The sequence below is a fragment of the Ochlerotatus camptorhynchus genome, unplaced genomic scaffold, assembly GCF_037179485.1.
Source record: "Ochlerotatus camptorhynchus isolate MF236.1 unplaced genomic scaffold, CSIRO-AGI_Acam_v1.1 ptg000069l, whole genome shotgun sequence".
NCBI classification, from domain to species: Eukaryota; Metazoa; Arthropoda; class Insecta; order Diptera; family Culicidae; genus Ochlerotatus; species Ochlerotatus camptorhynchus.
In genome coordinates this window covers 329798-454223 of record NW_027040559.1, presented here as the reverse complement: position 1 = coordinate 454223, position 124426 = coordinate 329798, and the positions used below count along the sequence as shown (strand labels likewise).

The following is a 124426-nucleotide window of genomic DNA, read 5'->3' as shown; positions in this document are numbered from 1 at the left end:
TCGCAATTTGTTAGAAATATACAGAACTTTTGGGAAGTTTTTGAAGCTTCTATGAAGTCCTCGAAATTTATGGGTAGTCCCCGAAACTTCTGAGTAGTTACCGGAACTTCTGGAAAATTCTCTAATATTTTTGGAATGTTGGAGAAGTTCTCGGATTTTCTGGGAAGGATTTCGTTCTCGGAAATTGTGGAAGCTCTCGGAATTTCCGGGACGTTCCGAGATCTAGATCTATTAGTACTCGAAATTTGTGAGAAGTACACAGAACAGGAAATTTTGGGATCTTCTGTGATGTTCTCGAAATTTATGGGACGTCTACGGAACTTCTGTGCAGTTTTCAAAACTTCTGAGTAGTTACCGGAACTTCTGGAAAGTACTCTAATATTGATGAACATTTTGAGAAGTTCTCGGATTTTCCCGGAAATTGTGGAAGCTCTCGGTAATTCAGGGATGCTTTCAAAAATTCTGATACGTTCTTTGAATAATTGTAAAGTTCTTTGATCTTCGGAGAAATTCTTGGAATTTTTAGAAAAAATTAGGTTCTCGAAATTTTTGGAAAGCGTAATTCCTGGGAAATTTATTCTTCTTCTGGGAAATTCAAGGATCTTCTGAACAGTGCTTGGAAGAAACATCTGTGATGCTCTCTCGGATGTTCTTGTAAGAATCGGTTGGAAATTCAGGGCAATTCTCGGAATTTTTGGGAGTCCTCATAAGTTCTAGTAATTTTTAGAATCTTCTGGGAAATTTGCAAATCGTCTAACAGGTTCTCGGAATTTCTGGCAAGCTTTCGGAAACTCTCGAAACTGTTCAGAAGCTTTCGCATCTTCTGGGGAAGTTTTGGAATTCCTACGAAGTTCTTGAATCGTCTGGAAACCTTATGGAATTGCTGGAAAGCTTTCCGAATTTTTTAGATACTTTCGGAACTTGTTGTAACTGCACGGATTTTTTTGGTAAGCTCTCAGATTTTCAGAGAAATTCTCGGAACTTATGGTAAGCTCTCGAAAATTCTAGAAAGCTCTCAGAATATCCGGGAAGTACTCGGATCTTCTATGAAGTTTTTGGGATTTCTGAGAAGTTCTGAAATCTTCTGGGAAATTCCCGGATTGTTTGGAAAGTTCTACGAATTTTCTAGGGAATTCGAGGATCTTCTGGAAAACTGTCGGAATTTCTGGGACGTTCCGAGACACAGAAGATCTAGATCTTGTAGTACTCGCAATTTGTTAGAAATACACAGCACTTTTGGGAAGTTTTTGGATCTTCTATGAAGTTCTCGAAATTTATGGGTAGTCCCCGAAACTTCTGAGTAGTTACCGGAACTTCTGGAAAATTCTCTGATATTTTTAGAATGTTGGAGAAGTTCTCAGATTTTCTGGGAAGTTACAGGATTTCGTTCTCGGACATTGTAGAAGCTCTCGGAATTTCTGGGACGTTCCAAGATCTAGAAGATCTAGATCTAATAGTACTCGGAATTTGTGAGAAGTACACTGAACAGGAAATGTTTGGATCTTCTGTGATGTTCTGGGAAATTCTCGGGATTTTTTGGAAAGTTCTAGGAATTTCTGAGAAGTTCTCGGATTTGCTAAGGACTTCGAGGATCTTCTGGGAAACTGTCGGAAATTCTGGGACGTTCCGAGACACAGAAGATCTAGATCTAGTAGTACTCGCAATTTGTTAGAAATACACAGCACTTTTGGGAAGTTTTTGGATCTTCTATGAAGTTCTCGAAATTTATGGGTAGTCTCCGAAACTTCTGAGTAGTTACCGGAACTTCTGGAAAATTCTTTAATATTTTTGGAATGTTGGAGAAGTTCTCGGATTTTCTGGGAAGTTACAGGATTTCGTTCTAGGAAATTGTAGAAGCTCTCAGAGTTTCTGGGACGTTCCGAGATCTAGAAGATCTAGATCTAATAGTACTCGGAATTTGTGAGAAGTACACAGAACGGGAAATGTTTGGATCTTCTGTGATGTTCTGGGAAATTCTCGGATTTTTTGGAAAGTTCTAGGAATTTATCGGATTTGCTAGGGACCTCGAGAATCTTCTGGGAAACTGTCGAAATTTCTGGGACGTTCCGAGACATAGAAGATCTAGATCTAGTAGTACTCGGAATTTGTTAGAAATACACAGAACTTTTGGGAAGTTTTCTAATCTTCTGAGTAGTTACCGGAACTTCTGGAAAATTCTCTAATATTTTTGGAATGTAGGAGAAGTTCTCGGATTTTCTGGGAAGTTACAGGATTTCGTTCTTGGAAATTATAGAAGCTCCTGGAGTTTCTAAGACGTTCCTGAAAGCTAGAAGATCTAGATCTAGATCTTCTAGAATTTGTTAGAAGTACACAGAACAGGCAATTTTGGGATCTTCTGTGATGTTCTCGAAATTTATGGGAAGTCTACGGAACTTCTGAGCAGTTTCCAAAACTTCTGTGCAGTTTCCGGAACTTCTGGAAAGTAGTACAATTTTGTTGAAATTTCTGAGAAGTTCTCGGATTTTCCCGGAAATTGTAGAAACTCTCGGTAATTCAGGGATGTTTTCAAAAATTCTGGGAATTTATAGGAATTTTTTTGGAGTTTGTATGATCTTCTAGGAAGTTTTCGGAATTTGTGGAAAGTTCTTAAATTTTCTGGGAAGTTACAGAATTTCGTTCTCGGAATTTCTGAGACGTTCCGAAAGCTAGAAGATCTAGATCTAGTAGTACTCGGAAATTGTGAGAAGTACACATAACAGGACATCTTCTGTGATGTTCTCGAAATTTATGGGAAGTCTACGGAACTTCTGTACAATTTCCAAAACTTCTGAGTAGTTTTCGGAACTTCTGGAAAGTACTATAATATTGTTGAAATTTCTGAGAAGTTCTCGGATTTGCCCGGAAATTGTGGAAACTCTCGGTAATTCAGGGATGCTTTCAAAAATTCTGGGAATTTATAGGAATTTTCTTGGAGTTTGCATAATCTTCTAGGAAGTTTTCGAAATTTGTGGAAAGTTCTCAGATCTTATGGAAAGTTCTCGGATTTTCTGGAAAGTTACAGGATTTCGTTCTCGGAATTTCTGGAACGTTCCGAGATCTAGAAGATCTAGATCTTTTAGTACTCGGAATTTGTGAGAAGTACACAGAACAGGAAATTTTGGGATCTTCTGTGATGTTTTCGAAATTTATGGGAGGTCTACGGAACTTCTGAGCAGTTTCCAAAACTTCTGAGTAGTTACAGGAACTTCTGGAAAGTACTCTAATATGGTCCGAGAATTCTTTAACAAAACCTAGCTTTTCAACGGAAGTTTCGAGAACTCCTTGGCTATTCTTAGATCTTTATCGAAAATTCCAAAAAAATATAAAGGTTCCGTATATTTGAGAAATGTTATGGAAACTTGAGGTAAGTTGCGGAGACGGAGACTTCTGTGGAAATTTCCGAGAACTTCAGAGACGTTTAAGGAAGTCTTAAAGTGTTCAAACACGACAAAGATTTTCAAAGAACTTAAAAGGTTTCGAACACGGAAACTTAGGAAAGAATCGCTTCTACTTGATCGATTAGGAATCACATGGATGACAAATAAGTAACTAAATGTTTATCCTCGGTGGAAGAACCCGAGTCTTGTGAAAAGTCTGTTGTGATTACAAAAAAAGTAGAAGGGTCTGTGCCTAGGGTCACGAACGGAAGCTTGTCGTATGACCGCTAGTGGACGAAACAAATGTGAAGAGCATTTAGTTCTTTTAATTGATCAATCATCAATTATCTTAACTCTTTCCGTTGTTTATTTGTAGGCGTATCCAATTTATAGTATTTTTTTTCAAAGATAAAGTTGATGAAGAGAATCAATGAACATCACGTGCACCCCTGCTTCCAAGTTTGATTATAACTCTGGAGAGCATTTTGTGTGGTCGTTGGGGGCCTGTAGTTCTGAATATGGACAAACATCGACAACTCTTATAAGCTTGTTGGCCCTGAAAATGGGCCGTTTTATTGGCCATGGCCGCTTACGCTTGGCGTGTTCAGAGTAGGTGACAGCATCACGGATCACATTTTCCAGGAACACCTTCAGCACACCTTGTGTTTTCTCGTAGATCAGACCGGAAATACGCTTGACATCACCAGGGCGATCCAGACGACGGATGGTGGTCTCGAAGAACTTTGCGATGACGCTTGGTGCCTCTTTAACCAAGATCTTTTCCTCCTTTGCCACGACCAGTCAATTGTTGCTTGTTGGGTGTGAAAGAGTGGACTAGCCACCACCTTCCTACTGCTGCTTTTACTAACCACCACGCCGTCCGAAGCGAAAATGAACTGATGCCATACAGCAGTGCTGTTTTATATCTTTTCAGGTTAAAGCAGAATGATGTGCAACCAAGTGGTACTCGATTATGACGACTGGGTTTGGGAAGAATGTTTAACAGTGATAAAATTATCACTTTTTATTTGTACATTGGACAATGCTTGTCTTTTTCAATAGCTTCTCGTTAGATGCGTAGAAATATTTCTGATCAACTGGTGATAAAATTATTGAAATTGGTCCAGGAGCAGCTGAGTTATGAATGTTCAAAATCTTTCATTATTTTGTTATATGTTCCATTTTCGGTTTCGGTTGTATATAGAAATCACAAACGTAGTCCTACGTCAAAAAATCCTGTTTTCCTAGTTTAAAGTAGCTAGGACCAGGCTTTGGTGGTCGATCTTATACCAGTAACGCACCACGAAAAGGCGATCTACCACCGTTACTGGGCGTTACGGGTCCTTGCTAATAGCGAATTCGTTTTTTATCGGAGTTGGAACCCAGTGCGAAACCGAAATTTTTGTCAGAGCAAACCACAACCTGAGCTAGGTTTTAAAAACAAACGAACAAACTGACGTTCGTCAAAAACAGGCAGTTCCAATCTTGATCCAGGTTGGAACGAAAAGAAAAAACAAATTCGCTATAAGGCACCATTGAGTTAGTTTCTGTGTTCAAATCGAAGACTTGTCTAAGTTTTAACTATCTTGAACTCGTTACCGGATTTCTTTGGGACGTCCTCAAGAGCTGCCTTTAATGTCCTTTCACTCATAGGCGAACCAACCTTTAGGCTGAAAAGCTCTTAAATAATGATACCAACAAAAATTCCCTTCAGAACCCTTTTCATAATGCCTCTAAAATAAATTCGAGATTCTCTCTGCACTGAGGCAAATGAACGTATGAATTCCATAAGAACCACTTATTAATTTTCGAACAAAAGAATTTCTTATGGAAATCATAAGTTTGGCTTATGAAACAGAATTTATTGGTTAGTTTATGAAAGTTTAAAAAGTTATATAAAATGTAGTAGATCGGAATCGGAATTGACTCCGTGATTTGCTCTCTGTCAACGCTTGGGAAATCGGACAGGTTAAAAGTGTATAAGAACCACTGGTAGTATCTCATGTAGTACGATAATCATTCGTAAGTCGTGCTTATGGAAGGCATAACTCATGCCTCTGGAATTCATAATTGTCTTATTGACTCAAAATAGTCCAGGTTCATGAGTCTTGTCTTATGAAATTCTTAAGATTTGTTTGACTCAGTGTGGGAGTCCTTTGATTTTTTTAAACAGTCCAGAAATTCTCTGCAGAAAACTTCAAGAATTCACTGAAGCTTCCTTCCATAATTCTTAAGGGGTGCAAGTGACTTTGATCGATTCTCTTCATCGACTTTCTCTCTTGATGAGCGCGGCTTTTCTAAACAGATTTCGCACTATTTATGCATCATAGTTTGATGAAAGAGGTTCTCAGATAGCATCAAGGTTGCAGCTGAGTTATTAACGAAACAGGTCTTCGTTCTGACCCCCTAGTTTAAGATTCGCAATTTCCAATGCAATTAAGAACCTTAGAATTGTCTCAAAATTTTGATCAAAATTCATTTGGAATTCTCCTAGAACTCTCTAGAAATTCGCCTCCAGATGCCTTTGGATGTATCTACGGAATTCCATTCAAACTCAACTTAGAATCCCTTTTGAATTTCACACCCTCAACATTTGACTCTTTTGGTGTTTTTCGCAGCCTTCCATTTAAAATTCACTTTATAGTTTCCTCAGAATTCAATATCCTCGGACATCGCCCTTAAAATTCGTATCAGAACTGATTTAGAATACTAATTAGAAAAGGACCTGAAGTCCTCTTTACAATCGTCGTGGAATTTTCCGCAGAACTTCCTAAACGTGCTACTCTGAATTGATTTGATGGTAAGCTCCAATTTGGATTAACTTTAAATACCGACCCCCTGTATGAATGATCTGCAAAATGTTTGCTTAGAGTCGGGATTTAATCCGAAGATAATACCGATTGCAGCTTAACACCATTAGAGTTCTTCCCAAAACTCCAATGGAATTTTTCTCTGAAGTACCTTTGGTGTTATCTCTAGAATTGATTCTAAAATCTCCTCAAAATATCTTTGGAATTTTCTTCTAAATGCTCCGTTACCAAGTAGACAGTTCAGAAGGGGCGGGGGAGTTGTTGGCGAGATTTAATTTGAGACTTAAAAATGGACTTTAGGAAATTTTTCGACAATTTGAATTAGATGCATATTCACTATTGCAGACGTCCCTGATCAGAATCTATATAGATAATATTGTAGAGACGATTTTTACTTCTTTTAAACATGAGCAGATCTTTGGAGAACTTTGAAATATTTCTGAGCTTCTTGTACCTATTTGAATGTTTGATGGGAAATCAGAATCTGATATCAGAATATCAGACATTTCACAATCATTCGGGCAAATGTTATAGAATCATGTGTCTTGGGAATAAGTTCAGGGGAAACATATCAGAAGGGTATAACTCGAAACGTAAACAATGACTTTGATCGTCGATTTCTCTTGTATGACCGCACACCCACGGAATCTCTGACTACACCAGCTCGTAGAACAAACATTTCTCTGTCAGATGATTTAGTTAGTTTGAGTGAGTGTGTTGTCATTCGTAAGAAACCGACGATCCAAGTCATTGTTTACGTTTCGAATAAGACCCTTCTGACATGTTTCCCCTGAGTTGAAAGCAGCCAACCGCTTCTACGCCATCCAGTTCTAGAAGACCTCAACCGTATCGTTTTCCTTCGTCCTGTAGATACGCTCGAATGGTTTTAGTTAGTCGAATTTTCAACCGAATATCAAACTTTGTAGACTCAAATTTCGCCAAAACACTGGTTACTTATTATATGGGAAATGGTTGAATATCAACATCCATTTTCATTTAAACGCCGAATAACCGAATATAGTTGTTGTTGCGTTTGTTTTACGCAAATGTAAGGAACAGTCCAGGTATGACCATTCCGGGGCTTCCACGGTACAAAACGAACACATTTGTTCATAAACACCCACACACAACTTGTCCTCAAGTGATACAATCTAGCCGGGGGTTTGAACTTATTAACTAAAAAACTGAACTTGAACTCGCAATGGAAACAAAATTTCTATTCGACGTTATTCCTGCTGAATGCAAAAATGCAGCATCGCTTTTCAGGCTGTTCCCAACGCTGTCCTATTTTGTATGTGTTGTTTCAAAATAACAATGTTGCGAACGGCCTGAAAACATTTCGCCGAAGTTTCCAAAAACAAAAAAAAATAACAACGAAATATGTTGAAAATAACGACAATAATAACGTAAGTTGCTTAATTGCGCTCACCGTGTCAAAAGGAGAGATGGATCCAGCTTTCGTTCCAGCGGCGAGTGGCAGTGTGTAGATATTCCGTTCCTATTCTCCGATAAAAGAAATCATCGTCGTTGAATGCACGGGCCTTTCTAACCTCATTCCAATCTGTCAAACTTCAGAGACAAACGAAACCCAAATGAGGTTAGGTTGTGATAACCCATGCCCATTACGATTCGATGGGAACGAAAGCCGGATCCGTCGCCTTTCTGTCTGTCCGTGGATTTGATTGATAAGATCTGCGTCGATTTCGATTCGTTTCCTAAATTAAATTACACAAAAATAGAAAGAGAGACTGTTTGGACGAATCGAATCCGTGATCATCCGGATCTTACACGATGAAAAAAAAAACGCGTAGAAAAACTCTACCACAATCAAGTTGTTATCACATTTTGAAAGATAAATTAATACAAAAACGTTTTCCTCTCCGCCGGGAGAACACAACATTTTCGTTCCATTTTTTCCAACGCACACACACACACACACGTACACACTATTATTGAGATCCTAAAATTGCTGGTTCTTGTTCATCTGTCAAACTGATTTTGTTTGTTTTGCGGTTTTACTGGTTTAAATTGTTCGCTCTCGTTACCGTGTGTTTGTTGTATTTTGTGTGAAACACTAGCTTCGTTCAATAATTGTTCTAAATTATCACAACTAAAATTGTTGTAAAGTATACTTTTTTTTTGTGTATGTAGGGGAGGGGGAAAATACTGGGGGGAACCAAGGGGGAGCGAGGGAAAGGGATAAATGTTAACACTCAAAAATAGAACCATTCTGTTTTGCTTATTGCTAGGTGCGAGAAAGTTTACCACGCTTTCGTCCTATTTTAAGCTATTCGCGTGACCAGTGGGGTCTTCCGTCGGTTGTGATGTTGCTGCTGTTGGTGATGGTGGATCTGCTGGAACTGCTGCTGGCTGCCGTTGGTCGTCGTCGTGGTAAACTGGAACTGTTGCCCATTGGCCAACTGGATTTGGTTGACGGTGGTTCCGTTGCTATTGACAACGGTATTCACAGCAGTGGCAGCGGAGGTGCTGATGCCGTTTACCGTCCCAGTTCCAGCAGTGCCAACGGCAGGTGAGATGGAGTAATTGACGTCGAGCCTCGCTCGCTTTGCCAGCGGTTGTAACTGCTGGAAGGATAGCTGCTGCTGCTGCTGCTGATGTTGTTGCTGTTGTTGATGCTGTTGGTGGTGGGTGTTGTTCGGCTGGGGTGAAATGTACACCGATTCATCTTCGTCATCCAACGAGAGCAGGTCTTTCTGGACAAACTCAAGCGTAAAGCCTTCCTTGGAATCCACGTTGATGTCGTCGTAAAAGTCCGGAACCTGCAATAAAAGAAGATTATTAATCACTGATGAATAACAGCCCCCACCCTCAACCAATCGACTCACCTCCATATCAAAATCCACGTCCACATCGTCCCCCTCCGGATCCTCCATCGACTCCGGCGTGTTGATGATGAAACTGTCCGCCTCCTGTTCGATCTCGATCTCCTCCTCGGCATCGACCTCCTCCTCCTCACCCTCCACCGCTTCAATGTCCGAATGGTCCTCCGTATCGGCGTCGTCATTTTCGCCCTCGTCGCTCTCCCCGGTGGGTCCATGTTTCACTTCTCCCTTTTCCAACGCTCCCAACATATCCGGACGAACCATCGCCTTCCGGATGGCCATCGGATCCTTGCGGGACCACTTCTGTACCTCCTCGTCCATTTTGGTGATCTTGGCCGGATTCATCGCCCACAGACAGCCCTTCCGCTGGCCACCGTTCGTCACCGGTTTCTCGATCTTCTCGAAGCACTTGTTCAGCGACAGGTTGTGCCGGACGGAGTTCTTCCACCCGTTCGGAGCCGTCTTGAAGTACGGGAAATGCATACACATGAAGCTGTAGATCTCCGACACCGGCAGCGATCCGGTGTAGGAATTCTTCAGTGCCATCGCAATCAGGCAGGAATAGGAATAAGCTGGCTTCGGGAAGCCGCTGTCTCCTTGCTGCTTGGCGGGTTTCGTCTTGGGCGTGGCGGTCGTCACGGCAGCTGTGCTACTATTCGTCATTTGCATCATGTTGGACGGTTTACCTCCGTTGTGAGGTATGAAGGTGCGGTTAAAAATCTTCGGGGATGCCCCGTTGATGCCAATCAGTTGTGTCTGACCGGCGTGAACCGTAGTGGTTGCACTGAGGTTCCGCGCAGGGCTCGAGGCTCGTTTGAGCCCATTCAGCCCATGGGCTCCATTGAGCGCGGTGATTTTTTGGACGTTCTTCAGATTTTTGAACTGAACTCCATTGGCAAAGGTCAGCCCACCGATTCCGGCTGCAAGCTTGATGGTATTCCCCTTACCCAGCCCCATACCCAGTCCGGAACTCGGACTGGATGCGCCGTTCGGAGGCTGATGATTCCTTATCACGATCTTGTTGTTGCCCTCGTCTTTCAACATCTGACTTGAGAGGTCCTTTTTGACCTGGTCGATCCCGTTTATCCGCTGGATCTGTGTCAATCCGGTGGTGATGACGGCGACGGGTTTCTTCACTTCCTGCTGGACCACCATCGGCACTTTGATGGTGTTGGGCGAGAAGGTGAGGTGACTTTTCCGCTCCTTTGGGCTCGGTAGCGTCGGGTCATTCAGCGCACTGACCGTGGCGTTGAGGTTCACGTTCTGCTTGGGACTTTTAAGCAGCGACGTCTGCACGGACGTGATGACGGGCATAACGGAGTTTGGATTGACGCAGGCACCGACGTCGGCGTAGATGTCACTCGAGGGCCACTTGGCGGGCGCTCCGGCACCCCATCCGCTGATCGCATCGTTCGAGTTGCTGTCCAGCTCCAACGAGGGTAGGTCGAAGTTCATCAGGGAGCTGAACTCGTTCACACCGCCGACGACGGTGGCCACCTCGGATTTGATGTCGATGTCCAGCATGTCCTGCATCGAGTCCGACACGTACAGGTCCATGATGGGGGTGGTGTCCTGGAAAAGGGTAGGAGAACGAGAAATTTGAATTAGATGTTGCGTCTAGGCTGTCCGGGAAATTGGAAAGACGATCTACGGGATGTGGCGAAATACAGCAGCATTTGCCCGAATTTCATGTCACTTGAGGAAACAGTTGATAGCTTGGAACTACAATCATTCAGAAGAAGTTCAGGAAAACAAAATCAGGCAACTTCAGAGGAAGCTCCGGGAGCTTCAGCAGAAGTTTTGTAAGACATTCAACGACGGTCAAGTAACTTCACATAACTCCAGGAACAGTTCAGGAAACTTCAGGAGCAGTTCAGGCAACTTTTGAAGTTTAGGGAAGTTCAGAAGAATTCAGGAGAAGTTCAGGCAATTTCGGGATAATTTCAGAGAAAGTTGAGAAGAAGTTTAGGCATATTTAGGAGATGTTCATGAGAAATTCAGGGAAATGCAGGCAACTTCAGGGCAGCTCAGGAGAAGTTCAGGGAAGCTCGGGAAGTTCAGGCAGCTTCAGGAAAAGATCAGGGAACTTCAGGAGGAGTTCAGGGAAATTCAGGAGAAGTTCATGAAACTTCAGGAGATGTTCAGAAGAAATTCAGGATAACTTCAGGCAACTTCAGGAGAAATTGAGGAAAATTTCATGAAAATTCAGGAGAAGTTCAGAATAAATTCAGGAGAAGGTAATGAAACTTCAGGAGAAGTTCATGAAACTTCAGGAGAAGTTCATGAAACTTCAGGAGAAGTTCATGAACCTTCAGGAAAATTTTATGAAACTTCAGAAGAAGTTCCTGAAACTTCAGGAGAAGTTCATGAAACTTCAGGAGAAGTTCAGAATAAATTCAGGAGAAGTTCATGAAACTTCAGAAGAAGTTCCTGAAACTTCAGGAAAAGTTCATGAAACTTCAGAAGAAGTTCCTGAACCTTCAGGAAAAGTTCATGAAACTTCAGAAGAAGTTCCTGAAACTTCAGGAGAAGTTCATGAAACTTCAAGAGAAATTCATGAAACTTCAGGAGAAGTTCATGAAACTTCAGGAGAAGTTCATGAAACTTCAGGAGAAGTTCATGAACCTTCAGGAAAAGTTCATGAAACTTCAGAAGAAATTCCTGAAACTTCAGGAGAAGTTCATGAAACTTCAGGAGAAGTTCATGAAACTTCAGGAGAAGTTCATGAAACTTCAGGAGAAGTTCATGAAACTTCAAGAAAAGTTCATGAAACTTCAGAAGAAGTTCCTGAACCTTCAGGAAAAGTTCATGAAACTTCAGAAGAAGTTCCTGAAACTTCAGGAGAAGTTCATGAAACTTCAAGAGAAATTCATGAAACTTCAGGAGAAGTTCATGAAACTTCAGGAGAAGTTCATGAAACTTCAGGAGAAGTTCATGAACCTTCAGGAAAAGTTCATGAAACTTCAGAAGAAATTCCTGAAACTTCAGGAGAAGTTCATGAAACTTCAGGAGAAGTTCATGAAACTTCAGGAGAAGTTCATGAAACTTCAGGAGAAGTTCATGAAACTTCAAGAAAAGTTCATGAAACTTCAGAAGAAGTTCCTGAAACTTCAGGAGAAGTTCATGAAATTTCAGGAGAAGTTCATGAAACTTCAGGAGAAGTTCATGAAACTTCAGGAGAAGTTCCTGAAACTCAAAGAAAAGTTCATGAAACTTCAATAGAATTTCATGAAACTTCAGGAGAAGTTCATGGAGCTTCAGGAGATGTTCATGGAGCTTCAGGAGAAGTTCAGGTTCAAATTGAGGAAAATTTCATGAAACTTCAGGAGAAGTTTAGAATAAATTCAGGAGAAGTTCATGAAACTTCAAGAAAAGTTTATGAAACTTCAGAAGAAGTTCCTGAAACTTCAGGAGAACTTCATGAAAGTTCAGGAGAAGTTCTTGAACCTTCAGGAAAAGTTCTTGAACCTTCAGGAAAAGTTCATGAAACTTCAGAAGAAGTTCCTGAAACTTCAGGAGAAGTTCATGAAACTTCAGGAGAAGTTCATGAAACTTCAGGAGAAGTTCATGAAACTTCAGGAGAAGTTCATGAAACTTCAGGAGAAGTTCATGAAACTTCAGGAGAAGTTCATGAAACTTCAGGAGAAGTTCATGAAACTTCAGGAGAAGTTCATGAAACTTCAGGAGAAGTTCATGAAACTTCAGGAGAAGTTCATGATACTTCAGGGAAGCTCAAGGAAGTTCATGGAACTTCAGGAGAAGCTCAGGGAACTTCAGAGGAAGTTCTGAAGAAATTCAAGCAGTTTCACTTAACTTTAGGAGTAGTTCAGAAAACTTCAGGAGAAGTTCAGGGAAATTCAAGCAAATTCAGGAGAAGTTTAGACCACTTCAGGAGAAATTCAGGGAAGTTCAGAATAATTCAGGAGAAGTGCAGGAAACTTCAGGATAAACTTCAGCAAGCTTCAGGGGAAGCTCAGGGAACTTCAGGGAGCTACCCTGGGAACTTCAACAAGAGCAATTCGGGGTACTTCAGAAATGGGAAAGTTTAGAAGATCTTCCTTAAATGATCAAACTTCAGAAGAAGATCACAGAGCACCAGAGCTCAAGGATTTTGCATGCAAAGAGCTTCTCCCTGAAAAGTTCAAATAACTCCCAGAGAAGTTTACTGTAAGGAGGAGTTGAGACAAGTTAAAAAAAACGTTAAGAAAATTCCTCAGAAGTTCAGGATACTTCCCGAATAATCAGAGAACTTCCAGAGAAGCTCAGTCGAACTTCGAGACACAATCACATCAGCTTTCAGTGAAGTTTAGGTAATTTTAGGAAAAAGTTTAAACTTCTCGTTCGGGGAAAGTTCAAAGGATCTTCCTGAAAATATCCGATGGTTTTCGAGAAAATGTCAAACTTCAGGAGAACTTTTAAGCTCAAGCTGTAGCGAAAATTAGAGAAACTTCCAGAAGCAATTTATTGGAAAATTTCAAAGAAGGAAGTTAAAAAGAACTCCTTGAGAGCAGTCCTAAGGAACTTCACAGAACTTTGACGGAATTTCAACAGAGCGCTTTCAGAGAAGTTTGAAAGACAATTTTACAGAGCATGTTAAATAAACTTCCAACAGAGAAATTAATGAGAGCCGTTTGAAGTATCAGAGCAGTTCAAAAGAACTTCGTCGTAGAAAGTCGAAGGAAATTCATCAGAGAAGTTCGAAGAAACTTCATCACAGAAGATCGAAGGAACTTCATCAGAGAAGTTAAAAAGAATTCCATGAGAGTAGCCCGAAGGAAATTCGTCAGACAACTTTAAAGGAACTTCAAGGGAGCTTCCAGAGCAGCTCGAAAAAACTTCATATGGCAGGCTGCAATAAAATTCATCAGAGCAGAATAGACTAGAGCAATAGAACTGATTAGAGAAGTTAAAAAAAACTCCATGAGAAAGACCTTCAAAGTAGCTTCCATAGAAGTTCAAATCAGAGCAGTTCAAATGAACTTCATTGGACAAGCTCCGAGGAACTTATCGGAGAACTTTAAATTCACTTCCTTTAGAGAAACTAAAAGGAACTCAATGAGAGAAGTTTGAAGGAACTTCATCAGAGCAGTTCAATAGAACTGATCAGAGAAGTTAAAAGAAACTCCATTTGAGCAGTCCGAATGAACCTCAACATACAACTTCAAAGAATCTTCCATAGAAGTTCGTAGCAATTTCATCAGAGCAGTTCAAAAGAACTTCATCAGAGAATTTTTAATAAACTTACATCAGAGAAATTAAAAGGAACTTAATGAGAGCAGTTTGAAGGAACTTTATCAGAGTAGTTTAATAGAAATTATCAGATAAATTCGAAAGAAATTAAACGCAATGAGAGTAGTCCGAAGGAACTTCATCAGATACCTTCAAAGAAGTTTCCTGAGAAGTTGGAAGCAATTTCATCACCGCAGTTCGAAGGAACTTCATTAGACAAGCTTCAAGGAGCTTCAGAACTTCACAAAAACTTCCATCGGAGAAATTAAAAGGAACTCAATGAAAGCAGTTTGAAGGAACTTTATCAGACAACTTCAAAGAAGCTTGCAGAGAAGTTCGAAGCAATTTCATCAGAGCAGTTCGAAGGACCTTCATCAGAGAAGCTCAAATGAACTTCATCACAGAAGTTTAACATAAACATCCATCGAAGAAATTAAAAGAAACTCAATGAGAGCAGTTTGAAGGATCTTTATCTAAGAAGCTTCTAGAGAAGTTCAAAGCAATGTTATCAGATAAGCTTCATGGAACTTCATTAGAGAACTTTAAATAAACTTCCATCAGATAAATTGATGAGAGCAGTTTGAAGGAACTTTATCCGAGCAGTTCAGTAGAACTCAGTGGCGTCGCATAACCTCACTGTTTCCCTGCTCAACAACTTTGAAAACGTAATTTAGGGTCATGTTTACATTGACATCAATTTTCAAAGGCTCAAGGTCTTCTAGTTTTACAGATTAATTAATTTATCTTTATTAGGGAGGCTTTCAGCCTTGGGCTGGTTCGCCTCCAATGGTTTTACAGATTTGTATTCATGGCAACCAATATTGCTTTATTTGTTTACGTTTTGAGAGTTGTTCATCATAGAAATTCGAAGGAAATTCAACTCCATGAGAGTCGTCCAAAGGAACTTCATCAGAGAGCTTTGAAGAAACTTCAAAGGAGCTTCCAGAGAAATTCGAAGGAACTTCCACCAGAAAAGTTAAAAGGAACCTAATGAGAGCAACTTCATAGACATTCCAAGAAACATCATCGGAATAGTTTGAAGGAAATTCACCAAAGCAATTAGAAAGAATTTCAAATAACTTTTCAGAAAAGTGTAAAGGAATTTTACAAGAGCAGTTCAAAAGATCTTTATCAAAGAAGTTTTATGGTAAAATGTAGTGAATCAATTAGTTTTACTGATTCTCTGCATTTGGAAACCGATTCGAGTATAAATATGGTCATAAATTATGTTTTCAAAGTTGATGCAAAGGTAAAAAGTGAGGTTACGGAACGCCACTTAATTCTAAGGAACTTTATCAGAGCAGTTTGAATTAATTTCCGAGGAAATTCAAAGATTTTCGAAGGACATTCAACTTTGAGGGAACATCTCTGAAAGTTAATGCAGACATTCAGACAAATTCGAAGTTTAAGTTCTAAGACACACACTGCCACTGATGTTTTGTGCTCTTATTCATGACAAATTAGAGCGAGCAGAACTTGTTATTGTTTTTCAGTTAATGGACTTTACATTCACTGAAAAACAGCAGTGGGTTCTGTTTGCTCTGGTTCATTATGCATAAGAGATACTGATTTGATTATTCACAAGATTTGTAGCTAATATCAAAACAAGCTTCATACATAATTTTACAGAATTCTATTGATGAAAAAATATAGGTAAATTAATGGAAATCAATACACGAAATGAATGTAAATGATTTACCATGCCTGATAAGAAACACAGTGGGCTCTAGTTGCGAAAATCGGGATCCTACTGTAATGAAAATGTTGTCCCAAGCATTCACTCTACTACACTGAACCAAAACATCCGCAATACTTCGAATGATTATTGCATTGCTCGAGCCCTTTAACAATATGCATTCGAATTTCGGATGATTTTCTTAGGCCGACAACATAGTAGAAGCGATTCGATTCGTTGGCAATAAGCGGAGCGCTTGCGTGAAAGCACCCTCTATGAGCGTTCTATGGGAATCGCCCAAACCAGCCATAGTGAAAGCGATGCGAAGAGGTGTAAAGCGTTCAGCAAAGCGACAGAGCTGTTCGTGTTGTGTTTTGACGCCTTCGAACGCAAGTGGACTGATTCTAGTGAGGAATAACAAATTTGAACAAATATTTTGCACTGCGCGCGCGACTGTAATGTTTTCAAAAACGCTTTCACTATGTCATAGGTTGCTTCGCTTGCCGCTGCATTTCGCTTTGCCAATTGCTATAGCATCGAATCGCTTCGAATCGCTTCTACTATGTTGTCGGCCTTATGGTTGAATTCGTCGTCAGATGATGAACATCCATATGACTGTCATCCACATACAGGATTATTTTCGTTTGAAAATCAGCTAAAAACATACGGTACTCAGAGGACAAACATTTAAGAATAGGGTGACATGCAAGTGCTTTTAATTAGATTTATAATTTGATAATCTACAATTCCATACTGAATAGCCATTATAAGCCATTCCATTATGCATACAAAAAAATTTCGTGGTGGAGAAAACCTCCTCCACCACGAATTAGTCAAACATTGGTTTTCATCCTTTACCTATGTTCGTAACAGCTCTGATAGCGATGCATATGCTTCCACCTCGTTTGTCAGCTCAGATCAGCAAATGACGTTCGATAGAATTATTTACATCATCGTTTTGAATGATTTGCGTTATGGGGCTGAACCAATACCATATGCATTTCCATTTAGTATGACAGTCATTCTGCAGAGAGCATTACGCATTTCAACTGAAGGCCCTATCCCTTCTCATAACAAGTTTCATCATGTATTCGAGAGGAAAATCATCTGATTTCAAAACAACCGTCATCCGGTTGTAGCTATCATTCGAAAAAGCGATTTCGGTGTTTTGTTTTGAATGGTCTGAGGTTTCATTCGATCAGAGGATGATGTTTGTGTACAGTGTACTCCCCTCATTCAAATAGCCCTTAGCAAGTTCTACATTGCCACAAAAGTGACAGCTGCATTTGGATTCTGGAACGCTTAACAGTTAAGAGTGAACATAAACAAAATAAAAATTTCCCCAGTCAGTGATAAGATCGACATCACCGGACCCAAATGAACGATCTCAATCGCTCGCCACTGAATGCCGTCATCATTCAGCCACTCACCGGCAAGAGAAGTTTATTGATTTTCTCGCATCCCTTGTTTTCTTTTTCCGATGCACCCTGTAACTCACACCGGCACGTGTGAGTACCACTGCCGCCGCTGTATGCGTGCCGGCCTTTTCCAAAACAAAGCAACTCTCACCCACTGGAGGATGCGGAGTGGAGCGAGCGAGATAGCTCCACACACTCGCACACACACACTGACAAGCGACATACTGGCTCGACTACTACTACCACCATCAAAACATAGAAAAGCATGCTGCGAGGGGTGGCGTGTGACCACGGTGGAGGAAAAGTACAGTCCCGTCGTCGTCGTTGTCTTCGTCGCCCCTTTCGCAGCATAAAATCCATGGGAACCGACGGGATTCGCCAGAAGGGAGCCAGAGCAGGATGGGCGAATCGAAAAAAAAAATAAAATACAACCGTTCTCTTTCTCTCGCATTCATCTGAGCACTGTCTGTTGGTACTCGGCATGCTGCTGCTGCTGCTGGAGGGATGGATGGATAGAAGGAAAGAACGAACGAACGTCAAGACCCCCGATATGTTAGGTTAGGTAAACATAAAAATAAGCGCGCGAGCGGAGGGAACAACGAAAAAGTACAGTCCCGCCAAAAGTTGGAATGCATGCGCTGAACACCGGTGGACTCTTTTTAGCGTCTTCTTCGCGTCGCCGGGACTCACTGCTGCTGCTGCTGCTGCTGGGGAAAAAGAGAGTTTTGAATGATGATGAACCAAACCCGATAAATGGGAAAGGCGAAGGGGTTCTTCCAGAGGAAATTTCATTACAGTGGTAAAAAAGGCGCGAAATAGGCTGACTTTCGTATCGACAGGGGAGGAGAAGGTTACGGTAGCAGAAATGTTTATGAAATTTAAATTTATGCGAAAAAGTTGAGCGATGATTTGTGTATTGGAAATTGTTTTGCAGATTTGGAATCGACCGAACAAAACAAAAATGCAAGAATGTTGATGACTTTTGTGAGCTTAGAACCGGAACGTTTTTATGGGTTCTTCAGTCTTGAAGTAAACAACCGGGAAAAACCGGACCTAGGTGATGGCGGAAACTGAGTTCAACCTAGAAATTGGTGTTAGATTTTTTTGAAACTTAAAAAATAATGGAAAACGAATAGCCACAAGAGCGACCGAGACGGCGAATAAACATAAACATAACCAATTCATAAGCATGCGGGGAAAAAATGCACAATCGAATCATCGTCTTTTTCTGGCTTTGCGTCCGTCTCTTCTCATCACAAGTGCATGCACATGTTAGTTTATTATTTATATGTTTGCTGTGATACATATTTCTTCCCGGTTGGTCGATGCGGCGGCGACGACGTAAACAAGTCACGCGGGTCGTCTGCTCCACGATAACATAAGCATGTATTTATCATCGTTGAATAGCGAGTGGATGGGAATTTTGGCGCGAAAATTAAACTTTGGAAAGTCAGTTGATTGTTTTTTGGTCTTTAAAAATAAACAACGCTATACCGTAATGGCCGGATTTTGTCAGTTACAAAACCCATGTGCTTTCTTAGTGGTCTTATTACTCCAAAGTGAAACCTTTAACATGCTTCGTGAAGATGAATGAGAAAGATTTGGAATTACGGTTATGCGAAATTATTGAAAGATAAAAGTCTGATGCGCGGAGAGACGGACAACATCGGTTCATTACTCACGCCCTCTTGAATTAGTTTAAAACTTATCGAAACTTCTCGTAAACACCGCTCAAAGCATTAACCAAGTAAACACATAATCTATCTAGGAGAATTTGCTCTAATGTTGGCCTTTGGATCGATTGGGCCCATCGCTAAAAATCTGCTATTTATCCATTTTAACTAGATGAACGCGTCATTGGGACGGTACTAATAGATACTTTTGGTCGGTTGCTGAATTTATGGATGGGCCCAAATTAGGAGCACTTCGGCCGACATTACCCATTTCCCCTATATATATAAAAATGAATTTCTGTCTGTCTGACCCTTATAGACTCAGAAACAACTGAAAGGTTCTTATGATGGTTCGAGACCCCTCCCTCCTCTGTAAAGGGGGTCTCCCATACAAATGAAACAGAAATTTCTGCATAACTCGAGAATTAATCAAGAAAATGGAACCAAATTTGGCATATGGAGGTCATAGGTTCTGTGAATAAGTTATTAACGAAAGAGAAAGTCGACTAAGAGAATCGATCGATGTTACTTAGGACCTAATGCAAAGTTCAGCTTGATTTGTCCAGTATAATTTCCAATACCGTTCAAGGGGTAGACAAATAACCGAAATAAATTAAATCAATACGAAAGGATTGGAGTTTGAGGTCCCACAGACAAACAGACGTAACTCTTAAAATCTATTTTCCTTAAACATAACGTCACGGAACTCACTAATGACATCCCACGAGCTTGCTTGACAAGTTCCAAACGATGCCAGTGCTGTGGTGAGGAATTCGGAAAACTAATCATAATTCAATCGAACGTTAGATGCTTTTGTGCTGTAAATGTTGAAGAATTTAATAAAGTTCTGTAAATGCCGAAGAAGTTGTGACGTAGCCCGGTTTGAGGTTCTGGGAACTCCATCGAAGTTTTCAGATGTTTTTTTTTTTTTATCTAGTTCGTTTATTTGGGAGGCTCAATCGCGTTAGCTTTACGGAGCCGATAATTCATTGTTCACTGTGTGTAACAAAATTCACTTAATTCTATGTCTAGTAGGAGTTGGGCCGATTACTCGCGGCTTACTCGAGGTTAGAAGGGTACATTTTCGAAGGATAGGATCAGGGGAGGAGCTTGGGGTAGGGTTTCGTTGTCTCATCAGAGCGTTGTCGCCAGTATGAACGGTAGTGCTGTTCTAGCTTCGTCCGGAGTTCGACCGGCTATGGTGGGTGACCAGTGGGCGACGATGAGACTCATCGAGACGGGGGGACAAGACAAACAAAAACTAATAAAGAGAGACAAAAGACAAAAGGAATTAAATTCTTATACTAGACATTTGAAGAAAAACATAAACGGACTGCATATAGCAGAGATCACGGGTTGCCAACACGTCTCTGATAGGAACATAGGGTTGTCTTCCTTGGGCCTCGAGGGTATTCAAAAGTCGCTCTCTGGCGGCGTCATTATCCGTACATTGCCAAACTGCGTGTTCGATGTCATCGTAACCGTTTCCACACCGACAGATGTTGCTGTCCACGAGGTTTATTCTATTGAGATGAGCATCTAGCGAGTAGTGGTTGGACATAAGTCTACTCATCACGCGAATGAAGTCACGACTTAAGTCCAAGCCTTTAAACCACGCTCTCGAAGAAACATTAGGAATAATTGAATGTAACCACCGTCCAAGATTTCCAGTGTCCCAATCGGTTTGCCAACTCGAAAATGTACTCTGACGCACTAAATGGTAAAATTCATCGTGTGAAATTTGCCTGTCATACAATTCGCCTTCCTGCGCGCCCACCTTTGCGAGAGAGTCCGCCTTCTCATTGCCTGGGATTGAGCAATGTGAGGGGACCCATACAAAGGTAATCATATATGATCTTTCGACCAGCACACACATCTGCTCCCTTACCTTTGAAAGGAAATAAGATGAGTGCCTACCTTGTTTCATCGACCGAATAGCCTCAATCGAACTGAGACTATCCGTGAAGATGAAGTAATGGTCTGCGGGCATGTTGGAAATCATCCCCAATGCGAAGTTGATTGCTGCCAGCTCAGCAACAAAAACGGAACAAGGTTCCTGAAGTTTGCGGAAGGCGCTAGAGTTTTCATTGAAGACACCGAAGCCAGTGGATCCATTGAGACGGGACCCGTCTGTAAAATATCTTTTCATGCAATTGACTTGTTGGTACTTTTCAGTAAAAATACGTGGGATAATAATAGGTCGAAGTTGATCGGGAATCCCATGAGTTGCTTGTTTCATGGTCAGATCATATTCAATTGAGGAACTGCGATTGGTGAAGTGAACACGGTCTGGAGTATAACAAGGAAGACACATATCTGATGATATGTAGTGGTGGTAGATTCTCATAAATCGAGATTGTGTGTTCAACCCAAGAATTTCTTCAAAATTAGCAATTATAAGTGTGTTCGTCACTCCGCATTTGATTAGTATTCTGAGAGAGAGCTCCCAGAAACGGTTCTGGAGGGGTGTTACTCCTGCCAGAACCTCGAGACTCATGTTATGCGTTGAGTGCATACAGCCTAGAGCAATACGCAGACAACGATATTGAATTCGTTCCAATTTTATTAGGTGACTTTTTCTTGCCGAGAGAAAGCAGAAAGAGCCGTACTCTAGAACAGAGAGAATAGTTGTTTTATAAAGCGTTATGAGGTCTCCCGGATGAGCACCCCACCATGTGCCGCAAATTGAACGGAGAAAGTTGATCCTCTGCTGACATTTTTGCTTCAAATACGTAATATGGGCATTCCAAGTGCACTTTGAATCAAACCAGACCCCAAGGTACTTGAAAGACAATGATTGAGTAATGTTTCTGCCCAAAAGATTAAGATGCATTTGGGCTGGGTACCGCTTTCGAGTAAACACTACCAGTTCAGTTTTCTGCGGCGAGAATTCGATCCCTAGATTCATAGCCCAAGAAGACAAGTTATCTAAGGAATTTTGCAATGGTCCTTGCAAGTCCACGGCATGTGGACCTCTTACGGAAACCACACCGTCATCTGCAAGTTGTCTTAGCGTGCATTGTTCTGCCAAACAGTTGTCGATATCTTTGACATAAAAGTTATAAAGAAGAGGGCTGAGACATGAGCCTTGGGGCAGGCCCATGTAACTAATTCTGGAAGTTGTCAGTTTTCCAAGAGAAAAGTTCATTTGCTTTTCTGACAACAAATTGTACAAGAAATTATTTAAAATTCCAGAAAGTCCACATCTGTGCAGATTGTCTGACAGAATTTCAATGGAAACTGAATCAAAAGCCCCCTTAATGTCCAAGAATACTGAAGCCAATTGCTCCTTGTGTGCAAAGGCCAGTTGAATATCTGTGGAAAGCAGCGCTAGACAATCGTTTGTTCCTTTGCTCTTGCGGAACCCAAATTGTGTATTTGATAGCAAGTTATTTGATTCGACCCAGTGATCGAGTCTCCGAAGGATCATTTTCTCCAACAATTTCCTAATGCACGAAAGCATAGCAATCGGACGGTATGAGTTATGGTCAGACGCTGATTTGCCAGGTTTTTTAATGGCTATTACTTTGACCTGTCTCCATTCAGGCGGTACAATGTTGTTTTCTAGCAAGGAATTGAATAAATCTAGCAAGCGTCTTTTAGCGATATCTGGGAGATTTTTCAGAAGATTGAATTTAATCATATCGCTTCCCGGTGAGGAGTTGTTCGATGAAAGAAGAGCCATAGAGAAATCCAGCATTGAGAATGGTCTATCCAGAGAGCCGCCGCTAGGAGACGCTTCTCGAAGAATATTTTGTGCTGGAACTGAGTCCGGACAGACCTTTTTAGCGAAATCGAATATCCATCGGTTGGAGTATTCTTCACTCTCATTGAAAGATGAGCGGTTACGCATGTTGCGAGCCACCCTCCACAAGGTGTTCATTGAGGTTTCTCGTGAGAGTCCCTCGACGAAATTGCGCCAATAACCGCGTTTTTTTGCTTTGATTAATTGTTTCAGCTTTGTCTCAAGCTTTGAATATTCCTCGAAGTAAGTGGAGGTTTTGTGTCTACGAAAAGCTTTGAAAGCATCAGATTTTTCTACATACAATTTTGTGCATTCTTCGTCCCAACCAGGTGTGGCTGGTCTCCTTTTAAAGGGTGCACTTGGAACTTTTCTTTTTTGTGCTTCCAGTGAGCTTTTGTAAATCAAATCGGCTAGGAATCGATATTCTTCCAATGGTGGAAGCGCATCTATTGATTCGACACCGATTGTCACCGCCGTTGCATATTTCTGCCAGTCGATGTTCCTTGTAAGATCAAATGGAACCCGAGATGGTTCTGCAGAGTGAGGGCCACACTTTATTGAAATGATGATTGGCAAATGATCGCTACCATGGGGATCATTGATAACCTTCCACTGACAATCCAATGATAGCGATCTTGAACACAAAGATAGGTCGAGTCGGCTTTCTCGAGCCGGAGGTTTTGCTATACGTGTCGCTTCACCAGTGTTCAAAATAGTCAAATTGAAATCATCACATAAATCGTAAAAAATAGCCGCTCTATTGTCGTCATATAGATCGCCCCACCCAGTACCATGGGAGTTCATATCACCCAGAATTAATACTGGGGATGGAAGAATCGAAACTAGATTCCAGAGTTGACTACGGCTAATGGAGGTTCTTGGTGGAACGTATACTGAAGCTATGCAAAGATCTTTGTTCTTCACATTTATTTGGCAAGCAACGATTTCGACGCCGGATAGAGCAGGAAGGGAAATTTTGTAGAAAGGGTAGCACTTTTTGATCCCTAAAAGTACTCCTCCATAAGAATCGTCTCTATCCAGGCGTATAATGTTAAAATCGTGGAAGTTGAGTTCTTTATCGGAAGAAAGCCATGTTTCACAGAGAGCAAATATATCACAGTCAGAATTGTGAAGTAAAAATTTGAACGAGTCTAGTTTAGGCACTAGACTACGGCAGTTCCACTGTAGCACAGTGATCATATCTTCGACCTCGTTCGACGAATTATCCATCGAAAGATATGATTGATGCAAGGAGGGGCCATGAAACAGTCAATTGCTTAAGATATGATTCTAATGTTGGAAGCAAGGCAGAAACTAAGCTTCTTAGAGGGTCTTGTATGTTGAACATGTTTAATATGAATTCCACAATGTCCGAAAAAGCTAGCAAACCTCGTTCGAACTTGGATTTCTTTTGAGAAGTTTGAGGAGCAGCTTTTTTATTTTTTTTATCTTTGTTGGGCAATGGCGGAAAATTCTTGCTGCATCCAGGGATTGGATCAACAGGAGCCTTCGGTTTTGTTTTTTCATCCCCATTACCCTGGGAATTTGGCAATCGTCTGGAGGTGACTTTAGTTTTCTTACGGCGCACTTTCGGGGAGGGGCATTTTCTTTTTGAGGAACCGTCTATTTTTGAAGGTGCGTGTACCACCGTAGAATCACCTTCATCGGATGAGTCAGAGTCCGATTCTTCAACTGACAAAACCGAAAATTGGTTTGCATCTTGGACGGCTGATGCAGCCTTCAACATTTGAGCATATGTCTGCTTGGAGCGTCCAGAGATTGAACGCTGCACTTTATCGGAGTGCTGTTTGTACATCGGGCACTCCTGCAAGGGGTGAGGATTCTCGCCACAATAAGCGCATTTTACTGATTCTTTGTGGCAAGAATCCTCTTTGTGGTTTTCACCACATTTGCCACAACGAGTTTTGTTGCCGCAATGGCTGGCCGAGTGTCCCAGCCTTTTGCAGTTGGTACAATTGTATACCCTCTGTACAAACAGCCGCACCGGAAAAAAAGCACCATCAATTTTAACAAAGTTTGGGAGAACCGAACCTGCGAAAGTCACGCGAAACGAGTCTGAATGCCGATAAACTTTTTTACCGTCTAGCAAAGATGCTGAATGCAGTTGCCTTACATCCATTATCTTCACTAGCGCGGTAGCGAATGTCGAGTTTTTAAAAGTTCCCGAGGCATGTTTCAAGTCCTCGACAGTCAGACTCGCGTCGGAGACCACGCCTTCTATCTCCACATCTCGAGAAGGGATGTAGATGTTGTACTCAACACTAAACAACTCGTGATCAGCAATTTTATTTGCCACATCATAAGTCGGTGCTTCTACACGCAGTTTGTTGAATCTTTCTTTGTGTACCAAGATTCCCGGATACTTACGCAGCAAATCTCTCGTTATGTCGAGAGTTTTCAAAGGTTTATTTTTGGGCCGAAAAAAGACAACCCATGGTCCTTTCGAAGACGGTTCATAGTATCTGGTTCGCGTAACGTAGGCATCGGAAGATGCCATAAGTGTTGCGCAAAAGCGGTGCGCAACCACTTAAGAAGGAAAAAAAAAAATAAAACCTTCACTAATTAATTAATTTTAATTACTAGTAATTAAATTTTTTGCCCGACGTACGAACAAATCAAAAAGAAAAAAAAAATCGAAACAAAAAAAACTTATATCTACTTGCAAAAAGTTGTCTCACTATGACCCATACTCCCCTACCAGGGGTGAGAGACAGAGTCACGCGCCACGAGGCAAAATTAAACTACAATAGGGAGGCAATGGACTTGCAAAATGTATTGTCTAATACTTATGCCGGTTGTAAACAACCTATCAGCCGTTGCAGCTAGATGGTCCGTTTGCTGCTGCTGGTGGTGATGATTGGTGTTGGTGGGTCGGCACGATGATGAAAAAATGGCTTGACGACCGGATGGATTACCGGGGTGGATTAAAGCTGGATGGCAACTCCAAGGGGTTCGGCCCATGGAATTCCACTTCCTCTGTTGCACACTGGTCACTTGGGGCACCCAATGGGGGGTGAAAAAACCGCTCGGGCGGAAAAAACACCGAAAAAAAATTAGATGCCGCGCGACTGAGACCGGGACGTTGTTAACCGACTGAGTGTTCAACTAGGAATGAAGTTTTCAGATGTTGTGGGAGCTCTGTTGAAATTCTGCAAACACTTTTTAAGTCCCTGTTGCTTGGTAAATTTCTCTAAAATTACGAGGATATCGTTTAGAATTTGTCCAAAAATATTGGAACTATCCTAATGTTCTGGGAAGAACTTTTTGGATGTCATGGAAGAACTTACCAGAAATCCAAAAAAAGTTCATTCGGGAAGTATTGGGAAGAAGTTTCCTGGAGTTCTGGGAAGCACATCCTTAAAATTTTTGGAAGAATTTTTCTGAAGTTTTGTGAGGAACTTTTCTGAAGTTCTGCGAAGAAGTTTCCCTAGCAACACACTTGGTGCAAAACGGCAACTTCTAAGTGATTTATTTTAGTCACAAGCAAGTTGCTACATGATCCTGCCACAGCTTTGTGCTGCTTGGGTTTCTTATGTTCTGAGAAGAATTTTCCTCAAGTTTTGAGAAGAAATTCTCTCAAATTATGGGATGAACTTTCCTCAAGTTCTGGGATAAGCTTCCCTTAAGTTCTGGGAAGAACTTCCCTAAAGTTCTGGGAAGAACATCTCTGAGTCTAGTTCTTAAGGTTCTAAGAAGTACGTCTTAAAGGTTCTCTGAAGAATTCTGGGAATAAATTCCAGTAATTCCCTGAACTTGTAGGAAGGACTTTTCTGAGGTTCTGAGAAGATATTCCTTTAAGTTCTGGGAAGAACTATTCTCAAATTCTGGGAAGAAATTCCCTGGAATTGTGGAAAGTAGCTCCCTGAACTTGTAAGAAGGACTTTTGTGAGGTTCTGGGAAGAACTTCCCTGAAGTACTGGGAAGATCATCCCTTAAGTTCAAGGAATAAATTCCCTAAAGTTCCAAGGAAGAAGTTCCATGAAGTTTTGAGAAAAACTTCCCTCGTGTTATGTTCTGGGAAGATTTAACTGGAGTTCTGAGAAAAACTTTTCTGACGTTCTAGAAAGAACTTCCCTAAATTTTAGTGACAATAAAGTTGATGCAAGATCCTACCACAGCTTTGTGCTGCTCGCGTTTCTTGAAGTTCTGAGAAGAAGTTCCCTAAAGTTTTGAGAAGAAATTCCCTCAAATTATCGGATGAACTTTCCTTAAGTTCTGGGAAGAACTTCCCTAAACTTCTGGGAAGAACATCTCTGAAGTCGTGGGAAAATACTCCTAATTTTCTAGGAAGTTCTTCCTTAAAGTTCTCTGAACAATGTCTTTAAAATTCTGGGAAGAAATTCCCTGGAGTCGTGGGAACTAGTTCCCTGAACTTGTAGGAAGGACTTTTCTGAGGTTCTGGGAAGAACTTCCCTAAAGTACTGTGAAGAACATCCCTTACGTTCAGCGAATAAATTCCCTAAAGTTCCCACGAAGAAGTTCCATGAAGTTTTGAGAAAAACTTCCCTCATGTTCTGAGAAGATTTAACTGGAGATCTGAGAAAAAAATTTCTGACGTTCTAGAAAGAACTTCCCTATAGGTCTTGATAGAACTTCCCTAAAGTTCTGGGAAAAACTTCCCTGAAGATATGGAAAGAATTTTTCTTAAGTTCTGAAAAAAAAAATTCCTAAAACTCTTGGAAGAACTTTCCTATAGTTTTGGAAAGAACGTCGCTAAAGCTCATGGAAAAACTTCCCTGGAGCTCTGGGAGGAGCATTTCTGATTTTCTGGATAGAATCACCCTCAAGCCACCTTTACTGAAGTGGGCAGAATATTTTTAAAATTCGCAGACTTTCTTGAATTAAGTAAAATTTTCCTAAAGTTCCAAGACTTACTTGAAGTTCGAAGATTTTTCCTGAGATTTGCTGAATTTTAATCACAATAAAGTTGCTGCAAGATCCAGCCACAGCTTTGTGCTTCGTGGGTCTCTGAAGTACTGAGAAGAACTTCCCTCAAGTTTTGAGAAGAAATTCCCTCACATTATGGGATGAACTTTCCTCAAGTTCTGGGAAGAACTTCCCTAAAGTTCTGGGAAGAACTTGCCTAAAGTTCTGGGAAGAACTTCCCTAAAGTTCTGAGAAGAACTTCCCTAAAGTTCTGGGAAGAACTTCCCTAAAGTTCTGGGAAGATCATCTCTGAATTCTAGTTCTTAAAGTTCTAGAAAGTACTTCTTAAAAGTTCTCTGAAAAATTTAAAGAAAGAACTTTAAGGGAAGAACTTCTTTTCAAGTTCTGGTAAGAAATTCCCTGGAATTGTGGGAAGTAGTTCCATGAACTTGTATGAAGGACTTTTCTGAGGTTCTGGCAAGAAATTCGCTAAAGTTCTGGAAAGAAACTCCTTCAAGTTCTGGGATGAACTTCCCTCAAGTTCTGGGAATTTTTGGGAGATTTTTCTGAAGTTGGAAGTGAGGAACTTTTTTGAAGTTCTGCGAAGAAGTTTCCCTAGCAGCAAACTTGGTGCAAAACGGATGAGGTAACTTGTGAGTGATTTATTTTAGTCACAATCAAGTTGCTGCAAGATCCTGCCACAGTTTTGTGCTGCTTGGGTTTCTGAAGTTCTGAGAAGAACTTTCCTCAAGTTTTGAGAAGAAATTCCCTCAAATTATCGGATGAACTTTCCTCAAGTTCTGGGATGAGCTTCTCTAAAGTTCTCTGTAGAACTTCCCTAAAGTTCTGGGAAGAACATCTCTGAAGTCTAGTTCATAAAGTTCTAGAAAGTACTTCTTAAAAGTTCTATGAAGAATTTCTTTAAAGTTCTGGGATGAAATTCCCTGGAATTGTGGGAAGTAGTTTCCTGAACTTGTAAGAATAACTTTTCTGAGGTTCTGGGAAGAACTTCCCTAAGGTTCTGGGAAGAAATTCCTTCAAGTTCTGGGATGAACTTCTCTCAAGTTCTGGGAATTTTAGGAAGAATTTTTCTGAAGTTTTGCGAGGAACTTTGCTGAAGTTCTGCGAACAAGTTTCCCTAGCAGCACACTTGGTGCAAAACGGATGAGGCAACTTGTGAATGATTTATTTTAGTCACAATCAAGTTACAACATAATCCTGCCACAGTTTTGTGCTGCTTGGGTTTCGAAAGTTCTGAGAAGAACTTCCCTCAAGTTTTGAGAAGAACTTACCTTAAGTTTTGAGAAGAAATTCCCTCAAATTATCGGATGAACTTTCTTCAAGTTGTGGGATGATCTTCCATTAAGTTCTTGGAAGAACTTCCCTAAACTTCTGGAAAGAAGATTTCTGAAGTCGTGGGAAAATACTCCTAAATTTCTAGGAAGTATTTCCTTAAAGTTCTATGAACAATGTCTTTAAAGTTCTGGGAAGAAATTCCCTGGAGTTGTGGGAAGTAGTTCCCTGAACTTGTAAGGAAGGACTTTTATGAGGTTCTGGGAAGAACTTCGCTAAAGTTATGGGATGAAATTCCTTCAAGTTCTGGGATGAACTTCCCTCGAGTTCTGGGAATTTTGAGGAGATTTTTTCTGAAGTTTTGAGAGGAACTTTTTTGAAGTTTCCCTAGCAGCACACTTCGTGCAAAACGGATGAGGCAACTAGTGAATGATTTATTTTAGTCACAATAAACTTGCTGCAAGATCATGCCACAGCTTTGTACTGCTTGGGTTTCTGAAGTTCAGAGAAGAAGTTCCCTAAAGTTTTGAGAAAAACTTACCTTAAGTTTTGAGAAGAAATTTCCTCAAATTATAGGATGAACTTTCCTCAAGTTGTGGGATGATCTTCCCTTAAGTTCTGGGAAGAACTTCCCTAAACTTCTGGAAAGAATATCTCTGAAGTCGTGGGAATATACAGGTATACCTCGATATAACGTAACTGTCACTTTTGACTTCCATCGTCAATATCTCCCTAATAACAAATGAATCATACAAATTAATATTACCAATAGATGGAGGATTATCTAATCTGTCAGATGGTGTTATTACTTTGCTTGTTAAAATGTTCGTTTGCGAGAAATCGGTGATGGAAATCAAAAGTGAATGTTACGTTATATCGAGATATACCTGTAGTGTAGAAGTTGTAGGAAGAACGTCCTTAAAGTTCTCTGAACAATGTCTTTAAAGTTCTGGGAAGAAATTCCCAGGAATTGTGGGAAGTAGCTCCCTAAACTTGTAAGAAGGAAGAACTTCCCCAAAGTTCTGGGAATGGGAAGAACATCCCTAAGTTTAGGGAATAAATTCCCTCAAGTTCTAGGAAGATTTCACTGGAGTTCTGAAACAACTTTTCTGAAGTTCTAGTTTTCCCTATAGGTCTGGGTAGAACTTCCCTAAAGTTCTGGGAAAAACTTCCCTGAAGATATGGGAAGAATTTTTCTTAGGTTCTGGAAAAAACTTCCCTTCGGCCTTGATAGAACTTTCCTATAGTTTTGGAAAGAACTTCGCTGAAGTTCTAGATAGAACTACCCTGAAGCCACCGTTTCTGAAGTTGGCAGAATGTTTTTAAAATTCGCAGACTTTCTTGAACCAAGTAAAATTTTCCTGAAGTTCGTAGACTTACTGGAAGTTCACAGATTTTTCTTGAAGTTTGCAGAACTTGCCGGAAATTCGCAGATTTTTCGAGATCCTTCTGAACTTTTCAAAACTTTCCAGAAGTTCGTTGAACATTCCGGAAATTCGCAGAATTTTCCTGAAGCTCACCGACTTCACTGAACTTTACAGAATACTTTTGAAGTTCGTAGAATTTACCAGAAATTGGCAGATTTCACAAAGGTTCGCCAATTTCCGTGAAGCTCACAGCTTGCTATAATTTAGTACAATTTTCTGAAGTTTTAAAGTCTGGTCCACTTAGAATTCGGACACATTTTAAATTCTATAGCAGGCCCTCTAGTGGTCGGATTTGAAATGTTTTGACAGCGATTTGTTTTGAAGGTACACGTCTTTCAGTGGAGAGAGTTTCGTCTCGATACGTGCAGTATTAAAACAAGTTGTACTGGATGGAAGACGAGAAAAGAAAATTGATCCTGCACATCGTTTTGTTGCTGATGAAAAGCCTACAAATTCCTTGCCAGATCATCAGTTGTTTCCGGGCCAATTTATCGACGAAATAAAACATCCATCTTGACATAGGTTTCGTCGTCCATGAGAAGGTATCCGCTGTACTTCGCCAGAACCCGGTCGTACAACTTCCGGGCACGAGTTCTGGCCACTAGATTCTGCTTCATCGTCCTGTTCGGTTGCTTGGAGGCACGGAATGAAGGGCTACGGCTGGCACCGTATTTTTGATCGACCTCAACACCTTCCAGATCAGCTGCCGATCCAAAGTTCCAGCACGACGTTTGCTTTGAACCTTCCGGGCCACACTCTTGCGATCACGGAACCGCTTGAGAACATCTCCCACGGTAGAAACGACAACTTTTTCGCGATATTTAGAATTGACCACGTCGGGTTTTCAACGTGGGTGTGCAGGATCAATTTTCTTTTCTCGTGTTCGTTTAGAACAACAACTGCACATGTACTTTCATAAAAAATCTCTGTCAAAACATTCCAAATCCGAATACTAGAGACGCTATTATAGAGTACATAAAATGTTCGGATTATAAGTGGACCAGACTTTATAAAGTTCCCAGACTTCCTTGTTTTTTCCTGAAATGTGCAGAAATTTCCAAAAATACGCGGTCCTTTCCTGAAGGTTGCAGAATTTTTGTTCAAGTTAATAAAAGTTTTCTGCATTTTTCAAAACTTTCCAGCCGTTTATTAAAATTTTCAGAAGTTTATTAAGGTTCGCTGAACTTTCCTGAAGTTGCCAGAGATTTTCTGAGATTCGTAGAATTTTCTTGAAGTTCACTGAACTTTCATGTAGATTACTGAATTTTTCTTAAATTCACAAAATTTTCCTGAAGGCTTAGAATTTTGTTGGAGTTTGCAGTTTTTTCTAAAAGTGAGCTGACCTTTTTTGAAGTTTTCAATGTGTTATTATAGCTTAAAGGACTGGCTTGTAGTTGTGCACTTAGCTATAGGAAACTCTCAGATTTTTTTTAAAGGAATTGTTGGCGGAGTTTGCCGTTTTCCTTGAATTTTGAAGAATTTGTCAGAAATCTACAGACTTTCCTGAATCTCGTAGAATTTTTCTGAAGTTCATAGATTTCCCTAGAGATAAATCTAGATAGAGCTGGAATTAGGGCGTAACAGCTTTTGTAAACAATTACTTCTATCGATGATTTCTAGGAACTCAAGGCACGCCCACGTGGACCAACATAACCATCGGATAGGGGAAGTCTTTCCCTACCCGATGAGGATGTTGGTTTGCGTGGGCGAACCTTGAATTTCTAGAAATCATCGATAGAAGTCATTGCTTACAAAAGCTGTTAGGCCCTAATTCCAGCTCTATCTGGAAATGTTTCGCACGTTTGTAGAACGTTTCGGAAGTTCACAGTCTTTTTTCGGTACACAGACTTCTTCTTCTTCTTCGCATTTCAAGCTTATTGCATATCGCATATTAGCTTATTGCGTGCTCTCAACGTAGTGTTCTAGATGCAATTCCACAGTTATTAGTTGAGCGCTTCCGATGCCCATTTTTGCATTAGTATAATTGTGTCAATCATACTCTCTATGACCAGGGAAGTCGAGAAATTTTCCAACCCGAAAAATTCCTAGACCGGACCGGAAATCGAACCCAGCCACATCCAGCATGGTCTTGCTTTGTAGCTGCGCCTTTACCGACTGAGCTAAGGGAGGCCCAGGTACACAGACTGATAGACCCTGATATTTTCAGAGATTTTCTGAAGTTCATAGAATTTTCCTGGAATAAGCAGAATTTTCCGAAGTTATCAGTATTTTTCCTAAAGTACGCTACGCTACGCTACGCTACGCTACGCTACTACGCTTCACTGTAGTTGACAGTTTTCTTTGAATTCAGTAGAATTTGTACGAAGTTCATGGACTTCCCTAAAGTTCACAGACTTCTATGAAATTCTCAGATTTTTCCGGAAATTTTAGTACATTCCAAAATCTTGCTAAATTTTCCACAGGTTTGTATTATTTTCAATGGCATGTTGCTCCCGCGGTTGATTACTTTCGCTTAACAAAAATTTTGACATAGCGGCAACGATCAATTATTACTCTATGACCCGTATACACCAACTATTGCGTGTTTTCCAGTCAAAAGTGCAGGAAAAACTGTCAACCAGTATTTTGGGTGTACTTCAATATATCCTGTTCTAATTTCTCCAGCAGAGAATTAAACATTTCCAAAATAGCAGATCAGATTTTGCCAGTACATAAATGATAGAGATAAGTACCGTAGTTTTTGAGAAATCGAGCAAAAATGTAAAATTTCAATGCATTCTACCGGCAGAAGCGTCTTGCAGGAGAAATAAAATTCTCTGAGGATTCCAGGTTTGTACAGGTAACAGACACCCTGTTAAATAAGTGATTGTTCCGAACACAGCTCCAGCATAAATGCTGGCTACGATCGGACTTTGAGGAACAGCTTAAAATTGCATATTTCATCATTTAGAGTGGTAGAATGCTTTACTTGGTAGAGCAAACTAGTACTATTTAAAACTGATTAATGAAATCCACTGGTAATTATAGCCGGTCGAACTCCAGACGAATCTAGAACCGCACTACCGTTCATACGGGCGACAACGCTCTGATGAGACAATGACACCCCACCTTCAAGCTCCTCTAACCTCGGGAAAGCCGCGATCATTCGGCCCATCTCCTAATAGACATAGAATTAAGTGAATTTTGTTACAAGCAATGAACAATTAATTGTCGGCTCCGTAAAGCTAACGCGCTTGAGCCTTCCAAATAAACGAACAGGATAATTAATGAAATACTGAACAATATCGTAAAAAACAATAGCTAAGAAACGAAAATTTAACAGTGTAGTCATCAACTTCACCCTTATGATAAACGTCACTCCGTTTTTTTTAAATATGTGAAAAATTGGAAGGGAGTTCTGACCAACATTCTTGGAATGTTTGAGATGAATTCCAATGGATTTTTGTGGAGAAAAAAAGAAAGTTCTGAGTTGAATGCAACCCAAATCTTTTGATCAAGGCAACAAATTATAAATCCTTTTATGCCCCTGTTGTTTGAGAACAACAAGTTTGTCAGTTTGGAATTCGATGCTGCCAGCAACTGGCACCCTCAGCTTGACCGATACTCAACACTATTTTGACAAAAACGAAAATAATTCGATTTTCCTAACGATGTTACTACACATCTCATGAAATATTTATAAAACTCATTATCACCAAATCCCTGGTTGTCGAAACCAATTGAGTTCATCAAATTTGTGTTGGCAGACGAAAATATCCCACACAACGACGACGACGACGACGATGGGCAACCGGACAACGCAAAACACAAACACCAACCACGATAATAACAATATTGTATAGATGCATGCCACTTCGGCGTGTTCGCAGTGGTGGTAGGACCGTGCAACGGATGACGGAGAAAGCAAAAAATAAAAATTTGCGCGATTGATTTCGCGCCAAAAAAGAAAGAAAGAGTCGATAGAGCAGTGTAGCGTGACCGCTGTTGTTTTTGTGCCGCATGAAGATGGGAAGCAAGCAAGGAAGAAAGTGGATGATTCCGATTACTCTGCTCTTGTGGACATGAAGCCGGAAAGCATCATCGGATGTGACAGGTCGGGCTTGATAAGGATTGAAAGGATGCGAACGGTTTTGACTTGCACTTCGAAGGTTGCGTCAGTCTCCGTCAGTCAGTAGAGTGTGTGGAGTTGAGCGAGACCTCCAGACCAAGGGGGGGAGGTGGCTGTCAAATACGAACAATCGTCGCCTACCTCGCATAACTGGTTCCAAACGTAAACAAGCCATAAGAAACCTACAGCGTTTGTTTACGTTTGGAACCAGTTTCATACAAGATGATCAGTAGGCGGATTTGACAGCACGTCCCCCCCCAGCTCCAGACTAATCGATCGTTTCCTTTCAAGGCACTCAATTAGAGGTGTAGGTTCGTGTTCTCTGGTTTCTGTAGATTGTCTTTTCGAAGGCATCGTTAATCGTCGTCGTTCATAGTTACTTTGTAGAGTGACATCTGCTGGCATTTCGAAGAAGCCATACACTTTTAAAAGGGGCTGGGGTGGGGGTGATGGTTTAAAAAATGTGTATTGACAATTATTTAGGCGGGGAAGGAAGGGGTCTTTAATTGTTTAAAACGTAGTTAATGAACAGCCTCAAAATATATGTTGGACCCAATTTAAAACACCGATGGGATAAAAACGCTATTTTCATCTTGAAATCATAAAAAAAAACACTATGATAGTAATAGCGACTAGCGAAGCAAACTTTATGGCGTATGCAGCTAAAGTAAGTACCACTCATCGATTGAGTCTTGTTCCATGCCGACTTTAATTTTGTCAAAAGTAACCGTAACCTTGACATAAACCATAGTAGATACAAGGATGAAATCAACAAAATTATCAATTGAGAGAGAGACAGACAAAATCTCGCCATCTAAACGCTAAAATAAGTTTACCCAGGTTGGGTGTAAAGCGGGCAAACCAAAATATTGGTAAATTTTTAGCCTAAAATATGAGTCAAATTATCGTAAAACAAACTCATATATGGATCATATTTAATATGATCCATGTATGAGCTTGTTTTACGATAATTTGACTTAAATGTACTTACTTTACCCCCAATCTGGGTAAACTTAATCTATGCATAGCCAAGAAGCCAACCTCAAAAAAGAGCCTCTAGCGTATTTACTTCTATTCATATTGAGTGGTTCTACGTTTACTCAAGCACAGTGCTACTGTATTTGTTGAACAGGGTTGCCAGTCTTCTTGGCATGCAACAACCTCACAGTACCCCTTGTTGCAATTTAATTCCTTCAGTTTGAGAAAATCTGATCCCCGACTTTCTCACATTCGAAATGAGTTTTTATCCCTTTCTTACAAACTGTAACAGTTCTACATGATCGCTCTGCTGCACTTGGCACTTGCACGTAGTATACACTGCTTTTCCCTCTTTCCCTGTCCCTTTTTGGCTAATTGTTCTCTACTTACGATCGTATACGATCGCGACGAGTGATTCCTGATGGGTTTCAACGATGTTGCCGGCAGCAAGAACAAAAGCGGAATGGGGAAGAACCTGAAAGGTGTTACTACTCGTTCGTCCCATCACATAACACATGTATGTATGTTAATAAAGCTGATTCATTCTCTTATAACAAAAAAATACGAAGAACTTACGCAGTTCCGTCAAACGGTGCGACAGAAAGTGCAACCCAATCGGGCAACCAACCGTGGAGAAAGTGATTTAAAGGGTCTCGGTTCGTCCATTCTCATTCCATAATAGGATAAAATCTATGACGTTCGTCAATTTTTCACGCACAGCATATTGGTGACCAATTTAAGACTTTTGGCCCCACATGGCCAGTCACAACTGCTCAAATGCTACGTCCTTTATGAATGTTCCCACAATCAGTGTTCGGAAAATCATTCTCAAATCTCATTCATTGCGAAAATAAACTCGCGTGTGAATGCGGCAAACAAAATTCACGTTTGAGATTCTCATGCATATTCACACACTCACACTCACAATGCCGAAAAATCATTCCAGCTTTAAAAACAAATTACTCACATACAGGGCTGTCACAAAGTTTGCTTGTCTTTCACCCTGCGCACGTGTAAAGGGTGTCCACGATGAAATTGCCACACTATGAAATTGCTCTAACTATTTAACCGTTGGGTAGAATTTAATGAAAATTTGGGTGGATTTAGTTCATAGTGCATTATTTACATCCTGCAAGTTTTAAAGTCCTGTGATCAAAACTCGCGGAAATGGAGTCGAAAGAACAGCTCGTGCGTGATAAAATCTTGCGCATTCATCACGAGAACAAGGATCTCTCGCATCGTTCCATCGCTAAAACGTTGGGAATCGCGAATTCCACGGTGTCGCGAGTGATTAAGCGGTTCGAGGAACGGTTGACCACCGATCGGAAGCCCAGAAGTGAAGGAAAAAGTATTCCGTACAACACCAAAAATCACAACCGCGTAGTTGGGGCCTTCAACCGAAATCCGAACGCCTCCGTTAGGGATGTGGCTAAGAAGCTGCACCTAAGCCGAAGTTTTGTCCAGAAGGCCAAAACTAAGGCTGGGCTTCGAACGTTCAAGGTACAAAAGGCCCCTAATCGCGACGAGAAGCAGAACAAGTCCGCCAAAACCCGTGCCAGGAAGTTGTACCTCAACATGCTGACGAAAGTTGAATGCTGCATCATGGACAACGAAACATATGTGAAGGCCGACTTCAAACAGATCCCCGGCAACCTGTTTTTCACGGCCAAGGATAAGTTCAGCGTTCCGGAGCATGTCCGCACTCAGAAGATGTCCAAATTTGCGAAGAAATTCCTGGTTTGGCAAGCCATCTGCACGTGCGGGAAGCGGAGTGCACCTTTCGTGACCCAGGACACGATGAACGGACTGCTTCCTCTCCTGAAGGCCCACAACGTCCCAACAATCTTCTGGCCGGATTTGGCCTCATGCCACTACTCCAAGGACGTGCTGAAGTGGAGAAGTACTGGGCGATTATGAAGCAGCACCTTCTTAAACGACCTAAGGTAGTGAAGACAGTCGAGGAACTGAAGAAAGTATAGGTTTACATGCAAAAAACGGTTGATTCACAGGTTGTGCAGAATCTTATGGCCGGGGTTAAGGCCAAGGTGCGGGCATTTGCGTATGGACTGTAAATAAAATACGAGTAAAATGGTAAAATGAAGTTTAATAGTTATTTCTCAATCCCTGAAAATTTTATGGCAATCGGATGAAAACTCGAATTTTGCGAATCAATTTTGTGTGTGGCAATTTCATCGTGGACACCCTTTAAAGCAACGGAGAAGAGAAGATAGACACACACACACACAGAAATAGCGAAAGCTCAACTAGGATTCTATGAAGGTTTTTGTCCACTGAAAGTCTTCACCCTGGTATCTTCTGATCTGATTTGACGGTCTGTTTAAGATCTTCAGAATCAGTGTTGGCTCTCATACGCTCTCAATGTCATGCGTGATACTGGAACAAAATATCATGCATATTTAATTTTCAGGTCTTTGAAATGATTTTGGGATCAGACTGACAATTTAGGAAAATATCTGAGAGCAGGGCTGGTAGTGCTGATGCGATATAATAGTAGTGACTTTAGTGACTAAAATTACGGAAATAGTGACCAAATAGTGACTTGTAAATACTAAATAAGTAACCATTCATATGGTAACTTAGAAATTCAAATACGGGTTTAGATTGAAATAAACTTTTTATGTCATGGAACTCAAAATCAAATTTCATAAATTTCTCTAATTTAATCGAATCTCACAACGGAATCTCCTGTGAAGAGCATTTGAAGTGATTTGAACAATTTACTTTTGATTACGTTATACATGATGACTAGCAAATAGTAATTCCCATTTTTTTTATCTTGAATTTGATTCTGCGTTCGAAATCTTTAAATATTTGATATATCTAGGTAGATAACTTTAATAATTTGCTATGAATTTTTCACAGAATTTCTTCCGAATAATCTCTAGAACTTTTTTAGAATAATTCCCCTTCTCTTAAACTTAGAGGCAAATAAGCTTTTACAAACATAATATTGCATTCTTGAAATTCTTTGCCGAACAATCAACAAAATTCTTGGAAATATATTATTTTCGTAGTTGGAAATGCTTAACATTAAATATCAGAATTAAAATGGACATTGAATACGATGGATGAGGAGATGAAAGTAAAGTAGATTATTTTCGATTTTTTATTGATTCTTCTAGGAACTCCCTGAAGGCTCCTTCCGTAAATCCATCCTTATAATTTGCATGCAATTAACCTCAGAAATTTCATAAATTTCCGCTTAGAATAATCTTGGACTTCTCCCTTGCATTTAATTTTAAATTCAATTCGTATTCTCCTTAGAATCCTCAGAATTCTCAATACAAAAATCCATCACAAGCTTTGAAACTCTTCTCAGAATTCCGTTGGGATTGAACCCTCAAAATTCGATTCCATTGGAATTCTTCTCGGAATTTATTTCGAACGCTTTAGAATTCTCTTTGCAGTATCGTCAGAAATCACCCCAGAATTCTTTTAGAACTATCCACAGAGACCATCTTTGGAGTTCACGGGATTTTCATGGAATTTTCATCAGAGCCCACTTAAGCAACATTTCAGAAATAATCACAAATAATAAATAAATTCTTGTTAGAATTTGACCTAGAATCCTCATCCAATCATCATAGAATTCTTCTCAGAACTCTCGTTAAAATGCACTCTCAATTATATTAGAATTATTTCCAAAATTGTTTCGGAGCTGAATTTTGTCTCTTATAATTTAAGCAATAATCAAAAGCGACGCTCGTATGTGTTAAGCCAAGTTTAACTATATAGGTAAACCTGGCTTAAGATTTAAGCGGAGAAGAAGAAATCGGTCCTCGGAGCACTTAATTTTACATGAGACTTTCGTAGTCTGTACTTTGGTATTCTTCTCCGATATATCTTGGTGTCATCCCTAGAATATTTTAAAATACTCTTAAAATTTACTTTGGATTTTTTAAAGTTCTTAATCATCCTTGAAAGACTTTTGAAAATCTATCACAGACAAATACCTTTGGAAAGTTACAATTTATTTTCTGGGAAAGGAGGTTTATTTTTCCCGATTTTTAATCGAAATTGTAGGCATTTCCCTATAGATTTCCTGGTGTTCAAAATTTTTGCGGTTCACTGGTCACCCTGGTTAAAATTTTCAATTATTTTGTTAAAACTACTGTAGACTTTCTTAGAGCCAAGTACTCAATTTAAACATTTTGTTGATATTTTTAAATTGACTATTTTTAGGGAAATAGTGACTTTTTAGTGACTGCTTTAAAATAGTGACCAAGTCACTAAAAAGTGACCTGCTACCAGCCCTGTGAGAGTCATGATTTGAATTATTGGATAGTTAAAAACATTCAGAATTACCCCTGATAAACCTGGAGTCTTGGACAAAATATGCAAAGGATTTATCTGAAGTTCCAATCAGTTTAATAAATTCCATGAAGGAGTACAGCACGGAACTTCAGGGAAGTTAACAGAAATTCCGAATTGCTGAACTGTTGAAGATCTTCAGAATAATGCCTGATCAGCCTGATATCTTTAAAAAAGTAACTTAGAGATGTGACTTAAATTGTTGAAAATCTTCAGTACAATACCCAGAAGTCGTGCATGAATAACCAAAGGATTTTATGAAGGTTTTTGTCAACTGAAAGTTTTTGGAATAATTATGAACCAACCTGGTATTTTCTGATATGAATTGTGGCCAGTTGAAGATCTTCAGAATAGTACTTGGCCAATCTGAAGTCTGGAAAACATATTTAATTAGTTTAGGGAGATCTTTGATCAACTGAAGGTCTTTGGAAAAATTCCTGGTCAATATGATATCTTTACAGAATATTCGGGAGACATAACACAAATTATTGGACAGTTGTAGATCTTCAGAATAATAGCTGATCAACCTAAAATCTTGAAAAATAACCAAAGGATTTTATGAAGTTTATCTGTCAACTGAAAATCTTTGAAATAATTCTTGATCACCCTGGTGTCTTCTGATCTGAATTGTCGGTCTGTTTAAGATCTTCAGAATAATACTTGACCAACCTGAAGTTTTGAAAACATATTTAAATGGCTTTAGGGAACAACTGAACGTCTTTAGAATAATTCCTGATCAACATTTATGGAGATGCTTGATTAACTGAAGGCTTTTGGAATAATTGCTGGTCAACCTGATATGAGTGAATATCTGACAGAAATTAGTGGAATTGTTGGTCAGTATGTTCTGAAAAATATCCAAAGGATGTTATGAAGATTTTTTATCAAATAATTTTGTGATCAACCTGACAATTTGGGAACAGATATGAGCGTCATGATTTGCTTTATTGGACAGTTGAAAACCTTCAGAATTAACCCTGATCAAGCTGGTGTCTTGAAAAAATAACCAACGAATTTTTCTAAAGTTCCATTTCCATAAATTTTATAGAGAAGCACAGAACGGAACTTCAATGAAGTTTACGGAACTTCAGGGAAGTTCACAGAACTTCTGAATTATTGATTGAATTGTTGAAGATCTTCAGAATAATAGCTAATCAACCTGAAATCTTCAAAACATATCTCTGAGAGACGTGACTTGAATTGTTCGACAATTGAAGATCTTCAGAATAATACCTGATCAACTAGAAGTCTTGATAAAATATCCAAAGGATTTTATGGAGATCTTTCGTCAACTGAAGGGGTTTGGTCAACCAGATTTCCTTTAAAAAAAACATCTGAATTGAATTGTTGGACGGTTGAAGATCTTCAGAACAGTCAGTCAACCTGAGTTCTTGAAAAAATATCCACAAAGGCCTTTTGAATGATTCCTAGTCAAGCTGATATCCTGATACCTCCGGTAGGTTCACAGAACTTCTCCAGGGATGCCATTCTCCCCAGTGTAAGCAGGGTGATGAGTTGAAAAGACACCTCGCACTATGACGAAAGCAAACTCACCCAAGAGATTTTTATTTTGTTTTCACTTTCTACCGCTTCTCCCACTTCGCAAACAAATACAGTTTCTGACGTTCACACCTCCACCAGTCCAACACATCGGAGCGTATGAGTGATCGCTACCCGAGCAAAGTCCAGCATCAAAATGACAGCAAATTGAAATCAAGTTTTGATATCAACATCAAACTGAAATCATAATTTGATTTCAGTTTAGACATTGACAAATTTGATACCAAATTTTGTTTTCATTTTGCTCTACATTTGCTCTTTAAAAATATGTTGTTACGGGTTTGTTTTCATTGCCTTAGCATAACATCAAATTGAATACTTATTTTGTTATCAACAGGAAAAATGGATAGCAAATTTGGTTTTCAGTTTGCTCTCACTGATAGCAGAAATAGTTTTCAATGTGATGTCACAGGAAGATATGTTTGCTCTCAATTTTGATATTTTAACCGTTAAAACGACCAAAACGACAACAACCTGAGTAATCATTATCAGCGAAATCACAACATCAAATTTAGATTTCAATTTGATCTCAGACTTTGCTCGGGTAGGGAGCACCGTAGAGAGTTCGTTTGCTGCACCGGGGAGAATCACCCCGGTGCGCGATGAAGACTTTGGTTGTTATAATAATGTACACATTTTGAAAATGTGAATACGGGAAGAGCATCAGCGCATAATTATTGAAATTTGCTTCAGTTTTGTCGACAGACGACATGGGACAGAGATAGATTAGGATCACAGTGGGAGTTCCACAAGGCTCCATACTTGGTCCAACGCTCTGGAACGGGATGTACAACGGCGTGCTAACGCTGAAGCTCCCCAAAGGAGTTGAGATCGTTGGATTTGCGGACGACGTCGTCTTGACGGTAACAGGCGAGACGCTGGAAGAGGTGGAAGTGTTGTCAACTGAGGCGATCGACATGATTGGTAACTGGATGCAAGGAGCGAAGCTGCAGATAACCCACCACAAAACGGAAGTGTTATTGGTCAGTCACTGTTAAGTGGTACAGCGGATAGATATCACCGTCAGGGGCACGCGTTTAGATGCTCAACAAATCTCACACTAGCGAATCAATCTTCGAAAAATCTTTTTTATTTGTCGCATCTACTTGCATCGCGCATCATCTTTTTGCAGGAAATCTTCAGAAACGTCATCAATCTTCATTCTATCTACTCAGTGTGCGCGCAGCTACCAACAGCAAACCATAATCTTTTCTGCATAGTAGCTAGAGTCGTCCCCCTCGGGGCACGCCATAACCTCAAAGCGTATGTTTAAATACCTGGGAGTGATGATCGATGATCGACTAAACTTCAACAGCCACGTCGAATATGCCTGTGAGAAGGCTGTATACTGTGATATTTTTACTCACTCACGCAAAGCTCTGAAGGAATCTTTGGAGAAAAAATAACACCTTTGCGCTGTATAAACAGACAAACAGTGAACAGTCAACTCTCTCACTCTCTCGTGCTGTGTCTAACTATCTCTCCAGTGATGCCAGGATAAATCTCCGAGGAGACAAGCAGAGATTCACCCCAGAGAATGATATCTCTCGCACCCTGCTTCTGACAACTGTATAGAACTTCCGACCAGTGCAAAGAACTCCTGACAAGTTCACAGATCGTTCGGAAAGTATCCAGAACTTCCAACAAGTTTATAGTTATGATCCTTCACAGATCATTCGACAAGATTTTCCGAGAAGTTCTCAGAGCTTCCAACTTCACTGAAATTTCGACATGTTCACAGAATGTCCGACAAGTTGATAGATCTTCCGAGAAGTCCATAAAACTTACGCCAAGTTCACTTATCTTCCTACAAGTTCACAGAACTCCAACACTATTAAGAATCTTTTATTTTTATTTTGTTTTCTTTGCATTCATTTCGCTTCAGCATCCCCTTTACCAGTTCATAGCACTTGCGTGCAGTTCACAGGACTTAAAAGAAATTTATAGAATTTTCTAGATTTATTTATTTATGACTAAACATCAACTAAACTGATCTAGAAAAAAACGAACTAAACCTCCGGTGAAGCAGCTGGCGAGTCATGTCATGAAGAGTCTCTGTAAGCCACCGATTGCGCCGAACATGCTATAATTAGTTCGCTGTATGGGCAGGCGCAGCATTGAATTGTTCCGTGGGGCTCTGGGTTGAACATTAAGTCAATTTTCTGAAATATTCGCAATTAGCAATGCCCTTGCTGTATCTCTTCGGACCGACAGGGGCTCCAGATGGATCAGCTGCAAACGACTTTCGTAGCTAGGCAATCGAAAAGGATCCGTTCACGGCAGTTTACGTAGCGCATATTTCAGGAACCGTCGCTGAACAGACGCAACTCTTTCGACACCGTTGTTGTAGTGAGGAGTCCAGACAACCGAGCAGTATTCTAATATGGAGCGAGACAAGAAGCAGTACAACGGTTGCAGGCAGTAGATATCCTTGAAGCCTTTGACAATCCTGAAGATAAACCCTAGAATTCTGGAAGCTTTGTCGACGGCATACGAGATGTGCCGTTCGAAAGAGAGTTGTGTATCCAGAATCACACCTAGGTCCTTAATTTGGCTGGTTTCCTTTGGTTTGTTTTTTTTCCGTCGATCTTGTTTTCCGTGCTGAGCACCAATGCTACCGACGTGCCAGGAAGGCAGCTCCCACACCTGGACCCTACCTATCGACCCATCAACTCATGAACCGGGGACCAACGGCTTTACTTCCCATCCGAAGGAAGGCGTGATCAGAGATGTTATGCCTCAGAACATCCCGGCGGCGCCGACTGGGATTGAACCCAGGCCTGCTGGGGTGAGAGGTAATCACGCTTACCACTACACCACCGGCGCCGTTACTTCAATTGAGTGAATTCGAAGGAAGAGTTTAAGGTCATCTGCGTAAGTTAATCGTAGTCCCTCAATTACCTGATTCACGTCGTTGAAGTAAATCAGGAAAATCAGCGGTCCCACGTGACTACCCAGGGGTATGCCGGACGTAGCAGCGAACATACGGGACTGGTGATCACACTTACCTTACCAATCTGACTAAGTCCTTGTTGTCCTCTGCTGTCCGAAGAAGTCGTCTACACTCTACTCGATTCATGGCCACACTTCGCCAGCCTCGTAATCTGCGAAGGGTCCGCAGGTCGCCTTCTACTTGGTCGATCCACCTTGCCCGCTGCGCGCCTCTTCTTCTTGTTCCTCTTGGGTCGCTTTCTAGAACCATTTTCACTGGGTCGTCGGGCGGCATTCTTACGACGTGCCCAGCCCACCGTAGTAGCCCAATTTTTGCAATGTGGACGATGGATGGCTCTCCCAGCAGCTGGTGCAATTCGTGGTTCATTCGTCTCCTCCACGTTCCGTCATCCATCTGCACTCCACCGTAGATGGTACGCAACACCTTCCGTTCGAAAACACCAAGGTCCAGGTCTCGTAGCCGTAGAGGACCACCGGTCTAATCAGCGTCTTGTAGACAGTCAGCTTCGTGCGGCGGCGAATTTTATTCGACCGGAGCGTCCTCCGGAGTCCAAAGTAGGCACGATTCCCTGCCATAATGCGTCTTTGACTTTCTCTACTGGTATCATTTTCGACGGTCACCAGTGAGCCCAAATACACGAACTCAACGACCACCTCGATTTCGTCACCGTCAATCTGAACTCGGAGTGGGAGGCTAACATTGTCTTCCCTAGAACCTCTTCCTTTCATGTATTTTGTCTTTGATGCGTTGATGGCAAGTCCAATCCGCTTAGCTTCAGCCTTCAGTCTGATGTACGTTTCCACCATCGTCTTAAAGTTCCGTGCCATGTTGTCGATGTCATCGGCGAAGCCAAGAAGCTGGATGGACTTCCTGAAGATCGTGCCACTCGTGTCTATCCCAGATCTTCTGATCACACCTTCTAACGCGATGTTGAACAGCAGACACGAAAGTCCATCGCCTTGCCGTAACCCCCTTCAAGATTCAAAGGGATGTCCCCGATACTCGAACAACGCACATCACTCGATCCATCGTCGCCTTGACCAATCGCGTCAGTTTATCCGCAAATCCGTACTCGTGCATAATCTGCCATAGCTGATCTCGATCACCAATGACAACAGTAAAATAGCGATCGTTGAAGTACGACTGAAACCATAGCAAAAGGCAGCCGTGGACACCAAGCCTGTCCAGTTTTGCGATTGATATGCGGTGATTCAATTTATCGAAGGCAGCAGATAAGTCAGTATAAAAGACATCCGTCTGAGCACGATCCGACATACTGTTAGTGATGTAGAAAGTAAGGGACAGCAAGTTAGTGGCAGTGGAGCGACCAGCCATGAAACCATACTGGTCGATACTAATATACGGCTTACAGTGAACGAGTAACGGTTCCATAACAACGAGTTCTAACAATTTAGCAACAGCGCTAAGCGGAGTGATACCACGGTAGTTGCCAACGTCCTGTTTGTTGCCTTTCTTGTGTACTGGAAACATCTGCTCTAGCTTCCAACAGGACGTCCACGAACCGTTGAAAAACGTGCAGCAGTGGAGACAGCAAACTGTCCAACCGCGTTTTGAGGAACGCCGATGGCATTCCGTCAGGACTCGGATTGCTTGAGCTTGAGCTTGATTGACCGCCCACGGTTGCTACTCTGTTACTGCCAGATCAGCTGTAATTACACAGAGTACCAATAGACGATGCTTGGGACTAGCAATCATCCTCAATATGTAAAAACTGGTGATCTCAAATCAAACTAGGCAATACCAGCGCCGGCCGCGCCCGAACACAGGTCAAGAAAGGAATGGGAAGGATTGTGTTGACATGACACTTGCTTTGATGGAAGCCGAGAACACCTCTGCACTTCCACGAGGAATCACTGGGATGTTGGATAAGAGGGTTGGGTTTGCAGCAGGGTTCGTTTTGGTAAACGATAAGCTGAATTGATGTCCTAGCTTGGAACTAAACCCACGGTCTTCTGCTCAGTAAGCAAAAACTTTTGCCACTAGGCAGACGAGCACCTTTTTAATCACCGAGTTGCTGTTATTACCATGTAGTCATATTAACAAATAAAACGATTGACGAATCTTGAATGTGGATGGGCCTGAGATTAGACTCATGATGTTCTGCTCAGTAAGCAAAAACGGTTGCTCTAAGGCCACCGAGCCCCTCATATCACATAATACCGTTACTCAAATTTGTGTATCCATTCAAACCCGGAACCAACGACAACAACGAGTTTCGCAAAATACTCGATACACAAGCGATTTTACCATAAATCTCTTTGATATGTAAGGACCTGGGACCGCGTTTTTCTGCTCAGTAAGCAGGCCACTGTAACAGACGATCTTTCAAATCCGAAAACTAAAAACTACGAAAAAGTACTTAGGCCTTCATTAAGTTCCATTTTCACGCGACGTTCAATGACAGGGTCCTACCCAGGATTACATCTGAAAAATCCAAATCTGGCCAACGCCCACCCTAAACCTAAACCTGTTCTAATCCATCTGAAATGACTAACGAATGGAAGATTTTGACAACCCAGCCATGCAGTAGTATCATTCCGTGCCTTATGGCAACTTGATGATTCTATTGCGCTCATCTTTTGGCACCACCCAGGGGAGACTTGGTCCTGTACCCAATGCTTAACTTATCTCCATTACACTCAGCTACTCGCAATGTCTTGTGATATAGTGGGCGGAATATTATTATATCAGACAATTCAATGCAGATGTCTTTCCAAATTTGGCAGATCGATAGGTAATCGGTGAGTTATAACAACTCGACAACGTCCCATCGTCAACGCCTGCTATGAGAATTTCCCATTCCAGACGCCAACGAAGTGACGTCATCGAGCTATCGATCAACTACACTGGTTATCGCCTGGTACCTTATAGCACGATGCTAGGAGGCGAACCGGAAGAATCGATGAGCTACCTCTCCCCCCCCCCCCCCCGGAATTCCGTCAGGACCCGGATTGTACGACGAATTGAAGCCTTGGAAAACATCTCGGGATTGATGTCTATTCTGCTTATGGTTTGACCAGAGAGTGGTACGTAACTGGCAGCCAGTCGGGCATGGTCGTCAGTCAGTCTTTCGACCGTGAAGACACTAGCAAATTTTTCAGAGAACAGCTGACAGATATCTTGCGTAGAAGAGACTATGTTTCCATTATGTATCATAGACGACGGCAGACCAGCTTCATGCGTTTTTCGTTGACAAACTTCCAAAACTGCTTGGGACGTGATATAAGCTTTCTCTGAAATCCACCGTCGATACTGAAGAAAGCACCGTTTCGCAACTAGTTTGTATTCGTAAATGATCCTGACATAGTGACGTTGAAGGGATAGTGTGCGGTGCTTGGTGAATTTCCTAAAAGTGGCTCTCTTTCTGGATTTCAGTCGACGAAATTCGATCGTATGCCATGGTGGATGGGGATCGTTTGATGATGAATCTTTTTCGGAACGTGTCTGTCAATGACATATACCAAGACATTGGAAATAGTTTGAGCGGCGGCCTCAATGTCAACGATGTCCGATAAGTCGTCCCAATCTAAACTTGAGAGTAACTCGGCGATACTACCGTGATCGGCGTTGCGAAAATCGTAGCAAACGATGGCAGGTGAAATATTAAAATCATGCATCATTGCCCAAACCTTCCCTCAATTTGGATAATTTTTTTAAGATAATGGAACTTCAGCTGACACTCAGTAAATTGATCACTGATGGGTGGATTAATTTATTCCCTATCCCCCGTAATCCGGTTTGATAAAACCGAACAAAAATCAATTGTTTGGTCAACAACGCACCCTCGTAAGAAGCCAAAGACTCTGATTCCTTTGATCACCAATCGATTAAACGGGAGCACACCGAACCGATACCTGCCCAAACACGCACACACACTTCGTCCACCCCTTCTTCCATCCATAAATGTTGCCCATTAGTTGCAACACTTCCCACAAAATTTATGATAATGCGAGCAGGTGAAATCATATCCACATTACCACTCCACCGCCGACGACGACGGCGCCCTCTGTGCGCCGCTTTGCTGCCCGGGCCCAAGCTGCATTTTTCCGGCTATTTTGTTGCCATCCAACTCGAACAGAAGAAGAGGGGAACCACTTCTATCAGAACAATATTCAATCTTCCGGGTCGGTCTGTTCGCCTGCTACTTTCCGGAAGTACGGAAACTGGTCTCCCCGGTACGAACGCAAATGGTCCACCTGCCGAGCGGAAGCTTGAAGACATCATCTCCCAAAAGTATGCCTTTTTTCCGGGAATTTACTCCAATCCTGAATTCCCCGGGTCCACTCATTTTTTTTTTCGGACGAAAGAGCAGTCATCGAGAATATCGATTTTCCATAGCCGCACCCGTCCCATTCCGAAACACTTTCGCTCTCATTCCGCCAGTGTGGGGCACTCTCTCCTGGTACCGCCGGCCGAAAAGTAGCTTAAATTTTTGCCAACTAGAATTTTAGGCATTCATTCTATGCGGGCGGAAAATTTCAACTTCTACATCAACCACGTGCTCGCGCTCGGCACGGCGAACCAGAAGTACAGTTCCGATAAAAAGGACTTTCACCTTTTCGTGGTTCGGATGCCGCCTCCGAGCCAGACAGGTTCAGTGGCCTCCCACACTCCTCGGAGCTTCAAATCGAGACAGCGAGATTTTAGCGGAGACCGAGGACAAAGGAAAAGCCGGAAAATCCTCCTCCAGCAAAAGGAGCGCGCCTGGGAAAAGAATGGAAAACCGGCGCGCCAAAAAGAAGTTCCGTTTTCCGTTGCCACCCGGGCGCAGGGAGCTGGTGTTGGTGCACCAATACCGATTGCCCCCATCGGAAAGTGAAAATCCTGTACCGACGACGGCGACGGCTATGACGACACCAGTACCAGTGCAAGGATTCTGCGGATTCGAGGGCATGCGCAGTTGGTCCGATCACCAAGGATGGGGGGTCGGAGGTCGTCGAAGGTGGAAACGACCGGGAGCATGTGGTTGACGTCCGACCGATCGACCCGGCACATTATTGCACTTGGCAAGGAGGGCCGGTTCATTGGCCGGGAGAACGTAATAACTTTCGCTTTTCGGTGGTGAAAATTTCGACCTGAAGCGGGAAAATAGGAAGAAATAGGAGAAAACGTCTTTCTGTCTGTCTGCGCGCCGGCCCGGCCGGCCATCTCGGTCTGTGGCGGGAAAGTGCTTCGATTAATGGTTTGATCGTTTTCATTAGGTTTAGCATCGGAATAAATGGGTGAATGGGGATATGGATTGGAAAATGGGGTTTTAATTTATTTGCGAAGTAAACATCCACTTGAGAATCGGTGGTTGGTTTGCTCTAATGGTTTATTGCGTTTGGATTAGTAAACTGGTTTTAATTGAATTATAAATAGGGATACAGTCGGCGCGACCAAGTTTGTTGTTGGCAGAGTTGAACCGATTGGATTTGCCTGAATTGATGACTTCTTAACACTCCGAACACGATGCCTCCGGTGAAATGTGTAACGGCAAACTGGGAAGTTTGAATTTACATCTTAAACAGCAGTAAATCTAGGTTAGTATCCGGTACCAATTACTCGTGGAGGGCTCAAGGTTTTCGATTGGAAGGATCTAGGCAGGGACCTGGATTCCTAAGCCTCGTTCATATACTATTCTCTGACGGTTGACCAAATGCTGGCTGGGCAGGAGCAAGTAGCACAGAAACAGGAGGATAATAAGTCTGGGACACAATAGCGGGACATTGTTTGGAAAGGAGGAGATGATCACATCAAAATCTAACATCAGACAAACAAAGTTATTCGTAGATCGCCTGCATGTAGGGAAGATCTCGGGATTCCAATACATCTCTTGTCTACCTCGGGCCACTAGGGTATCCAACAGTCGTACTCTGGAGGCGTCATTACCTGGGCAATGCCAAACTGTCAATTCCAAAATATATGCGGATACACTTTGTGAAAACCGAAAATGGAACATGTAACAAAATCATGAAAGATTTTGAACGTTAATAGCTCAGCTGTCCCTGGACCAATTTCAACAATTTTATCACCAATCGATCAGAAATATTTCTACGCATATTTTAAATTAAAGACTTTATCATTTTTCCAATATGTCACTATTGAAAAATGCACGAATGTTCAACTGTTTCTATGATAGTTAAAATTATCACCATCTTCTTCTTCTTCGCATTTCAAGCTTATTGCATATCGCATATTAGCTTATTGCCTGCTCTCAACTTAGTGTTCTAGGTGCACTTCCACAGTTATTGAGAGCTTTCGATGCCTGTACCATTTTTGCATTTGTATAATTGTGTGGCAAGTCCAATCATACTTCTATGCCCAGGGAAGTCGAGAAATTTTCCAACCCGAAAAATTCCTAGACCGGACCGGGAATTGAACCCAGCCACCCCCAGCATGGTCTTGCTTTGTAGCTAAAAAAAATTATCACCGATTGCCTGCGAAAAGCGATTTCCCTATCACAGATTTCAAAGTTGAATTCCATCCGGTCTCACCAAACGGTGTTTATTCAATCGCCGTGTGGTGAGTGGTGGTGTTCTCCAGTACACAACGAAAGGCTCCCCATTCATAATTCCCTGACACTTCTGACGTATTGGGATCAATCATAGAATTATTGGAATGGTAACCCTATAATTCCACGGAAAACCTTGTAAGTAGCTGCAAATTTGCTTAAGTTAATGGGATTATTCTGAAGCTATCTGATCGCTGAATATCATCTAAACTATCAATAAAACTATCTAAAATATCTAAATTTACTAGAATTTCTCTGGAAATACTTGAAGATATCGCTGTTTGCTAAAAGTTCTCGCATTTTGTTTTGACGTAGGACTACGACTTTCGGGAAGGGTGTCATCCAGGGAAAAGCAACGAGAATTGGTCAGACATTAAATGCTAACAACTTGGCCAATAATCAATGGATTTTGATGATTTGTACGTCAATCGATTCGACAGTTTTATAAGATTTGTGTGGCATGTCAAATTTTAAATATTTAAATAGCTAAAAATTAAGATATATGGAAACATTCAAATTTTTCATACATTTTCTTCGTCCGCAAGGTGCTCACTTCTAACACAACCATCAAAAAGTAGGTCCCTAGCAACACAAGCCGAAGCCGCAAAATCAGCGTGGCACATTGAACATCGACCTCGAACTTGTTCGCTGCAGCGTGGGCATCGTAGCATTTTTTTCTATTCATTCACCTACATCAGTTAAATGCAGAAAAAAGGAAGGGCATAGAATGATAATCCAAATGCTTAAGTAAGGGAAACGTAGAAAGTTTGACTGCAGTCATCGTTTGGCTGCCGAGTGATAAACAGGGGCTAAGGTTTAGTTTATCAACCGTCTCTTTAAACTGTTCCCCTGGTAGAGGAGAATTTAGTTCATTCGAGACGGTATTCAAACAAGAGCTTTTTCATCATCGTCCCCCATTTGATCGCCCTTCCCTCACACACCATGGTCTTTCGGACCTTAAAGACTGCCTCTTGTCGAAAAGAAGTGAAGTGACTATACAAGTCATTTTCATTCCAATACCACTTCAACTTACTTATGCTTATATCATATCGTATAAGTCAACCGCCCGCAAGAAATTGAGTACAGTCTGTTCTGTACTCCTGTCGTTGTACAATACTTCACGAATTGAACCAACGACACCCATTTCTTCCTCTTCCTAATAGATGATTTACATCTAACACCGCACCGCAACCTTGGCAGTAGGCCACACTGCCGCTAAAACGGGGTTCATGAGTGAGCCGTGTATGACCAATCCTCAGCCGAGTCAGAACTTTCTGATCTCGAGAATTAGGTGCATCTTTCCACTCTTGTGTAGTATTCTTGATTCTACACAGGAGTGCATCCCGGTTGTTATGCCAAGATGTATTCCATGCAAATCGCGAGGTCTGCTTCACCCAGCGTTTAGCGTCACTATAGGGCACCGGAGTGGTCTCTAGCTAAGCAAGACGACCCTGGTTAGCTAGTTTATCAGCAGCCTCATTCCCTGGTATCCCTCCGTGTCCAGGTACCCATACAAAGGTTATGTTAGCGTACCCCGCTGCACCTCCAACAGCCACGGGTGTCCAACCTGCCCATGCTGAAGGGCAGAAAGACAACTCGCAGAGTCAGAGAATACAACGGCCTAAGACCCATTTGCGAGCCTACAAGCTTGCAGGAGAGCATAGGCCTCAGCTGAGAAGATACCACAGAGACCGGGTAACCGGTTGCAGTGGCTTATGGCCTCCCCAGACACCCCATAACCACCTTCATCTTCGATTAATGAACCGTCCGTAAATAGCATAGGCCTTCCCTCGTATGCGGCAGCAACCTCCCTAAATGCAGCTTTCGCCACACCAGAGCTGGCCCCTGCCCCGCACATAGCTTTAACCCTCCAATCAACTTTCGGGGCAGTAGCATCCCAACCTCAGCGTCTTATTGGCCAGGTCTTCGGTGAAAACATTCACCAAAGGTACCGTTCAATTCTCCACCAATAGGGAAGCTATTGGTGAAGACCTCAGCGTTCCACTACAAATTCTGTACGCCTCATTGTACTGAGGTTCCAGAATCTTGAGCAGGGAGACACCACCCCTGCTGCACAATTCCGCTCCGTAAAGGATGCTAGGGACAACCAGAGCCCTAGCAACCTTGGTCAATGTGCTACGAGAGGCTTCAGAGAAGAGATCATTCAGGGTCCGAAGGATATTCAACTTGTTGTTGACGTTATCCTTCACCAACTTGGCGTGCTTAACAAATCTGAGTTTGCTATCAATAGTCACACCAAGCAGTTTCTCGACCTTGACCGCATGCTCACCGATACTAACAAATGGCAGACTCGGTCTGTGATGATGACCAAAGCAGACGTGCAACAGTTTGGACTTCTCGGGGGAAATCACAAACCCAACACTATCTACCCAGTCAACGACAGACTGCACTGCATCCTGCATTTTATGCCTAACCATCCTACTGTATTTACCTAACACGATGAGGGTAATATCATCGACGTATACAATAATGTATACTTCCTTAGGAATGCGTTCAAACACTGAGTTCATCGCGATGAGAAACAGTGTAACCGAGAGGACAGACCCTTGCGGGATGCCATTCTCCAGCAGCCTCGAGGAAGAGGTTGCGCCAGCGTTTAAAACTCGGAACCTACGGTTCTGTAGAAAGTTTTCTACGTAGTTAAACATACATCCTTGGAAGTCCCAGTTCTTGAGGGAAGTCAAGTTAAATAGGGGGTGTTCGTTGCGTTGCACACTGAAAACGAAACTAACTCAGTGTGTGAAAGTGAATAACTTTTACTTAGCTGTGAGTCACTTTTACTCATTCGTATGAACATTTTTCTTAAAGCGTAGGTTATTCAACGCATGACTAACCTACGATTTAAAAAAATTCTCAATACGAATCAGTAAAAGAGACTCATTCTCTGAGTAATATTCGTTTTCAATGTATTTAGCTTGCCATTTCGGCTACAACTTGGATATTGGATAGTGCAATTTTCATCAAATTCCATGTGTTAACTTGACAGCACGGCCAGAAAGCAGGTTTCAGTATTCAGTGAAGTTATTCGGATGGACAATACCGATCTCATGATTGGCCTCTTAGTTCAGAATTCACTCACCATGCAGCGCTAATAACATTTGATTCAAAAGGCTTGCTTAAGCAGTCTTCTTCTTGTTCGCATTTCAAGCTTATTGCTTAGCGCATATTAACTTATTGCGTGCTCTCAATGCACTTCCACAGTTATTAATTGAGAGCTTTCGATGCCAATACCAATGCATGAATTTGTATATTGTGTGGCAAGCACAATGATACTCTATGCCCAGGGAAGTCGAGAAAATTTCCAACCCGAAAGATTCCCTCGACCGGACTGGAAATCGAACCCGCCGCCTCCGGCTTGGTAATACCGTGCCTTTACTGACTAGGCTATGAGGCCCTTCGCTTAAGCAGTCTACATTCACTGAAAACGTATCGTATTCAGAGAGTGAATCACTTTTACGTAGGTTACTCATGCGCTGAGTGACCAACGCGAAAATTACTCACTCTCTGAGTTAGTTTCGTTTTCTGTGTTTCGACTAGATATAGGAGATTGCTATCTCTAGTAATGTTATTCAGATGGATAAGGCCTATTGCAGGGGTGGTAGTGCTGATGCGATATAATAGTAGTGACTTTAGTGACTAAAATTACGAAAATAGTGACCAAATAGTGACTTGTAAATACTAAATAAGTGACCATTTATATGGTTACTTAGAAATTCAAATACGGTTTGATATTGATCAAATTTCATAAATCCTCTAATTAAATCGAATCTTACAACGGAATCTCCTGTGAAGAGCCTTTGAAGTGATTTGAATAATTTACTTTTGCTTACGTTATACATGATGACTAGAAAATAATAATTCCCATTTCTTATGATCTTGAATTTGATTTTTTCTTTAAAATTTTGATATATCTAGGCAGATAACTGTTATACTTCGCTAAGAACTTTTCACAGAATTTCTTCAGAATGATCTCAAGAACTTTTTTAGTATAATTTACCTTCTCTTAAACTCTTAAGCTTTTACAAAAATAATATTGCATTGTTGAAATTCTTTGCAGAACAATCAACAACATTCTTGGAAATAGAGTATTTTCGTAGTTAGAAATGCTTAACATAAAATATCAGGATTAAAGTGGACATTTTATACGCTAGATGTGGAGATGAAAGTAAATAGTTGATAGTTCCGTTATAGTATGGCAGTGTGAAATTTGTATATAGAAAGTAGAAAGCGTACAAAGGACAATTTTGAGGAAGGTAAGAATCGGGTAGAGCATCTCCTTTACCAAGCTCATCCGTTAATGAGGGATGATGAGGGGTGTTTCCCCCTGCCACCACTGGCAAAAGGGATGATCACCGATTTGCTCATGTACCTCCGATGTGCGGAACAGTTCTATCGATTGTTTCACACTCAAGTCGTCATCTGACGTAAACAACTACTCGATTCGTACCTTCCTCAAAATTGTCTGTTGCTCGCTTTCTACTTTGTAGAGGAAATGGCTTTATGTTGGCCTATCGATCTAAGATTGGGCCCATCGCTAAAAATCTGCTATTTATCGATTTTATTGAGATGAACGCGTCATTGGGACGGTACTAATGGATATTTTGGATCGCTACTGAAAATTTAATCGATTGCTGAATTTATGTATGGGCCCAAATTAGGGGCATTTAGGCTGACATTACATCCATTTCCCCTATATACAGTTTTCACACTGCCGTACTATAACGGAACTATCAACTCTATAGTTTGATCTCCTCATCTATCGTTTAAAATCTCCACTTTAAGTCTGATATTTGACGTTAAGCATCTCTATGACTATGTAAATCGTTGAATTCACGCATGAAGTAATAACACATGATTAGTTAAAGTAGATTATTTTCGTTTTTTATTGATTCTTCTAGGAACTCCCTGAAGGCTCCTTCCATAAATCCATTTTAAATGTAGTTGAACTCTCTTCAGAATTTCCATTCAATTGACCTCAGATATTTCATAAATTTCTGCTTAGAATCATCTTGGACTGCTCCCCTGCATTCAATTGGAAATTCAATTCGTATTCTCCTTAGAATTCTCTTAGTATTTCCTCAGAATTCACAAACAAAAATCCATCATAGAATAACTTTGAAAATCTTCTTATAATTCCTTTGAGATTGAACTTCAAAATTCGATTCCATTCGAATTCTTAAGAATTCTCTTAGAAGTATCTTCAGAAATCACCCAGATTTCTTTTAGAACTATCCGCAGAGGCCATATTTCTTATTAGAATTTGACCTAGAATCCTCATCCAATAATTCCTCTAAGAAGTCTCGTTAAACTTCAATCTCAATTATATTGGAATTATTTTCAAAATTGTTTCGGAGTTCAATTTTGCGTCTCTAATAATTTAAACAATAATCAAAAGCGAGGCTTGTATGAGTTAAGCCAAGTTTAACTATGTAGGTAAACCTGGCTTAAGATTTAAGCGAAGATGAAGAAATCGGTCCTCAGAGCACTTAATTTTACAAGAGACTTTCGTAGTCTGTACTTTGGTATTCTTCTCTGATATGTCTTGGTGTCATCTCTAGAATCTTTTAAAATTTTCTTAAATTTACTTTGGATTTTTAAAAGTTCTTAATCATCCTTGAAAGACTTTTGAAAATCTATCACAGACAAATACCTGTGGAAAGTTTCCAAGGTTTACAATTTATTTTCTGGGAAAAGGGGTATATTTTCCTCTATTTTTAATCGAAATTGAAGGCATTTCCCAATAGTTTTTTCTGGAGTTCTAAAGCTTCACGGTTCACTGGTCACCCTAGTTAAAATTATCAATTTTTTAGCAGATATGCATACTTTGTTAAACTTACTGTAGACTTTCTTAGTGCCAAGTACACAATTTAAAAATGTTGATATTTTTAAATTTCACTCTATTTTAGTAGTGAAAAAGTGACTTTAGTGACTATTTTTAGGGAAATAGTGACTTTTTGGTGTAAAAAGTGACTTTTTAGTGACTGGCTTCAAAATAGTGACCAAGTCACTAAAAAGTGACCTGCTACCAGCCCTGCTATTGTATACTGGAAACAGGGTGACCAGTGAACCGGGAAATCGGGAAAAAGCCGGAAATTCTAAATCACCGGAAGAAGTCCATGAATTTCGATGATGAACCGGGAAAAAAATATACTTCTTCCTCTCTTTGGAAAATAATAATCTTCTCAACTACTAGATTTTCCGGATACAATCACTTTGAAGAACTTATTCGATATTTTTGACGAAAATTCCAAAGGAATTTAGAGGAAAATGTCAGATACAACTTCCAATGGAGTTTTTGGAAGAATTTGTATTGACTACAACGCCAAGTCAATTGTTTAAGTTCAAAGCAGAATTATTAGGTGATTCTGTGCGAAATTACATGACGATTGTAAAGAGGATTACAGGTTAATTTCTAATGAATATTCTAAATAAATTCCGATAAGAATGTAAAGAGAGTTCTTATGAGAACCTCAAGGAAATTCCGAGAGTATTGAATTCTGAGGGAATTAGAAAGATAACTTCAAGGTGAATTCTAATGAAAGTTCCAAGGGACATTGGTGAAAAATATCAAGGGTTTCGAATTTTCAATTAAATTGCTGAACCATTTATTTTTCATTTTTATATTATTGAATTGAACTTTTTTATTAATGGAATTTCGTTGATGTTCTCCAATCAACTTAGCTAATTTTTTGCATTTTTTTAATTTCTTGAAATCATCATGGAGATTAAAATACTATCACGTTTTCCGAATGTTCACATAACTTTCATCACGTTCCAAAAATTCTCTCGAGGCTTTGCTGAAGTTTCCGACTATTCCCTGAGTTTCTCTTTAAGGTTTCTACAATTTCGTTGAAATTATTTGAACTGCCATTTGATTTGCTGATCTGTCTTGATGTTCTCGAAGGTTCCCTAAAGCTCTCAATTCTATTGAAGATCTCGGTTCTGCTCGGAAATCAATGGAATTCCCGTAAACACCTTTAATTTTCTCAGAAATTCTCTGAACTTCTGTGAAGTTCCTGAAATATTTCTAAAGTTTTCATAAATTCTCTGAAGATCTCTGTACTCTCCTGAAATTCTCGGAACATTTTAAGGGTTCTCGATTATTTTTTCAGCACATCATAGAAGTATTCTGAATTTTTCTAAATTTACCATTATAGATCTTTAAACTGGTCCAAAAGTCTGGACTAAAGCTACGGGAACTACTCTTAAGATCTGAAGTTCTCCAAAGATCTCTAGATCTAGCTTTTCTGATGTGCTTAAGTTTTCTATATTTCTCAAGTTCGCTTGACAGATGTGAAGTTCTCTGAAATTCTAGGAACTTCATGACCATTTCAGGGCTGGTAGCGATCACTGCTGTCAGAAATAGTGATTTTAGTGACCATGTTGAATAAAAAAGTTTCCAAATAGTGACTAATAGTTGTAAAAATAGTGACCTAAAAGAAGGCGCATTAAAAATGTTTGATGTTTTAGACTTATTCAATTATTATCTCATTAACACTTATGTACGATATGAACCTTTAAAGCGAAAGATTCAATAGAAAGTTTATAACCAAACCCACGGTATTAGTCACGGTGTCTACTAACTTCAAAAATCTGGAAAACCTCCCTGGAAATCTGGAATCCTCAGGAAATTTTTTGTTTCCTTAAAATACCTGGAAGGCTCAATTTTCATTCACACTTTGATCTTTAAAGATTCACAGTGGATTAATCTTCAATTACGAATAAATTTAATAAAATTAATATTTTTTTTATTTTGGTTTCGGAACATGCATATTTTCTGAAAAAAAAAAAAAATAATTTGAATTAGTTCTAGACTTAAACACTATAATACTTCAAGAAAATTTCAAGAATCTCGATTTCATGTGAAGCCTTAGTTTTAAGTAGAATTACAAGAAAGCCTGAATTGAGTTAAAAATAAATTTTAATGAAAACTCTTAGCAATTTCAGAGGAGCACAACTCCTGTGAACTTCACCGGAAAATTCCAAGGGCATTTTGAGAATAATTTCATAAAGTTTGTGGGGAAAAATGAATCCGCAGCACAAGTCCTGACATTTCTTGAAAATACTAAAAGGAGTATTATAATTAAATGTGTTAATAACTCCAGAACATCTTCAAAGGAATTCGGAAAATAAATTCAGGAGAGTTTGCCAAACAAACTATGAGAAGAAATCTGAGGAATTTTTGAGGAGAAATGTCAATGAATTTTAGGACACATTCAATGTGAGTAGAATTCCAAGGGAAGGAGTGAGATTGAAAAGGAAATATGAAATGAATTCAATGAATACTCGGAGAATCTTTCCAAAGGATTTCTAATTGTGGAGAATTTCAATGTTATTCAGAGGAAAACTAAAAGAAAATTTAATGCTGACGATAGCTTCATCGAGATTTTAAGGAAATCTCCGTTGAATATGGAATGGACTATTTTGAGGTCTTCAGAACCACTTGAAAGTTTTCAAATTTTTCCTGAAGTTAATGAAATTGCCTTGAAGTTCTTTTGTAGTTTGATAAACTAGCCTGATGCTCACAATACTTCTCCTCAAATCCGGAACTTTATAGAACTTCCTAAAGTTTCATAAATATTTCTAACGATCGTGGATCTTCTTTAAAGGTTTAATAATTCACTTTAGTTCTCTAAACGTCTTTAAAATTTATGTGACTTCTCTAATGTTGACGGAACTGCTCTAAGGTTCTATGTTCTTTTCTGAAATTCTCAAAACTTCTCTAAAGTTTTTGCAGTTCTCATCAAGCTTGTTGTACGAAGACGTCAAAGAACATTTTAACGTCTCTGAAGTTACCTGAACATCTGGGAACTGCTTCAAATTCCCCACTTATTTTCTGAAACTAATTTTTGGAGCTTCTTTCAAATGCTCCCGCATTATGCTAATGTTCATAAAATTTCCTGAAGTTCGCGGATCTCATCTTAAGCTCCATAGATTTCTATGAAGTAATGTTTCTGAAGACCACTGTCCTTCTGTGAAGTTTTCGAAGTTTTTCTAAATTTCTGGAACTTTTGTGCTCCCGAAATTTTCATGGAATTCGAACGAAATAATTAATATAGTTCTAAGATTTTCACTGAAGTTCATAAAACTTTCCATAAATTATCGACATTAATTTAAAACTTCTTCAATAGTCTAGACTTTCCTGGTGCCTAGACGATTACTAAATTTCTTTAAAGTTCTCTAGACTGCTTTGAATTTATCAGTATTTTTTAAGAACCCGCACCTTTACTGAAATTAATGAACTTGCCTTGAAGTTTTGAAAATGTTCCTTAAGCATTAAAACCATTATTAACACTCGCTAATTTTCTCTGAACTTATCTATGCTTACCTGGAGTTCTCCAAATTTGTTTGATAATACAGCAAATTTTCTGATATATATTCATAATTCCCTGGCGCTTCTGACGTTTTAGGATCAATCATAGAATTCTTGGAATACCCTATAATTCCACAGAATTCCTTGTAAGTAGCTGCAAATTTGCTTAAGTTAATGGGATTATTCTGAAGCTATCTGATCGTCATCGAAGTACTCAGAACTTCGCTGAATATCATTAAACTATCTAAAAATATCTACATTTAGTTCTCTGGAATTTCTTGAAGATATCGCCTGCTTGCTAAAAGTTCTCGCTCTTCTCAAAAAGTAAGTGATGATTAAACGTCACAAAGCAAAGAATGATCAATCCTGAAATAAATTCACGTTAAAAAAGTTGAAAATAGTGACTGATTACAAGAAAAAGTGCTGGCTTTAAAAAAGGATACTTTTTAGTGACTGACTTGAAAAAAGTAACTCGCTACCAGCCCTGCAATTAGCTAATGACTCTAGATCGATCAGTGCCTTTTGATTTTGATCGACTCCATTCGTCGTCTGGCTCATTCAATCGATCTTCGGTAACATCAAAATAAACGATTCTAGCAAACTTCCAAATCGGAATCCAATCAGAGATGCAGATCATACAGACATCCTTTCCTGAAAGTCGTCTTGGGGCCGGCATTTAAAAGCCCAAAACCCAGTCCGCCCGCCCGATCAAAACAAAACGTAGAAAACGCGTGAGTCCCGATGATGGCCGGCGAAAGAAGGCACGTTTTCGAGGATGAATGCAGAGAAGCATGTAGAAGTAGTACATACAAACCGTGTGTGCATAAAAATGGGTAACCAAAGGAGCAAAATAAAAAAAACGTAGTAGGTAGGTATTTATTATGAAAGTCGGGAACGAACGCCAAACGATGATGACACAATTTTCCCCTCTCTCTCTCTCTCTCTCTCTCTCTGATTTGGTCTGGTCGGTGGTGTTCTATTTATGAACCGGATGATTTAAAAAGTTCTCCTCCCGGGGCCGTAAAAAAGAAGGAGCAAAATTGCTAGATCCAAGGCTGACATGCGAACGCAGCAGGAAGAATGACGGTAATTTTTTATTCTTGCTTCGAAGTTCTGTGACTCTGGTGGTGAGAACAGCCACAAAGAAGTTTTCAGCTTCAACCCGAAGAACCGTGCCAGAGAGAGAGAGATAGAAGGAAGGCAAGAACGTGAACAGCCTAGAGAGCCTAGAAATGCCATGCGGAGGGGAAACAGAACAATGATGTGGTACATTAGGGTTTCTTCTTCCTCGGAAGGTTTTCTTGGTGATGTGAAGTATTTATCTTCCTTTCCTTCGGATGGCTTTTCGCTCCGTTCCGATGCGGTAAGCGAAGTTCTTTTCTCAATTGTTTTCGTACAAGTGGAAGAAACTGCTCCATGGGAATCGATGGTATCCGAGAAGACGAAAGGGTCGAGGAAAACCGGTTTTCGGCTCAATATCTCTTCTCTTCTCGGTTTCGGTTTTGGGTTCCAATCTGGTGAAGTTCTGTTCCCTCCATTTTTGTTTTCCAAGTCGAAGTGAAATCAAGTGAAATAGCTGCGAGAGGGCGGAATAACTTGCTTTTTGGTGGGAAAAAAATCTACGCTCGGATTGTTTTGATTTGATTCTTTTCGTGGTTTCGTATTGGAATCGGAAACTGGAGTTGGTTGGAATTATGTTAATTTGGGTAAAAACGTTACCGAAATGCACAAGTCGAAATGCGAGTGTAAGAGTTCTGCAGGTAGATTCGTTCCATGAAATGCCTTTTTTGGAACCATTACGTACCTGTTGCTCCAGTTTATTGATTTACGGCCTTTCACAGCTTGAAATCCACCGGATTTTGCTTTGTTTTCGTAAGGATCTCTTTTCAATACCTGTGTATAAGAGGGATAATTATCGTCTCCGGGGATCAATCAACACCTTCTACCTTCGTTTGTAACGGTCAAAACTGTCGTATTGTTCCCTTTTGGTATTGTATTTCAAAATTAATCCTTTAGGCGTAAAATGGGATTACGGTTAGAGGTGATTGGCTTTTGTGGGAATGGCTATGGATGTGTTGGGAGGTGAAAACCAATGTGCCGAGGAAGAGCTAAAAGCCTTGGAAATCCATTGGACAAAGTAAATTCCAATATTTGGACAAATCCAGGGTGTCAATCGAAATTGAATTCCCGGATTTTTACCGGTTTTTCCTGGTTGCCTATAAACAGTTAAACATCCCAAGTAACATTGCAAGTTTTATGGGGGTTTTAAAGCATGCTACAAGTCTTAATCATGGTCTACAGAACCCTCATAAAACCAAAATTGTTACTTGGGTTGATTAAAAAGCAATATCAGCATGCTTGATTTCAGCAACTGATGTCATTGACAAAAAAAGTTCCGGCATTTTATTCAGTGGCACCCCATAACCTCACTTTCTACCTGTGCACAAACTATCAAAAACAGGTTTAATGCCTTATTCATGCTCGACTCGGTTGAAATATACACCTAATCTTATAGTTTACTCGATATTTTTTGATAATTGTTTATGTTTTGAGAGTTGGTGCACAGGTAGATTGAGGTTAAGGAAACGCCGCTGATTTTATTATAAATGCAGAAAACTGGAGGAAAAACAAAATAAATTTTCAGAATTTGATGGGCAGATCGCAACAAATTGCCAAGTTACGCTTTGAAATGTATGTAAGAAGCATGTAAATTATTCGAAGGGTACTATAATCACATAAGAATCGAGTGTACTCGGACTGGGAATTTGAAATGTTTAACTTCAAATAATACGTTTTTTGAAGATCTCAGATTTAAAGAAACAATCGTGGCCCTTGATACCCTATCACAGCTAAAAAAAATAGTGTAAATTTCCGTTACTATGATGTATTTGTTTGCAACATTTCTTGCGAGCTGCTAGTTTACGTGAAAAGGAAGTTTACATGCATGAATGTTTGCATGCATGGATGTTTACATCACCAGTAAAATTCAGATTTTTTTAGTGTGTACGGATGAGTTCCTTTATATAAAACAACTAAGTACATTTAAACATTGAACATTTCTTAAGATCCGTGCACAGAAATTGAACAAAAATCCTTAAAATTTTGATAAGATAGTTAGATAATTCAGAAATCGAAAATATTTGTAGATTCCAGACAAAAATTCAAGATTTGTGACCTTAAAAAGTTTTTAAGATTTCATCCTTACATCAAACGATTTAGGATTCTGGTCTAGGAAGATCTTTACACGGCGAATGAGAACGACCCAAATTTGAGTTTAGTTCACTCATAATCGTCAAAAGTGCAGGAACTCAGCGATGAGTAAATTTGTCTCATGGTTTCCTGTGGAAAACCTAAAAAATCTGCCGGAAAATGAGAAAATTGACAACAATTTTATTCAGTCTCGGAGTATTACCAATAGACTGAGTGAATCCAATCTTTACTTTTCTCAAGTTCGGGAATTTTTCCCTGGAAAATCCTGGAAAAACATGAGACAAATTCTACTCATCTCTGAGTTCCTGCACTTTTGGCGATTATGAGAGAGCTAAACTCAAATTTGGGTCGTTCTCATTCGCCGTGTAACCTTTTGTCTGTACCTTGGGGTAAATTTGCGTTGAAAGGCTGTAACTTTTTTATTTGTGGATGGATTTTACTAATTATTTCATGACTAGGTGCGTCTACCGGAGCTCTGTAATATTAGATGACATCTACTCCAATGTGAACATATTTATTGGAAACGATAAGGTAAAGAGTTTAGTTCAACATTCACTCACCAGGCGGCGCTAGCGTGACATTAATTTTGAATTGTTTGCCCTAATTTAACATCTTGACTAGATAGAAGATTCCCGTCTTCGACAAAATTGTTCAGATGGACTATACCTATTTTATGGTAAAGAGTTTGGTTGAGAATTCACTCACCAGGCGGCACTAGTGTGACATTCATGTTTCATAGATTGCCCTAACTTAACATATGAGCTAGATAGAAGGTTTCCGTCTTGCTTAAAGTTGTTCAAATGGACAAGACCTATCCTAAGGTAAAGAGTTAAGTTGAACATTCAGTCACCAGGCGGCGCTAGTGTGACATTAATTTGTGTTTGTCTTAATTTAACACCTTGACTAGATACAAGATTCCCGTCTTCGGCAAAATTGTTCAGATGAACAATACCTATTTTATGGTAAAGAGTTAAGTTCAAAATTCACTCACCAGGCGGCGCTAGTGTGATATTAATTTTGAATTGGTTGCCCTAATTTAACATCTTGACTAGATACAAGGTTCCCGTCTTAGGCAAAATTGTTCAGTTGGACAATACATATTTTATGGTAAAGAGTTTGGTTCAGAATTCACTCACCAGGCGGCACTAGTGTGACATTCATGTTTCATAGATTACCCTAACTTAACATATGAGCTAGATAGAAGGTTTCCGTCTCCCTTAAAGTTGTTCAAATGGACAAGACCTATCCTAAGGTAAAGAGTTAAGTTGAACATTCACTCACCAGGCGGTGCTAGCGTGATATTAATTTTGAATTGTTTGCTCTAATTTAACATCTTGACTAGATACAAGGTTCCCGTCTTCGGCAAAATTGTTCAGATGAACAATACCTTTTTTATGGTGAAGAGTTAGGTTCAGAATACACGATTTTCTGAAAACAAACTTTTCACTTAGATGAGTTTAGATCGTGAATTGGTGATTAGAACTAAAAATTGAGACACACAGAAAGTGTTTCGAAGTTTCGGACATAGACTAAATTTGAAAATTTTAAGATAATCAATTTAAAGATCTGGGATATAGAAACTTTTGTAACACCTCAAACATCGCCACATTTTCATAACTGTGGACCCTATACTACTTTTCTAGATACGAACTACAGTAGAGCAAGGACGCTGGAGCCCCATCCAGCTCGTACCAGGAAGTCGATAAGCCCTGCACAAACCCTCGTTGTGCAAAGACAGGAGTGACACCGGGTTCTTAGAGTGTAGACGACTCTGACCAAGTTGCAGCACACGCACCTGGTAAGCGGTCACATCTGTCCTGTCCTACCGTGGACAGTTGGCTGGCTATCACGTCTGCTCTAGAACACAGGCGAACAATTAACAGCGAACAATAAGAGGAAGGCCCTGCACAGCTGCTCACTGTGCAGTAGCGAGTGTCACGTCTGTGACACACCACAAGTGTGATGCGCCATAGCGCAACCAGCCCCCTCCCATGATGTAATGCTTTCGGGCGGTTCCGGGGAGGGCAAGGGCCAAGAGCACAGGGTAAGGTTTAGTGCGTCGGGAGCGCTACTTCTCCCATCACCTGAGTTATCTTCTCAGGTGTCTGGGAGCAAATTCCCCCCGTAAAAAAAAAAAAAAAAAAAAAAAAAAAAAAAAGCGTTCAGAGTAGAATCTTTAAGTTTTCTTTTGGAAATTTCATGGCGATTGTGAAGTGGATCCATTTCTTAGAATTTTAAACAGTTGTGATGACACTTCGAAGGAAATTCTTAGCGAATTTTGAGTTAATTTCAAGTGAATTCTGTGTAGAAAATAAAATCTGGATCTCGAGAAAAAAAATTAATATTCCGGGATAAATTTCAGGGATTTTGGACAATTTTTTCAATGCTGAGATTCAATGCAAAATTCGAGATCTCTAAGACAGACAAGTTAAGAAAATTGTGCGGCCTGGAATAATTTTCATATTTTTTCATTATATAAAATGTAAGTTCTCAGTTCTAGACAAATTTAAATACTTCTGAAACGTAAATAACATTATTTCTTGAACATAGTTTTTTTTTCTTAAATCTGGATTTGGAAATGCTTGGACCAATAATAAAGCAACCGAGCTTCAATGATTATTCAAAAACCTATGATAATATTATTTTTTTAAGTGAAATACTTTTAAAAGTCTCAGTTAAATTCAAATTGCTCGAAAGGCATTTGGCCGAACGCTACTGGCCCGAGAAGATCATTGCCGAATGTTGTAAAGTGATAGATTGGTAGGCGGTTTTTTTTATTGAAAGCTAGGCTAGGCCAGTTTATTACATTCTTGTGAACTTTTCAAGATTCATACTTGAAAAAAAAAACATAAATTTTAAATATGATACTAATTTTAAGATTTAAGATTATCAAAACCGAAATTTTGAAGTAAGATAACATTTTAGGATTCTTACTCATTTATTAATTATCTGGGGAATTTGGTTAAGAATGTCAGATGAGTTTAGATAAGAATAGTGGTCATCTTCTATAGGAATTCTAAAGAAATTTGACTAGAAGTTCCAGATAATTTTGAGAAGAATTTCAAGAAAATTGTCAGCAAAACTAAAGGTAAATTCCTTGACATTATTCATAATGACGACATGCGGCTGAAAGTCTCTTAAAAGTGATTCAATCACTCAATCAATCAGATAATTCTGAGGAGAGTTCCAGTTGAATATTTATAATAATTCGATAAGCATTTAATATACTTAAAAAAATCTTTGCATAATTTCAAGCTCGTTTGAAGGTAGATTAATGGAATTTCCGGCGGGTCCCAAACGCAATTTTGAACTTCATTTAAAAAAAAATAGTAGCGTTCCAGGAGCTTCTAAAAACATTTCAAATTCTAAGGAGAGTCTTATGAGAATTCCAAGAAAATATCATGAGATTCGCACGACACCATTTTGAAAATAATTTCAAAGGAATTCTCAGGAAAATTTCCAAGCATTTTTAGGTGAAATCTAAGAAAATTTTGCAACAATACTTTCCAAATTCTAAAGGGCATACCAAAAAATGTCTGAGGAATATTTTAAGGGAATTTTAAGAAAAACTTATGGAGATAAATTAAAGTAAATTTTCGTGAGATTAATGTATATAAATGTAGAGTGAATTTTCAGAGTATCTATTCTGGAGGAAATTCCTAAAGTGTTCTGTAAAGAATCTAATATAATCTGTTATGGAGAAACTTTCTAGGAAAAACCGGAGAAAACAAGGGGTAAGTCACTCAGTACATTGTGCCGAAATTATATTCGGCACAGCTTGGGCACATCCATCGGAACACTTCGGCACAATCTCGTAGGCATTAGGTGGTTGGCAATTAAATGAGCACTGCTGGATAACTGTCATCGAAATTGTTCACAACATTACGTGCTGTTTGACTGTATATTGAGGAACTCAGACCAGCAGTTCACTTATAAATCTAAATACGAAATGTAGGTTCTAGAGTGGGCTCAAGAGAAAGAGGCAGTTATTCAGTTATTATACAACTCACATAAAACAAACTAGACAAGTCTATTCATCATCCTCTATAGTCGGTCTCCAACAAGGTTCCCCATCGGTTACATCTCTTTCCTGCCGCTGATAGACCGTTGTTTTTCACAGCACGATAGGCTAGGTTTCTGGTTTGCCTTTGAGGGTATTATAAAAACCCTAAAACACAGGACTTTTATCATACTATGAACATAAAACACCAACACCCGCCACTTCCCGCGTCATCCTCAATACGATTTATCTTTGCGATTTCAAACCAAAACATTCATGATGTCAGAAATACCGCGTTGCCGGGATGGGTATTTTACAAACAATCGCAGCTTACTGTATGACCGGCACAATCGGCACACCTGTGGCACATTGACAAAAAATATGACCCAAGATTTGTGTGTGGAGTGACCTACCCCTTGGGAGAAAATCATAAAATTATTAAGGTGAATCATGAAAAGAACACTCATGCTAATGATCACGATTCAAATCTTATCCCCGGACAAGTCATGTATTAAAGTGACTATAATACAAAAAATCTTTGAAAACATTTTGAAAATAACCTATGGAAATCCAAAAGGTATCCTGAGATTCCGTACACATAAATTCATGTTCAAAATCAGCATCTTTTTCCAAGATTATGATATTTTGATTGTTAAAAAAATTTAAGATCCGAGGTTCTAAAAAAACTCATCGAAGATAGTATAAATTAACAAAACATCGCTTGTCCGACGCTTAGGAATAATAAAGGATTTTCACTGTAAGAGCATTTCCAGTCCAAAACACATACCGGTTGGACATAAGTGTTTCCGTTTTGAATGATACATTACTCATATAGTCGCTGCTACAAATGGTTGCAATATTCATTTAAATATGATATTTTTCGTCACAGTAACGTTTGAAAAGGGCGTATTAAAAAAAGGATTCTATTTTTTTTAAATCATAACATGAAAACTATTGATCTGATCAAAATGACATTTGAGAAGAAGTTGGTAGGTAGCTAAATTATCTTTAAGGAAAAATACGCTGAAAGAAAAAACTTAGTAAATTAATATAAGAAAACCGTAAAACGTTAATTATTTTAAACATCTCCCCTTCGATCTTTATAAAATTCTTTATCAAAAAACTGAAGGATTGTCTTAAAATTTGGTAAGGAGTGTAGGCTGGTGAATTACTATTTTTTTTAATTTTTACAAGTTGATGAAATTACATATGACGTAGGATTACGTCTTTCGGCAACATATTGGGGGTGCAATTAAAAAAAACCAAAATCGACCGCGTTACGAAAAGTGGTCAGGTTTTGACCACTTATTGCTCTATCAATAGCGGATGGATTTTAATTCTAAACAAGCCAATCAATTGGAAATTTTTCTACGAAGCTGCTAAAATGAAAACTTGCAATTTAATCAATGCAATGGTGATCAAAATTATCAACGATTGCCTGTAAATAGTGGTTTCCCTGACATAATCGCCAAATATTGATACCGAGCACGTAATCCTACGTCAAATCTACGGTCGAGTCTTGGATACAACCTCTTACTTTTTTTAGTAAAATAATAATGATTCTACGCATAATTTTCAACATTTTATACCATTTTGAAATGTTGGTTGTGATGTCCAGTACCGAAATGTTTTTTTTCCATGATAGTATATTAAAAAAAACAACATATTCTCAGATATGGTAGCTGTTAGACTTACCCGTTTCTAAAATATGCAATTTCATCAACTTAAAAAATGCAATGCACCCGTGTACTGAATGGGAATTGTGGGTTCGAATCCCACCGGTGCCCTTAGATTTTTTCGCAAATTTTCTTACACGCACGTCTCTTGCCGATGATATGTGCTAACCTCTCAGTATCTTCTAACTGTCGCATATAACAAATAAAAATTGACTTTCAGTCGCTAACCTAAATCGAAAAAATTAACAAAAATTAAAAAAAAAATATATAGCCTTTTTTTAAGCAAGTTATCAGACTACACTTTTCACCAAGTTTGATCAGTTTTCTTGATAAAAAAAAAGATTGAAAGGGAGGTGATTTGAGATAATCATCATTTTACATTTTTTTAATATTATTTACGACTTTTTTCTTTCAGTGTACTTTTAACTCAAAGATAATTTAAATACCTACAACTTCGTCCCAGATGTAATTTTGATCAGATCAATAGTTTTCATGTTATATTTTGAAAAAATAATCCATTTTTTAAATACACCTTTTTTAAAGTAACAGTGAAGAAAAAAAAATATATTTAAACGAAAATTTCAACCATTGGTATCAGCGAACATGTGACCAATGTTTCATTCAAATCGAAAGGGGTCGAGACAACATTAAAATTTTGGGCTGGAAATGCTCTGGAATCATTTAAGAAAATCTTCTTTTCTTCTTTGATTTGTCTTCCGTCGATCTTATTTTCCGTACTGAGTACCAATGCTACCGACGCCAGGGAGGCAGCTCCCACCCTGGACCCTACGTATCGACCCATCAACCCATGAACCGGGGACCAGCGGCTTTACTTCCATACCGAAGGGAAGGCGTGATTCGAGATTTTATGCCTCAGAAAATTTCGGCGGCGCCGACTGTGATTGAGCCCACGCCTTTTGGGGTGAGAGGTAATCACGCTTACCACTACACCACAATTTGTGAGTGATTCTCGTAAGAATTACCTTGGAATTCTATTTAGAACTACATTGAGATTCTCCTTAGGAGTCATCTGGAGTTCTCCTTACCATTCTCTAGGAATTTTTCGCAGAATGTTCAGAATTTCCTTGGAATCCTTCGTCGAATTCCCTTCGAGTTCACATCGAAATTCTTTGAATGATGCTCAACATTTTCTTTGACCTCTCCCCAAAATTGCTATGCTTTTTTGCTCAGAGCTCAGTGGCGTCACCCTAACCTCAATCTACCCATGCACCAGCTTTCGAAACGTTCACATATCTCCAAATATTATTTGCAATGGATAAATATCAGTACAACTAGAAGATTCTATGTATTTTGCAATCGATTTGAGTGTAATTATTGCTAGATATCACGTTTTTGGTGCACAGGTAAAATTGTGGTTACGCGACGCCACTACTAAGAATTAGAAGAACTAAGAATTTTTCACTAAATTCCCTTAGAATTTGGATAGAACAAAAAATCCCGAATCCTCCGGAGAATTCTTCAAATCAAAAGTCACAACGCATACTTCGGAACCTTAGCTGGATTTTTTCCACTTCCATCTGGAAAGGATAGGTTGCATGGCCTTTTAATCGAACGTTTCGACAGTGAGCATGCATAAGGGCGTAAACGCGATGATCGATTCTCTTCATCGATTTTCTCTTTTGTTAATAACTCGCTAGAATTAACGTTTCTCGGTGCGTTTGCTATTGCTTTTGATCCAATACAACCGGTTACAACTCAAATTCTAGAAAATTGTTTCGCTTAGCTGTAGCAATGCAAAGAAAAAATCGATGAAGAGAAACGATTATCGCGTATACGCCCTTATGCATGCTCACTGTGCGCTACAAAAGTGTCTTAAATGAGGGGGTATAGAAGGAAAGGGATGTAAGTGATTTTGATCGATTATCTTCATCGACTTTCTCTTTCGTTAATCATTCAGCTGCAAACACATTTCTTGATTCGTGTGCCATTCTGGATGCTAGATGAGAAGCTCCTCTATCAAACTATGTGGCAGAAATAGCGCAAAAAATGTTTATAAAGCTGTGGCTACCAAAAGAGAAAGTCGGTGAAGAGAATCGATCAAAGTCACTTACACCCCTTTCCTTCTAACCCCCTCAAATATATTACACTGAAGCAGCGACTTCCCCAGAAATGGATCTGCAGTCTGAATTCAATGAACCTGGTTGGCAAATCGCGATCAGAAATTTAAATTTCTAATAGTATGTTCCCGTTCCGTTTTGAAAATAGATTTGCAAATAGGATGATCGTTCTTGAGCACTTATTTTTTTTCTGGCGATTGCTTCGTACTTGAGGAACTCCATTTGCTCAGGCAATAAATCATTCCATATTCCGTCGATTTCCTGGGGTTTATTAGCCAAGTCAGTTTTACAACCCGTTGCTTCGTTCCATCCTCTTTCGCTATTTGGGCGTTACATTTTTACAACCTGCCAAACTCAAAGAGGCAGATAAATGCCACTGACTAGAATTCGCCATGCAATTTGACGACGCTCAGTTGTTCAAGTGCAATAAAGATTCAACCTTCTGAGAAGTGTCCACCGTTTGTTGAGAGTAAGGCGTTAAGTGATTTGTACTCAATATTTCGGTGAATTTATTGGCGCCAAAAGCGCCGTAAGAAGAAAGTTTGGCAAATAGTTGCATACGTTTCAAATCGGGTTGACTTTGCACATTTTCGACTATCACACACAGAGAAACTAGATTGTTCCCTCGCAAATAGCAAATTCAAAAGCAGGCAGTCAGCATTTGCAGAATTAGTATCCTATTAGCACCATGGTAGCAACCATTATTGTCGACAGAGAGCGAGCAACACCTCTGCAAATGATAGCAAATTTCTGCTACCCTGATGCTCCACCGATGCCAATGTTCAACCCTTCTAAAAAGGCTACGCAGAGTTGAAAGCGACACCAAAAAACACCCCCAATTGGGCTACATTCCCTCTCCCCTTCCACAGCCCCGTCCTTGAAACTGCTACCCTCCAGACCCATTATTTTTCACCGTACACTGTGCTGTAGTGGAATCCTTTTCGCTCACTTTACACAGTCCATCTCTCGCTCACTCGCACACGGGACTGCTGCTGTATGCGCACTCTGAAGACAAGGGGAAAACCTTGAGCGAAAATTGCATCCAAACCAGACGAGCATCCATCGTGTTCGCCACCCGCCGCCAACATTAACGGCCTTCATGATCCAGTCAACATAATGGACCAGGCAGACAGCCAGCGGGGTCGTCTTCTCGGTGGGACACACAAATCGGTGTTGCTGCCGAGGTTCGTTAAATCAATGTTTCACGTTTTTATTTCAGATTAATTTGCTCAATTTGCTGGAGTATTGCTCATTAGTTTTCGAATCTAGACACAGAGTCAAAATAGTGTCTTTCAAATTATTTTACCCGGATGATAAACGAAAGATCCAGATTGAAAGTTCACAAAGCTTCAGACTAATTTATGTCGATGAAAGTTACTTGATTCGTCATCAAAACCCGCTTAAAGCAGAGCTGGTAGTGGGTTATGTGGACTTTAGACATTTTTCTTGAAAATAAAACAAATAATTTAAGGATCTCATAAATTTGATCTCGAAACATAATTATGAATTTGATAAGACCGTGATCCAATTCTAACCGCCATTTCCTCGTGATAATTGAATAGAAGTTGAAAATGAACAAAGAGCCATTAATGCGACAGTACTAGTCAAAGGCACACTTCTTTACCTAACTCATCAATGGATGAGGAGATTTGAAGTAGTTCTTCAAATCTACAGGCTAAAAAGTGCGCGTTTGACTTGCCCATATACTGTCTGCGACTGTGGAATAGTTCTAGCGACGTTTCATCACTACCTAATGGCCCTTCGCTCATTTTCAACTTCTATTCAATTTTCATACTGCCGTACTCTAGCGGAACTATCTACCTACCCTCTTCAGACCTTTCTCTAGCCTAATGACGCGTTCATCTAGATAAAATTGATAATTAGCAGATTTTCAGCGATGGGCCCAATCTTAGATCCATAGGCCAACATTAGAGCCATTTCCCCTACAAATGTTCAGTCACAGATTTAGACAAATTTTCACAGGACAGTAAATTTTTGAAGATCTAGGATATAGATGAAGCGATTTTTGATGGAGCTGCATTCTAGAATTAAATTTATATCTAAGGTAGCCATGAGTATTTGAGTAAAATTATCGTTCTCTTCTTTGTAGTCGCTATAACGGACTAACTAGTCAGTCGTCCTTTTACTTGGCACCATTTCTCCCAAGAAAATAATCTTCTGTAACACCTAACACATAGAAAAGATCTCATTATTCTGGAACGAGGAAAACTTTCCAAGGTGGAAAATCACGGACATAAAACTAAATTTGAATGCGTATAGGACTTCGAATTTCTATCGTGAAAAATAAGTGATTTAGGGATTTTTTTAGAGTTTTGGACAAAGTTTTTCTATTACTAGAGATTTGTTATCACTTAGATAAATAAATAGAGAAAATTGTGGGGCCTGGAATAATTTTCTATATTGGATGAAATTTACCTTCTCAACCAGTGATAGAGGCAGTGCTGTAAATTCTCAAAATCAAATGAAATTTTTTGATGAAAATGAGAAGCAGCTATCCGCTACCAAAGGAGACCTCATTCGAATGGGTGATATCAGTTGCTTAGTCATTTGACGAAGGCATGGATCATTCTCATTTGAGAAACGCTTGATATCATTCAATTGAGTGTAACCTACACATGAACGGAGCTCTGGTCGACATTCCGGCGAAAAATCTAAGTCAACTCGACACCAATCTAACTTCTACCAAACCCCAACCCGATGTTGACCAGACATAAACCAAACATTGACCAGACAACAACACGACATCGACCTTAAATTTGCCTTACATTGATCCGACATCGGGTCGACTTGTCTGTTCGGGAACATTTTGCTGGGTTTCTTCCATACTCTACTGTCGTATATCAAATGATAGTGAGTAACTCAATTGACAGTGACAGTGACGAATGAGAAAGGGGCTCCTCTTCGAATTATGGTCATGTGAGAATTCGTTTTCACAGAATTGATTGAATGGTTCATCTTCAATCGAATGATATGAAAATTAACAGCACTGGATAGAGCAGTGTACGATTATAACTATTTTTTTCCTTTCGGAATAATAATCTCGCTATCAATCCATTTTACTACAGCATTTTGATCACTACTCCAAACTGCATTTGTGAAAAATGGCCTGTTCCAAGACGATTCACGGCTCAGCTGCTCTGCTGAAGAATTCAGCTGTATTCAATAGTTTCATCGGTAAAAGAGCCTGGTCATGGTAGGGTGTGGTGCAGATGGGTCCACCGGACGTAATCCTGGGTGTGACCGAAGCCTACAAACGGCAATGGGATACCAACCCGAAGAAGATCAACCTTGGTGTGGGTGCCTACCGGGATGACAATGTCAAACCGTTCGTGCGAATACTCGCCCATTGGCGGAACGACCGACAGCATTTCACTGGCCTTGGCACGTAGCAAACGGACAGAATGCCACGGTACAGACAGTCAGTGGAACCGGTGCCCTGCGCATCAGAGGAGCCTTCCTGAATGGATTCTTCCCGGGCTCGAAGGACATCTATCTTCCAACTCCATCCTGGGGTAGCCACGGTCCAATCTTCCGTTATTCGGAACTGAACGTCAAAGCCCATCGGTATTACCAGCCGAGCACGAAAATTCCAGAACGTTCCATCGTTCTCCCGCATGCCTGCGCGCACAATACAACCGGTGTCGACCCGCTTCCGGAATAGTAGGCCGAGATATCCGCCGTCATGAAGAAACGAAACCTATTCCCATTCTTCGACATAGCCTAACAGGGCGTTTCCAGCGGTGATGTCACCAAGGATGCGTTTGCCGTTCGTGCCTTCCTGAAGGACGGTCACCAGATTGCACTTGCTCAGAGTTACGCCAAAAACTTAGGCATGGACGGTGAACGTGTTGGAGCATTTTCGTTGGTCTGCACCGACAAGGAGGAAGCCGGCCGTACCATGTCGTAGATTAAGATCCTGATTCATCCGATGTATTCCAATCCTTCAATTCACGGTGCTCGTTTGGTGACGGAAACTCTTGGTGATGCTCTGAACTCTGAAGAAGCTGGGCTCTTTCCGCAACTGGCAACACATCACCGACCAGATCGGCATGTTCTGCTTCACCGGAATGGACCAGAAGCAGTGCGAACGACTGACGAAGGAATTCAGCGTCTACTCAACCAAAGACGGTCGTATCTCGATGGCCGGCGTTACGACCAAGAATGTCGACTATCTGGTTGAAGCCATGCACGCCGTAACCAAGCAAGGCAACCTCGAGCTTCTTAATTCCTTAATTTAACGTCGGGCTCTTTTCCGCAATCTAGTGCCAATCACCGACGGACATCGATTGCCATCCATTGACGACAATCGAATGTGCAGGAAGGCAGCTTCCACACATGCGTAGGATATCGCACCCATTCAACACACATGGGACCGGGACCAACGGCTTTTTACTTCCCTTCCGACGGAAGACGTGACCAGAGATTTTTATGCCGCAGAAAAATCCCACCAACCTCGACTGGGATTGAACCGAGACCCATTGGGGTTAGAAAGCAGTCACGCTTACCACTACACCACCGCACAGTGGTGCCAAGGGTACCAAAACACGCGCTTTTTTATTTACGCTGAAATGGTTGAGTAAAGGTACTAGGTGTCTTCTGAGAAGTTTCTCGGGTTACAACACTCCTTCTTATGGTAAAAGAAAATTAAAGATTAATCCACTTAAAAGTGAGATGCAAAATTTATTACGTTTGGCAAAGCTGTAGAAAACATTACTGTGAACAACTTTGCTGAAGACTATAACTTACTAGCTCTTATAACTGCTGAGATATAAAGGTTTTTTTTTTATTGTGGAGACATCGTTAAAATCAGTTTTGTATTTTGTATTGTTGGTTATGTTTATTGACAAAATCGAAACATATTTAAAGTACATAAGCGATTCAGTCAAGGGTTCAGCGCAAATAAAAAAGCGCGTGTTTTGATACCCTTGGCACCACTGTGCACCGGCGCCGGCCGCTTTCCGATTTCGCAAGTGCCTAATGTGCCTCGTTACTGGCCTAGAGGTCAGTAGATGACCGATAGACATCCCTACCCAATTCCAAATCATCCACCATTCCAATCATCGGGTATCGATCCCTTAGTTCCCAGAGGAATTCCGGAGTTTCCGCCAACCGTACCACGCTAGGAGCGTGCAGCACCTCTCATAATTCTAGAGGCAAGTAAAATGGCAACTAGACAAGTGATGGGAAAGGAATCACCACATTTATCTGGCAATCGGGGTAGATTGGCCAATATTTATATGAAGCTTCGAACAAACCACAGCAGCGTTTGGATCCACTGATGTGGAAAATCTCATCTGCCTACAACGATGTTTGAAGGGCCACGAATTAGAATCGGTACGGAGTAGACTGCAGCTTCCTTCTAGCGTCCCACAAGTCGTCAACACCCTGCGAACTTTGTACGATCGCTCATCGAGCTCCAGCACCTAGACACGATCGACTTGAAACGGTGGTGGAATTTGGATTGACCGTACAAAATCTCGTCGATCACTTGAAGGCGGCGAATCAATTCCTACATTTGGCTGACCCGATGCAGGATCTCTTGAAGAAGATACCCGGATCATTGAAAAGTGGAATGGGCGGTCTACAAAAGCAAGCAACATGATGCACCATTGGCGACTTCATGGAAGGCAGTAATTCAAATGTCTTTTGATCTTCCGGGCTCCAGCCGGACGAACAAAAGAGGTCCAAGGAGAAAGGTATGGTACAGACGCATTCGTCGCTTCCGGCTTCTTCCTCTGTCTCTGCAATCCAGTCAGCGTACGAGAAACCAGGAAAGCAATGCGCGTAATGTGAACGAGAGGGATATCGAGTGGTAGCTTGCCATCGATTCAAATCGTTCAACGTTGATGACTGATGGAAGCTTGTCCATCAATGTGTCAAACCTTTCCCAACAGTCACGGAAAGTGGCCTTGCAAGTCCTGGCAAGGTTGTGGGATTGAGGTGCAGAAGCATAATACACTTTTCCACTCTTTCTCCCCATCCCAACCATCCCCGAATATGCCCGCCAACTATCTCACGCATGGGCACGGTCTCTTTCCTATGTTCCGTGTCCTTCCTGCGATCTTGTATGCGGGGAAGGATCCGCAATCACTCTTTTAGAGCAGGGTGACCAGCGAATTTTCATTTTGAAATTCCCGGTTTTTTCCCGGTTTAAATCTTAAAAATTTCCCGGTTATTAATATTCAACAAAAAGCTGGAAGGAATTTACTGTAATAGCATTATGGAGATTCCCAAGATTCTGGGGCTTTGAAATGTGTGTAGAGTCTGAAACTAGAACTTTTCTTCAACATTTGTGATTAATAACAATCTTGGTGATGTAAGATTTGGAGAAAAAATAATTAGAATGTGAGATTTTGAAACAATTTCAAGATCATAGATTTGAAAAAAAAAAATACGTATGAGTCGTGGAGTCATAATTGTCACGCTCTGAGACTTGGAAGCATTTTAAGGGTTATAACAAATTACAGAACAATCTATAGAATCTTGCGGACAAAGCTTGGAATTTTTAGTAAAATTTAAAAGAATTCAAAGTGTTGATTTCGAACAAAAATTAAGAAGGATTCTCACACAGTTTTCGAAGGAGAAGATCTGAGCAGAAGTCCAGAATTAGAGTCCTTAGAAATTGTTAGATGAATTTGAAGGGATTTCTGTGGAGAAGAATGCAAGTTCTAAATTAAATTTTTAGGTAAATTTAGAAGATTTCACAAGGAGTTGTGAAAAACAAAACTTTAAATCGATAGGAAAATGACAGATGAATTTAAAGAATTCCAAGAGAATTATCATCAGAATTCAACAAGAAACTGAGTTCTAAGAGTGTTCTGGCAATAATTTCAACCCTAGTCCTAAAGATTTATCGCAGAACTCCAACAAAATTAATTGCAAAACATTTGCTGATAATTAGAAAAAAAAATCTTTAAAATACTCCAAAGCGTTTCTAAATAACATTTCGAAAGATTTCTGCTGTTTTGAATAGAATTTAAAGAAATTTTTGAAAAGGTTTTCAAAGGAATCCAAGTCTCCGAATAGGTTCAAGGGAATTCTAAGAAGGATTCCAATTAAATTCTTAGAAGGGGTTTCCAGTAAATTCCAAAAATAATTCAACGGTAATTATTACGCGGAGTGTTTTCTGGTTAATTTCAGAAGAATTCCATGATAATTCAAAGCAGAATTCCAAGTTTATTCTGCAATTCATATCATGAGAATTTTGAAAAACGAAAAATTAAAACCGCGGAAAAGAATAATTCAATTTCGGCTTTTACAAATATTTGTTTCCAAAGTCCAGCATCTTCAATATTTTCTTTTAAGCACCATGCACTTTAAATCTGAAATTGAAACGACAAAAATCAATTAGCAATATTGCTGAGTGATTAAATTTTGAAAACAATAAGACGGGAAACTGAAGAAAATTATGCAGCAAATAGAGCAAGACATTCATTTGGTAAAGGATCACTCTGTTTTAATGGTTTATTCTGAAATTCTGGTGTAAAAAATGGTATGGTTAATTTATTTTTCCCGGTTCTCTCGTCAAATTCCCGGGGTTTTCCCGGTTGCTTTTCAAATTCCCGGATATTTCCCGGTATTCCCGGTTTTCCCGGTTTGCTGGCCACCCTGTTAGAGGATACAATTGCTGATCGTTTGAGCATGAACCATTGACATTGCAGTGGACGGGAAAGGTAATCCAGAGTCACAACGAGTGCAGCTGGACATATCAGAAAAAAGTAATGATAACCGTCACAAGCTGTGTCAAGTTCGATCGGTTAGCTGTCTGGTGCTCCCTTCGCAAACATCGAGGTACAAGGAACTCTGCCAACAGTATCCTCATTTGCGAGGGCTTCCGTTGGAAGATTATGATCTAGTTCAACCAAAATTACTGATTGGATGGGACAATCTTTGTCTAGGCGTTCCACTGAAGGTGGGCCAACGGATCCGATCGCTGCCAAATGTCTCCTAGGCTGGAGCGTTTATGGGTGTGTGGTCGGTTCATCTATGCAGAGAGCAGTGGTCAACTTTCATGTTGTTGCAGTCACCGATCCAGATCATCAGCTCAACGAACAACTACGGGACTATTGGACGGAAGAGGTTGGGGCTACTGGGCATTACGAACCCCTGGAGTCAGAAGAAGAAATGCGAGCGAGAAAGATTTTGGAGCTAACAACAAGAAGAACGGATCGTGGTTTCGAGACCGGTCTTCTAGGTATAGCGGGACGAGAATCCAGATTTCCCGGATAGCTACCCAATGGCAGTTCATCGTTTACAGTTATTGGAGAGGAAACTCGAGTAAAATCCATCATTGAAATCGCAGATAGGAATTGTGGTTTCTTCCACATCAACCCCAAAACAATCGAACAAGGTACGGTTGGTTTGGGATGCAGCAGTGGTGGCTAATAGTCTCTTTCAACTCCAGCTGTTCTCAGCCGTTTCCGTCAGTTTCCCGTGGCCGTCTGTGGTGCCATCAGGGAAATGTTTCACCAACTGTTGATTCGTATCCAAGACCGTCTGGTGCAGTGCTTCCTTTGGCGAAATAGTCCCTCCAATCCTATCCACGATGGACGTAGTTACCTTCGGCGCCACTTGTTCACCCGATAATACTTCAAAAACCTCAATGCGCAGGAGTTTACCGAACTACATCCAAGTGCGACTGGTGCCATAGTCAAAAACCATAACGTGGATGATTATTTGGTCAAAGAGGTAATGCTGGTTCACGCAAAGGGAGGCTTCGACATCCACAAACTCCGCGCTTATAACTTTGTCATTTATAGATGAAATTGAAATTCAAGGGGGAGAGGTAGCTCATCGATTCTTCCGGTTCGCCTCCTAGCATCGTGCTATAAGGTACCAGGCGATAACCAGGGTAGTTGATCGATAGCTCGATGACGTCATTTCGTTGGCGTCTCAAATGGGAAATTCTCATGGCAGGCGTTGACGATGGGACGTTGTCGAGTTATTGAATAGCAACTATCGTGGTAACTCACCGATTACCTGTCGATCTGCCAAATTTGGAAAGACGTCTGCATTGAATTGTCTCATATAATAATATTCCGCCCAGTATATCACAAGAAATTGCGAGTAGCTGAGTGGAATGGAGATAAGTTAAGCATTGGGTGCAGGACCAAGTCTCCCCTGGGTGGTGCCAAAAGATGAGCCCAATAGAATCATCAAGTTGCCATAAGGCACGGAATGAGACTATTGCATGGCTGGGTAGTCAAAGTCTTCCATTCGTTAGTCATTTCAGGTGGATTAGAACAGGTTTAGGTTTAAGGTGGGCGTTGGCCAGATTTGGATTTTTCAGATGTAATCCTGGATAGGACCCTGTCATTGAACGTCGCGTGAAAGTGGAACTTAATGAAGGCCTAAGTACTTTTTCGTAGTTTTTAGTTTTCGGATTTGAAAGATCGTCGGTTACAGTGGCCTGCTTACTGAGCAGAAAAACGCGGTCCCAGGTCCTTACATATCAAAGAGATTTATGGTAAAATCGCTTGTGTATCGTGTTTTTTTGCGAAACTCGTTGTTGTCGTTGGTTCCGGGTTTGAATGGATACACAAATTTGAGCAACGGTATTATGTGATATGAGGGGCTCGGTGGCCTTAGAGCAACCGTTTTTGCTTACTGAGCAGAACATCATGAGTCTAATCTCAGGCCCATCCACATTCAAGATTCGTCAATCGTTTTTTTTTTTAATATGACTACATGGTAATAACAGCAACTCGGTGATTAAAAAGGTGCTCGTCTGCCTAGTGGCAAACGTTTTTGCTTACTGAGCAGAAGTCCGTGGGTTTAGTCCCAAGCTCCTTCGCGTTATATGATCGTTAGGACATCAATTCAGCTTATCGTTTACCAAAACGAATCCTGCTGCAAACCCAACCATCTTATCCAACATCCCAGTGATTCCTCGTGGAAGTGCAGAGGTGTTCTCGGCTTCCATCAAAGCGAGTGTCATGTCAACACAATCCTTCCCATTCCTTTCTTGACCTGTGTTCGGGCGCGGCCGGCGCTGGTATTGCCTAATTTGAGATCACCAGTTTTAACACATTCAGGATGATTGCTAGTCCCAAGCATCGTCTATTGGTTCTCTGTGTAATTACAGCTGATCTGGCAGTAACAGAGTAGCAACCGTGGGCAGTCAATCAAGCTCAAGCAAGCAAGCTTAAGCTGTAGATGAAATTGAAATTCAAATACACCAATCGATAGGAAATAACTCAACGAATCTGCTGACATTTCCCATTTTCCGTTTAGAGCGATTTGAAAAATGTAAAAAATTTAAAGTGATAATTTAAAAAAAAACTTCCTTAATGAGGAGACTCACCCCTTCAAAACAAGCTGTTTTTGCATTAAGCTCAATCGGCATTTTCTATATAATCTCACTCTCTCATTTGTACAGAGTCGATCGGATGATATCGAGCAGACGTGGGATGAGCTTTAATCTAAGAACGACGTCGTGGTAAAAAAGCTCAATGTAGATCCCCTGAGCAACTAGCAGCAGTATCTCCAACGCCAGGAGGTAGAGCCTTTTGACTTGGAGCGAACAATCAGTCCTTCTCAGAACCACACATTTGTACAGAAAGAGTTAAATTCTTGTGATAAATTGGTAGTACATATTGACGGATTTTCAGTTAGATTACAATATTATTTCCCACTTGGGTCCCGTTCAAAGACTGTTATTTAACAACCCATTTTAACACCACATTCACTTAGAATTCTCTAGAAATTCTTCACGATATTCGCTTGGAATGATTTCCGGAATGCTCATAAAAATGAGTCTCAGAATTGCTTTGGAATTCGATCCCCTTGGTACTTATATCTGGATTTTCTAGTAACTCTCTTTAGAATTGAATTGAAATTATCTTGCAAATTTTCAAAGTAGTCAATACTCTCAGAATTTCCTTATTTTAAAATTCTTCTCATTACTTATTTGCAGGGTTGCTTCCACTCAATTACTATAAAAAAATGTTTTTCGGTTATAATGGTTATTAGTACTTGAAGGTTAAAAGAAGGGGTCGTGAAGTATGTGTTTGACTAGTTCATTTGATGGGCGAGGGGATTTGAGGTACTTTCCCAAATCCACAGACAAAAGGACTTGATGATATACTGTCTGCAGCTGTGGAATAGTTCTAGCGACGCTTATCACTATCACCATCACTGCAATTTTAATAGCTTCAATTTCAAAATATCTTGACTCTAATCTAATCTAATCGAACACGAACACAGCCAGTCAAGAATGTCAAAATTTGTTGAAATAACAAAAACAGTTCGTTCCCAATCCAGACAAGCCCAACCAAATGGTTTCGTAGGCGAAAACCATCTAAAAACATCCTTCCCTGGTAAACATCAACCACAACAGCTCGAAGCTGCATGTGACACAGAAGAAAACAGGGGGAAAAACACGTCCACAAAAAAATATCCATAATATAAAAAAAAACCTATATAAAACATAGCAGCTGATACACAAAACAACGCGTTCCTGCCGGGTCCGGTGCAGGATTCGCCTCACGTGTTGCGAAAAGGTGATGACACACATTTCCGTTTTCCTGTTGCCATTCTTCGTCGTCGTCGGCTGACGAACGATGACGACACTGTACTCGGCAATTGATTCGTCGTCGTCAGTCGAATCGAAATCCTATTTCGATTCCGATTAGAATATTCATGCAAAATCGTCGGACCGAACCGCGAAGTAGAATTAGAAATCAGCCACGTGAAAAGTATGTAAATTTTGAGTGCGAAATGTTCTCAACCAACCAACGCAGCCGAGGAGAAAAAAAAATAGTTTCGCAACTATTCTGTGGTCAGAAACCCCGGAGGCTGAACTCGCCACAGACAAACGCGGACGACGTCGGTGTGCGATTGTAATCTCGATAGGTACGACGAACGTACAGTGGAAGTTGTGTGTAGGTACGAAAGAGCAACCGACCAGACACAGAGTGCCATGAACTTGAGGAGCACGCTGACGAGAAGCTGCAATGAATAGAGAGAGAGAGAGAGAGCGAGCTAGAAAAAGTTCAATCTGATGTTGAACGGATAATGAGTTTTGTCTGGCATTCTAGTTGGCAAGAAGTAGAGTTGGTCGGAAATCTACGAGGCTAGTAGATTTCAAAGTCATTTTTAATTCTGTTCAGCTGGTAGGCGGTCTTTAGTGCGAACATTAAAAAGATGAATTGGCACTATTGTAACCGACTTAAATTGCTTTGTATGAGCCCGCCACAGCTTCGACTTAGGAGGCTTTAACGTCGACGACGCTCACGGTTGCTAAGCGAAACGGACACGTGGTTTTGGACTAGGCTTTTTTTCTTCTAGTGTATGCGAACATTCCAAAATACTTGGTTACAAATTTCATACAGCCGAATTATTGACTACATTTGGATTCCTGGGATTGCCAGTCCCAAATCGCTAGAGTGAGAATTCTGATGCATCGTGATTAGTCTTTTGAATGTAGTTTTCTCTGCAGGTCTTGAACAAGTATGATACACCCTACTGCTACACTGTCGTGTATCTGCAACTATAGGTAATTCTTGCACTGGTCGTGGCTTCCAATCACATTACAGTCAAACAATGAATGAGGCTTGTATTGTAATCTCTAAGGTTTTATGGAACAAATCTAGATAGATAAACTTCAAAGATCTTGTCAGTTTACTCCGAAGGCTACTTCTTTTATAGGCCTTACAACTGCAGGAATTCTCAATGTACGAAGCGGAAAATGTACAGGGTTCGACTCAATAAAGAAAACAAAATTCCCTGATTTCCCAGTAATTTTCAAAAAAAAAATCCTGGTGCAGTGCCTACCCGTTTTTGGCAATACAACACCATCAGCTATAACATTCCTCAGTGCTTTATGGACTGCAAAAAAAGACAGAAATCTCGTGTTGCCAAAAACTATTCATGGTGACCAGCAAATCTTGATTAGAATTTTTTCGTTTTTCTCCGGAATTTAGGAAATTTTCGCGGTTTAGGTATTTTAATTAAGCATAAAACTGAATGCGATTAAGCCAAAGGTTAAATGGGTAATTTCCAAGACAGCAGGATCTTAAATTTGGTTTTGCGATATGTCCTTGAAGTCCTCAAAATTTGTGTATGAAAATTTTTCTCAAAACTTTATAGGCTTATATTTATTGTTTTCATGCTTTTCCTTTAGATTAATTTCCTGTCACAGAGATCTTTCCAGCATTCCTCTAAAATAAACTTGAAATTCTCTCTGGAAATCCCTTGATTTTTGTATTATGATAGTCTAAAAATTCTCCGTAGAACACTAAGAATACACTGGTGCTTCAATTTTTTTTAAATTTGCAAGCAATTCTCCGAATTTCCATGCAATTTGCCTCAGTTTCTCGACCGACAATTGAAAAGGGCTTTCTAGGTTTTGTGAACAAAACTTGTACTCCTCTTCCCTACTAACATCGATTAAATTGTACCTTATTTTTGAATTTTACCCTCAATCGCGCCCCTTAGTATTTTTAAGAATCATGGAATCCTCTTCACTCTTGGGAGTTATAATAAAAACTCTTTCAGAGGTTTTCCTAAAGCTCCCTAGAAAATATTCTCGGAAATACCTTGGTGTTATCAAATTTGTTTTGGAAAAATTCTAAAATTCTCTTAATAGTTCTTCATAGTCACTGTAGTTATCCAGTCCAAGGGTCTTGAAATCGGTGACTTCAAATTCCCAGCTTTTTCCCGGTTCTCCCGGTTCACTGGTCACTTTGCATTTCACATATGAAACGCTTGTTTTTAATCCCATTATATTTGTTTTGCCTTGAGCACATTTTGAGACCCAGCTCCGCAAGAAATATTTATTCCGGATAGTACGCTTAACCAAAAGTTAATTCGCGGGTGGATTTCTCCGGTGGGAAAACGTCAAAACAGCGCTTTTACCTCCAACATCCTATAAGTTAATTCCATTTAAATTGAAATAGCAGCAACATTACAATAGGTAGTCGACACCCTGATGTGCCTCAGTATTTAAGTGCAGAGAAAAACACGAATCTAGTTCAATTTTCAGGGTGGCGAGATTCGTGCTTCTAAATCTTGAAGTGGTGAAGTAGAATTGGGCTTTGCTGATTCTTGTGCTTAACCGTCCAGCGACGTAAATCCATTTAGTGAATTGTTCAGAAAACAAATAATGTTGTTTAACCTCGTAATGATTAAGGAATATTGCAACAATATTACTGGATCTGGTCAATAAGATCTAAACGAAGATAAAATTATGCACCTTGATGTTTAAAATAACTTTTTAATTGTTCAGCACTTATGGTGGACGTCACTTATGTTTAAAAACAGTGAAAAATTTTCACTGCTTCTCCGAAAATGCATGGCTTACGTCACTTTATCTGCATGCCTCAACATCAAATTTTGTACAAGTTTGAAGTGTTTTTGGGTGTAATTAAGAATGCAGAGCTCGAACATTGTAAAAAGTGAAAATTTACCATGTTGGCGTTTACGTCACTTTGTCATCTCACAGCAGTATAGGTGACACTTTTTTTGCTTTTCCTGTAAAAAATCAAATTCTTAACCAAATGTGATGAAACCAGTTGCAAATGAAAGTTATACTAATCTTTTTTTCTATTGGTTTTGAAGCGATCCAGCTTGAACGTAAGTGGCCACCGTGGGAAACGGTTCGAAAAAAAAACAATTTTCTTTTTTTTAAACGTAACAGGAAAGCCTAATAATTTGTTCTTGCTTTGGCAATTTAGTATTTCAAACAAGTTTTCTATACCTGCATGTCAGTATAACAATTGTCACCTTAGAAGTAAAACTAAATCTTATCTGCAACGCGCCATGGCATACGTCCACCGTTTCATCAACAACTGTCGCAATGTTCGTCTTAACACCAAGGTTCTTACGAAGAAGGAGCTGAAAATGGCCGAAAACTCAATTTTCCGACTAGTTCAGTGGCAATCCTTTCCTGACGAGATTATCAGAGCAACAACGGCCGTTAGAGAAATCCAGCAGTATCTACCAGGTCACATCAATGCTGGATGAATTTGGAGTTCTACGCGCGAACGGCAGAATCGCGGCAGCGAAATGTGCTTCAACTGATACCAAATACCCCATCATTCCTCCGGGGAAACATCGACTGGCAGCGCTTCTGGTGGATCACTATCAGCGTCAACTCAAGCATGGCAACAAAGAGACCGCAGTCAATGAGATTCGTCAACGTTTTCATATTCCGAAGCTTCGCTCTTTCGTGAATTTCGTCACAGCTCAGTGCAATCTTTGCAAGATACGGAAAGCGCGACCGAACATTCCACAGATGGCCCCAATTCCGCAAGTCAGATTTATCACCATTCACCCGTCCATTCAGCTACGTTGGACAGGACTATTATGGTCCCTTTCTTGTGAAAGTTGGGCGTAGTCAAGTGAAAAGATGGATTGCGCTCTTCACTTGTCTGACGATACGAGCCGTCCACCTGGCAATCACGAGCAACTTGACAACTGAATCCTGTGTAGCGTACGTTCGTCGATTCGTGTGCCGTAGAGGATTTCCCGTTGAAATCCACAGCGATAACGGCACCAACTTTCAAGGTGCAGAGCGATTACAACGTGAGCAAATCAATACCAAGCTTGCGACTACGTTCACCAGTTCAACAACAGCTTGGCGATTCATTCCCCCGGGTGCACCTCACATGGGCGGCGCCTGGGAGCGAATGGTCAGATCCGTGGAAACAGCGCTGACGGCAGCCTATGACAACGAAAAACTAGACGATGATGATCTGCACACGATTATTGTAAAAGCAGAATCCATAGTCAACAGCAGGCCGTTGATCTAGCTTCCGCTGGACTCTGCGGAGCAGGAACCAATCACCCCTAACCATTTCCTTCTAGGGAGCTCATCCGGTGTCAAGCAACCAGTCGTGCAGTACGAAGATAATAACGCACTCTTGAAGCGATCGTGGGCCATGATCCATGAACGGCTGAACTCGTTTTGGAAGCGTTGGGTACGGGAGTACTTACCCACGCTAACTAGAAGAACGAAATGGTTTAGCTCGGAGAGGAATGTTGCAGCGAGGTAAATTTGAAGACCTTCAGCGATTTCATGGAGGAGATCGCCAGCGATGCCTACAGCGTGTCGAACGTAGCCACTACTTTCGATCGATACAGCAAACAGGATCGCCCGAAGCCACGAGATTGTAATTTAATTCACGCTGAAACGGGAAAGGTGGATTGCTTGGTGTGTAAAAGAGAAGGACATCGCGTAAAGGATTGCAAAATATTGTCCGCATTACCGGTCGACGACCGCTGGAAGAAAGTGCAAAGTTTGCAATTGTGCCGAACCTGCTTGTCGAAGAGCGTGCCGCAGTACGAAACGCTGTGAGGTCGACGGATGTCAATATCGACACAATCCACTCTTACATGCTCCGCTTCGAAGTACAAGGGACAAACCAGCGAGTCGCATGTACAGTATCACCTCAACGAAACATCCATACCGTCTTTACTTTTCCGCATACTTCCGATCACATTACACAATGGTCTCAAAAACGTGAAAACTTTTGCCTTTTTAGACGAAGGATCATCCGTAACAATGTTCGAAAGCAGTTTGAGGAATTGGGCATTCCCGGGTACAAAAAGCCACTCTGCTTGAAGTGGACCGGTGACGTGACCAGGGAAGAACTTGACTCACAGCGCATCTCGATCCTCATCGCCGGCTGCGGACATTCTAAACGGTACAGAATGAACGACGTTCGCACAATCCAAGCTTTGGGTCTTCCTATGCAGAGTCTACCAATGGACGAGCTGATTAATATTTACCCCCACCTCGCTGGACTTCCTGTTGGAGGTTATCACCACGCAATTCCCACATTGCTCATCGATGTCGACAACCTGCGACTGGCGCTTTCGTTAAAAACTCGGGAAGGTGTTACGGGTGGCCCTACGGCCGTCAAGACGTGGTTAGGTTGGTGTGTCTACGGAGGTCAGCGTACTCAAGAACATCCAGAATACAGCTATCACATCTGTGAGTGTGGGGAAGCAGAGGCCTTTGACGAAGCCTTGAAGAAGTACTTTTCTTTTGAGGAGGCCGAAATCAAACCAACGGGTGCGGTAATGTCTGAAGAGGACAAACGATGTGCCCGAATATTAGAAACTACTACTAAACGAGTCGGCGAGGAAATATGATAACTTTGAATTCCCAGACAGTTACCCAATGGCGGTCAAACGACTCCAGTGTTCAGAGAGCAGAATGGCTAAGGATCCGTTGCTCAAGCAAAACATCTTGCGGCAGATTTCGCTCCAACAGTTAAGGATTGTCCTGGCTACGCCCTTACAACTGGTAGGAATAGGAAAGGTATGTTAGTCCAACATGGGCGGAATTCCAACATCACCATATCGAGAAAATCGCTTCCGAATTTTGATGACCTACAAACTAATCCTATTTCACGACTGTCCATTTTCTGAATGATTTTATTAGTTTGACATATAGTTAATAGTGTAATCAATAATCATGCATCACTGAAAACTCAAAAGAAGATTTCGGGCGTGACTGTATACTACTGAATCAGTACGTTTTGCATATTAAAACAATATAATTTGTTGTTCTAGTGCAAGGCGTAACAACCAGATAGAGTTGAAAAATGGAAATACGCCATGTTCTCTCTATATGTGGCAAAACATGGTTTGTTTACATTTTGGCTCTTCCGCCCCTTTCAAATGATAGTCTAGATTTGTTCTAAATTATCAACATTCGAAATTCCATGTAGCTCAGTAGTACTGTGCCAGAGAGGCAACTTCAAAATCATCTTCAGAACTTTTTTTTCTGAATCCTCTGAAGTGCATTTTCCCTGGTAGTACAACAACTAGACCATATTGACACAAAATAAACCATGGCCGCTATAAATATAAACAGGTTTATTCTTCAGGCAAAGTGTGGATCTCCTGTTTATAATAGCGGTAAGCTCCATCTAGGATAAAACCGAAGACTACAAATCAAGAAGACTGGCAACTGTTCCCTTCTCCCATACAAATGTCAAACGTCACTGATAATGAAAGGTGGAACTTTGAAGCACAAGTGCTAGTGAAACTGCTCATAAACAGTGACTGTGTGTGTGACCTAATGTCACCGAAACGAATAATCATAACTCGTTGTTGTTTTTGTTTTGCTCTACAAAATTTTACGCCAATTTGTATCCTTATCACAGCAAGCTGGTGGTTTTCCAACTCCAAATCGAAAAACTTGTCATGGTGGATCAAGTAGAGGATTGAAACGCGGATCGATACCTAGTGAAAGTAGCTTTTACTTGTGAACGAGGAACCGTAATATTGTTTATTTTGCCTGTTGGAAGCAATCAATTCCACAACCATTGAGTCAACTACCGTCATTCGGAAGTTGATGAAAATTCAAGGATTCATAAAGAAGAGAGACCCGGTACCTAAATCACGATCCAACGGAAGGCGTAGCAGGATCTAATGTTGGAGAAAATGAAAATGAAAGGTTGAAGGACTAAAATCCCAAACTGTACGTATTGATAAAGAATATATTTCCATTTTAGATGTTGTCAGAACATGAAACCACCTGATAGCGATCCTCTGTATGCTGTAACAATTCTTGGAATCGACCGACTTCCAGAGAATGATAACAACAGTGTCGGATTGGCCAGTGACATTCAAATGGACAGCGAGTACTGTGCCAAGTTGCTGAGTGTCACAACTTAAACCCCCCACTATGGCCAGGTGTCAAAGCCGTGCGGAACGGACATGCATTTTACTACTAATTCACCATACGAATGCCCATAAATGCATCACTAAAGGGCTTAGGAAAAGTGGAAGATAATTCTGAATTAGCAAACTAATGATCGAGGAAGGTCCCACCAACATTGTGAATGGCATCATTGCCATAGTTTTAATTTTCAAAACAAATTTAAGTAGCTAGGTATCTGTTCAAATTCAGCTGGAATTTTACTCGTTGTCAGCATAAAACAAAGAAAGAAACGTTTCACTTATTACGACAATCATAACAAAACCAATAATTGACAGCTATTTATTTCTACCGCTGTGTGTGAATGCACTCGTGAATTAACACACACCATCATACACAGGTTCCACTTTTGCTCAGAAGAGGCGTTCCCGTTACTGTCTCCTGATTTTAGGCAGAATTACCAGTCTTCTTGATTTGTAGTCTTCGATAAAACGCCAATCTCGAATTATCCACGATTTTGCTAAGCACCATGCCGTATTATGATTAATTTCAATCTCAGATACAACTTTAATATGCCGATTTCTTTCAACTTCTCACCGGAAGTTATCTGATCTTCTCCTCGGAAGTCCTATGAACTTCTCATCGGACGTACTAAGAACATCTTCTGAACATGAGAGCCTCTCGTCGGATGTTCTCTAAATTTCTCGTCGGAAGTTCTCTGAACTTCAGAGAACTTAAATGAAGTTCTGTGAGCATTTCAAAACTTCTCTTCGGAAAATCTCTGGACTTCTAGTCGAAAGTTCTCTAAGGTTCTCGTCGGAAGTTCTCTGATCTTCTCATCAGAAGTTCTCTGAACCTCTCGTCGAAAATTCTCTTAACTTCTTGTCGGAAGTTCTCTGAACTTTTCGTCGAATTTCAGGGAACTTTGATGAACCTTGGGGATTTGTTTAAGTTCTCTGAACTTCAGGGAAGTTCTGTAAACTTTTCGTCGGTATGTCTGTGAATATTTGTTCGGAAATTCTGCGTTCCGTGTAGTTTTAGATGGATGTTCTGTGAACATCCCTGTATGTTCAAAGAACTTCGCTTGAAGTTTAGAGAAGTTTCTTTTATGATCAGAGAACTTCCATTGAAGTTATCAGATCATTCATAAACTGCATAGGCACTCCTTCAGAGTATTTCTGCGACCTTCAAGGAAGTATTGTAAACTCTAAAAAAGTTCTACGCACTTCAGAGTTGTTTTCTGATCTTCAGAGAAATTCTACGAACGTTAACAATTTCTGAGAACTTCTCCAAATTTTGCAAACTTCAAGTTTACTATAGTGATCTTCAAAGATCGTGTCCAACGTTGAGGTGACATGTTACTTCATCAGGACAGCGAGTTACCTTACATATCACGCCACGCAGAATATGCCTGAAATTAAAATCTCTGCAGTATGTATAGCCTCTCCGAAGTTTACAGCAGTGGCGTTTCCTTAACCTCAATCTACTTGTGCACCAACTCTAAAAACATAAACAATTATCTAAATATTTGCAATGGATAGATACCGATTCGAGTATGAATATGGCATTACATCAGGTTTTGAGGTAAAAAGTGAGGTTACGGGACGCCACTGGTTTACAGGAAATTGGCAGGAGTACTCGAAAGTTTGTAAAACCACTCTGAAGTAGGGTAGATTTCATCAGAACGCATAGGACTTATCTTAGGGTAGCAGAGCTTAACTGAAGTTCACAGAACTTCTATCTGCACAATTGAAATAGGCGGAACACGCAAACGTAAGAACGTAAATTTCTCGAGAATCCACGCAATCTAACACCAGCATTTGAAAGAACAAACACTCGATTACTTTTTCGAAGGGAAGTATCAGCTTTTGTAAACAATGCATTTGATCGTCGATTTGACGTAACTCACGCATACGAACACCACTATCAGGCAGGAGAAACATTCCCCTATCTGTTGGTAGTGTTGGAATGTGTGGGCGAGTCAAATCGACAATCAAATGCATTGTTTACAAAAGTTGATACGTCCCTTCGAAAAAGTAATCGAGAACTTTCTTTATGGAATCGAACACGTTGTGAACTCTCAAAAAATTAAATAGCTCGTCTTGCTTATCTTTAAGAGATTGAGTATTCCTATTCGAAATCCATTACTGTATTTCAAAGCCATGACTATGCTATTAGCAAAGTTAACTCCAGTTTGAACAGCATCAAACATGGAGTTAGTTTTCAGCATATCAGTAATCATGTCGATTAATGATTTCTATAAAAATTCCATTTTAGGAGCAGTTATGCACCTATTTAAGTCAAAATCATCCATATGTCGGTTAGAAGTTTGATTTCTACCAATGTAGAATTTGTTGCTCGCTGACCGTTGTTAACAGCAAATGAATTAGCACTTTAAGTGAACTAAATAAAACTCATTAGAAATCCCGTTGCGCGAATTGCCAGCCAGGGCGAGACTTTATTTTCATTTTGATTATTTGGACTGGCTCAACTCCAAGTAATTTTGTCACTGGGCAGACCTTTCAAGACAACCTTGAACAGACGGTCGAGTTCAAAAGTTCCTTGGGAAGAGCATGGAAATCGGAAGTGGTTACCACAATAGGGGGGACTTCTTCCTTCTTGACATTAGGCCGGGAAAGTGTATTAGAATGTTGCCTGGAGGATGGATCGTTCTCATTATCAGTGAGCATATACATTTAAATACTCAAATTAATTTCATCAGAAGGGGGATCAAGAGATCAAGTCGATGCCCAAGCAGGATTACCTCGGGTAGGATCCAAACAAGGATCAGAGAAATAAGAGTCAAGCAAGGTAGACTATTTGCAGTAATTTTGGCACTGATAAAAGCTGTTTAAATTTGTTGTAGCTTTAGGTAGCAGTAACACTTCCTTCAGCAAAAAGCAAATAGATCCGCACGGCAAGAGAACACGATGCTGACCGAGCGACTCACCTTAAATTTAAACACTTGACATCTAACCGAAAGCTATCTGTCATCTACTGAACAATGTCTTTTGGTTGTGGAGAATATTTTGCGGCCAAGATTTAAGATTGTATTGCGAGGTAATCGAACTAACCAAATAGACAATCCCCAAGGTTAATTAGGTTATAACTAATGAATCACGCAAAATATTAACACCTTGAAGTTCCATTTCCCTCATTTATGTAAAACCGAACAGCCATTGATCATATTTTGACACAAAACCTAATGAGTCACAACTCACAGTTCCTTCGCATGAGAATTGCCAAAATATCTCACAGCAAGGTTCATTAACTATTCGCTAACACACTACCAGCCGCCACCACCCCTCGCTTCCGTTCGCACCGACATTTGCCAATCCACTACCCATCTACCTAGGTACCCAAACAACAAATAATGGAATCGGCAAAAACGAAGAAGCACGTGCTTTTTCGCCATTAGAAGTGCCGGCATGCCGGTTTGTACATATTATTATATTGCCATTATTGTTGCTGGTAGGTAGAGGTACATAAACTCCGATTGGCAATCAACTTCCAGCGTAGAGACCTCGCGATCGCCGTGCAGGAGAGCAGAAGATGAGAGCGAGAGTGCTGGAGGGGGCGGCCGAGTAGGCAAAAATAGCTAAAAACTCGGGAAGAAGCGACCGACTGCGCCGCCGACTACAGAGCAGAACCGAACCGGCTCGTCGTCGTTGGCCTTGAACTTCATTTCGAGCTCGAAGAGCTGACTGAGAATATGTGTAATAGAGCCGCGAAGGGGACTAGGAATAAATAGAACAAAAGACATTATTTGTTTGTTGGTGAGGATCGAGGGTGAGGGCCCGAGGTCTGCGAACAAGTGTCTCTGGCGAACGGTGCAAGGGGTTCCGGTTGGCTGAATGAAAATTTACTTTTATATAAAACCATCGAATGCAATGCGTAAGAGGGACATCTGCTCTCTTTCTGTTGCAGCTGTCGATGAAGTTGCATATGCAGCAGCAGCAGCAGCCCTTTTAATTGCGGAGCAAGCATGTGCTCGCGAGTTGTATAATTGATCGGAAACTGCGGGAAAGTGACTTGTATACAAAATATGAAAACATATGACGGAAGCTGACTTTCTGGGGTCTTTAAACAACCCGGTTAAGTGGGGCTTATCACGTCTTGCTGGATGGCAAAAAAGGACACCTTCGGATACTTACATTGTATTTGTTGAGTAACACGTCGTGGAATCCATTGCTCATTTCCTCTAGTTCGAACATTTTTCTCAGCACTCCAGACCGGAACCGATCATACACTTTTTAACTAAATTCTTCCTCTGGGATAATATTCTCGTAAGAATATTCTTTTTTATGTTTCCGCCTGTAGGATTATTTTTTCACTTTTTGCCTCTTTTTCGCTCATTAGCTCTGCAAACAGCAACAATATTATTCCTTTTAGTTTTTCTCTTTTTCACTCTTACGTAGAACCACACCACCGAGGACAAAAACAGAGAACAAAAAACCAATTCACGTTTCCCGGAAAAGGGAGAAAAGAAATACCACAATCGTGTATGAGAATGGGAAGTCGCTGCTACTGCGGTTGCCTAGTTACAATCGGCTTGCTTGATGTGATGATGCTGACAGGAGCAAGAATCGTTGTAGCAAAACATAGGAGACACACTCTCAATACTATCGTTCACTTTCAGATTATCCTTCCGCGATGTTTAAATGACCAAAAACTGGATACTCCGCCGTGTAGGCTGTGGGGTCCCGAAACAGTACAGAAGGTTTGGCTGAAACTACTACACCACCAGTCAATCTAGCAGGGACACATTCGGTACCTACTCTTTCGCGCGCGCACTACACACTTCATACGATCCACTCTCGTACTGAACTAAACTCCAGGAACGCAGTGAAAACCATTTCAACGTCCTCCTCAGAACATGAGGCCAAACACCCTATCCACCGCACACATTTACCTACTGGACCGGCGCCTTTGTTGTGTGTGTTTACCAACACTCAAGCAAAATTCAAAATAATTTCCGCTGACTGTTTCCCGCCCTGAAACCACTCACTGCCACTCCCTATGTATTGGTGAGTGACTTGAACGTCCGCACGTCACTCCCTACTGTTGTACAATAATTTTCCTGTTTTCACTGGATTTCACATGTCACTGCGCATTAATTTCACCAAAGCTGCTCGAAATTGTGTCCACTTCAGAATGACCGCTGGAAATTTCACCAACCAACTTGCAACCAGTCACATTCTACGATTACCGCCAAAAATGACTTTTGATGAGCACTCGAAAAAAAATTGAGTGAGATCCACACTTTCCTGCTGTCAAAGATCTTTGACGTAAAATTTTACCGCTGGCTGGCGGGAGACAATGAAAGCAGAATTTCAAAATGGCGGCGCCACTGTACCTACTAGTGCTCTCGCGCAACTGAGCACCGACAAACCGGCAATCGAGAAGTTTTCAGCGGAATTCACACCACACCGGAACGAAATCGATACTAACCGAAAGCGGGACACTTGGTGCTTGGTTGGATACCACTGGGAAATCCGGAAATCGTTGGCAACTGCACTAAACGGTGACACGAAACAATTTGCGGGGGAAAATATATCTACTGAACTGAACGTGTTCCGGAGCGCTGCGAATGCAAAACCCTTCTGTTTGTGATGGACGATTGAGTTCTGGAGAAGGTCTCCCGACAAAAGCCACACAAACACAACCGGTTTTTGTTTGTATACAAACCGGGGTTCGCTGTGTCGTTACACACGGCGAGTGTTATTTTTTTTTTTCAACATCGGTTTTTGTGTGCGTGAGTTGCCGGTATCGCTAGCTTGCTGGTGGGATGTGTGAAAACCAAAATGTGACTACAGGGTGTATCAGAAAGAATCGGCATTTGATGAAACTCAGTCGGGAAAACATTTTTTTTCAAGATAGTCAACTTCAAATCCACTTTAACCACCCACATAAATATCAACCATACGATGTCCACAAATCTGTGCTGTTATCCGCTAGCGAAATTTGGTGCGTATCAGTGAAGAACATTGAAAAGCTGCAGATGTTAATTAACCGATGGCTACGGTAAATAATTCGTGCTTGGCTGCGTTCACACATTACATTACCCGTGAAAGTTTCTTGAATAAAGAAAGATAAGATAACCCTAATAAACGAATACCTTACATGAACGATACCACAAATCGTGCCACCGTACCACATCTTGTTGGGATGATAACCCGAATAGGTTGTTAGGCACTCCTTATGGTTATCGTTTATGCTGCAAGACATTACATTAAACGCTGTACAGAATGGAGAGTTAAAACATGTTATAACGGTTGTCAAATAATTGCAACACAGAAACCACCATCAAGATAGCGCTATAACATGTTATAACTCTGTAGTCTGAACGTACCATTACGCAATAGGCGGTGAAGGAGTCCTGGATCACACTCAAAAAATTCCACACGCCATCATCATGTGTCTCACACTTAATTTTGCACTTATTGTGAAACACATCCATTTCATGTGTGAATCTTATGTTATGAATCATGCCTGAACACTATGGATTTGAATTGTGACTTGCGACACACTTGGATTCTACACACTTAATTTTTTTCGCCGAGATTCCAACAGCCGAGCAGTTCTGCAATTTATTTTGCTGAGATTCAGTAAAACAATTACCGAGATTCAGCTAACAAATCAGGCATAACATTTGATAACGGCACAAAACCATTTGTAAACAAAATTTCTAAGGCCCTTTACACGCAAACCAAAGTACGCCCACGCAAACCAATACCACTTTCGGAAAGGTGATAGTTGCCCCTATCCGATGATGTTGTTGGTTTGCGTGAGCGTACTTTAGTTCGCGTGTAAAGGGCTTTAGAATGTTTGTTTACAAATTTTTTTGTGCCGTTATCAAATGTTATGCCTGAAATAACATTTTGCTGATATCAGGCATAACATTTGATATAACCATCTGTTTTGAACAGTAGTGTGATTCAATCTCGGATTCAATGTGCAATACGCTTGAATAGATAGTGAAAGATTTTCAACATTTCAAAGTTTGAAACCTGCTTTGAAACACTATAAATTAACGTGTATAACACATTGAACCAAGGTGAAATACACTTAAAGCAAATGTGATTGTGCATTTAAAAAATCAAGTTTTTAAACACATCGATCAAACGTGTGGAATTTTTTGAGTGCACGTTACACACCACACTGAACCAATTCAACATATTCCTGTTATGTGGAAATCTAATAAATTTGCGCTATAAGATAATCCATTGAAAATGATATGATTGAAAATGTGTCAGGTAAATTCTATATGAATATCTGATACATTTACAATGCTGATAATTTGGTAACTTTTATGTGATCGTCATATGATAAATGAAAATCAGTCAAATTATAATAATTAACCGAAATGGATTTGAAACCCATAAGCATAAGCTTTACGTTTCACCACAATATAATATATGTGTCATAAATCAATCGAAGTAAAGTTTATGTGAAAATCACATGAAATTTACTTCTTCTTTTGACACATATATTTAATCGATTTCTAAAAATAAATCGAAAAATAAACATCAGGCAGTGGGAGCTTTCACAGTTGTGTCTTTTTTTTTATTGTAGCTGATTTGGGATTCGATCAAGAACTGTTGAGGTGTGATGCTTTCGGTGTCTGTGCTCGATTCCACTGGGCCACGGCTGACTTCAAGATTGAGCTCGTTCAAATAGCATGAAGTAAGAACAGCTCTCCCGACATGGAATGTAGTGCAACTTTATGCTCGTTTTGCTAGAGTAAAGACAAATAGCACTGACAAGTTTATGTTCCGTTTCGGTGGTGTCGTTTGTTCAAATCTTTCTTAATGCGCCTGTGTGCAATAAAACAACGACTAAATTATATGAGTTGTTGGAACTGGTTCATGAAGTTCGAGTACTAGGGCTGGAATCTGAATTAGCTGTGTAGAAGGCTTACAATTAGAATCACAGCAAAGTAAATATTGCAGTAGAATCATTTTTTTTTTCAATCTCAATACATTCTTTTCCGGAACCCCTTATCTTATGAAACAATAACAAACAAAGATTATTCAATACAGTATCATTGTTGTTACCAATATTTACAATATCAACAATATCAACTAATCATTTTAATGAGTGTACGATAACATCGTTGAAAATTGTTTCAATAATTTATGAAGAGCAATCATGTAAGATGTATTTCATTTTGAGCGATATTCATCCCAGAAAAACATGCCAAAACAAATGTTTTCTGTTGGATTTCTTAAAAGGCAAATCTATATGACTATATAATGATTGGGATAAATCTGTTTACAATCTTTAAACCTCAAAAATCAAAGGAAGCTATTCCAATGAGATATGAGATATACATGTTTTCCTACACAGAAAAAAAAGTTGTTGAATATTACATCCAAACTGCTGCAACCAGGTCAATCCATCGGTTGTGTAATATAACGTTGTACGATGTACATCGATTTTGCGAACAAAATTACATCCATTGATGTAATATTGTATCTGATTTTTGCTATTACATCATTATTTCATACATCAGCTTGAATTACATTGATCGATATTACATTTTTTTTTGCTGTGTATACTGCAAAGTAAAATGACAGTCTAATAGTTTCTACATGTCTGTTTACACGCGACATATCAACAAACGTCAATTTCTAATAATGCAAACTTATATGATTTTCCATTACTTTCTAGATGTCTGTTCCCACATATATCAACATGACGTATCAACAATTTTTCACCATGAAATATATCAGACAATATTCATTTACTTTTTACCTATCGCTAACCACGTTCGAAGCAAAGTATTATCAAGTACAAAGTATGTGAAATTACGATAGAAATCATTCCATATCGCAGTCATAGTTTTAAAGTGATAATACAATGGAATCTATCAATCATCACATAGAATGAATAAATCTGCTGACATTGCTATGTTATAAGATGGATCCAGTAAACGGTACATGACGATTTGTTTCAGTGCATGTATTAGGTACACGGTAAGAATAAAGTACTCAATTAGTTGTTTTCATTTATCCCAGCACTATATAGTGCAGGAAGCCCAAAGTAGGTAAAGCGGGTCAAAGTAGTTTTCATTTACTTGTGTGCAATTCGTATGGAATTTTCCACTCTTTTTCTACCCAAAAGTAAGTTAGTTGTACCGAAAAGTAGGTGAATATGATTATACTCGACGTTGGGTTCCCACACTTTACTACCCCTGTTGGGTGGTTTTGCTCTCCCGTTTTTAACATTAGAAAGAGAAAAAGAGAAAACAGAAGTCAAAAGTAGGTAAAAGCAAACTGACTGGGAACTTTTGACATAGGACTACGTCTTTGTGGACTATACTTGGTTGCAAATCAAGACAATTGTGTGACGAAATAGTGTCAGGTTGTGAACGCTTAGAGCATGGTCATTCAAATTTAATGTAAGATTTGTATGGTATAAAGATGACATACACCGCACGAGATTGAATGTGGAGCGATACAGACAAGCGAGAAAAACACAAAACTCGGTTTTCCGAAGGAAGAAGTGTCAGCAGGAAGACCGAGATCGCGAGACGATGGAAAATCTGTACCGCGTAAACGACACACGGAAGTTCTATGAGAAGCTAAATAGTTCGCGCAAAGGCTACGTGCCGCAAGCCGATATGTGCAAGGACTTGGACCTTCTCACGAACGAGTGTGAGGTGATTGAGAGGTGGAAGCAGTACTATCATAGAGGTGACTCTAAGACCAGAAGGTATCGAAGATACGTGCTCAACTTTTTGGAGCACGCGCAGAAGACGATAGGCTACCGGCCCCTGATCTTCAAGAAGTTGAGGAGGAGATCGGTCAGCTGAAGAACAACAAAGCAACTGGTGTAGATCAACTACCAAGTGAGCTATTAAAATACGGTGGTGAAGCACTGGCTAGAGCGCTGCACTGGAAAATTTCCGGAGGAGTGGATGGAAGGTGTCGTATGCCCAATCTACAAAAAGGGTGACAAGTTGAATTGCTGCAACTACCGCGCGATCACACTGCTGAGCGCCGCCTACAAGGTACTCTCCCAAATTCTATACCGCCGTCTGTCACCATTTGCAAGAGAGTTCGTTGGGCAATACCAGGCGGGATTCATGGGTACCCGCGCTACCACGGACCAAATTTTCGCGATTCGGCAGGTTCTGCAGAAATGCCGCGAATACAACGTGCCCACACATTATTTGTTCATCGATTTCAAATACGCATACGACACAATCGATCAAGATCAGCTATGGCAGATTATGCACGAGTACGGATTTCCGGACAAACTGACGCGATTGGTCAAGGCGACGATGGATCGAGTGATGTGCGTTGTTCGAGCATCGGGGACACTCTCGAGTCCCTTTAAATCTCGAAGAGGGTTACGGCAAGGTGATGGACTTTCATGTCTGCTGTTCAACATCGCGTTAGAAGGTGTGATCAAAAGAGCTGGGATAGACACGAGTGGCACTATATTCAGGAAGTCCATCCAGCTCCTTGGCTTCGCCGATGACATTGGCGGAAACGTACATCAGACTGAAGGCTGAAGCTAGACGGATTGGACTTGCCATCAACGCATCAAAGACAAAATACATGAAAGGAAGAGGTTCTAGGGACGACAATGTTAGCCTCCCACCCCGAGTTCAGATTGACAGTGACGAAATCGAGGTGGTCGATGAGTTCGTGTATTTGGGCTCACTGGTGACCGCCGAAAATGATACCAACAGAGAAATTTAAAGACGCATTATGGCAGGGAATCGTGCCTACTTTGGACTCCGGAGGATTCTACGGTCGAATAAAATTCACCGCCGCACGAAGTTGACTGTCTACAAGACGCTGATTAGACCGGTGGTCACGAGACCTGGACTATGCTCGTCAAGGACCAACGCGCCCTTGGTATATTCGAACAGAAGGTGTTGCGTACCATCTACGGTGGAGTGCAGATGGATGACGGAGCGTGGAGGAGGCGAATGAACCACGAATTGCACCAGCTGCTGAGAGAACCATCCATCGTCCACATTGCAAAAATTGGGCGACTACGGTGGGCTGGGCACGTCGTAAGAATGCCGCACGACGACTCAGAGAAAATGGTTCTAGAAAGCGACCCAACATGAACAAGAAGAAGAGGCGGGCAGCGGGCAAGGTGGATCGACCAAGTAGAAGGTGACCTGCGGACCCTTCGCAGACTACGAGGCTGGCGAACTGTGGCCATGGATCGAGTAGAGTGGAGACGAATTCTTCGGACAGCAGAGGACAACAAGGCCATAGTCTGATTGGTAAGGTAAGTAAAGATGATATAAGTTTTCAGCTGTATTCAACCAATCACGTGCTTGATTGCTATGACTATCGAGGGAACAGAGAGACTTTTTTTTTACTATAAACGATCTTTATTTCTTGAATTTGTGTTGTTTATATGTTTGAATTCTCAAGTGATACAGACGTGTCTTTTCAACTTTAGTTCATTTGAAATTTTTTACATTATTATGGGTGGTGTATCACTCATATTCTTGAAAATGTTGTTAAGTGGTAGACTGAGTAAAACTTTCCGAGCTTTTACAGGAATTTGTTTTCTAATACGAGCAACATCTCGATGTATACACTAAGATTATTTTACCGAAATCTGTTAAATTTTACCGAAATCTCAACAGCTGAACGTGGCTGAACGTTCGGTCAACAGTTCGGTGATTTTTCATAGATTTTCTGTGATTTTTGGAACCGCGTTTGACGGTTCGATTGGAACTTCTGGCTTCAGTCTTTGCGCGCCTCTTATTAAACATCTTCTCTGGTTCACACAAACGGATAAACGGAGCTGAAACTTGTAATGTTTACATCAGCTGTCAATAACAGTTATTGACAGCTGATGTAAACAATCAGTTACTGAAGTATAATCGAACCAAATAACCATAAAAAATAGGCTTCAAGCAAAGTGTTCTTGAGGAGGAGTGTTTGGTATGCGCTTTTAATATTCTAGCCATAATTTTTGGGGGTATAGAGAGCTGTGAACATAAAAACAAAAACATAGATGACAGCAAAAGTGCTCCGATCTCAATCGAATTTCAACATTGTTTTGTGATTATCCTGAAATCTGAGAGAGAAAACAGTGAAATGTATAATTGGATATTTTCCTTCAGAAGCGAGGACATCCCACGGTCCCGATTGTGATTCCCTACAAGTAATCCGGCCTAATCCCAATCCTTGGGGCAAGGCAGCTTTTGATCATGAGTAAAATTTGAGGGGGGCGACACATCTAAATCTCAAGTTTAGATGCTCAACAAATCTCACACTAGCGAATCAATCTTCGAAAAATCTTCTTTCATTTGTCGCATCTACTTGCATCGTGCATCATCTTATTGCAGGAAATCTTCAGAATCGTCATAAATCTTCTTTCTATCTACTCATCGTGCACGCAGCTAGCCACAGCAAAACAAAATCTTTTCTGCATCGTAGATAGAGCCGTCCCCCTCGGTAAAATTGGAGTTAATTTTGAGTAACTCGCGTTGCTCAACGTCAAATACACATAGCAACCGATACTGTCAAGCAAAGCAAAGCAACAAAATTTTAAACGGTGCGCTTGCAATGCTTAACTTGGAAGATCTTTCAGCAATGAAAGGGCAATTACAGGGGGATTTTGTACAATCTCTAGGAGGGTTCCAGTCAACCGCAAAGGGGATTTATGACAGTCTCTGTAGAAATTCCGAACAAAACTAGGCGGAATTTCAGACAATCCCAGATCGGCTTCCCAACAATATCAAATTGGACTTTGGAAAATCCAAAGAAGGAATATGAACTATCCCAGGGGGATTCTGGACAATCACAGGAAGGATTTCACTCAATATTGAGGGGAACTCATGACAGGATTCCAAATAATCCAGTCAATCCGAAAGAGGATTCTGGACAATCCCAGTATGAAGAAATGGTATGTTCTGGTTCCTACATCTCTTCGACGATCGCTCATTGACAAACTTCATATAAATTTGACCTGGGATGAACAGTTTAAATAAAAGACCGCAATCAACAATTGGCGTTGACGGCACCGTCGAAAAATTTTCTCTTTCAGCAATTTCAGCATTTCTTATGAGAATTTTCGGTGGAGTGAAAGGATAGTACAAAGTCCGCCATGTTTCACGCACAGTCTGACGTTTGCTTATGGATTTTCTCATAGGAGTAAAGAGCTACAGAGTCGCCGTCAACGCCGAGGGGGGCGACACATCTAAATCTCAAGTTTAGATGCTCAACAAATCTCACACTAGCGAATCAATCTTCGAAAAATCTTCTTCCATTTGTCGCATCTACTAGCATCGCTCATCATCTTTTTGCAGGAAATCTTCAGAATCGTCATCAATCTTCTTTCTATCTACTCAGTGTGCGCGCCAATGTTCCTTTTGTGCTTAATATCGATCATCACAACAACACCAGACGATGAAAATTCAACCCGTCAGGAAAGATTCCTGCCGAAGAATCATCCAAAACGAAACCGGTAGACACTTCTGACACAGTCTGTGAGAAATTCCCGGCCGAAGTTAGAAGAACTTCCATGCAATTTTAGGCAGCTGGATGAACCTTTCAGAACAATTCAGAAAAGTTTTCCGTGGGAAGTCCGGATGAAATGGGAAATAGTTTCCACTTCCAGCGGTAGCCAGTAAGACTTCTGATTGTAATCTGAATATACACGGCGAATGAGAACGACTCAAATTTGAGTTTAGTTCACTCATAATCGCCAAAAGTGCAGGAACTCAGCGATGAGTAAAATGTGTCTCATGGTTTCCTGTGGAAAACCTAAAAAATCTGCCGGAAAATGAGGAAATTGACGAAAATTTTATTCAGTCTCGGAGTAGTACCAATAGACTGAGTGAATCCAATCTTTACTTTTCTCAAATTCGGGAATTTTTCCCTGGAAAATCCAGGAAAAACCTGGGAAAACATGAGGCAAATTAACTCATCGCTGAGTTCCTGCACTTTTGGCGATTATGAGTGAACTAAACTCAAATTTGAGTCGTTCTCATTCGCCGTGTACTGTTGGAATGAAAAGTGCCGTTGAACAATGGACGAAATTTGCGGGAGAAGGTGGAAGAATTCCAGGGCAAATTTAAAAAAACTTCCAGGAGATGTTGAAAGAAATTTTCGTGCAAAATTAGACGAAACCTCCCAGAGAAATCATAAGAATTCGGGGGAAATCCTGACGAAGTTCAAGTTTTAATAAATAACTACCGAAAATATTTCCAGGTTCCCGGGAAGAGTCTTCAGCTATTTTAAGATTCCCGGGTAATTAGAAATGGCTGGGAAATGGAAACACTAACACCACCACATAACCACACGGTAACCGCAAAATACCCAATAATGACTACAAAGTAAGCATTTTCGAGGGAGACTGGGACAACCCATTAAAAGAGTAAACATATTACCCATTTATGAGTATTTGTTACTCAAAAATGAATAATTTTTACTTATTTTTGTAGTTGTAATTACTCATAAATGGGTAAATTTTTACTCATTTAATGGGTAGTCCCAGTTTCCCTCGAAAATGCTTACTTTGTAATCATTATTGGGTATTTTGCGGTTACCGTGCACAAGCTTCAAAGCGAGGGGGAAGACGGCTTTGAGTACCTCTTTTACACAGAGTTGCTCAGAGCTACTCTGGTTTGTTCTGGGATCTGATCTAATTTGAGATGAAAAATAATTAGTAGGGCCTATAGTTTTGGAATCTGAACATGCAAATGTCAGTTCGATAACGAAACGAAAACAATGAATGAAGAAAATGCATGGATGCAATATTTAAATAACGAAATGATCTCGTTTTCTACCAGTTCATTGAAGTTTTGGCTATTTTCTTAAATCACATTGATGATGGCTTTCTGCAGGGCAATTTTCTCTTTGCAATGGTAATGAAATTGACCTTGCTACCGTCGTACTGGGCATCCAGATGCTTAGAGCAACAGAATGGATATTCCCTTCAGGCTGCTACCAGCTCCGGTGGGGACATGTACTTGAGGATGAATCCTGTGAGGGTCTTGGTTGCTAGAACAGGAAAATACAAACGTACACACTATTCCACCAAACCCCCACAGACGTCCCCCTAGCCCCATTTATTTTGTATCAAAACAGCAACGTTATTGCGTGATGTTTGTTTTGAAGGCAGGTTCTCCGATAAATTGAGTGTATTTTACGGCATAGATCACCGGCTGAAAAACTAACATTCCCTTACAGCGAAAACATTGATTGCTTGGGCTGCGCTGTCAAAACAATCGAGATAATAAAATCGTTCATCAGAGAGCAAAAGAGTTCCTCTGAGTTCCCCCTCGCAGCTTTGTTACTTCGAATGTTATTCATCACCCGTACTAGCTGGTAATAGGCTGGACAATGCGTACCATTGATACTTCGCGTAACTGCAGGTATACAATAGACCCCACTAGCGGTCCTTAGCCTTTTGTCCAGTAATTCCTATCTCTACTTCCCCGCGGTGCCGGCTGGGGTACAAGTAACCATAGGGAAGATTGGGTGACCAACCCCGATGGGACCTTGGTCGTATGCTGATAGGGAAGGAGGGGACTCCTCTCTCCGGATAGTGCAGTCTTCGAGCGTCTGTTCACCATGGAGGTGCGGCTCAGAACTGCTTCTGTTCTCCATGTTAGGAACGGCTGATCAACGTCCTGGTGCCAGCGTGGGACTCTAAACAGTGCTGTGCACTATGGTCCCCCGACGAGACAATGGGGGTTGGTGCAGGCCCTACAAGCCAGCCGTAAAAAAAAACAAAAGTACAGGAAGCAAGCAATGTAAATACGGACCGGAACAATCGGCAGAGACCCAAGCAACGGAAACGGACTAACGATTGGAAAATCGGAACATGGAACTGCAAGTCTCTCAATTTCTTGGGAAGTACCCGCATTCTTTCCAATTTATTGAAGGTCCGCAAGTTCGACATCGTAGCGCTGCAGGAGGTTTGCTGGAAAGGATAGTCGGTACATACGTATAGGGATGGTTGGGTACAGCTTTCATCGTGATGGGCGAAATGCAGACGCGCGTAATTGGGTGATGGCCAATAGATAGCAGAATGTGCAAGTTGAGGATCAAAGGCCGTTTCTTCAATGTCAGCATAACAAACGTGCAAGGGACGATGACGATAAAGACGCTTTTTATGCGCAGCTGGAATGGAAATACGTCAGCTGCCCAAGCCATGACGTCAAAATCGTCATCGGAGATCTTAGCGCTCAGGTCGGCCAGGAGGAGGAATTCAAACCGGTTATATGAAAGTTCAGCGCTCACCAGCTAACGAACGCGTACGGCCTCATCGATTTCGACGCCTCTAAGAACCAAGGTTGCAAAGACTCATTTCAGCTAAAATAATGTTTTTCGGAATAATAAAACCAAAAGATGGTATGATGGCATGTTTTACTTGTAACTTACAAGAAGAGGTTACAAAGTATGCGTTGGAAACATAAAACCTGTAAATTTTGCTTTCTATGAGTCACAATCAGCGATTTGCTGATCGCTGAGTGAGTGAGTGAGTGAGTGAGTGAGTTTGTGAAAAATCGCTGATTGTGACTCTCATGAAGTGAAATAAACAGGTTTAATATGTCAAACACATTCTTTGCAACCTCTTCTTGTATCCTACCTATTCAAAATTTGATCATGGCATCTAATTATTTCATAATTTAGAAAAATATTGTTTTAGCTGAAATGAGTCTTTGCAACCTTGCTAAGAACATGGCCATACGTAGTACCGACTTCCAGCATAGCCTCCTATATCGGTACACCTGGAGATCACCGCAGCAGACAGAATCGCAAATCGACCACGTTTTGTTCGACGGAAGGCACTTCTCGGACATTATCGACGTCAGGACCTATCGCGGCGCAAATATCGACTCGGACCACTACCTTCTAATGGTCAAGGAGCGCCAAAAACTCTCCGTTGCCAACAACATTCGGTACCGACGTCCGCCACGGTACAATATGGAGCGACTGAAGCTGCCCGAAGTCGCAACTGAGACGTGCAATGCCTCGACGCAGCGTTACCGGATGAGGGTGAGCTCACCGAAGCACCTCTTGAGGACTGCTGGAGCAACGTGAAAGCACCCATTAACAGGGCTGCTGAAGGCGCCGTTGGGTTCGTGGAGCGGAATCGACGGAACGATTGGTTCAACGAAGAGTGTCAGACGGTTTTGGACGAGAAGAACGCAGCGCGGGCGGCGATGCTGCAGCAAGGAACCCGTCATAATGTGGAGCGATATAAACAGAAGTGAAGACAGCAAACCCATATTTCCCGGGATAAGAAGCGCCGCCTGGAAGAGCTGGAGTGCGAAGAAATGGAGCAACTGTATCGTTCTCAAGAAACACGCAAGTTCTACAAGAAACTCAACGCATCCCGTCAAGGCTTTGTGCCGCGAGCCGAAATGTGTCGGGACAAGGAAGGGGGTATCTTAACGGACGAACGTGAGGTGATTGAAAGGTGGAAGCAGCACTACGACGAACATCAGAACGGCGCAGAGGCGGAGGACCAAGGTGGCAGGAGGAATGGCTTCGTCGGTACAGCGGATGAGGGGGACATGGCAGCTCACACGATAGGTGAAGTTAAGGATACTATCCGACAGCTTAAGAACAACAATGCAGCTGGGAAAGATGGTATCGGAGCGGAACTTATCTAAATGGACCCGGATAAGTTGGTCACTTGTCTGCACCGACTGATAGTCAGGATCTGGGATACAGAACAGCTACCGGAGGAGTGGAAAGAGGGAGTAATATCAACAATCAATACGAAACTAACGATTTTAAATTGGCTCACCACTTTAGTAGCCTATTGGTCCCAAGCAAACGATTAACGTACCCTATTATAGTTGAAATTCTATTACTACACTATGTTTGTTTTGATTCGCTATGAAAGTTTGACAGATAACATCAGGGGTGTGTGGATTCATGCAGAACATTCAGGGGTGAGTGAAATAGCTTGGGACTGCTTGGGACCGTTGTTCTGGTACTGAGTGAGCCAAAAATAATAATGATTTTCTTCGGGACCCAGTGGTCTTAGAGTTACCTCTATGGTAATATGCCCAGTATATAAAAAAGGCGACAAACTAGAATGTGAGAACTATCGAGCGATCACTATTCTTAACGCGGCCGACAAAGTGTTTTCCCAGATCATCTTTCGCCGTTTATCGCCGCTAGCAAGCAGATTTGTGGGAAGTTATCAAGCCGGTTTTGTGGACGGGCGATCGACAAAGGACCAAATCTTTACGTTGCGGCAGATCCTCCAAAAGTGTCGTGAATATCAAGTCCCTACGCACCACCTATTCATTGATACTATTGATCGTGAAGAGATATGGAAGATTATGGACGAGAAGAGTTTTCCCGGGAAGCTGATCAGACTGATCAGGGCTACGATGGATGGTGTACAGTGCTGCGTGAAGATATCGGGTGCGTTATCGGACTCGTTTGAAACTCGCAAAGGACTTCGACAAGGCGATGGTCTTTCCTGCCTCCAGTTCAACATTGCGCTAGAAGGTGTTATGAAACGTGCGGGCTTTAACATGCGGGGCACGATCTTCAATAAGCAAGTTCATCTGCTTCGCTGACGACGTGGACATTGTCGGAAGAACGTTTCAGGTCGTGGCGGAACAGTACACAAGGCTGAAACGTGAAGCAGAGAAGGTTGGATTAAAGGTGAATACGTCGAAGACAATGTATCTGTTAGCTGGAGGAACCGAGCGGGATAGGGCTCGCATAGGCAGAAGCGTGACAATCGACGGGGATGAGTTCGAGGTGGTGGATGAATTTGTGTACCTCGGATCATTGGTGACGTCGGATAACAATTGCAGCAGAGAAATTCGTTGGCGTATTATTTCCGGAAGTCGTGCTTACTACGGACTCCAAAAGACCCTGAGGTCGGGTAAACTTCACCTCCGTACTAAATGTACCATGTACAAGACGCTGATAAGACCGGTAGTTCTCTACGGGCACGAGACGTGGACGATGCTCGAGGAGGACCTGCAAGCACTGGGTGTTTTCGAACGACGAGTGCTTAGGACCATCTTTGGCGGTGTTGCGACAGGAATGAAAATTTCAGTGGCCCTATAGAATTAATCCTTTCTATTCACCGTCCAACTTATAGGTTACGTTTTGGTCCTTCACTAGTTTTAAGTATGTAAAGGAATGTAAATTTAGGCACTTAGGCAAACAACTCATTAGCAGAACAACTGATTTTTAGTAAACTATTGAACGGGGGCGACTCCGGCGTAGTGGTTAGCATCCATACCTCTCACGCCGGAGTCACGAGTTCAAATCTCACCCCCGGACAAGTCACGAATGACCCAAGAGTGTTAAAGTGACTATAATAAAAAAAAAGTAAACTATTGAAATAAACTCCACCTTGTCTATCTGTATTGTTTATCTGTTTACTATTCTACATTTGTTTTCTCGTTCTCATCGTTGCCATCAGCTTGTCAGTCAACCGGTGCAACCGATTGAGGGTAGGGTGACCAACTCGACGGTACCGGTGTTCACATTCTCCCCCGGTGCTTCCCACCGTCTGCTGGGACAGCACCACGATCATCTACGTCGAGCACAGCAAGTCTTGATGTCGGTCGCCTGAAGGTTCCCTGTCGTGTCTGCACAGCTGCTTGGCGAACTCTGCCATCGGATCCTTGGAAGATCTGGATCACCTTGCCTCGAACCCACTCATTACGCTTACCGTCGTTCACGACCAGTACAAGGTCTCCGATCTGCAAGGGTTTGGTTTCGCTGAACCACTTCGGTTGTCTTCTGATGACTGGTAGATACTCCACCAGAAACCGTTGCCAGAATTTGTCCAGCTGTCGTTGAATTCCTCCCCAGGTTTCCCGCAGGTTCTTCTGGGATTCTCCAACGTCGATACCACCCTGCTTTGCTCCGCTCGAGTTTCCCAGAAGGAAGTGATTTGGCGTCAAAGCTTCAGACTCCTCCGAGTCCAAGGGTAAATATGTCAGAGGCCTTGAGTTAACAATGCCCTCTGCTTCTACAACCAGCGTTAACAACTCCTCATCGTGCAACTTTCCCTCTGTGTTTGCATCCTTCATAGCCGGTTTGACAGACTGTACCAACCTTTCCCAAGCATCCCCCATATGTGGTGCTCCAGGAGGAATGAAACTCCACTTCGTACTTGTGTTGGTGAACGTCACCGACAGCTCCTTGCCTATCTGTTCTCGAAGAATGCGTTTCGCTCCATTGTCACTGAAGATTTCGATCGGCGATCCTCGGCGCCCGATGAATCGTCGTACACAGGGTATGCAGGAAGCCGTTGACGTTGACTGTACGCTACCTCGAGGTGTACGGCTCGTACAGTGAGACACGTAAAGAGAGCGATCCATCTCTTCACGTTGGATCTTCCCACTTTTGTTAGAAGAGGACCAAAATAATCCAGACCCACGTAGCTAAACGGACGAACGTGCATCGCAAGACGAGCTGGAGGAAGTGCAGCCATCGGTGGATTTCTAGGAAGAGCCTTGCGGATCTTGCACAGCTGGCAGGTATACGCGACCTTCTTCACAAGCTGACGTAAGTTGGGGATGTTATAGCGCTGACGAAGTTCGTTCGTTTCGCTATTCGCATGCCGGTAACGGCGATGATAATCTTTTATTACCAGGTTCACCGCCCGGTGCTTTGAGGGCAAAATAATCGGAAACCGGGCATCGTAGGTCACATCCGTCGCGGCTACTATACGGCTCCGTTGTCGCATCAAACCGACGTCGTCTACTTCAGGCATCAACTTGAACAGCTTGCTTTTCCGTTCAAGGGGCACCTGGTTGTCGTTCGGGTCGGATTTATTCCGTTTGAGGGTGGCCGTTTCACCGGGATAACTCTCCCGCTGTACGAATTTCAAAATCGTGTGCTCAGCTTGTGTAAGCGGTCCAAGCAACTTCTGCTCCGGTTTGGCGGTGTTATAGAGGAAACGTAAGACGTATGCTGTGGTGCGTAGCATCCTCTTCCACGACGAAAATCGTTCGAAGTCCAGTACTGGTTCAACTACGATATGGAACAACACGGACGGTCTGACATCTTCGGAAGTAGATTCAGTTGACTCGGCCGCCTTTGGCCAGGCTTCTTCTGGAAGTCGCAAGAATTCTGACCCGTCAAACCATTGGCTATTCTGGTCGAAGTAAGGTCCTCGGCCCCACTTGGTTGCCTCATCTGCTGGGTTAAGCTTGGACGGAACCCATCTCCACTCGCTTACATCTGTACTCTCCAGTATCTCTCCTACTCGATGAGGTACGAAGGGCTTGTAGCGTCGTGGGTCCGACCGGATCCATGATCGCGCTGTCGTAGAGTCCGTCCAGAGGAACCTTTTAGAGAAAGTGATTGGATGATTGTCTTCTACGAATTTTAGTAGACGTGTACCGAGAACGCATCCTTGCAGCTCCAACCTTGGAATGGACATCGGTTTGAGCGGTGCCACCTTGGTTTTGCCGGAGACCAGAACACAAGCAGGTGCTCCATCTCCTACGGTCGTTCGAATGTAAGCTGCACACGAGTAAGCAATCTCACTGGCGTCGACGAATACGTGAAGTTGAGCATCCTTGTACGTTTAGGTGGTGGCTCTGGGAAAATAACACCTCGGTATCTACACGGTTGAAATGAACTACCGCTTCATCCCAGTCTGTTCCAGCCCGCCACAAATCCTGGATTAACACCTTCCCGTGAATTATGAACGGTGCGAGTAATCCCAGCGGGTCAAACAGTGACATTACGCATCGTAATACTTGACGTTTGGTCGGCCGAGCGCCGCTGTCCAGGATGTTCCTAACTTCATCACTCATACGGGTGGAGAAACTCAATTCGCCCGATCTTGATGACCACAGCATGCCGAGTACTCGATCCACTTGTTTACCGCAATCAACATACAGGTTCTTGCTGTCTACCTCCGCTGATTCCCCAAGTTCCGCCAAGACTTTTCCGCTGTTTGATCTCCAATTTCGTAGATGGAATCCTCCGTTGTGATGAACCAGTCGCACCTCTGCTGAAACCTTCTCCGCTTCACTTTCACTGCCAAAGCTGTCGAGGTAATCGTCGACGTAGTGACTCTTCAATATCCCTTCGACGGCCCTTGGGTACTGCTGGATGTGTTCCTTGGCATTCAAATTTTTCACATACTGTGCAGACGCAGGCGAGCAAGTGGCACCGAACGTCGCAACGTCCATCAGGTAAATCTCTACCGGTCCATCGGGTGTTTCACTCCACAGGAAGCGCTAGCGAGTTCCTATCGGATAATCGAATGCCTAACTGATGGAACATTTGCTCTATATCTGCACTGACAGCTACGTAGTACAGACGAAAACGGAAGAGTACGGCAGGCAAGAGCGTTAGTTGGTCCGGCCCCTTTCAGTAACACACTATTCAGCGATACACCAGAAACTTTGGCCGCCGCGTCCCATACAAGGCGCACCTTTCCAGGTTTGTTTGGATTCGTAACTGCTCCCAATGGTAAGAACCAAACTTTCCTGGGATCCGCATTGTTCAAATCAGCAGGAGTTGCTCGTAGAGCTGGGTTGCGTTCCATCCTCCGTTGGAGACACTGATGTCTTCGCAATGCCATACCGTAGCTATCGGGTAGCTCAATCTCATCCTCCTTCCACAGAAGGCCCGTCTCGAAGTGTCTGCCGACACGCTTCGTTGTTTTTTCAATAATTCTTGAGCACGCTTTTCCTCCGCAGTGAGAGTGGTCCCGAGTTGCTGTAACCCATTCTCTTCCACAGCGAAAAACTGTTTAACACTCTCGTGCAGCGCTTCGTTACTCGTACATTCGCAAACATGGAAGCTGTAGTCCTCGCTGCTCGTTGAATCTTTCCGCCCGTAGACGCACCATCCTAGTCGTGTTTTGATGGCAATGGGTCCTGATCCATCTCCTTCTCTCGTCTTCAATGGTACAGCAAGCTTTAAGTTGTCTAGCCCGATTAGAATCTCCGGTCTGGCGTTGTTGTAGCTTTGAATTGGCAACTTCTTCAAGTAAGCAAACTTCTTTGCTGCCTCTTCTAGTTCGAAGGATTGCGTCGGTAGGTCACCGTGCGAGCATTTAAAAGTTTGTAATATCGCTTCTGATTCGGTCCCGAAACTGTAATTGTCACGGTCTGTGACTCCTTCTCTACCCGCGACGTATTCCCGGTCCATCTCAGACAGAGTGGACGTGGTTCTCCTGCCAACCCAAGCTGCGCTACCAGATCACCTTCGACTAGCGTCAATGACGAGCCTTCGTCCAGAAAAGCGAAGGTATCAACTTTCCCTGACTTTCCGTGCAACGTCACGGGTATAATCCGGAACAAGAACGTGAAGGTAAGAATGCTTAGTGAAATATCAAAGTATGTGAGAACGGTGTATGGAGGCGATGAACCACAAGCTGGCGCAACTCTATGGTGAACCCTGTATCCAGAAAGTTGCGAAAGCTGGAGGGGTACGATGGGCGGGACACGTTTTAAGAATGCCGGACAACAATCCCGCAACAATGGTGTTTGCCTCGAATCCGGCCGGTACAAGACGAAGAGGAGTACAGCGCGCAAGGTGGTTAGACCAAGTGAAGCAGGATCTTGGAAGAGTGGGACGGTCAAGAAATTGGAGACAAGCAGCCACGGACCGAGTGAATTGGCGCAACATTGTGGTGCAGGTGCAATTCTGAGGGATGTCGGACCAGGATAAGTAAGTAAGTAAGTAACTAGCTGGTGATTGGTGGAGTGCACCTTTCTGAACCCGAACTGTTCTGGAAGGGTAAGGTTGTTTTCGTCAACAAACCTGAACAAACGATTGAGAATGAGTTTCTCGAACAATTTACTCAGCGCTGAAAGGAGGCCGATTGCTCTGTAGCTTGAAGACAATGTTAGATCTTTACCGGGTTTGCGGATGGGTATAATTTTTGTGACCTTCCTTGGATGCTTGGAAAGTAGTGCAACTTCAAGCATCTGTTGAAGATAACGATCAAAAGAGACTGCACATTACTGCTGAGTCTCTTCAAGATTAAGTTGAATATGCCGTCAAACCCGGGACCCTTCATATTCTCGGTGAATTTCAGCGCTGAGCAAATCTTATCCGACGGAGGCATCTAGGTTTTGAACGCATTTCGCAACCTGATCTTCGAGCGGACTTTGGATAGTCGAGCCAAGCAAATGCGGTGAAGCGAGCTTTCTCCTCTTCATCATACTCGTCTCTGAGAGGTGGGACGGGTTTGGGTTGAGTTTTTAGAACCTTGGATACCTTCCAGAATAGTCTATTAATATATTGATGAGAATTATTGTCAATACTGTGGGCGAAATCACCGACCACCTATCTCCAGATAAACCATCCTACCGTTTCCTACACGGTTAGAAAAAAGTACCTTCACTCATTTCTTTTCACTCTTTCTTTTCACTCATCTCGGCACTATAGTGCAGGAACCCAAAAGTAGGTAAAGCGGGTCAAAGTAATTTTCATTTACTTATGTGCAGTTCGTATGGAATTTTCCACTGGCTTTTTAACCAAAAGTAAGTTAGTTGTACCCAACAGTAGGTAAATATGATTATACTCAACGTTGGGTTCCCACACTTTACTACCCCTATTGGGTGGTTTTGCTCCTTCGTTTTTGACAACATTAGAAGGAGAAAAGGAGACAAACTAGTCAAAAGTAAGTAAAAGTGAACTGGCCGTTGGGTACTTTTTTCTTACCGTGTACCCCTTACATCATCATGATGACATCTATGGCAGTTGCCAACATCGCAGGCTAAAAACAACACCAGCTTCATAAGCAGTAGCAGGCGTACAGTTGTTTCTCATACCTTGTTCCATTCCACATTCTGTATTCCTAGAGTATAATTATTATTAAAGACCGTGTGAAACAAGTTCGGCCTCGTGTATATTTTATATTAGAAAGAATTTCTTTTTCGTGGTTTCCTCCGGTTCGCTTCGTTTCTGCTGGTTCTGCCCACAGGTTATGGGCCCAGATCGAGGAAAGTGCGGAAAAGTGACGGACATTAGAAGAAAAAACGGGTCGGTCAGTTGATCGGTCGAGTGCGCTAGTGTGACTTCATTTTGTTTTCTGCCACGCGGCGGAATCTCGGTGAAATGGCGGAGGGTGCAAAAGTGTCTTTGCCGAAGCTCACCCAGCCGAACTGGGGCTCCTGGAAGCAGCGTATGGAGTGGCTGCTGGAGCGAGAGGACCTTTGGGAAGTGATTATTGTTGTTAAGCCAGAACCCGAGACGGAAGGATGAAGGGCAAAAGACCGAAAAGCGCGGGCAAACATTGGGCTCTGTCTGGACGAGAGCCAATTTAAAGTAGTGAAAAATTGTGAAAGTGCGAAGGGAATGTGGGAAGCATTAAAAACCCATCACGAGAAAGTGTCTATGTTAACGATTGTTCACTACCTGAACCTTTTGTGCAGTGCTAGTTTGTCGGAGGGTTCCTGCATGGCAGCTCACCTTGAGAACATGGAAGATTTGTTTGACAAGCTCACGGCAGTCGGTCAGAATCTTGAGGATACCACTGCGCATCGCGATGGTATTTCGTAGTTTGCCATCATCCTTCCTGAATCTGGTGCATGGAATGCAGAGCCAGATAAACGCGGACTGGACAGTGATGATGGTGAAGAATCGCCGAAATCGTGATGAATCGCTTGCACAGGATGTGAAAGCAATGAAGTTAGATGCTGCGAGTGGCAAGAAGGAACGTTTGTGTTATTTTTGTCAGCAACCGGGACACCTTCGGAAGCACTGTAAAAAGTGGCGTGCGCAGAAGAAAGGTGATTTCGAGAAGAAGCCGAAAAGTGAAGACAAAAATCCAAAGGCCAAACAAGCTGATGGTGATGCAACTGGTAGTGCGGTTTGCTTTGTGGCTGGTGCAGTGATTCGTAACTGTTGGGTGATCGACAGTGGCGCTACGTGCCACATAACGTGTGACAGGTCGTTTTTCACGGAGTTGCGGGTAACCGTCGGTACGACAGTGACTCTGGCCGATGGAAATAAGACGAAAGCGTCAGGCAGGAGAACGCGCGCGGTGAGAGAGTCGAAGTTACTCTGAAAAATGTACTGTTCGTTCCGGAATTAGACGGTGGGTTGATTTCTGTCGGAGCGTTGGCCGCGAACGGTTTTTCCGCGAAGTTCGGCGTGTCGGGTTGTGAGATTCGTAATGCACACGATGAAGTGGTTGTGATTGGTGATAACTCGGGCAGTTTGTATAAGCTGCGAATCCAGGAGTGTTCGCTCAAAGTGGCAGGTGATCATCACGAGCGGTGCCAGCATACGTGGCATCGTCGAGTTGGACACCGGGACCCCGATGTTCTGCGACGATTGAAATCGGAGGATCTGGTGCGTGGTTTTCTAATGAAAGACTGCGGTGTGCGTATCACATGCGAGAGCTGCCTAAAGGGGAAGTTGGCACGAGCGCCATTCCCTGCTTTGGCCGAGCGAAAGACTTCGAGACCTCTGGAGCTGATCCATACGGACTTGTGTGGGCCTATGGAGACCACAACACCCTCAGGTAATCGATATATTATGACCTTAATTGACGATTATAGCCGTTACGCCGTGGTGCACCTGCTGAAGCGCAAGGATGAGGCTGCAGATAAAATTAAGCAGTACGTTCGTTGGGTGCAGAATGTGTTTGGGAGGAAGCCCCTAGTGTTTCGCTCTGATGGCGGGGGCGAATATACCGGTCGTGCGCTGGGAGAAGATTTTTCGAAGGCATCTTTCATCAAAGCTGAGCGTACAAGCAAGAGGTCCAAACATATAGACACGAGACAACATTTTGTGAAGGATATGACGGAGCGAGGCGAAGTTGATCTGGTCTACTGTCCAACGGAGCGGATGATAGCGGACGCACTCACAAAACCCCTGGGTGCGACTAAATTTCGACAGCTGGTGGAGATGAGCGGGCTTTCGAGATGAGTCGATCCGGTGCTCGTTGAGAGTGTGGGAGAAATTACCGACCACCTATCTCCAGATAAACCATCCTACCGTTTCCTACCCCTCACATCATCATGATGACATCTATGGCAGTTGCCAACATCGCAGACTAAAGACAACACCAACTTTACGAGCAGTAGCAGGCGTACAGTTATTTCTCATACCTTGTTCCATTCCACATTCTGTATTGCTAGAGTATAGTTATTATTAAAGACCGTGTGAAACAAGTTCGGCCTCGTGTATATTTTATATTAGAAAGAATTCCTTTTTCGTGGTTTTCTCCGGTTCGCTTCGTTTCTGCTGGTTCTGCCCACAAATACTGATGTATTGACGTCAATATAGAATGTGTTGATAATACGATTATTGTCAATAAAAACAATCGTGTAGGGTCCACTTAACGTTTTGATTTATTTAATTATTTATTAATTTACTTTCGGAATGTTGCCAAAGAACTGTCAACAATTACAATTCAAACTCTTTCACGTCGGAAAAGAAAATTGCCCAAAATAAACCATTCTCTCACGGCTGCCAAACAATCGAAGGTAACATTCTATTTCGACAAAAAATCTCATTGCAATGTGATGAGTTCATTCGTCCTCTAGTCTAGAACCTAGTAAGGTACTAAGACGAGATGTCGTCATGCCACAGATAGAAGTTATACAGCGAACTTTCAAGACGCTGAATCACACATACATAGCATCGAGTCGAACCATTTTTAGAACGTTTGGCGTCCAAAATAAAACCGAGCAATCAAAAACAATCAACCGCCTACCTGTTGCACATGATCGAAGCAAACTGGCGGATGGACGCGCAAATTTTGTTTACAAAACATTCGGCACCACGTGCTTCCCGTCCGCGAGATTAGATCGATTTGTAAGGATGAATCTTGGCTTTGATCGTGTCGTGAATGATCGTGTCGTGAATCACCGACTTCGTGCCAATAGTCTCGCGAACTCTGACCTCGGTTGTAGGACGGCAGCACCGGGCCAGGCCAGGAGGAGTGAAAGTGATTCAAATGCACCGCCGATGGGTTCATCTTCATTAAGTTGCAGCAGGTCGACCGCAGTGGTAACGTGGTGGTTCTTGGCAGAATTGAGAGCCTGAAAGGGAAAATTGGAAAATTATAGTTGATTATTTTATTTTCTGCGTGTGTGTGTGTGAGGAAAAGTTCCAACGATATTTCCTGAGGGAAAGTGATTTGATCGAGTAGGAATCGAATTCGAGCGTTAAAATGGTGCTGGATATCGCGCTGGCAAGATTGGACAACACGACCCCGTTTGGGTTCAAACTCATCGGTGGAGCCGATTTTGACGTTCCGTTGCAGGTCGTCAAAGTGAGTTCCAGGCTTAAATGTGCCATTTTATACGTAAACAAACAAATGTCGGTCCAGAAATTTGGACGAAAATGACTAATTTCAAGCAGAGAAAAAATGTGCGCCGAAAAATGTGGTTACGTAACGTAGCGCAGAATACCCTGTAGAAATCGAAGGTTAAGATAGGCTTTCGATTACTTCAAGCCACGCCAAGGTGTTCCCCATGACGGACCGACGCTATTCTTTGAAGGCTGTGTGATTAAAAATAGGTTGGACTCGACGCGCAAACGGGCAACATTTTAACCAAGGACTTTTATTGAAATTTTTCCCTGAAGCGAAAGCCGCCATATTGGAAAACGATCAGCTGTCAGTGGCGAGGCCTAACCTCAATGCCGACTTGATTGATTGATTGGCTGGTTTTTCTTGCTCGGTGTGCTGGCGGTATTTTCATCGCCTTCTTGGATGCAAGCAGAATGGCAGCAGAGCGTGAATTAAAAATAGCCTGCTTGGATGGTTGATTTTTGTTTCGTTTTTTTTTGCGTTCTTATCCGTAGGTCATACCCGGAAGCATTGCCGAGGAGGTTGGCATGTACCTCGGGGACGTGGTGATGCGAATCAATGACATACCGACCAGCAACATGTCGTACTACGACGCCCATCAGCTGATGGCCTGTGCGGGGAATCGGTTTACCCTAGGGATTTTGAGGTTAGTTTTTAAGGTTCGAATGTTGAGGCATGGTCTAAAAAATGGGCGAAAATTGCAGAGCACGTGAAATTCCCCCGCAGCAGCGAGCTATTGTCAAGGAGAAGACTCCCAGTGGAGAGGCGGACTTCAACAGTTTGCCAAAGCCGTTCTGGACTCCGGGAAGCGTAAGTAGCATTCCGCAGACCAAGGAAGAACAGGAAATCGAGCAGAAGATTCCGGACGTCCCGATCACCGATGAGCAGATTGCCGAAATTCTCTCCGGTGAGGCAGAAGTGCTCAAGCAGCACAACATAATTGGGTGAGTAGAGCTGGTGTTCACTCGCACGTATTTCGCTCACATCGATCACCGCATCTTTCATTGGATCACCCATCTCTCATAAAGGGTCAACTTCAAGAAGATGATCCCTACCGCTGGAGTATTCAAGCAAAGCGAAGTGTTCAAAACTCTCAACAGCGAACTGGTGCAGACGGAGGAGGACAAGAAGTGGACCACCTTCATGCAGAAGCCGAGCCGTCCGACGCCGAAGACTCGCGAGGAGCGTCTGCGCGAAATGCATCCACCCGCGGAGCGCTATCAGGTACGAATCGTAAAACAGCCGAAGCCGAAGATCGCACCCGACTACAAGCCACCCAAATCGCCGGTAAGTTTCGTTCGTTCGTTTGATCGCGAGTGTTGTGTGTCGTTCAGTTAGTTTCCTGCTGTTACTACGAGTTGAAGGACATACGGAAGTGCGCTTTCACTTAGTTGAACGCGAAGTGTTCACCAGTTGATTCGATTTGCTCTACATAGGAGCCAGAGCCAGAACCGGAACCGGTGCCGATGTACGACGACTACCTGTACGAGCGAACCGAAATTGAAATGGAGACCATCAAGACGCTCGAGTCGGAACCAGTCATGGAGAATCCAGGTAATCCCGATAGCCCCGATCCTTGTTCCGATGACCCTACCCGTAATCCAGAAGACAATCCCGGTCCCAATCCTGACAGCAGTAGTGGTAACGACAACGCAGATAACTCGAGCCCTACGATCGCAGGTAATCCAGCTAGCCCGGCAGCCGAGTCGGAGGAGGAACCGGAAGCGTCCGAGGAGTTCCGGTCCCAGCTACAGAACGTCCAGAAACAGTTGGAGGCCCTATCGAGCCTACCGAACACGATCCAAGCCACGATCGCTGCCCTAACGGAGCAGCTGTCCGCCTTGGCTCAACCGAAACGAAAATCCAAGAGCGTCACCCCACGCCCAGAAGGTATTCGAATTTCGGTTGTCACGTGCCATCGCTTATTGCGTTGCATCTACACTACTACACCACACAGTCACTCGAGACACTTGCCGTCGATCACGTGACACACCCACAAAGCACACCTTTGTATCTTCTTTGTGCCGTGCAGAAGTAGCGAATGCATTGATTCGACGCCTAGAGATGGCGAGCGTAGCGGAAACTGCTCTGCTACAACTGCGCTCTCTAGGTCATCGAGTGTTTGTGTGTGTGAGTATGTGAGCGCGTGATAGTGATGAATGCGAAACTGTTTTTACAGAAGGTTCAACAGCTGCACAGCAAGCCGATGGTGATGCTGCTGCAGCGTCGTCGGAGGAGATCGTAGCGGAAGTATCGGAGACCTTCGAGGTTACCGAGTACAGTAAAACGGAAACCGGTACGGCTGAGAGCGAACAGTCCGCTAGCTCTGACGAAGGTGAACACATTATCTACACTGACGAACAGTTAGAGAAGCTGCAGCTCAAGATGAAGGAACACGACATCGAGTGGACCGACCGGAACGATAAGGTAGGTCCCCCGTAGAAGTTAGTCTGAGCTTCCGTACGTACGGAGCGAAGCTGTTCTCGGATTGGAATAATTCAGTTTGTGTTTCTATACATGTATACGCTGCTCGACAACATACACGCACAACACTTACGTAAGTCAATACAGAAACCCAAGTACCAGACAGTGGAGTGGGCGATCAAGACACGTAGATATTTCCTGGTGATGCAGGGTGAAGAGGATGTAGAATACATTACACTGCCACTGCGGATCTCACAAGCAATTTACACCGGAGAAGAGCAGACCACACAACCGATTTCAGACATCACACCTGCCGTCGAAGCACAGTAAACACTATTGTACAACTATCCAAAACATTGAGAAAACGCTTAAATACAAGTTACCGATACCGAATACTACAATCTTGAACCGGAGTTTAACTTATAGCTGTCAAACCTTGTACTAATACGGAAACGATTTGGGTGGCTTGAGGCTTAGTCTACTAACAAGCTTCTATCTACGCGTAGTCTTCGTGGTTGCGAATCTAATCATTTTCCATCCCCTCCCATCCCCCGAATACTATTACTAATTGGGTATGCGCAGAGTTCGGAAGAATCGTCCCAGGCCGGTGTTGCAGAATCTGGGAACACTCGAACGGCGGTCCAGAATGAGCTGAAGCTGCAGGTCGTCAAGAAGAAGAAGAAGGCCGTCAGCTCGTTCGGCCCGTTGACCCCGCAGGAGCGTCCAATCTATCTACCCGGAGGTCGCAAGTGGCGCAACGCCAAGGATGCCTTCAACGAGCAGTTCATCGCCGAGGTGATCAGCTCGCAGGCCGAACTGATCCAGGGAACCACGCTCGGGTAATTAGTGTTTTTGAGTTTCGCTTTCTCTTTCACAGGACATTCAGATAGGCCATTGGAAGCCATTTCTTAATTCATTCTGATCCGCCATGTCATTCATCTACTTGTAGGAACTTTTACGAAAGTCCTCATCTGGGTTACGACGACAGGTAATAGCACCGCCGTTTTCTGGGGTTAGGTTGCGCTCTGTTGTGTCCCCTGTTGTGATATCTGTCTAAAACTGGCATTTGGTGACTAACGTGGAAAATCATGACTCGCACACCTGCACACACATACGCCCTGTCGGGAACAAATTCGCTCTAATCGTTCGATCTCTCGCCATGCATCACTAATCTAAATCATGGTCATCTAACAGTCATTTTGTGTTTTAGGTGAAATTTTGGAACTACTGCTGGTCCGAGGACAAGGAGAAAAAGCCCGAAGTCCACCGGTATGTATGCATGCCCACCTGTTCGACGGCACTCCCATCTAATTGTCTGCCAAACTTTACATTTTCAAGAACAACCTCCAAAAAGTTCTCCAACTGTGAATCCCTGATCTCGAAGTTCGAGCAGGTTCTTTTCAAATAGGTAAGGTCGTGTCGTTGTCCACGTTCACTGTATTCGTCCCGCATGTCTTCGCTTTCCATTCATGTTCCGCAGTTTTCGAACCTCCTCTTCATGTAGATCTAATCCCATACCAACTAATCTGCCGTTCATCGACAGGGTCAACTTCCTCAAGTACCAGAAGCCGGAGAAGGATCTCACCTTCATCAAGAATAGCGACGTATACAAGCTGATCCACGACCAGGACGCCCCGAAGTGCGGTATTGAGCTGCGTCCGGAGCTGGTGCTGGCCGAGGAAGACGTGCGAAAGGTAATGCATGATGAAACCATCTTTCAGCCCCGCAAGGATCGGGTCTTTCTGTTCCAAAATTGATTGCATCTTTCAATCTTCCATTTCCGAATCAATCGCTCTCATCTGTCGTCATCCGATCAATCAATTCTCGATTGGCTGCGTACCCGATCCCGTGACACGTGACACCATCGCGGCCGCCGCTCCACACCATCGACGTCTCACTCGGGGTGTTCCGACCGATTCGACAGTGTACATCACCGTGTTAAAGAGAACCAAGCTTAGTTTGTGCATATTGTACTATCCCCCTCCCCCTCTCCCAACGTCAACATTGTTCTTGAATTTATCTTTTGCCAACAAAAGAAAGTTCCGCGCTATTTCCCTCCCTCCTATTTTTAGCTCCGGTCTGACCCGACGCGGTCAGCTGGTTTCTTTGCGAAATGATGAAAACAACAGACTATTTGTAGCTTGTAAGGATTTTAATTTTAGGACACTTTTCAACCCTTGTTTTTCATTACATACTTCATTTGCCAGAAACAGGTTAGCTGTATAGTTTGTTTTGTAGTTTGATCACTTCGTTGACTTTGGTTTGTCAGAGATTGTCAGAGATTGGACACAATGGAAATCGTCCGAAGAACGAGTCAGCCAAAATCAAATCGCGTGTTGTTTTGTTTTTTTTCTCTCATCCTACAAGTTCACAATGACGCATTATATTTTACTAGGGTTAAGTATTTTAAATATGGAAATATAGACGACAAAATATGTATGACAGAATTACTGGATCCGAAAACTGAGTCCCTAATTGGCTGTCTGGACGAACTTTCGCATATCATTTTGCTTCATACATTCTTGCTTTATTTTATTGCAGTGCGTTGCCTCGTTCATCATTTCTGGGGAGTTATTGGGGTTTCTATGAATAAGGGCCTCCTAACTGCGATGATCGATTCTCTGTGAAAGGTTGTATTATCTAGCAAAATCAATATCAAACGTATCGAGAAATGTTACTCTAGCCGAGTTATTTACAAAAGAGAAGATCGATGAACAGAATTGATCATCGCAGTTAGGCCCTTATGATTTTGAACGCTAGATTTAGACTTTCTCGAAGAAATGTGGAAGCTGCCAAAATCTTCTGTGGCTTTTGAAACTCTTACCATTTTGTGAATACCCCGAAACTGAGGAATGCCCAGCACGCTCCGAAATTGCCAAATGCGTCTTACCTCTTCTGCTACCAGCACACGAGAAGCGACGATGCTTGGTGCTGCACGACGATCGCAGCGACGGTGATGAGCCAAGAATGCCTATGCAAGGTGGAAGCCATGAGAGGTGAAACAACGGGTGTTACATACAGTGTTGCCGAAACATCGGCACTGCCACACATCCCCCTTCTACCTAAAAAAAGGTTGGACCGAGGGGTGAAGAATGACAGCTTGTTGTGAAGTTTATGATCATTTTATTAGTCGACTGCCTTCTAAATTAGAGAGGATTTTAATGTACAATGTTCAGCTGTTCCGGGTCATACTCCGAAGAATCCCTCAAGAGTCCAACGGCGGTCCAACTTCTCACTGTGGTGCACCATGATTCTCCGTTACATGAATGTAATTCTTGAGGTACGCTGGTGCTCGCTTTTCTCTTACCGGACGCCAAGTTACTACCGGTGTTGAGTCGGTTCCCGTAGTTTCACCTACAGGACATTGAGTGGAGTCAGGACTGTTATTTACTCCTTCGGGCTCTCCAGGCTTGCTTATTTCTCTAGGCTGTCTCCAATCATGGACCTTCTTGGTTTGCGACACGTGTCTTTTCAGAACCTGGCCATTGGTGTCGTTCAGGACAAGCATGCCACTTTTTTCTTCTATCACGGTGTACTTACGAGGATCGAATCGGGATTCTGCTTTCGCACGAGTCTGACGTTCGACTACAACCGTGTCACCTGGTTTAATCCGACACGGGCGAGCTCCTCGCCTAAGATCTTCCCGTTGTTTTGCTAGGATCTTGGATTCGCGATCTCTGGTGCTCAGCAGGTCATCATCAAATTTTGCTTTTCCTCGGGATAACAGGGGAAGTCCACGTTTTATTTTCCTCCCCATCATCACTTCTTCGGGTGGTATTCTTGTGACGGAATGGGCAGCCGCGTTATACGCGTGTACTGCGGCATTCAATTCGTCAATATAACTCGTTGCACTTAATGAAGCAGCAGCCATTGCTTTGTTGACTAACTTCATGCAACTTTCTGCCAGCCCATTCTGCTGGGGGTGTAATGAGGTGGAGAAGATTACGTTGATGTCACGCTCAAGGCAATACTTTTTATAATCTTCGCCGTTGAAGGGGGGCCATTATCGGATTTTATGTTTTGTGGAAAGCCTTCTTTCTCGAATATTGCTTCCAAGACT

General features: G+C 41.6%; 2 protein-coding genes and 1 pseudogene across 8 annotated transcripts; 2 read left to right on the top strand and 1 right to left on the bottom strand.

The window, feature by feature from the left end:
- Nucleotides 1-4672: 4672 nt before the first annotated feature.
- Nucleotides 4673-95308, bottom strand: jumu (jumeau). Of its 3 annotated transcripts, none has more exons than XM_065216857.1 (4): nt 94494-95308; nt 93870-94076; nt 9034-10602; nt 4673-8967 (listed from the first exon to the last, which is right to left on the bottom strand). In XM_065216857.1, the coding sequence occupies exons 2-4, from the start codon at nt 93927-93929 to the stop codon at nt 8470-8472; spliced, it is 2127 nt and encodes a 708-aa protein (XP_065072929.1). In that variant the 5' UTR covers nt 93930-94076; nt 94494-95308; the 3' UTR covers nt 4673-8469. The 3 variants fall into 3 exon arrangements, with proteins under 3 accessions (XP_065072929.1, XP_065072930.1, XP_065072931.1); XM_065216858.1 differs by having other exon boundaries at nt 93870-94124; nt 95167-95308; XM_065216859.1 differs by having other exon boundaries at nt 95167-95308.
- Nucleotides 74123-75340, top strand: LOC135697210 (aspartate aminotransferase, mitochondrial-like; annotated as a pseudogene).
- A 22304-nt stretch (nt 95309-117612) lies between the features above and the next one.
- Nucleotides 117613-122799, top strand: Zasp67 (Z band alternatively spliced PDZ-motif protein 67). Of its 5 annotated transcripts, XM_065216850.1 has the most exons (11): nt 117613-117903; nt 118437-118588; nt 118647-118886; nt 118971-119229; nt 119379-119496; nt 119623-119832; nt 120122-120369; nt 120949-121205; nt 121316-121354; nt 121910-122060; nt 122291-122799. In XM_065216850.1, the coding sequence occupies exons 1-11, from the start codon at nt 117802-117804 to the stop codon at nt 122306-122308; spliced, it is 1794 nt and encodes a 597-aa protein (XP_065072922.1). In that variant the 5' UTR covers nt 117613-117801; the 3' UTR covers nt 122309-122799. The 5 variants fall into 5 exon arrangements, with proteins under 5 accessions (XP_065072922.1, XP_065072921.1, XP_065072920.1 ...); XM_065216849.1 differs by lacking the exon at nt 121316-121354 and having other exon boundaries at nt 121910-122799; XM_065216848.1 differs by having other exon boundaries at nt 119379-119832; nt 121910-122799.
- The last annotated feature ends 1627 nt before the right edge of the window (nt 122800-124426 follow it).

Bases quoted from the DNA above. Each gene is read 5' to 3' on its own strand.
- jumu (XM_065216857.1), bottom strand. From the start codon at position 93,929: ATGTTCGAACTAGAGGAAATGAGCAATGGATTCCACGACGTGTTACTC. The intron at 10,603-93,869 runs GTAAGTATCCGA...ACCCTTTTCCAG, and splicing joins TGTTACTCAACAAATACAAT to GACACCACCCCCATCATGGA. The intron at 8,968-9,033 runs GTGAGTCGATTG...CTTTTATTGCAG, and splicing joins ACGTGGATTTTGATATGGAG to GTTCCGGACTTTTACGACGA.
- Zasp67 (XM_065216848.1), top strand. From the start codon at position 117,802: ATGGTGCTGGATATCGCGCTGGCAAGATTGGACAACACGACCCCGTTT. The intron at 117,904-118,436 runs GTGAGTTCCAGG...TCTTATCCGTAG, and splicing joins TTCCGTTGCAGGTCGTCAAA to GTCATACCCGGAAGCATTGC. The intron at 121,355-121,909 runs GTAATAGCACCG...GTTCATCGACAG, and splicing joins CATCTGGGTTACGACGACAG to GGTCAACTTCCTCAAGTACC.